This window comes from Dama dama, chromosome 28, assembly GCF_033118175.1.
Source record: "Dama dama isolate Ldn47 chromosome 28, ASM3311817v1, whole genome shotgun sequence".
Classification (NCBI taxonomy): domain Eukaryota; kingdom Metazoa; phylum Chordata; class Mammalia; order Artiodactyla; family Cervidae; genus Dama; species Dama dama.
In genome coordinates, this window is record NC_083708.1 from 33,309,189 (window position 1) to 33,444,446 (window position 135,258).

The 135,258-nt window shown below is 39.9% G+C and overlaps 5 protein-coding genes across 8 annotated transcripts; 1 reads left to right on the top strand and 4 right to left on the bottom strand.

Moving 5' to 3' along the window:
• Nucleotides 1-12,939: 12,939 nt before the first annotated feature.
• On the bottom strand, nt 12,940-29,954 carry RWDD1 (RWD domain containing 1). Of its 2 annotated transcripts, XM_061132052.1 has the most exons (7): nt 29,706-29,954; nt 21,528-21,593; nt 19,228-19,358; nt 16,726-16,869; nt 15,904-16,036; nt 15,334-15,396; nt 12,940-13,237 (listed from the first exon to the last, which is right to left on the bottom strand). In XM_061132052.1, exons 1-7 carry the CDS (start codon nt 29,776-29,778, stop codon nt 13,116-13,118), a joined length of 732 nt encoding a protein of 243 aa, XP_060988035.1. In that variant the 5' UTR covers nt 29,779-29,954; the 3' UTR covers nt 12,940-13,115. The 2 variants fall into 2 exon arrangements, with proteins under 2 accessions (XP_060988035.1, XP_060988036.1); XM_061132053.1 differs by lacking the exons at nt 19,228-19,358; nt 29,706-29,954 and adding an exon at nt 19,393-19,478.
• An 11-nt stretch (nt 29,955-29,965) lies between these two features.
• On the top strand, nt 29,966-97,087 carry TRAPPC3L (trafficking protein particle complex subunit 3L). Of its 3 annotated transcripts, XM_061132055.1 has the most exons (7): nt 29,966-30,570; nt 30,670-31,366; nt 53,884-54,047; nt 57,935-58,032; nt 62,137-62,236; nt 90,870-91,055; nt 93,396-97,087. In XM_061132055.1, the coding sequence occupies exons 3-7, from the start codon at nt 54,006-54,008 to the stop codon at nt 93,513-93,515; spliced, it is 546 nt and encodes a 181-aa protein (XP_060988038.1). In that variant the 5' UTR covers nt 29,966-30,570; nt 30,670-31,366; nt 53,884-54,005; the 3' UTR covers nt 93,516-97,087. The 3 variants fall into 3 exon arrangements, 2 of the variants coding, with proteins under 2 accessions (XP_060988038.1, XP_060988037.1); XM_061132054.1 differs by having other exon boundaries at nt 29,966-31,366; XR_009690997.1 differs by lacking the exons at nt 53,884-54,047; nt 57,935-58,032; nt 62,137-62,236; nt 90,870-91,055; nt 93,396-97,087 and adding an exon at nt 34,824-37,714 and having other exon boundaries at nt 29,966-31,366.
• CALHM4 (calcium homeostasis modulator family member 4) lies at nt 42,161-47,602 on the bottom strand. Its single transcript, XM_061131596.1, has 2 exons — nt 47,045-47,602; nt 42,161-42,547 (listed from the first exon to the last, which is right to left on the bottom strand). Exons 1-2 carry the CDS (start codon nt 47,600-47,602, stop codon nt 42,161-42,163), a joined length of 945 nt encoding a protein of 314 aa, XP_060987579.1.
• On the bottom strand, nt 77,528-88,466 carry CALHM5 (calcium homeostasis modulator family member 5). The gene is made up of 2 exons (XM_061131622.1): nt 87,831-88,466; nt 77,528-84,419 (listed from the first exon to the last, which is right to left on the bottom strand). Exons 1-2 carry the CDS (start codon nt 88,368-88,370, stop codon nt 84,012-84,014), a joined length of 948 nt encoding a protein of 315 aa, XP_060987605.1. The 5' UTR covers nt 88,371-88,466; the 3' UTR covers nt 77,528-84,011.
• Nucleotides 97,088-112,989: 15,902 nt separating the features above from the next.
• Nucleotides 112,990-116,402, bottom strand: CALHM6 (calcium homeostasis modulator family member 6). The gene is made up of 2 exons (XM_061131725.1): nt 115,610-116,402; nt 112,990-114,278 (listed from the first exon to the last, which is right to left on the bottom strand). Exons 1-2 carry the CDS (start codon nt 116,135-116,137, stop codon nt 113,856-113,858), a joined length of 951 nt encoding a protein of 316 aa, XP_060987708.1. The 5' UTR covers nt 116,138-116,402; the 3' UTR covers nt 112,990-113,855.
• Nucleotides 116,403-135,258: the final 18,856 nt, after the last annotated feature.

The following is a 135,258-nucleotide window of genomic DNA, read 5'->3' on the forward strand; positions in this document are numbered from 1 at the left end:
CAATTTGGGGTTATTGTGGCTTCATACAAATTTTAGGAATGTTCTATTTCTAAAAAAGTGATTGAAATTTTCAATTGTATTGAATTGATAGGTTGTATAGGTAGTACGGACTTTTTGAAACTATTAATTCTTTCAATCTATTAGCATGAAATATCTTCCCATTTACTTGTGTCGTTTTTCATTTCTTTCATCAGTGACATAGTTTTTTTTTCCATTTATTTTTATTAGTTGGAGGCTAATTACTTTACAATATCGTAGTGGTTTTTGCCATACATTGACATGAATCAGCCATGGATAGCAGTGCTAAGGGGAAGGCTCATAGCATTACAGGCTTACCTCAAGAAACAAGAAAAAATCAACTAAATAACCTAACTCTACACCTAAAGCAACTAGAGAAGGAAGAAATGAAGAACCCCAAGGTTAGTAGAAGGAAAGAAATCTTAAAAATTAGGGCAGAAATAAATGCAAAAGAAACTGAAGAGACCATAGCAAAAATCAACAAAGCTAAAAGCTGGTTTTTTGAAAAAAATAAACAAAATTGACAAACCGTTAGCAAGACTCATTAAGAAACAAAGGGAGAAGGACCAAATTAACAAAATTAGAAATGAAAATGGAGAGATCACAACAGACAACAGTGAAATACAAAGGATCATAAGAGACTACTACCAGCAGCTCTATGCCAATACAATGGACAACTTGGAAGAAATGGACAAATACTTTGAAAAGTATAGCTTTCCAAAACTGAACCAGAAAGAAATAGAAGATCTTAACAGACCCATCACAAGCAAGGAAATCAACACTGTAATCAGAAATCTTCCAGCAAACAAAAGCCCAGGACCAGATGGCTTCACAGCTGAATTCTACCAAAAATTTAGAGAAGAGCTAAGACCTATCTTACTCAAACTCTTCCAGAAAATTCCAGAAGTGACATAGTTTTCAATGTGCAGGTATTCACCTCCTTGGTTTAATTGATTCATAGGTATTTTATTCTTTTTTAAATTCTTTTTGATGCAATTGCAAATAGGATTATTTGTTAACATCTCTTTCTGTTGTGTTTTTGGTGTGAAGAAATACAACATAATTTTGTATTTTTATTTTTTCAGTGACTCTGCTGCTGAATCACTAAGATGACAGCTATCCATAGACTCTATAAAATGTTTCCAGGATTTCAGTTCAATGTCCCGCCAGATAAACCAAGCTTAAATTAATATCTGTTGAGTCTGAAGGGTATCTGTAAAAATAATCTTTTTTCAATCCTGGATTAATTTGTAATCAATAATCAGTAGTAATACATTCCATCTCAAAATTCTTTGGAGCTTTTTATTCCCTTAACCACTCTAAGATGCCACTGAACTCCCACAAGTTGTTTGTTTATGTTTTACCTTAAAATGGATAAAGATAAAATCAGGGCTCTTAGTTCCTTTTTCACACGGAAGGGCTGTGTTTTTTCTGATTCTATTCTAGTAGTGATTCAAATTAACCCTTCAGCTCCTTCTCTGTTAACTATAATTCAACTAAGATTTCATTTTACGATTTTGTGTGACTCCTCTGCTTCTTCTTCCTTAGCCTGCTTTCATAGACCTTTACCTTTAAAAGTATGGACAAATTAAGAATGCAGCCCCTTTCATTTCTTTTTTTTCCATATTGTATAGCATAGGTCTTCCTATAGAATGTTGAGTAAAAGTAGAGATAGCTGGCATTCTTGTCCTGCTTCTCACTATAGATGTATATTGCATTGATGTTTGTGGTAATTTTGGTAGGCTCTGTTTATCAGGTTAAAGAAATTCCCTTGTTTCCTAGTTTATTAGTAATTTCTATTATGAACTGCTGCTGAATTTCATTGAATTCTTGTTCTGCAGTAATGAGATGACAACTCAGCCTTTCTCATATACTCTAATAGTATGGGTAAACTGCACTAATAAATTTGGAAAACAATCTTGATGTTTGAAATAAACCCACCTTGGTCAGGTTGTATTGTTAACATTGCCTGATTTGTTTTGCTTATATTTGGTTTAGGATTTTTCATTGACATACCATCAACATTCTAAAAGACGTGTGATGTCAACAATCTTACAAATGTCACTATTCAGCTGATATATGACCATGATAGATTTGATACAGTGTATAGTGAATCTTGGGGACACTCCCAAGTCTAGATGGTTTTATGGACACAGTGCTTGACCTAAAACTAAGCAAAGGAGATGCCACCAACTTCTAAGGAGGAGAAAAACAAAACAATTATAGGTATAATGAAAACTTTGCAGAGTAGAAGATTCCAGGAATAAAAAAAATGTGTTACTACCTTGGGAAAGTAAATAAGATCATGAATTTCAACCTAGGTGGTAAAAATAGGGACTGCAGCATATTCATGAAAATCAGGAATAACATATTTTTGTATTGACTCAAACTTCAGTGAATCTTTTAGCAAACATTAACCACTCAGTACAACATTGCTTCAGTGGCACTCACAAATCAACCCATGTTCTAAAAAGCACAATTTAAGAATAAGGGGTTTTTTTTGCAATATAAGATTTGAGGATAATTTATTTTAATTTAAAATTATTGCATTATTACAGAGAAATACAAAGCAATTAGAGTAACTGAAAGACATTAAGAATTAGTTCTGACTGAGATAATTTGGTAACAAAAATCTTGCTGGGTTTTCAAATATACTTCATTCCATCTCCTACTAAATATTTATGAAATATTGGCTATTTGCTCAGTATTTGGGTTCTTCATATGTGCTATCAGAAGTGACAGTATATGCATTTCAAATGATCTTACATCAAAATTTATTTAACATTTTTTCTGATTCTGCGGATAAGCTACTGTCAATGTTTGGAACAGGCATGTCTATACACGTATATTATCAAATCAGAGTGAAGACTGAAACAGGTGTCCCATTCTTCAAACTTGCCAAATTTTAGATATGTTATCATAAAGACATTATCGTCTGTAATTTCAAAATCATTTAGATTTTGTAGGTCAACATTAACTAAAGAACTTTGAAAATAATAGCTTTTAAAGTTCAGTAATTATGTCTGTGTTATCTCTAATCATTATCTAAATGTAAAAGCAGGTAAACTTCTTTTCAAGTTCTCAGTATTTTATAATAATGACTAACATTTCCTGAGTGCTCAGTATGTGCCAAGCACTATATAAATGTCCCATGTATATCAACTCATTCTGATACTAACCATCTAACACATACTATATCATGTACTCTTCACAGCTAGCCAACATTGCTAGAGGTACTGCTTTGTCACTATTTTACAGATGAGGAAACTGAGATATTAAGAGGTTACTAAGTAGCTTTTCCTAAAGCCTCACGAGAGTGGTAATATCGTGATTCAAAATATAAGGAAGAGGAAATTGAAGCATGGGACATTTGCCAACCTGTTCAAAGAGGCCCAGATGGTAGACCTGACACTAGACAGTTTGGCCTTAGAGCCCATGCTATTAATCACTGTATCATAGAGTTTCTTAGAATTTTATATTTTTAATCTCTACACTTTTTAGTCTTCTAACAATAGGAGATTCTTAAACAAGGGTACTTTTTGTGGAATGTGCATACTTTCCTGTCCCTGAATGAAGCTTCTGAGGTTTGAGGATCTAATATGTTTTTCCAAATGAATTGGAGAAAATGCTGTGTGTGAGTAAGAAGTGAAACTGAATTGTAAATGTTGCTCTCACAGAATTGCAACTATTGTATGGGAACTATTATATTTTTCAATAGAAGTTTTTTTTTTTTAATCTGAAAGAAATGGAAACATGTAAAACATCTCTATTCATTCATCAGTCATTGAACACCAAGTTTGTTCCCTTATTTTGGCTATTGTAAATGATGCCATAATGAACATAAACAACTCATATGACTCAACAACAACAAAAACAACCTAATTAAAGGATGGGCAGAGGAGAGGAATAGAAGACATACAGATGGCCAACAAGCAAGCACATGAAAAAATGTTCAACAAAACTAATTATCAGGGTAATACAAATAAAAGCCACAATGAGATACCACCTCACATCTGTTAGAATGAGTTTACCAAATAAGGCAAGAAAAAATGAGCGTTGGCAGGAATGTGGAGAAAAGGGGACCCTCATACACTGTTGAAGGGAACGTAAATGGGTGTAGTTACTATGGAAAACAAGCTTCCCAGGTGACTCAGTGGTAAAGAGTCCACCTGCCAATGCAGGAGAAGCAAGAGACATGGGTTTGAACCTTGGGTCGGGAAGATCCCCTGCAATAGGAAATGGGAACCCACTCCAGTATTCTTGCCTGGAAATTCCATGGACAAAGGAGCCTGACGGGCAACATTCCATGGGGTCTCAAAGAGTCAGAAAGGACAGAACGACTGAGCGTGCATGCCCTATGGAGAATAGTATAGAGACGGCTCAAAATTTAAGAATAGAACGACCATATGATCTAGCCATCCCGCTTCTGGGTATTTATCCAAAGAATACAAGAAATAATTCAAGAAAATATGTGCACTCCATGCTAATCATGGCATTATTAACAGTAGCCAAATTATGAAGACATCATTGTGATTTGCAGGGAAACAAGCAGCAGTGGGAAGCAAAGAGTTTGTTGAGCACCGTGACTTATCTCTGTCACTCTTACTCTACCTGGCCATTTCAGTGCCAAAGCAGCCGTAGACATGTGGACATGAATAAGCATGTGTGCCAACAAAACTTCATCCATTATATTGAAATTTGAACATCATATAACTTGCATGTGGCTCAAAATATTTTTCTTCTTTTAGTTTTTGTAATTTCTTCACCTTTACTGTTTTTTTTAAACTGTTATTGGAGTAGAGCTGATTTATTGACACTATTTTCTGTTAGTTTCAGGTGTGAATCAGTGAATCAGTTATACATATACATATATCCACTCTTTTTTAGATTCTTTTCCCATATAGGCCATGACAGAGTATTGAGTAGGGTTCCCTATGCTACACAGTAAGTCCTTATTATTTATCTATTTTATATATACTAGTGTGTATATATCAATCCCAATCTTCCAATTTATGGCTCCATTACTTCTGGTAACCATAAACTTTGCTTCTACATCTGTAATTCTATTTCTGTTTTGTATATAAGTTCATTTGTACCGTTTTCTTAGATTCCACATGTAAGCAGTATCATAAATTTGTCTTTCTCTGTTTGACTTACTTCACTCAGTAAGAATATTTTTCAAATTTTATTTATTTATTTTTGGTTGTGCTGGGTCTTCGTTGCTGCGGGGGCTTTTCTCTAGTGTGGCGAGCTGGGGCTACTCTCTGGTTGCGTTGTGCATGCTTCTCATTGCAGTGACTTCTCTTGTTGCAGAGCAGGGGCTCTAGGGTTCACAGGCTTCAATAGTTGAGGCAGTATAGGAGGACCCCAGGCTCCAAAGCACAGGCTCAATAGTTCTGACAGACAGGCATGTGTTGCTCTGCGGCATTTGGGATGCTCCTGGACAAGGGATTGAATCCATGTCTCCTGCATTGGCAGGTGGATTCTTTACCACTGAGCCGCCAGGGAAGCTCCAGGATGACAATCTTTATGTCCATCCATGTAGCTGCAAATGGCATTATTTCATTCCTTCTTATAGCTGAGTAATATTCCATTGTATATATGTACCACATCTTCTTTATCCATTCCTCTGGAGAGGATTTTGAAGTCCTCCCAGCCCAGATTCTTGCACCTTCACTATGCACTGGATCTTGATTTAGGATAGACAGATTTAAAACTGAAAACTCAGTTCAGTTCAGTCACTCAGTCATGTCTGACTCTTTGCAACCTCATGATCTACAGCACACCAGGCCTCCGTGTCCATCACCAACCCCCGGAGCTTGCTCAAACTCATGTCCATCGAGTCAGTGATGCCATCCAGCCAACTCATCCTCTGTCATCCCCTTCTCCTCCCGCCTTCAACCTTTCCCAGCATCAGGGTCTTTTCCAATGAGTCAGTTCTTCACATCAGGTGGCCAAAGTATTGGAGCTTCAGCTACAGCATCAGTCCTTCCAATGAATATTCAGGACTGATCTCCTTTAGGATGGGCTGGTTGGATCTCCTTGCAGTCCAAGGGACTCTCAAGAGTCTTCTCCAACACCACAGTTCAAAAGTATCAATTCAGCACTCAGCTTTCTTTATGGTCCAACTCTCACATCCATACATGACTACTGGAAAAACCATAGCCTTGACTAGACAGACCTTTGTTGGCAAAGTAAAGTCTCTGCTTTTTTATATGCTGTCTAGGTTGGTCATAGTTTTTCTTCCAAGGAGCAAGCGTCTTTTAATTTCATGGCTGCAGTCACCATCTGCAGTGACTTTTTTTTTTTCATTTATTTTTATTAGTTGGAGGCGATTTTGAAGCCCAAGAAAATAAAGTTAGTCCCACGGTCTCCATTGTTTCCCCATCTATTTGTCATGAAGTGATGGGACCAGATACCATGATCTTTGTTTTTTTAATGCTGTGTTTAATTTAAATGTTTGATTTGGACTAGAACCTGGAAAAGCCTTGGGCCAAGGGACAGAGTTAAAAATAATCATAATCATGGTGGGAAGCCTTCATGGAAAGTCAGTATTGCAGATGTGATACTGGCTTGTCCAATGAACAGAAAAACCAGAAATGTTAACAGAGACACACAGAGGATGCAAGAGCCATAAGTGGACTTTGATAATCAACTGTATATTTCAGGGGGTCTGGAAGTCTGAACATATGCACAGGGATGCATGCACACACAGGAGAGAATGTATTGTTCTCCACCCATCATCATTCCAGAGCGAAATAGGATGTCCTGTGCTTAAGGAAAAAATCATGAAATATTTGTTAACTGCCTGAACGTCTGAATGTGCACACCAACTCACACCCACATAGCTCAGCAAGAAGGTGGAGTAAAGGTGTTTGCATGACTTAGGACGATTACTAGCTGATTATTAGGACACTGACCCAGTGAGCTTAGTCACTCAGTCGTGTCTGACTCTTTGCGACCCCATGGACTGTAGCCCAACAGGTCCTCTGTCCATGGGGATTCTCCGGGCAAGAATACTGGAGCGGATTGTTACTCTCTCCTCCAGGGGATCTTCCCAGCCAGGGATCAAACCCAGGTCTCCCACACTGCAGGTATATTCTTTGCCATCTGAGCCACCAGGGAAGCCCAAGAATACTGGAGTCGGTAACCTTTCCCTATTCCAGGGGAACTTCCTGACCCAGGAATCAAACCAGGGTCTCCTACATTGCAGCGGATTCCTTACCTGCTGACACAGGATTGACACCTAAGAAGCCAAGATTTTTGTAAAATGGGAATAAAATACACATACATGCACAAAAGTAGAGACATCAGTGATGATTGTGAGGAAGAAGGCTGCAGAACTAGTCAAGGCTAGTGACGAACCTGGAGAAACAGACTCCATAGAATTAATTTTCTTCCTAAGTTCTTTGAATTGTCTTTCTGAGTTGTACCTTGTTGAATTGTACCTTGTTGAATTTCTTCATAACAGCCATTTGAATTCTTTATCAGTTATATTGCAATAGTATGTGTCTGTCAGCTCCTTTGCTTAAGAATTGCCATTTTCTTCCTGCGATACTGTATTACTGTGCTATTTCATAGCTTGTGATAAAAATCTCATTTGAAAGGGCAAATGCCTTTCTTCTTTAGGGAAAGTTTTGTTTACCTTGATTCAACAGTTCAACAGATTGACAGAAACCTTTCTTTTGTTTTCCAGAAGATGGCTCTTAGCACAAATTTTTGGTTTCTCCGAGTGGATCTGACTTGCAACAAAGTTGGGCGTGACCCTACAAACTGTGGCCTAAAAAGAAGCTGGAAGCAGAGTGGGGAGGTATGTGCACAGGGCCTGGGGCTTTGTCTGTGTCGGCAGCCCAGGGGGGAATCCCAGGGGACTGTGAGTTGTCGTCTTGCTGAAATCACGGAGTGGACAGCAGGAAATGTGATCCTTTCATTCTCTTTGTCTGCTTTCTTCCCTCCCCTTTCCCTCCTGCGTCCCGGGTTTGCTTCACAGATCCAGGTGCTCCTGGAGAGCAGCAGGGCTCTCCAGCCGTACCTGAGCAGGCTGACAGATTTTCGCTAAACACTTCCCTTTCCACCTCCTCTGCTAGAGGGACCACGACTGCCCCTTTGCCTCCACAGCAGCTGTGATACTCACGGCCCCCGAGTCCTGTTTGAGGTCCAGTCCATTCCCTTTCAGATGCAGAAAATGGATGTGTCTCCCAGGTGTCCTAATGCGCTGCACACAGACACTTTTGTTTGGTTATATATATCAGATTAGCTTTAAATCAAAGGAGAGGAGAAAGTGAATATCTTATGCCACGAAGATGCTGATGTCATTCTCTGGGTTCTTTATTTCAATGGGTATGATTGAGAGTTGGAAAAACAAATCTTTTTGAAATTTTTTTCTAAGTGGGAGCTGATTTAAGGTTTAAATACAATACAGTCGTTTCCTCAGAAAAACGGGGATGCAGGAAAATTTAGGCAGGGAACCTAAGACAGGCCACATTTCAAGGAACAACTATAGGTGCCTTTTTTACTGTATAAAAATATTGTTCATGCAAGAAGAGAGAGAGAAGCCTATCTGGGAGACAGAACTTTGTGTGATATCAATCCAATCTAGAGGAGTTTAAAGCCCATCAAGTTCGCTCAAAGGAACATAAAATTCTAGAATCAAAACCCTATCACTCAAGTTCTGGTTGCAGGATGGTGGCATAATTCCCTTCGCCCATCTTTCAAATATCTATAAATTCTCCGGACAAGTGAATTTAAAAACCCACAACTAGACGAATACATCAAAGAGTAAACAAAGGCAGACATTTTGTGGAGAGGACACAAAACTTGAACAATTGGTCATGCGTGGGGATGATTGCCTATTTTTCGTTTGTTTAGTTTTGATTTTTGCCTGCTTTGTCCCTGAAGCCAGCCACTGCGGTCCCAAAATACTGGTGGTTAAAAAGCAATAGATTCAATCCTTCACCACTAGATGGCACCAGTTAACCCAGAATTTTCGAGACAATTTACTCAATTTGATTTATAGATAGGATACAGGCCTTTTCACAATCAAAAGAGGTATTTAAATTTAATACCATTTACAGAGTAAACAAGCAATTTCAATAATACACTGTGCTTAACAATTAAGATTCTATTATGAGCAAAAATTTCTTATGAAATGGTAGTAATGTATTTGTATCATATGGTAACCCAGAGTAAAATTCACAAAAATTTCACTCCTCTGTTCACAATCATGCTTTGACATATGCTTAACCTTTTTTATTTTTTATCATAAAAGTATGAATAAAAAAAAGAAACTCCTCTCACTTGCTACAACATAAGCGCTGCTGTCTTGTTGATATTGCTAGAACTTAATGTTCTTGAAGCCTAACTGCAAGACTTGCATGATTTCCATACCCAGGGGGATTTTTAATAGAGTAGAATCCATGCTTATTTATTAGCTAAGCTACTTGCTACCTTGAAACTGCCTCCTAGCAGTGAGTCAAATACAAGACAAGGCTTTAATTATATTACCTCAATTTAATTCTCCTGTAACAAAATTGAATTACACTCCATGCCTAAGTACTTTGTGAAAAAGTATATATTAATATTTTGTTTTCTGTACCAATTAATCTTATTCTCAAATCCTCCTTCCTGCCAACAAAATAAATAAGTAATGAAACTATAGATTAAGATTATATCTCCTCCAGTGTTGAACATGGACTTGACATGTTCAGACAATTAAAAGTCTCTGTCAAGGCTGTTTCTCCCCTCCTAACGTATCTTGCGTCCTATTTCTCCTTCTCAAAAGGGAATATGACACAGAAGAAGCTGAGTGTCTGCGTTTTGGGGGGTGGGGGTAGGCTCAGCTAGTCTGGCCTGTGTTCTGTCTTCTTGAGCTCTGCAGACCCAGGGAGACGTCTCTCCTTCCACCAGGGCCTCCACCAGTTTTGTGTTGCCTGAAACTGGCAGCTGCTGGTGGTGACCGTGGACCTGCTTTACCTGAGCTCTTGAGTTCCTTCTCCTCAGGAGCCTCCTTATCCCCCCACTCCAGGTCTCTTCCTGTCAGTAGGTTCTATTATCCCTTCTTCACCCTTTATATAAGAGCTAGAGGGAATTTGTGTCCTAGAAAAAAATGTTTTCAGCTCTATATCCTCCATATCCTCGGTGGAGGGGGGCAGGGGAGTCTTTTTTCATAATACTTTTTTGTTTAAATTGAGTTGTGATTTATAATACATGCTGTAGAATTCATTCATGTTAAATGGGTAGTTGATGAATTTTTCCTTTTACCTCAGGTGCCATTATGGTTCTGCACAGCACTGTCACATTTTTGATAACCCTTTATAATAGTCTTGAACCTTCCCCAGCATTTTCCCATCTTAATTAATGGAAGAGATTTAGTACATCTGGAATCCAACCCACCCCCTTTCTTTCCCAGTCCTTTGATGAGTTTGCCCAACAAAGGTGACAGGAGAAAGAGACCTTTTGGCAACATTGTGTCATCTCTGTTACCCTGACAAATGTCCTAACGCAGCAAGCAAGCTAGTGTCATTCACACTGAGCTGTTTATAGGAATTCACACTTCATGTGTCCTTAGTGGAAAACTTTCCCTGTCTCTTTAGAAATCAATGGTCTAAAATTATGCCCTAGTTCTTAAACTGTGTGACTCATTTATAATCATACAATCCCTAACGCTGCTGCCTGCCATGTGTGTTCTCTGAAAGGCAGACACTGGGAGCTACTTGCACTAGTTTATCTACTTTTTGCAGCTTCACAACACTTAACTGGCTAGCACATAAATATTGAAAACCCACAATTTCCTTTCTTCTGGAATCCAAGAACACATCACTTTACTTCCTGGCACATGTATCTCGCCAGTCTGTCCCACTACAGTCAATGACCTCATCCTTTTCACTCATAAGAGATGTTATTGACATCTCTCTTAGATTTACCTCAACTAGGAAATGTTCATGTAATCTTTTAGATGTGTTAAAGTAGTATTTACCCACTGTTTTTCCTAAGGCATCAAAGAATGTGAAGTGGAAACCAGAAGCATTATTCAAAGCTGCAGACAGCAAACAGAACATTCCTTTGAAATCTCATATTTTGTCTTTAAAACGTATAATCATCTTGCATTCTATTCCGTAATTCATTCACTCAATAATCAGGTGCCTACTCAGTGCCTTGTCCCAGGGATACAGCAATGAACACAAGCATTTGTGTAGGTGTTTCACCTAGTAATACTGTATACCATTTGACACAAGTTAAAAAACTGAAACAGTTTTCCCCGATTCAAGAGCAAAACTGGTAACTCAAGATGGGCCAATTATTGCTTCAAATACCACCCAGTCATGCTGTTACTGGGTGGGGCTTCCCAGGTACCGCTAGTGGTAAAGAACCCGCCTGCCGAGGCAGGAGGACTAAGAGACCTAAGAGAACTAAGGGTTCAATTCCTGGGTCGGGAAGATCCTCTAGAGGAGAGCAGGGCAACCCACTCCACTGTTCTTGCCTGGAGAATCCTACGGACAGAGGATTCTGGTGGACTGCAGTCCCCAGGGTCTCACAGGGTCGGACACAACTGAAGTAACTTAGCACACACACACACTGTTACACATCTTGCAATTATGTGTGCTTCGGTTTGAGAAGCAGTCTGCTTAATTCCCAGAATACAGTCAACAGTAAATTTCTATTCAGATGAATATATGTGGGAGTATCATTAGAACTAACCAGGTTGTCTTCATTTCCATTTCATTAGGTTCTGCCTACATGTGAAAGGACAAAGGTGGATATTCGATACCTGTAGAAAATGTATAAAACATAGACTTAAATGAGGGGCAAGTGTAATCATTCTTTACACTTCAAGGTCAAATCTTTATGACCTCATGCTACACGGCTCACCACTGCTTTTCTTAACCTTAATCGAACCACTCTTTCAGGTTCTTAGGCAATTGATTAGCTACAGAAAGGATTTCACCTTAGGAAAAGCAAAATCTCACATAACAAACTTTTGGACTTCTCTTTGCATAGAAATACTGAATATTACTGCAATTTCTTTTTATTGTTCAAGATCAAGGTGGGTGATAAGTGTTAAATTCCTCAATGATGGTTTTGTCTTAACTTTAATCGTAAAGCCTGACTTTAAAAATAAACATGGATACTGCCGCTCTGTGGGTATACAGTTCTTGTACTTCTGAACACAGACAGCCATCTGTCATAGCACAACTGCTTTCCTGTTGGGGTTAAGATTCAGCACTCCAAAACCGCAGAGACTGGATAACTTGCATGAAGCCTGGCACTCCTACCTAGAGCCCCCGAGTCAGTCATTCCGTGTTATCATGAAGGTCTCCTATGCATGAATGTGAATGTGTACAGTGAACAATCCCATGAATTCAGATCCCTTCAGACTGGTCAGTTAGAAAAGTTGGAAACGTCACAATCTATAGACCTGATAACTGTAGGACAGCGTTTCTTCATCAGGAGTGTGCGTCACAATCACCGTGTCTGTGCCATGAGATCTCTCATGAGGCTCAGACTGAGGCTCAGTGTTTATTCAGCTTCACTGAGAATGGTCTAGGAGTGCACTTTTCCATAACTCCAAAGATGATTCTGATTCAGGTACTATTATAGGACTAAAGTCCATTTTACTCCTGACTGTTACATGGGCTTCTGGTTTTAAGACTTAAATTTATCATGTCTGAAGGCTAGAATTCAGGTTTAATGCCCTGCTCACTGAGTCTTCTAATATTTTATATGAATGAAAACCCTTAGAGTTTGAAAGTCACCACTGTCTCCACACAAAAATTCCTACTCCAATTCCTTGTACATAAACCCACACTTGTGTTGAGCAATGGCACATCTTCCAGCCTGGGTGTTTTCGGCAGGATCTCTTTCCAACACGAAATGGCTTTATAAACATGTGACCTTCTTCCCACCAATAAGAGGAAGTGAACATTTTAATATTTGAAATTTTTAAGATCAATTTATTAAGTTCAATGATGAAAGCCATCAGAAGAATATTCTCCTGAAAATTATTTTTTTCTTAGAAAAAAGAAAGGAAAATCAACACCCTCTCAGCAAAGCCACAGATGCTGTGGCAGTCAGGCCTCTCTGCAGACGGGAATAGTCCATCAGTCGGTCAAGTCACTCTCCCGGTCAGCAGGATTGTAGTCTGGATCATCTTCATCGTCCTCCAGCTCCAAGTCATCCATTTCCTGGAACAAAGACTCATCTACTTCCACATTGTTTCCAGCTGTAAAAGACAGAAGATGTCCCCTTCAGTCCTGTACTGAGAAATAAAAGATACAACCCACTGGCAGGACCAAACAGACTTCTTACACATGCATCTGCAGTGCATGTGACGAAATCCTGAACTGCTACTGCAAATCACACCAGCGATGATCTGCACTGGTCAACAGAGACTCACACATCTTAAGAGCATCTTCAGGCTTCCAGTTCATAGTCTAAAAAGATCCAACTACCAAAAAGGCCTTCCTAGAATGAACTATTTATGATCCGGCATGTTGTAAGCTGGAGACGACGATGATACAAAGTTGATTATCACTGACCAGGAGACTTGTACCAAGAGTTCATCTCTTTCCATACTGGAGATATGTATGTACATCATTAAAGCTCAACTATACTCATAATCAGCTGACAAATTTATTTCGCTCTTCACTCTCATCCAGCTCGCCTGTAACCAGTGGCATGCCTTTCCAAGATTCCAAATGTCTAAGCCCTACTGGAAGCAATACCCAGGCTTTGCATGAAATAACTTCATTCTTCAGTCTGTCTGTAGTACACAGAAGTAGGATTTACAGTACTCTTAAATCACCAAATGTTGTTCACCTTCCTTCCCTCTCAGACTCTAGTCCACTGACATTCAACTTAGTGAGAAGAAAGCCTGCTTCATGAAGACTAAGAGCAGTTCAATAATAAAGTACAATTTGGTATGCTCAGGCCAAAGGGTAATTGACTAGGCCTGGGAGAGGAAGTAGTGAAGCCTTCACAGAGCAGTGACATCTGAAATATCTTCATGATTAATTTGAAACTACCCAGAAGAAAAGGAGCCAGGATGAAGTGATTCTAGGTAGAACATTATGCAAAAGCAGAGAAAAAAATTAAGACCTTGAATCCTTCTAATTGGAACACAAGATTCATGAAGAAAAACATCCAAAAATAACACAGATGAAGGCCAAATAAAAGGACCAAAGTAGGTCAACCCCTTCCTCTAAGCAGCAGAGAACCACCGGAGGATTTTAAGGGAAGAAACAGCATGATTAAACATGGGTTTTAGAAATTCTGCCTCAGAGGTGGTAGCTACAAGGTAGGGAAGGGCAGTAGGAGGAAGAGACGGAGGCAGGGAAACAATGAAGCTACCACTAAAGTCCAGCTGAAAAATAACAAATTTTCAAATCACGAGGAAAGAGTCGAAAAGACATTTCAGAGGCAGAATCAACAGAGCACTTTTGATAAGTTTTTGGCTATAAAGAGATACTTGATCCACCAAACAGGAAAAAGAGTCAAAAAGGAGTAAAGACAGTAAAACTTTTAAAAAGACCTTTGATACTTAACCTTCTTCCCTTCTCCAAAAGGCAGTCCAGGAATACGGTCAAAAGGCCAGATACTAGAGGATCCCAGCAGGCACGATGGGCATGACAGAAGGATGATGGAGTACAGACCTCAGGGAGCTACTAGAGGGTGACTGAGTAAGGAGCTCTACATCTAAGAGACACTCAGTGGCCTCAAGCTCCGTGAGGGCAAGGGACTTATCTGAAGTGTTCTCTGCTGTATCCTCAGTGCCCAGGACAGTGCCAAGCTCATAGCAGGGATGCAATAAATATTTGTGGATGGATGGAAATGAGTAGATGAAGACAGCAAGAGGATAAGGGTTAGGATAAAAAAGAGAAGGAAAGCACAAGGGACTAGATGTTCCAAAGACAGTAAGACTGGTGTGAAATATAAGACATTTGGTTAGTTCCAGGTTTGCAGTTTTTATAAAGCTCCGTGACAGACCATGGATTACAGTTCCTGTAGATTTGTGATACTATAACTTTGAGGAGAACAGGTGATCTGAGTCACAGTGACCTGCTTTACCAAGTGTTACAGGCAAAAGTGACCATATTGTTTACCTATTGCTATCTTTGATTTTCCTTATCACAAAACTTTTAAAAAATACACTGCCATAGTTCAATGCATAACCTGATCAAACATTAGAATTTATTCTTCAAAGTGTGTTTCTTTAGAGCCTTGGGAGGACAAATTTACATTAAGTTATCACTATGATTTTCATGGTTTAATATTAAAAACAGCACATTATGTACATATGGAATTCCAGTATTATCTTACCATCTTCCAAGAACTGGATATCAGATGTGTCAAGATTATGATCTGTTTCAAACAGTTGTCTCCCTAAGAGAAATACACATATTTAATTAGAAATGGCATAGTTTTTCTCCATCTTCCCTACAACCCTTTAAAAGGTATAATAATTTTAAAAAGTTAAAGATATAAAAAATCTGAAAACCCATTTTTCTGTGAATTTCAATAAATTGTAGGAACTCAGTAAGTAGCTAAGAGGCATATGAAATGTATTGGCATTAAAATGGAACAAATGAAAGCCTAGTCCCAGAAAAACAAATGGGTTTGATTCCACCACTCAAGTCTTGTGATCCTAAGTCTTGGCAGCTATATCTGAAGATCTATCCATTTCAATAGATGAAAGATAAGCCATAAAAATTAATGATAATTATGTGTGAAGAAACATCATTATATGGAGATAACATCCTCTTTTTGCCCTATATGCCTAAGTATAGTATTTTCTTACAGATATCTATCCAAACGATCCTCTTGCTATATAAGAAGTAATATAGGAGGGCTTAAAGGGAACAGGATATTGGGTGGGAGGTAGTGTCATACCACTTAATTTATTTTTTCCTGCTTGCTCTTCTTCCTTCATCCGTTTCTTTTTAATTTCCAAGAGTTCTGCATCAAACTTGGCCTTCCAGTTTAAGAAATTCTCAATTGTAACAGGAGTACCATGGAATAATTGCTTAGGAAAGAAAAAAACATGTCACCAGATAAATGAAACAACAGTTAGAAAATAAAGCCTAATGAACTTCTAGACTAATGAACATAGCCACTGAGAGGAATCAAAGAGAAAAATGGTTTCAGGTCCATAATATTTAGTCTGATTTCTATCTGCACTGGCTACTCTCATTGGTTTTGGCAATTTACTCTAGAAAAGTCCGTTTTTATATTATTACAAAAAAACCAAGGATAATATGTGAGGTGTTCCCATTGTTATTCACAATTAAGAAGAAAGCTGCTATTGTCAACATTAATATGTTTAAATATACATCAATTTATAACACTAACATCCCTGCTTACCTTTTTTACTTCATTTTAGAATCTAAGGTTTTCTTTAAATTCAGTAAATATTTAAATTATTCTGGCAGGAGCTTTATAATTCTAACCTTTATACTGTAAGTGAAATAATTTATATTTCTTGATTTTACCTGCATGCACTTTATTAACCTTTAACCAACCGATTGATCATTATTGTGTGATGCCCACCAAGTAAATGAGGGACCTTCTAAAATTTTACTTAGTAAAGCTTTATTAAATGTCACTTGTGCTTATTTTTGCGATTTCCTCTCAAATTACTGAAATTCCCAAAACAATAACACCTCAAATGGCAGAGTTAAAGAATGATGAGAGAAAAGGCAACTTTAAAGGTACCTTCTCGGCTTCTTCCGCTTCTCTTTCTTTTTGTTTCTTTTCTTCTTCTCTTCTAGTTTTTATTTGATCTACTATTTCATTTAATTTCTCTTGCACAGCTGACACTAAGGTGAAGATCATCACCATTCCAAGGTTTTCTTCTGCCTACGTAACCAAAAAAGAAAAAAAAAGGTTGTAGTTAGAAATATAATTCTCAGAAAAATAAAAACAACTAACCAGTGGTGGGGTGGAGGTGTTTTAGCATAATCACTGCATTCATACATTTATAATATGATCACTAACTCAGTTACACCATCAGTTCAGACTCGGATCATTTATGACAGAGGATGAGATGGTTGGTTGGCATGACCAACTCAATGGACATGAGTCTGAGCAAGCTCTGGGAGTTGCTGATGAACAGGGAAGCCTGGTGTGCTGCAGTCCATGGGGTCGCGAAGAGTCAGACACAACTGAGCAATTGAACTGAACCGATGTGTGTGTGTGCTTGTGTGTATACATATAAAGTGAAGTGAAGTGAAAGTCGCTCAGTTGTGTCTAACTCTTTGTAACCCCATGGACTATACAGTCTGTGGAATTCTCCAGGCAAGAATACTGGAGTGGGTAGCCTTTTCTTTCCCCAGGGAATTTTCCCAACCCAGGTCTCCCACATTGCAGGCAGATTCTTTACCAGCTGAGCCACCAGGGAAGCTCATATACAACATCTTAAATTTTAAAAGTCTTATAATTTGCTATATTCAACTGAAAATAGGTATTTCAATAAATTCTATATAGTAATCATATATGTAGGTAGAATTCAGAAACCCTTTTTCTACAGTAGCTAACATCAGTTCTCCAGCATATAGTCATCATTTTAGCTTTCAATCATTACAAGAAGAAAGAAAAAAGATACATAAAGATAAATCAGAAAAGTGTCTACATTGTTATTATGTTAGAAAATCATTTTGCCTTCAAAATTCAGGTTAGTGTCACTGCTCTCAAAATATCCCCAAAGAACTAAAATGATGATAACATCCTAGATACTGCTAAATGCTGTAGGAAAAAGTTTTCTGAATTGACACCAAGTGTTAATAAGCAGTTATACCTGACTGATGAGACTAAGAATAATCTTTATTTTCTTCTTCATTGTTTTCTGTATTTTCTGAGTTTGTTTGTAATATAAATTATTTTGATAACTAAAAACTAATACAACTGAGAAAAAAGATACAAATATGCCCTCAGTACCTCTGATCTCAGGTACGTATCAGAAATCAAAACTTCATTTTTGAAAGAAAGGACTTTGAATATAAATAAAATATAAAATGCATATTAATAAAAATCACTCAGACCAAGAAACTTATATTAATACATGAGTGACTGAATACAGTGTATTATTCCAGGCTTTCTACAATGTTTCCAAATGAAGTACTTTAAACTAAATGATATAGAAATAATATGACTTCACACTGGGTAATGAAGTGAACAGGACCTAGAATCAGCATAAATTAATGTTTGATATATCTTCTTTCACTCCTCATTCTCTAATAGCTCCAGATATTTTTAAAATGTCAACAGTGAGAGCACCCACAGTTCTTGAAATATACTAGTCATATTTACAGTGGAGACGTTTTCTGTCAGTTCTTCTTAGAAAAACAAACAAAACTAGGACTTCTGCTTTTAAGATGGTGGAATAAGATTTTATTTGCCCTCCCTACTCTCTACTGTGAAGAATCTATGAAAACTCTACCCAAGTAAAACAGAGCTTTAAATATCCACCACACCTAGATGTGACTAGCCCGACCCATCAGAGAACTAGCCAGGTAAGAACTTTCCAATACCCGTTTTTTCTTCCAGGTAAACACCTGCTCTTGGAAGGGTCATAAACCAGCATTGCTGTTCATAAGTTTAGGGAGCAGGAGAGATAGGAAAGAAAAAAAATCAATCACCACTCCTCTCACCAAACTGCAGGTAACTAGACTGCAACAGATCAGAGGGCTTAGGAGTTTTACTTTTTTTTAAGTTAGGATTTTTAAGTGTGCATGGGACTAGACATTCTGAAAACCAAATTATGATTGTGTTATAACTTACTGTACCTAATTGAACTTTTTATCACCTAAAAGTCACTGGGCTGAGTTTCAAACAAGGGTATAGGGAGAACTTCTCTTATTCAAATTTTAAAGGTACTGCTGCTGCTGCTGCTAAGTCGCTTCAGTCGTGTCCGACTCTGTGCGACCCCATAGACGGCAGCCCACCAGGTTCCTCCGTCCCTGGGATTCTCCAGGCAAGAACACTGGAGTAGGCTGCCATTTCCTTCTCCATTTAAAGGTACAGGAGGGAACAATAATAAAGATGCTTTGTGAATGTGTGTGTGTGTGTGTGTGGGTGTGTGTGTGTGTATACACATACATCATGAATTCTGCTTGTTCAGTACACTCATTATATATATTTAATTTTTTGACTCAAGATTAATATATAATATTTAAGGCCAATAAAATAATGCCATTACAAAATGTGTTATTTCCTTACCTGTAATGCTAATAATTTTAAAATGTCTGCTACATCATTATCTTCTAGATTTAACTGGGCGAATATTTCATAAAGGGGAGCTTCATCTGGGTATTTTTCACTGTATGTAAACTTGAGGGTTGTCTGGACAGCTAAAGACATAAGAGAAGAGATTAATACAAATACCTTAAAATGTAGAGAGAGGTCAGAATCTTTGTTGAATTAGTAATTAATTGACATTGTGTCAATGAAAAGTAGCACAAAAGATTCTCCTACAAAAGGAAAACAGGGTTACTATGAGACCAGATAATCATTAACATACACAACATGTACCACAAATATAGGTAAAAACAAATCACAGGAATACCAAAGATCACATCTAACACATGAAATACATTTGCTACTTATGAGTATTTTATCTTACTGCATGTCAGAGAAAGAGGATGAAGAAGACACTCCTTTTAAAACCCTCCTTAAGATGAGCACAACGCACTGAATATGACATGGAGAAAGTGCCAACGCAGGCTCATCTCCAGGCCGCTCCCAGAGCCGGCGCCCAGCGCAGAAGCTCCGACTTTAGCTGCGGAGTCCACACTGCTATCGGCACCGTGCCAGCAGAGCATTGCCGGGGGACTGCTAGAGGACGCGGTTGTAGACTGGACAGTTCGAGAGGCTGTCTGAGAAACTTTTCACCTGACTCACTGACACATTCTCCCCCAGTCTTTGGCCTGTGCCGGTTCACAGATATGACACTGGTATAGGCGTGACATTCTTAAAGGCACCTAAGTGTGAAGTATCTCTCTGCAACCCAGTCTGATGAATTCTCAGTTTTGCCAGGCAATCTAAAACTGAGCGGTAGTGCTAAATATTTTTTGTTAAAACCTATTTGTCAGCATGACCCTTTGTCTCCATTTTGCCTTTCCTGTAACTCATATTTTAATTATTAAAACCTCCTGCTTTTGATGATTTAAACTAAGATCTAGATTTCTCTCCATGGGAATGGAAAAAAAAAAAACCTCAAAATCTGCTCGCTTGATTATTTTTGTGTATGATGTCAACAAAGAATTTTATGAATCACGGATATAAGATAGAATGTTAGGTAAGAAATATAGTGTCTTTTGGTACTTTTCTTTCTTTTTTTAATTAACAGGTTTCTAAATTTCATTGCTAGCACAAGTTTTCTTTTTTTTTTTTTTAATTTATTGATTCCACTATATGGAATGTAACAGAAATTCATTACACAAAATTTAGCAATATATTAAAGGGAAAAAAATCAATAATGATTCCATCCTCAGAAAGAGATTACTGTTACCATTTTGGTATCTTTAAAGTATCTTAAAAGTACTATTAGAAGGATACTTTAAAGTATCTCTGTATGCATATAGTCTTTTAAACAAAATGTCAAAGGCTCCTCATGTGTAATTGAGACTTTATACATATAAATAAAATCCATCTATATAAATATGTTAATAACTGTATTCAGTATCTCTTTATTTCAGATTTCAGTAATATCAGTATTAACCTCATTTTCAATTCTATAAGACAGATTTAGAATTATCAAGTGATACCACTAAAACTGGTGTAACTGACTACCAATGACAGAATTTTAGTTGACTAGCTTAACAGGAAAAAAAAAAAATTCTTGAGGTTAATGCCAACTTATATAACATTTTTATCAAATTACAATATTAATTGAACTTGACCAAAGCAGAAATAAACTTAAGATACGCCTCCCCCAACATGTGCCAAATTAATTTAATCTTATTAGTTTTATAACTCCCTTATTTCAATTTGTATATTTGTCTTAGTTCGACAGTTATATAATATTGGTTTATCTGGCTTTATGTATACACATATTTAAATAACAGTACACTATCCAATCTAAAAAGACAGAGGGAAAATGCAGGTAGGTATTTATCCAGCCCTGTTTATAACAACAAATGTCTAGTAAACAATCTAAATATCCAAAGAGGAAAAAAGTCAATGGCATGCCATGGAAAACCACACAACCACTACATTATGTGTGTGCAGTCTTATTGACAAAAATTTCCTCCCCTTTCTCTATCTGCTATATTGTTACATTTCTGTTTCACTTTAAAAATTAAGCTTTTTCTGCCAGAAAATCTCCTTGACTTCCTCTCTGTTTCTCCAGAAGTCACTATTATATGGTAAATACTGGTTAGAAACATGTTAACAATCATAGTAAATTCTTAACAGCACCTTAGCACCTCCACACAGCCAATGGCCTGCTAAATGGCTGCAGAATGAATAAAATTCCTGAGAAGTGTAGAAAATCCAAAAGTATTTTTGACTAGACTTACTTTCATCATTTTCTCCAGCCTCAGATGTCACAGTAATGGTGAAGCTGGGTGGATTTTCTGATAATACTGCAAGAAAATATACACAGAGGTTAAGTTATTAACATAAGGCACAAGCTTTTCCTTATTAGCAAAATACCAATTCCCAGTTCTGGAAACTGATCCCTAGCCTGTATTTCCATTTCCACAAATACAGACTTAATAGTAACAGTTCAGATGATAAAACATCCATCAATTTCTATTTAAATCTAGGGTTTTCTTTAATCTGGGAAAAAATCCCTGATATTCTCTTGGAGTTTTATCAATTAAGTAATTTATATTTTAATTCAAAATTTCCACCCACACATGGAAAGTCATATTCTAAAAAATTTCCAAATGAAATGGAAAAAAAAAAAAGTTTGATGTTTCTCATCAGAACCTACCCACTCATAAATACTCAGTATTATCACTAAGTTTTATACTTATATATTTTGAAATACAATTCAGAATCTCTATGACAATCAGTAAGTATCAATTTGTAAGAGTTTGTATCTTCTAGGTATCTCTTTCTCACACATTATCTCTAAAAACTTTGTTCTTTCACAAATTATTGAAACCTACCATCTTTCATGGAATTACAAAATTATCCATGAATTCAAATATCAAATTACTTCCAATTTGTTAAGCAAGACATGTCAATCAGCATTTATGCAAATAAGAAAGCTTTATATGCTGTTTTACTGCCTGTCTATCTGATACTATTTATCTGTTTATGATCTATTCCCCGACAAGAATACTCTTAAGAACGCTGAGAACTGTTGGATCAGTGCCAGGCAGTATCTAGAAACTCAATAAATTCTGGCTCAATGAAAGATCTAAACAATAAAAGGAGAAAGACAATAACAATTAAAGCTCATATTCGGAACCATCAGAAAACTAAGGGAGGAAAATTCAAGCCATCCTTGACTACTGCTGAACCCACAAAAGTCTGCACCTCACTTCAGGCCTGGGAAGCACGAACCCTACCCTATCAAGGTTCGTAACAGCTCAGCAGCCTCTTTCTGACAAGGGGCTCCCTGAAGACGTCACCATGAAAAGGACTCAGCTTTGCCTACTCAGTAATTTCTGAAGTCTTCATAAATATTCATTATCAATAAAATTTTCAAGACATATGCCCTCATTCTAATTGAAGTTTGGAAGTACCTGAAGCAATGAGGAACACCTATGCCTAGTAGAGAGGGTTTGTCAGAAAAGAAAAAAGACTCACTGGATGAGTATTTTAATAGGTCTCAGCCTATGTTGAAAAAAATCCCTAAAAGGCCATTATAGTAGTAAAGCTTTTATGATACGACTGGCCCTACCTTTTTTTCCTAACAAACGTGTGTAAAATATATTATTTTTAAATAATATATATTTTTATATATATATACATTCATATATATATGAAAAAAATATATCCTATTTTTTTCATAACCAACTTTAGCACTTACATGTCATGAAATATAAACATTGCAACTACAGAAATAAGGCTTCAATGAGGCTGTAATTTAGGGGAACCTATACCCAGTAACAGCTCACATTTACTGAGCATTACTTTGCACTTGTGCTCTTCTATGCATTTACACAAAATCCTTTATTTCTCACACCAAAACGGTGATTTTATACTATCATCATATTGTACCAAATTTAAGATGCCATCAAGTATATGATGAACCCTACTTTATGCACCACTAAGAAAGAAAAAAGGAACTGCCAACTAAACTATGATATGTAGTCAACTGTAAGGCAAATTAAGACTTCAAAGATGTTTAAGTGTTAAGATGTCTTAGAATCAATTAAATACAGTATCATTCGAATTTTAGAGATGTGGAAACAGCGATAAAAAAGCTTTTAAATAATGTGCCCAAAGCTATACAACTAGTAACTGGCAGGACTAAATAAACTGTATAGAGTTTCATCTAAAAAGAAAAAAAATAAATAAATCCAGCTGAGAAATTCCAGGGAAGTCATTGGAGCTAGGTGGTAGATAAAGGCATACTCTGTAAGTAGAGATGGAGAAAAGGAATGCAGGTTAGAGTAACGTGGCAGCAAGGGTATAATGGTAAGAGAGCTTAAGGAACATACAAGGAATTAGGAATTATTCCATTGGTGGATGTATGTGGCAAATAAAACAGGTTGAAAACAAACAGCTGAAAGTTTAGTGTGGATAGTGATAGCTTTTTTTAGTGGTAGTAATAAGGTCAGAATTCTATTTCTAAACACAGAAGTTAAATCCAGCAACAGTTAAATCCAGCAACAGTGCATAAAACAGAAGGAGAAAAACAAGACGAGGGTCAGGATGAAACCAGAGAGCCACTGAAACTGTCTCAGCAAAGTCAATGAGGTTCTGAACTAGGCTGGTAACAATGGAAGCAGGGAACAGGAAGAAACTGAAGATGGTGATGGGTGACAACCTGAATTTGCAGGCAGGACCACGAACAAAAACAAGGACTAGAAATGAAAGACCAGACATATTTGAAGGACACAGGGTACTTTCAGCTGAAAATATCAAGTATGCAATCAGAAATGGGCAAATGACACTGAACAAAGTTGGGCTGGAATTTAATTCGGGATCATCCACAGAGAGGTAACAGGGAAAGCCATTTGACTAAATGAAATCACCAGAGAGAACGCAGAGAGAGAAATAAGGGCCAGGATCAGCGGTGTAAGGAGTTCTAAACTTGGGGAACAAAAGCAAGAGGAGGAAATAGTTCCAGAGATTGAAAGAAAAGCAGTCATGGCAGGTCAACCCTCAAGAGAAGCCCAAGCACCCAGAGATGCAGGTCTAAGCGCCACGTGTCTGAGGAGCTATGGGTGAGGGTAACGGAGAAGGAGTCTGTCAGGTCACACCTAAATCCCTATCAAGGCCCTTAGTGATCTGGCCCCTGCACACGCGTCAGGCCTCATTTTCTGTGTCTCTCACTTTACACTCTAGCTATACCCAACTACCTGTCCTTTGCACACATGGCTCTCACATGTGCCGCCTCCCCGAGTCTTGTTTATGTAACTACACATCACCCCCCAGCTCTCCAAAACCACTCAGACCCCTCTCCCTCAGTTCCCGCTGCATTCTATATATACCTCCATGAAAGAATCATCCCCTTGTGTTGTAAATTACTTATCTGATGTCTTTGCCCAAGAGACTGAGCTCCTAACAGTACATACAGTAAACATTTGGCAAGTGAGGAAACCATTTGGTAAATGAGAACAGGGGAATGCTAGCAAGAACATCACTGAACTGCCCGACAACGATGAATAAGATAAAAGCTGATAAACTACCAATCCATGAAAATTTGTGATGAGAGCCATGTTCAGTAAAAGCCTGAAAACGAAAGAACTGCAGGGCTACAAAGTTTATGGATGGAAAGAGGAATTTCAGAGGCGAGTATTTTAAAGATGGCATTTCCAAGCTGTGCCTATCATCCCGTGCAGTTGGAGGAAATAGAAATCAAAACTGTTTGTTGATAAAGACAGGAGTTACGAAGAAGTATCAGAAGCAGCAGCAACTAAGATGGCAAGTTTCCAGGAAACAGTATCTTATCTTTGTTTAACAGTTATAAAGTATCCACACTCATATTAGTGCCCATGCTCAGCTGTGTCCAATGCTTTTCGACCCTGTGGACTGTAGCCCACCAGGCTCCTGTCTATGAATTCTCCATGCGAGAATACTGGAGTGGGTTTCCATTTCCTCCTCCAAGGGATCTTTCCGATCCAGGGAATAAACCTGAGTCTCCTTCATCTCCTACACTGGCAGGTGGATTCTTTACCACTGCACCATCTGGGAAGCCCCCTGGTGGAAGGTCCCTTGGAGAAGAGAAGAGCTACCCACTCCAGTAGTTTTGCCTGGAGAACTCCACGGACAGAGGAGCCTGGTGGGATACAGTCCATGGGGCTGCAAAGAGTCGGACATGACTGAGCGACTAACTCTTTCACACTTACATTATTCCTTATTAAATAGATAAGGAAGCTAAGCCTTAGAGAGGTTATATGATTTGTCCAAGGACACAGAGCTTATACCCACTGCACCAAATTGCCATTACAGAGAAAAAATGGTGAATCAGGAACAAACAAAGGTTCTGGAGAACAATGCTAATTTCTGCAATAGCCACTCTCCCCTTCTTCCAGTTATACCATTTTCAACTGAGTGTACTGCGCATCCAGAATAAATACTGTCATTCCCAGCCTCCCTCCAGTTAGGTCTCACCAAATGACTGAGTTACAGCCAATGGGATAGAAGGAAGTAAGTCCTTTGATAGTTTTTGAGGAAATTTCCTTAAGGAACTGCTGTCTTTTACTTCTCCCCCCTACTTCCCCCCACCCCAACTTCATTCCTTTATCTATCCTACTGCCTGGAAAAGGAATGCTGTCATCCTCACCATGAGGGTACATCTTAGGGATGACAGAGAACTAGGAAGAAGACTGGGTCCCTGAAGAAATCTTGAACTAGAGCTACACAAGTCTCATTTATGTGCAAGAGCAATAAACTTTTACCTTTTAAAAACCAGCTATTTGGGGTTTTCTGTCATAGCTAAACTTAATTTAAAAAAAAAAAAACAGAAAATGAAAAGGGATAATATTCCAAAGCTTGGAGGTTACTAAAATAGGGAAACTTACTTAACTGGACTTGCAAAGATGAATTATTCCTGAGTTCTCATGAAGTGATAATCCTATTCCAATGCATTACTACCATACTGTGAGCTGAGGCAAGTTGAGGATTAGCTTTCACTAAAGAGACCAGTCAATCCTAAAGGAAATCAACCCCAAATATTCATTGGAAGAACTGATGTTGAAGCTGAAGTTCCAATACAGGGGCCACCTGAAGTGAAGAGCTGACCAACTGGAAAAGACCCTGATGCTGGGAAAGATTGAGGGCAGAAGGAGAAGAGCGTGACAGAGGATGAGATGGTTGAATGGCATCACTGATGCAATGGACTTGAATTTGGGCAAACTCCGGGAGATAGCAAGGGACAGGAAGGCCTGGTGTGCTGCAGTCCATGGGGTCACAAAGAGTCAGACATGACTTAGCAACTGAAAAACAACAACAAAGAGACCAGATATCCAGCACTGTGAGTGGATCAAAATCCTTTTGAAAGAGAGAATAAAGTTGTTGGGCACTGTGCAAGGAACCAGTGGAGGGGCAGGAGAAGTGTTAGGTGATACAGGGACAGATGATGGTAAACTAGACAAAACTAAGAATTTTGTCAAGAGCAGAGAAAATGGAGGTAGTAGCTGAAAGGTAGACTAAAGGGACGCACAAATGACAGGTTTTCACACAAAAAACCAGATCAGCCCATTTTAAAGGAAGTCCCTATGGGTCTTAGAGAGCAACTGTCCTAGAAAAACTGCTTTCACAAGATGACTTCTGCCTGGTGTCTAAATGCAATTATAACTGTTAAGCTCATGGCTGTTAACTCAGAGGTACTAACGCAAGCAAATACAGGATTACATACTCCTCTTTGTAAGATCAAACAGAATTAAGGGAACCTGACTTTTGTTTAGCCTGAAGCTAACCAATTTGATCCAACAAAACTCCCCATATATAGCCAGAGACTTTGATACAGAAATGGAAATAACCAAATTCAACTATCTTAGCAGGATCTTGTCAAGTGAAGCACAACTGAAAGAGAAAGTGGTATCAGGAGCATCCATGTGTATTTTAGAAGACTAGTTGTTAGGACGACTGGATTAGTGTGCAATCAAGTTACAGAATGGACACAAAGAAGAAACTGTATTATGATCTGTTATAATTCACAACAGAGGCAACATTGGGCCAAAAGTTCTCTGCAAATAGCCAGGAAATCAGTTCTCAAGTCAGATTAGGTCTATGTGCCTAAGACTACAGCTGAATGAACGGTGCCACTTCAGCCTCCACAAGGGGGCCATGATGCACTCTATCATTTATTTTAAAAATTATATACATATATATATATATATATATACACACACACTTACTTCATCAACAGCATTGAGCATCTACCAAATCTAATATTCAATGAAATTCAACATGAGATTTAAAAACTGCCAGTTATTGTTCCTTGGCAAACTATTACAAACAAGCTCTCTTTCTTAAACCAGGTATGAAAATACTAAAGTATGAAATCATCAACACATAAGAAAGCTATAAAAAATAGTATACCTTGCAAATCCTCAAAAGATTCCAAAAGACCAAACACAGAAATAAATGACTCCAAAGTCCGCTTGCCTTTGCCTTGAGACTTCATACAGAAGTTGACCAAAGTTCCTAAATAACTATAAATCAGGACAGCTCATTTTAACTCATTTAATGCAACTGTAGGGGTGCTGATAGGAACTACGAGACAGAAGAGCTCAGCTGATACTGCAGAGTACTTGAGGCATCCAAGATCCACAAATTTTCTTTTATTAACTTGACTCAGAATTCTCAAGCACTTTTGCATCTGACAAGAATTTCACATACCCAACTATATCAGAGCCTAGTACGATGTGAAAGAACCATCCAATTATTTTAGGGTTACAATGTATCACTTTTACAAATGTTTATAAGCACAATATTTAATGAGTATACCTCAATGCCCAAAGAAATGAGAAGAGCACATCTTGTGCCTTCTTAAGTCTGCCTATGCTGTGCCCATGCCTGTCCCATTTCCAATATCAGAAATGGTATTGGTATCAGAAATGACCAAACGTCACGATTAAGAGTCTATCCAACAACTGACCCTATATTCTGTTTTATTTAGACATTGATACATAAGCAAGGATAGAGAAGGGAGCCAGACTCCATACACACTCACCCAGTTAACGACACTCTCAAACCCCTCTTCACTCATCCCCTTAACATCCTCACAGCACAGCTGTACTGCTGAAGAGAGAACATGAACAGGACTGGAAGTATACAGGGAGAGCTGAGAGACAAAAGCCTGTTGGCAAAGCAGAACAAAATTTGCTACCATTGCAAGCAGTGATCAAAGGGTGGAGCTAAGAAAACTAAGCTAAACAGTGACAAGGGAGAGGGGCTGGAGTTTATGAGTTAAAATAACATGGCCTTACACTCTGAATTCTGAGTCAGTGATGGACGACACTCAAAGGACGGGATAAGGAAGGTAAGTCCCACAAACCTAGGCTATACACGCTCATATTGGCTTTAGATCACCTCTCAAAACCTGACTCTCATTACCAGTCCTGCTACTAACTTGCTGGCCAACCCAGAGCCACCCGCCTGCCTTTCCTGAGCCTCCACTACCTTGCTTCTGGCATGAGGAAGCCAGGCTGCTAAGTCACTTCAGTCGTGTCCGACTCCGTGCGACCCGATAGACGGCAGCCCACCAGGCTCCCCCGTCCCTGGGATTCTCCAGGCAAGAACACTAGAGTGGGTTGCCATTTCCTTCTCCAATGCCTGAAAGTGAAAAGTGAAAGTGAAGTCGCTCAGTCGTGTCGGACCCTCAGCGACCCCATGGACCGCAGCCTTCCAGGCTCCTCCGTCCATGACGTCTAATATCCTGCTACAAGTCTAACTACCTGTGATCTTACAGTGGACCTGGAATTTGAGCCAACTCATTCATTGGGCAATCCGCAGAATCTCAGAACATTAAAAAATAAAAAAGAAGAGAAGAGAGAAACGACAAACTTCGGGGACAAGACAACTCTCAAAACTGATCCTGGGTAACTTTGAGAATTCTGAATCCACAAACTTTAAAACACCAAATATGAGAAAAGAGCCTGAATAATGGTGAAAATGTGAAAACTGTCACTTCTGCGGCTCTGGAAAGACTACTCCCACTTGGAGTACCTTCATCCGTGTATTTCACTAAACCTCACGCTGCTGTTAGTTCAGATCCGTTCAGTCGCTCGGTCGTGTCCGACTATTTGCGACCCCATGGACTGCAGCGACACAGAAACCAAAGTGCACCCGACTGAATTCCAGGCCTGACACTCCAGGGACCTTGCTAGCCTCGCCCGGACTTTCAGATTTCAAGGAATTAGCGGAGAGAAGAAAACAGCCGTAGAGTCACTAGTAAACGCCTGATCACTTCAAGAGAAGCGCTCGAGGAGAGAGTGGCGAGCGAGGTGGCCACGCGGCCCGGCTGTTCCCTTCTCCATCCTGGCCGGGGATGTCGAGGGCCGTGGAGGCGGCGGCCCGTCCCACTCCACCCCGGGTAGCTGCGGGCCTGCGGCCGCGGAAGTCACCTGTGAAGGAGTCAGGGTAGATGGACTCCAGAGCCTCCAGCTCGTTGCGCTGCTCCTCGCCGTAATCTGTCATCGCGGCCCTCGCTGCAGCCCATGGATCGCCCAGACACCCAGGCGGCGTGCTGCAGCCTGGACCGCGGCCGCGCTGGGAGAGCAGGCAGCGGCCGGGCGGGCGCAGGCGCAGAGTCCCAGGCGCAGAGGCCTGGGGCCCACAGCCAGGCTGGGCCTGCTGAGCAACAACCCCGCGCCGGCCTCCGCCTGCTCTCTCGTTCCGCGTTCGACTCGTCGGGCCTGGCCGTTGGGCTGCCTGTCCCACGCCCGCTCGGGACTTGCTGGGATGGGGGATGACACCTGGTCTGGCATTTGCCACGGACACCTAAGGATTGGTTACTGGACCAGAACCCGAGAAGGCCCTGAGCGCCGCATCCTCGCTCTACTAATCTGGTCTTATCGGGTACCCGGGAGGGACTGTCTGGCTGGACGCGGGACGCTGGGGCTTCCCTGCACTTGGTCGCTGCAGGTCTCCGGGTTGCAACCCTGTGGCAGCGTCCAGAGGGCGGATGCCCACGTCCTAGTGCTGACTAATGGCGTGTCCCAGGTGATTTCTACGTTTCTGGAACCTTAGTTCTCGGCATCCCGCAAGACTGTAGAACCCAGTGGGCAGAGGAACAGCTCTCGTAATACATCAGGCGGGTCCAGAAAGCTCGACCCAGCTTCCGAGTAACGAGTCAGTGGACCTGAGGGAGAAAGCAAGTGAAAGTCCTGAGATCTTTTGAATTTGTAAAATGAACGCGGCACGATGTAGATCTAAATATTCTGAGATCGCGTATTTCTGAACTGGGTGTAAGTTTCGGTAACAGTTTTGGTAAGTATTGTCTCCGAAAAATACTCAGAACCTTTGATTTGGAAGAATGAAACTGAAGAAGTAATAGTACTTAATACATATACATCTCTTACCTTCCAGTTCATCACAGCAGTTACAAAGAGAGTTTTCAAAAAAACTGTAATGGCACAAACTAAGAAAATGGCCAAACATGGTACTTTTATGAAAAGAAAGCTAAAGATCCATTTATGTGTATAATAAAGGAAGATTTTTAGTTTTTTAATGCAGAAAAATACAAGAACATTAAAAAAAAATTTCATATTCGTCTATTTTTCTTTTTGTTTTTGTATTAAAGCTTAGCGATAAAGGCTCTGAAGTTTTCTCTTGTTAAAATGATGATGTCCCATGGACCAGAAGGTATCTTGATATTTTCTTGGGACTTATTGCCTACTTGGCAACCCACTCCAGTATTCTTGCCTGGAGAATTCCATGGACAGAGGAGCCTGGCGGGCGAGAGTCCATGGGGTAGGAAAGAGTCGGACGTGACTGAGCGACTGACACACACACTACTTAGCATAAGGATATGTGAAAACGGACATGTTCGCTTTGGTACTGATTCCATGTCTTCCGCATTAAGGGTTGATTAGGATATTGTTTTAAATTTTCAAGAAAAAAATGGGAACTCTTCTGAGGATGGTAAGAATCACAGGAAATACGTGAAGTAACTTTGCAAATACAAGGTACTGCTTCTGGATATCCTCGGTTTACGGAAATCAGTGATTTGTTACTGGAGAAAAAGGTTCTGTGCGAAGGGGAGCCCCAGTGCTAAAATCCTAAGGTGAGAGCCTACTTGTTATTTTGGAAGCCAGTGTGGCTGATGCATGGTGAACTGGTGTGGGAGTCTGCGGATCATATAGGATCATTGGAGGATTTAGGTGGAAGAGGGACAAAGTCTGAAAGTGTGGAGACCAGTTAGGCCATAGCAATAATCTAAACAAAGACAATGATGATTTGGACCAAAGCTATAGGAGCAAACAGATTCTGGATATATTTTGAAGGTGTCAGGATTTGATATGGGTTGTAAGAAAAGGATGAGTAAGGTGTGATGTTTGGCAGAAACTGGAAAGATGAAGTTCTTTTGACCAAAATGACAAATGAGGGAGACAGAATGAGTTTGGCAAAGAAGTTGATAGCACCTTTAATCCATGGATCAAAGAAAAATGCCAAGTAAAAAAATTGTTAATTTCCTAAATGATAATCAAAGCACAGGTTGTCAAAATAGGTGCAGTGAAGCAACCAATTTAAGCTTTATATTAGGAAAAGAAGGTTGGTTACAAGTTTTAATCTTGTAAATGGAGTGCCCCTTTATCTGCTTTACTTTTTTATTAACAGAATTTTTAGTAAAACATCATTTTCAAATCCGTTGTATATTTACTGTAAAACCTTCATATTTCAGGATGCTCAAGAGTGGTTCTTTAATTTTTAATACTAAAGATAACTTCCAGTGCTAATGTAAGCAAGAGAACTTACTTCCAAATCTGTGTCACCTATTTGGGCATCATTAAGTATTTTTGGTTGATTTCTAATTTCCTTTTGACACAGAGACACTTCACAGAACACCCACCTGAAAGTGGGTGATTTTTATGAGACAGACTGGCTTTCTTTCATTGTCTCATTTTTAATTTGTAGTTAAAGATGTTACAGGATAAGTGTGTTTCAAGCTCTGCAGACAGGTAAACGATATAGTGGAGCCAAGCATCATGGGATCTGAAGCCAGAAATGGGAAGTCCAGCCTTAGCACTAACCTTTACAGGTTATATAAACTTTTAAGATCATTCGAATAACATGATGTATGTGAAAGCACACTACAAATTATCAAATAGGTTATCAGTGTTAGTAATTAGAAATGTATAGAAATATGTATATAGTCCTCTGAAGCAGTTGTTTTTTCTCTTCTCTGTTAATCTTTCCTGCTAAAGAAAAATGTCCGTGAGAGATTCATTGTATCATTTGTGTTTTTTTCTGCAAATAATGCACAGTCACAGTTGCTACTTCCTAATATTCAGCCAGGCAGTTCAGTCACTCAGTCATGTCTGACTCTTTGCAACCCCATGAATCGCAGCGCGCCAGGCCTCCCTGTCCATCACAAACTCCCGGAGCTTACTCAAACTCATGCCCATCAAGTCGGTGATGCCATCCAGCCATCTCATCCTCTGTCGTCCCCTTCTCAGAATTAGCAGTCTTCAAAATGTGTTTTCAAGTTTATTTTTGCTTTTCTGTGCTTATGAGTTTTTTAGGCCATCTCACTTTTCTCAGAGGTGCAGAATTGAGAATTCCCTATTTAAAGGTTAATCTTAATTCTCAAACAGTTCATGTGGCTAATGTTTCATTTAGTCAGATGTTTCAAAGACTCATTACCCTCATAAGTGCAAATACCCGTATGAAATTCTGATTCTGAGAGTTCCTCTGAATGGTAGTGAATCTGGAATCACTTCCAACCTAACTAATCTTCCTGACTGACTCAACATAAAGGGACCAGAGTGATCCTGTTACAATGTAAATCAGGTCGTGTTACTCTTTTGCTCATGACTGCTCCCTCCCCATCTCAAATTAAAGGCCCATGTGTTGACAGTACAAGCGGCTCCCTGACCATCACCTGCACCTCGCAATTTCTCTGACCTTACCTCCTATTACTCTGCCACCTATTCTGTGCTTCAGCCTCACTAGCCTCCTTGCTGTTCCTCAGATATGCAAGACAGGCTGTCCTCTTGAAAAGGGACTTCTATTTGCTCTATCTGGAATGCTGTTCCTCCCATGCCCACATGGTCAGCTCCCTCATCTCCTTGGCATCTTCTTCACATGTGACTTTTCAATGAGGCTACCTCAACCACTGTACTTAAAAATTACAGCCACTGTTGATTCCCTTTATCCTATTTTATTTTACTCATGACACTTTAAAATTACAGTATGTGTTATGTTTATTCTATTAGAATGTAAACCCTTAGGGTCAGTGATACTGTTGTACTTTATGATATAGGGTAGTCCCTGACACAGAATAGGCACTCAAAAAATATATATATTCTCTGAAGGAGTGAATCCTGTGCAATGATAACATGATATGGTTCTAAAAGCACTGGACTAGGGAGTTATAAAACTATAGCCCTTCTTTATAATTGAATTACCTTATGTGCTTGGATCAGACCCATTCTCTCTGGGTCTCAGCTTCCCCATCTGTGAAATGGGGCTGTTGGGAAAAATTATCTTCCTGATGCTTTCTATGTGTAAGAATCTATAATTCCTCAAGATCATGTATATACTGGAGATAGTTGTGTGAAATCAGACTTCAAAGTTAGTGGTTAACATCTCTGACCCAAGGTGTCATGGCCACAGGAGTGGTGTCTGTGGATGGAGTTGTTATATTCCTAATACCCTGACACTAACGTTTTTGAGCCAAATAACAAGATGGGGGCCTCCGTTCTGGAGAACAACAAAGTAGGGACAACATGAGTTTTAAGTGGGCTGCACTTCCAACGTTGCCCTGCACATAAGAATGACGTACATTTACATCTGTACATGTTCCTTTTCTCCAGCTAGTAAGGACCATTTCCATCACTTGTTCTCTTTTTTCCTCCTTCTCTTACTCTTCCTCCCTCTTCTCTCTGTCCCACACGCACATGTGCACTCACGGGTACATGCACTTTGCTTTGGATTTGAAAGGGACCGAGTGGAGAAGGAAGAGAGAAAATAAAGGAGCAAAAGAGGTGTGGGAGAAGATAGGGTTAGTGAGATGCAACATGATTTTTTAAATGTATTTAGGGAAAACAAACTTGGAGGTTAAAGTAGAAAGCTAAAATTTAAGTCAGATTATGTTTTTGGCTTCCCGAAAGAATATAGTGAAGGTTGAGCCAGGGCTGCCCCTAAGTTTGTGCAAGGTCCTGGGCAAACATTTCTGTGGGGTCCTTGGCTATACAATAAGTAATGATATTAAAAGATGTATTTTTTTTATACATGTAAGGTCCAGTGGTTAACTGATGTAGAATAATAAAGAGAGACACTTACACATTAGTTTACTGTTTAATCAGTGTCCATGCACCATCCCTTCCTGCTCAGGTTGAACACCCATCTCTTCCTGTTCTTTATCGTCAGATAAACTGGTTCCATCTAATTTCATATCTCCTACAATGACTTTTTAAAACATAGCAGTGTTGTAACTATTGTCAATACTGTGGCTCTTTGTAATTTCTATGGAAACAATATAGTTCTTGCCTCTGCAGTATTCTAATACCATTTCGCAGGTGACATCATTACTCATTAACTCCATCATCATGGTGCTGCTCCTGAACACTGGCTTCCAACAATTTTCTTGAAGAATGTACTCTAGATGATGTCCACAGATACAATTCTTACTCAGGATATGCAGGAAAGTGTAAATGATCATTTGTTTTCCAGTCACATTAGATTTACCATCTTCCAAAAAGGGCTTGATTTCTTTGGGCCATAATCACTGCATCCCTAGCCTGGGATCTGTTTTGGAGTTGGATGCACGCCGCCTTCCACAAGTTGCCACCAGCTGGGAGGACCAGACAGGAAACTGCAGCGAAGCCAGAACAACGGTCCCTTTTGCATGCAAGGAAGGAGCTGACCCACCCAGCAGAGCGCAGCGTCACCACCCCGTTAGCAGCCAAAGAGAAGGGCGTCTGAGTACTTGTTGCCGCCGGCCCCGCCCATCCACCCAGGCGCCCACCGTCACCCAACCACGCGCCCACCCTCACCCACTGCGGTCAGAGGCGGGCATCCGGCGCGCGGTCCACCCTGAGCGGCCGCGGTGCTGCGCCCCAGGAGAGGGGCCGCCGTCACGGCCAACTCAGACGCTGTAGCCGGAAGCTGGCTCCTCTGGTCGAAATACCCCCGGCACCCCAAGCTCGGGGAAGAGCGTCTGGGAGCGCACAGAAATAAAGAAACCGGCCCAAGCGGCCGGGCCCCAGAAAATCTCCAAGGATGAGCGCAAAACGCAGAGCTTGCTGACCACAGGCAGCCCAGAACTGCATACTTACTCCATTTTATTATTCTAACTCTGCCCGTGATAACTTGGATGGTTTTTGCTTTTCGCTTTATCTTCCCTGCAAAATAAAGGCCTTTCTCACAGTACTCTTAGGATCCATTAAATCATTAATGGAGTAAAGATGCTTGACATCAATAGAACTGTATGTTATACTCTTTCTCAAAAGCATCTTTCTCAAATTCAAGTTATCTCCAAGGGAAAGAATGGCAAGCGTGAACTTACTAGCCAACTATTCTTAATTTATGAAATTTAAATAATAAATAAACACCACATGGATCAGGATTAGTTTTTTTCCTTTGGCATTTGTTTTCCTTCATTTCAAATGCTGGATTATATCCATAATATGTCATAGAGTATAACATATGATTCTGTTGATGTCATTAACTGGCAAGGACACATTAAACGTAATTTAAAGATTTTTATTTGTTTGGATTGAAACATCTATAGAAACAAAATGTATATTCAGCTGTTCTTTCAGCACTTTAGAACACCTTTAGAAATTTTTATATTATAGCATAAATATATTTGTTTTCCTAGAGCAGCGGTTGCCTAGGGCAGAGTATCAATGCATAAATGCTTATGCTAGAAAGTAACCTTGAAGAGGCCTTAATCCAAAGCATGTCACTCATGACAGGCTTGTGGGGTCATAAACTCCTGAAATGTACTGATATATGTGTGTGCTTCCTATCTCCACTGTAGCCAATTACCACGAACTTAGTGGCTTAAAACAATGCAAATGTATTATCTTACAGTTTGTAACTGTGAGAACGGTATATATTTCTTACTGTCAAACACAGGTCAAACACAGGTCTCAGTGGCTCCGATCAAGGTGTCAGCAGGACTATGTTCCTTCTAGAGGTTCTGGGAAGAATCCATTTCCTGGCCTTTCCAGCTTCTAGAAGCTGCCTGCATCTTGGCTCAGGATCTTTGACATCTTTAAAGCCAGCTATGGCTAATTTCTCTGTCACTTCACGACACTCCTCTTTCATTGCCACTCGGCCTTTTCTCTGACTTTGGTTCCTTCTCTTATAAGAGCCCTTGTGATTAGTGAGTCCACCAGGATATTCCAGAATAATATCCCTGTTTCAAGATCCTTAACTTGATGACATCTGCGATGTCTCTTTTGCCATGCAAAGAATAAAGTATGATTCACAAATTCTAGGGCTTAGAATGTGAACGTGTTCAGAAGACCAACATTTAGTCTACCGCAGTACAGTCTCTGAGGTATGTGAGCCTGGGTGGGTACGTTTGCACAGTCTCTGGATATTTCCTCAAGATGACTTTTCCCAGAATGGCTCTTCAAAGGGTCTGTGACTCAGGATAGTTTAAACACTTAACTCCCACAATTTGATCAACCTCTCTATCTTTTGGAAGGGAAATTCGTTCCAGAGAGATTGACTTTTATAAGACAGTATGAATGATGAGAGAGTGTGTTTTCCTTTGTTCCACTTTGACCCTTCATAACTATACCCTATCAAAAACAAATTGACAGATTATAGCAGTGTTCTGCCATTCCCAGAATGAGAAAGTGAACACCGGGGATTCCGGGGCAAGCTTGCAGCTAGTCTGTAGCTAATAAAATCAGTGTCACTGGTCATTGAGTAGTTCAGGTCCAAAGTGACAGTAGACAAGTCACTTTGCTAAGCAGAACACTGCCTTGAAAGTGAACCGTTATCTATGTAGGTGCAGGGGAAGTAGAAAGAGATAGGCAGGTAAGATAGGCATCTTATTTTTAGAACTCAGGATGTTTTAGTGATTCACAGACAGGGGAAGGAGGAGAACCTCCTGATGTCTACAAGGCCCTGGAAGGTTTGTGATATGCCTCATGTTGCTGTATTCAGTGCTTTGGAGTGCAGGGTCAGAAGTCAGACTAGCAGGGAACTTTAGCAAAGTGCTGGACTTCTCTATCTCCATTTACCTCATCCATAAAATGGGAGAATTTATTTTATTTGGGTCAAATAAGACTGGATTCAAATTATGAGCAATGATTCACCAGTTATCAAATAAAAATAATTATGTCATAAGAAGGCATTTTATTCCTTTAAGAATTTACACCACTCTGAATTCCTTCACATTCTCTATGTCATTAATGTCATTTCAGCAATTCATTTTCTAATATGTGACTCTACCATTTTGCTGTAAAGAAAGAATGGGATCATTTGTTTAAATTAGCTTCATAATACGTAAATACTAAGAATTCTTTTGGGCGTCCCAGGTGTCTCAATGGTAAAGAATCCGCCTGCAATGCAGGAGATGCAGGTTTGATCCCTGGGTCGCAAAGATATCCTGGAGGAGAAAATGGCAACCCACTCCAGTATTCTTGCCCAGGAGATCCCGTGGACGGAGGACCTGGTGGGCTGTAGTCTATGGGCTCTCAGAAGTCAGATGCAACTTAGTGACTAAGCAACAGCAACAGAAAAATTCCTTTTACAGCGACCGCTGTGGCCACCGCTGTACTCGAGTGCAGCCATCTGTCTCTACCACGAGAGGGCAGCGGAGGAAACAAAATTTGAAAAACATTTCTGAAGTTCTAGTGAACTGAGATTAGAGTTTAATTGTGCTTGGTGGTTTGAGTTTGAGCAAGCTCCAGGATTTGGTGATGGGCAGGGAAGCCTGGCATGCTGAGGCTGAGTCCATGCTGAGTCTTTGAGGTCGCAAAGAGGCCGACACGACTGAGCGACTGAACTGAACTGAGCAGAAGAGTAATTCGGGTCAGGGACAATGAAATTTGTCTCTCTGTGTAACATCATTGCTCCTTGGTCCAGAGGTGACATTTATAATTGTGCCCCACAGCTCATGGAGCCAGTTGTGTAGCTGTCTACTCTAAGGACAGCTTGCCAACATCTACTCCTTCAGTAACCAGTGCCAAATTTTGGTAGGTTTGTTTAGAAGGTAAAATGAAAACTCTAAACCATATATTTTGAAGTAGCAAACAGCTGCTGAGTCTTGCATTTGGAAGGCCTCTGATTGGTTGTGCTATTTCAAAGTTTTAAGGTTAATGTGATTTCCCCCTGTGCTATGAACAGAATGCAAAAAAACACTTTGTAAAATCACATTGTTGTTTCTTATTACAATCATCGGAGAAGGCCATGGTAACCCACTCCAGTACTCTTGCCTGGAAAATCCCATGGACGGAGGAGCCTGGTAGGCTGCTGTCTATGCGGTCGCTAAGAGTCGGACACGACTGAGTTACTTCACTTTCACTTTTCACTTTCATGCATTGGAGAAGGAAATGGCAACCCGCTCCAGTGTTCTTGCCTGGAGAATCCCAGGGACGGGGGAGCCTGGTAGGCTGCCGTCTATGGGGTCGCACAGAGTCAGACACGACTGAAGCGACTTAGCAGTGGCAGCAGCAGCAGCATTACAATCATGTGCTAGAATTTTTTTAATGGAACTGGAGACTGAGAACAGAGAAGGAAGACAAAGGTGACTAGTATAAGTATGATTCTGCAGATCAGCTTTGGAGAGCATAAGTGAGCAGAGTAAAACACGTCTAAACATTGGGAGTGTATTTGTCTCCTGGGAAGGAGGCAGCTTGGATTGTGGGAGGCAGATGTGGGAGCTGATAAAGGTAAGAAATGAGCAAGTCTGTATTTATGCCAAGCCACAGCATTTGATGTAGTATCCAAACCCACTTGGTAGCAAAATATAAGGTAATATTAGCGCATAATTGATTTTAATTATATGTTTTAAAATTACATAAATCCATTAAGCATAAAGGAGAGGAAGCACAATGTTCTTAATGGAAAACTTTTTTCTAACTGGCTATGGAACAGAAGAATATTCTAGACCAAAAAAAAAAAAATTGGCAATTTAATTTGTTTAATTTGAAATAGATAAGATACAATAAAACTCAAGAATGTGTACTACCCTTTAAATGTTCATACAGATGCTACAAAACCCTTTGAAGCTATACAGAAAAGCTCCAAAATATTTACAATCCTTTGACAGAAAGTGAAAGATCATGATTAAGTGGTCCAAAAGATAAATTGTATGCAATACTCTGAAATAGCTTGATTTAGAAAGTGCTTCTAGAATTTAGTGGAAAGAAACTTTCGTGGTGTCAGTATACAAACAACTATTCTTTCTGATGATATAAAGTTTTAACTTCATATATTCTGATTTTGATAACTGAAAATCTTACTAAAGAGTATTTATTCTAATTTCTGTATATTATTTCTATCAGAGTATATTTCCTGAAAATTAATAAAGTAACTCGGATCATGGTACAAAATGTTACTTTAACTAGTGTGTCCCAATACAAAGGAACTTCAAAGATTCTCAGAGCCATGGGATTTGGAGCTGGAGAAGACTGTAAAAAAAAGTGAGGTGACCTTCCACAATGTGGTGTTGTTCAGTCGCTCAGTCCTGTCTGACTCTTTGTGACCCCATAGACTGCAGCATACCAGGTTTCCCTGTCCTTTACCATCTCCTGGAGCTTGCTCAAACTCATGCCCATTGAGGGGGTGATGCCATCCAACCATCTCATCCATTGTCGTCCCCTTCTCCTCCTGCCTTCAGTCTTTCCCAGCATCAGGGTCTTTTCTAATGAGTCGGCTCTTCGCATCAGGTGGCCAAAGTATCAGAGCTTCACCATCAGTCCTTCTAATGAATATTCAGGATTGATTTCCTTTAGGATTGACTGGTTTGATCTCCTTGCAGTTCAAGGGACCCTCAAGAGTCTTCTCCAGCACCACAGTTCGAAAGCATCGATTCCATAATCACACAGCTCATTTATATCAGAGCAAACCAAGACCCTACTTCCATACTTACTTCTATTTTTTAAAGATCCCTCTTGTCATGTCATATCAGAATTGTATACAGAATTAGATAAGTGGAATAACTTTTCTCGGCCACTTGAAAAAATCAGTACACTATGGGATCGCAAAGAGTCGGACACAACTGAGCAACTTCACACAACATTTTATTTAAAGTGGAATGCCAGTGAATGTCTAGAGAGGAAAGCTCAGAACCAAACTCAGTGATATTTTCCTTTCAATAGAAACAACCTAAACTACTACTGCTTCAGAAGATTGTACACTTATTCGCCTGTATACATATAAACATCTTATTAGTCTTAGAAAGGACCTCAAGAATTCATTTGGTTCAGTTCCTTCCCTTCTAGCAGATAAGGTATCATTATCCCTATTTATAGATGCAACAGTTGAATTCCAGAGAGACTAACCAATTTGCCCAGGAAGTGATGGAGAGGGAGGAACAGGTCTCCTGTCCTGGCAAACTACTATACTATGTATCTCTTCTTGGTTAAAAAAAAAAAAAAAGTCTTCTTAATATTCATCTTTATTGTTTCTATTAAATTTGAAAGACCCATAATTTCACAAAAAATGGACTCTTCCATGACTGTAAGATTACCAAGTAAGTGACTGCATTTTAGATGGCCAAAACCTCTGGTGTCCTTGAAAATGAATCTTGAAAGTCACCTTGACTCCTGGCAGTTGGTCCATTGCCCAGTATGTAGCCATTATTTTGTTTAAAAGATAAAGAAAAACCCTCATTTTGCTTATTTTGACCAATGAACCAGTTGTTCAAGTGAATGTGGCAAAAATCATGCATGAGACTATATATATATCAGAAATAATGAAGATAAAATAGAAAACTGTCAAATATTAGAAGTAAAAATTTAGGTAGGTCTTCCCTTTTAGAGTTTAGATAATGGATCTAGAAATATAGCTTGCAGCCTTCCTTCCTAAAATGGATTTTGAGTACAAAGGTGTGATAACAAAAAGACACAGATGGTGTCCTGGTAGTGGGACACAGAGGGAAATTTCTAGAATAAACTTTCTATATCAAAGCAGTAAAAATGCTTCCACTATGGAGGTGCCACAAATAACACTTATGACACTGGTGAGGATACAATATGTGTCCATCTTTCCTTGGGTATGGTAAGATGACTCAGGACCTTCTTGTCTGGGCTTCCCCCTACATGGTAACAGTCTAGAAAGGGATTTTTTTTTTTTTATCCTGATTCCCAAAAGGTCAGATATTTAAGCTTAAAGAAAGAGGAAGAAACAGTGAAAAGTCACTGGGTATTATACAGAGGTAGAAAATTTTAAAAACAAAACTTCGAGATAGCGAAAATAATGATAAAAGACAAGCAATGCAAAGAGGAAGGGCAAAAATAACCTTTATGAGCACTTATTTTATGAAAGGCATTGTGCTGAGTACTTAGCTTGTATTATCATATTTAATTGTCATGTATGTCCTCACAAAAGCTCTGAAGTAGCTGCTATCTGAGTGCAGATACAAAATAGCACTCAAAAGATATTCATTTTTGCACAGCTACTAAGTAACAAAACTAGGATCCAAATTTTGATATGACTACAGTTTTCATTTTTGTAAAAAAAAAAATCAGACCAATATATGCACTACAAGACCATCAATGAATTTTCAAAATGAGAAATTGTTACCATGATCAGATAAACTGATTTCGGAAATAGCATTTCAGATGAACGGACATAAATATCAGAACAGAGAGGAAAAGATGAAGAGATTACATGGAAACTCTGTCCTCATAAAAATAAAATATTTGAATTGTGAAAGGTGCTATGATTAAGGTTTTAATTCAATACCTCCTGATCTGCCTTCCTCATTATCCTCATCCACCCTGCCTGCAAGGAAGCTGTAGTTACCTTGCACATCATTACCCATGCAGAGAAAGCTGGGGACTGACATCTCTCTCCAGTCCTGACATGAAGGAATATGGATGTGTCTGACATCTTCATTTCCAGGAATGAAGCCAAAGAGCTTCTTTATACGCTGCAGGATGAGGAGCCGTGAATGCTGTGCTGCGGCTTGTTCAAAGAGCTCCCTCTCGTTGTGGAGGTGGTTGGTCCAGTAGCGATGCTGCAGGGCGGTGAGGGGTGAGCAGCATCTTGCCAAAGAGTAGGAGACTAGGGCAGTGATGGTTGCCAAGGTGATCAGAATCCAGCCCAGCATCTTCACACAATTATTCAAAAGGAAAGCAGAAAGCATCAATCTATTAAATATTCCAGAAACAACCCTGATGGGAGGGATCCCCACAAACCTGAGAACTAAAATATGGGTGAGAAACTTACTTTTCTAGGCTTTAGCATATTGACAGGTGCTATTCATTTGATCCTGGGTGCAGGTGTGACACAGGATATAGGCCCAACCATTTTCAACTTGGCTTTGGGATTACAAAGCATTTTTGGATCTGCGGAATTTCCGAAGATTTTGAAGTGGATTCTAGATACTGTCCTGGAAGTGGCAAACATTATAACCTTCCTATTATCTTTGCATAAGGGACATAAACTACATTTTTTATTTTAGTTCAAGCATCAGGTGTAGGCTCATACATTTCTTTGGACACAATATATATTTAATAATGATAGTAATGAAAATTATGATATTATAGATAATAATGGTAGTTTTGTAAGCTACCAAGCTCCATGATGTGCCAGCAAGTATTCACTGACATTTCTTCCCAAATTGCTATTTCCTTTTATTTTTTTGTGACCGAAGAAAGTCAATGAGCAAATTCTCATGTCCTTAAATGTGCAGCAACTATTGTTTTCCTTTTCATCTTCCTCTCCCTTCAAATAATCATTTGCTGGCCAGTTTTATGGTTGTTTTTGAAATATACTTTGAAAGGAAAGTCAACTAGATTTTATTTGCAACTATTTAGTTTCCACTTTTAAAGACTGACAAATAACAACTGTTTTCTATGCTTAGAATCCTTTTTTTTTTTTCCTTTTCATTATTCTTTCTTTGTTATTTAGTGGTTGTTATGTAGACTGAGACAGATGGGCTACACACACTTGGGGAAGCCTCCAGTATGCAGCCACAATCTAAATGGTGAAGGTCCCTTCCACAGCTTGTGATTCACCAACAGGCCTGGAATTACCAGTGTGTGCACAGCAAGATAGCTTCACTCTAGGGAGGCTGAAGCCTACAAAGTGATACTCATCATGTCATGATTTAACTTATTAGAGGCCAGCATGGCCGAGGAAAGGTCATCTCAGATGCCCATTAATTCATCAGCTATCATTTACTGAACCCGAGGTTGACCTCTCACCATGTGCTGTATATAATGCTTGGTTCCTGGGACACAGATCCAAATAATTTTAGATACATTCTCTCTTTCCAAATCTTTAAGCCTAAGGAGGGAGACAAAGTGTAAAGCCAAGAAATACAGTAAAATAGGATAGTTTTGATAGCTGCTGCTGCTGCTGCTAAGTCTCATCAGTCGTGTCCGACTCTGTGCGACCCCATAGACGGCAGCCCACCAGGCTCTGCCGTCCCTGGGATTCTCCAGGCAAGAACACTGGAGTGGGTTGCCATTGCCTTCTCCAATGCATGAAAGTGAAAAGTGAAAGGCATAAACACAAAGCCTAAGGAAGGACAATGAAGATACATGAACTTGTTTAAAGGAGAAGAGTGTCAGGGAACACTTCCCAGAAGAGATGATGCTCAAACGTAAATTATTAAAGACAAGCTCACCAGATGCAAGAAGTTGAGGAGATTCCAATTAGGGAAGAAGTCAGAAGAAGAAGAAGCATGTGAAGAGTTGGGAAAACTCCAAGAAGTTGAATTCACAAGGTCATAGGAATCATGTGGGGAAATGGTCAGGGGCCACATATTGAAGGATATTGTATGTGAGGCCAAGAATCTGGATTTGTGCTTAGGCTGGTAGAAAATCATTGAAGGACTTTATATGGGTGACAGTGTGGGGAACAAGGGGGTGGAGGGAGGGTTCATCATTCAATTTGCACTTAGAAGATTTTGGCATGGGTATAAAAGGTAGATTGAAATGGGATGAAATAAATGTCCAGAAGGTACAAGCAGAGACAGGATTTAAACTTAATTTGATCTGGTGGCCAACCCAGAATTATCCAACAAAGATAGTACATATTCCTCAAATGAGATTGGAGTTTGCAGTAACTGTAGAAGGTGGGAGGGCAAATAGAAACAGCCCCTGGTCCTTGGCTAGCTTGATCAGCCATTTATTAGCTCTATAAACTTATGAAAGTTAGAAACTCTTTGAGTTTCAGTTTCCTCATCTGTAAAATGGGGTTGATTATACCTACCTCTGAGGATTATGAAGATTAAAGATATAACATATTTGTACACTATAGACTAAGCATCTCAATAAATATTAGTGGTCAATAAATATCACTTAGTTGCGTCCAACTCTGTGACTCCTTGGACTGTAGCCCACCAGGCTCCTCTGTGTATGGAATACTCCAGGCAAGAATACTGGAGTGGGTTGCCATTCCCTTTTCCAGGGGATATTACCAACCCAGGGATCGAACCCTGGTCTCCTGCATCGCAGGCAGATTCTTTACTGTCTGAGCTACCAGGGAAGCCCAAATATTGGTGGTGTTGTCACTAAATAAAAAAATCCAGTTGCTCATGGTACTCAGAACTCTAAAACTCTTTTCACAGAAGTCTGTGTATCATTAGACAAGATGTTTTATTTTGACCTTAAGAACACCTTACCATTGTATATTACACCTTAGTTTTTTAAAGCAAGAACATTTTTTAAAGTCAAAATTGTCCCATTGATTTTTTTCACTTTTCACAGCTCCTCTGCCTGACATTTAAGGCCAGTATAAATAGGTTGAGACAAATCCTTTCTTAATAAAATTTCTAATTTTGTTTCAATTGGTCCATATGTTAACACTTCAATATTATTGTGTTGACAGTAATTTTTTCAACTATATCATCAGCACTTTTAAATTTCAATAACACAAGTGATGGGTCAAGAAAGGCCTTTGCAATAAGTAGTTTAAAAATTAATGTGTTTTTCTCAATATTCTATAATAACCTATATGGGAAAAGAATCTGAAAAATAATAAAAGGATAGATATATGGGTATGTATAACTGAATCACTTTGTTGTATACTTGAAACTAACACAACATCGTAAATCAACTATGCTGCAATATAAAATAAAAAGTAAATTAAAAAACATTAATGTGTTCTTATGGCATTGCAGTGATTTGAACATGTTTTTCTCCCAAATTCCTGGGAGAAACTGATAAACAGCAATGATTCTTTCTGTACTGACAAAAATGTACTTTTACATCTTTAGATTTAACCTATAAACCTAGTAGGTTTAGGCCTTCCCCTCACTTGACTCCACTCCCTCCCACAAACCTATCTAATGACACTAAATTTAGAACTATCATCAGTGTTTATTTTTTAATTATAATTAAGCTTCCTGTAATTTTAGGTGTGATTTAAATATATAAGAATGCATATTTAAGAATACACATGCAGAAAGATGGAATTTAGTAATAATATTTTTAATAACAATATCTAAAATTCCTTGTTGAAGAAAAGTTCTGACCAACCTAGACAGCATATTAAAAAGCAGAGACATTACTTTGCTGACAGAGGTTCATCTAATCAAAGCTATGGTTTTTCCCAGTAGTCATGTATGGATGTGAGAGTTGGACCATAAAGAAAGCTGAATGCCAAAGAATTCATGCTTTTGAACTGTGGTATTGATGAAGACTGTTGAGAGTCCCTTGGACTGCAAGGAGATCAAACAAGCCCATCCTAAAGGAAATCAGTCCTGAATATTCATTGGAAGGACTGATGCTGAAGCTGAAACTCCAATACTTTGGCCACCTGATGCGGACAACTGACTTATTGGAAAAGTCCCTGATACTGGGAAAGATTGAAGGCAGGAAGAGAAGGGGATGGCAGAGGATGAGATGGTTGGATGGCATCACTGATAAAATGGACACGAGTTTGAGCAATCTCTGGGTGTTAGTGATGGACAGGAAAGCCTGGTATGCTGCAGTCCATGGGGTCGTAATGAGTCAGACACAACTGAGTGACTTAACCGAACTGAAAATTCCTTGTTTTTAATATATAATAGGTTCTGAACACAGTACTGAGTGCTTTAGATGCATTAACTTGTTTATTACTCACTCCAACCCTATATGACAGATCGTGTCAATAATAGCTCCATTTTACAGCTGAGAAAAGTGAAGCATGGAGAAATTAGATAACTTGCTTAAGGTTTTGCAGGTTAATACATGGTAAAGCAAGCCTCAAATGCAGGTCTGCTGACTCCAAAGCCCAACATCCTAACCATATTTATGCAGCCGCTAACTGATGAGTGGCATCCAGTTTGTGTTCCATAACCAGACAATATGAGAAGCAGCAGGAATGGAAAATGTTTCCAGTGATTGTAGTTAAAATGAGATTGCTGTTGTTCAGTGGCTAAGTCCTATTCCGTTCTTTTGCGACCCCATGGACTACAGCCCGCCAGGCTCCTCTGTCCTTGGGACTTCCCAGGCAAGAACTGGAGTGGGCTGCCATGTCCTCCTCCAGGGGATCTCCCCTACCCAGGGATCAAACACTCATCTCCAGCTGCAGGCAGATTCTTTACCACCGAGCCTCCAGGGAAGCCCCAGTTAATACGCGATAGCAGAGCTGAAAGTAAGAAGCAAGAACTTACCTGTGACTGGTATCTATGTAGCAGAGCTACTTCGTCTCTGACCAGGATCATATTGGATGGAACTGATCTGCAGCACGGAAACCCGGCTAGGATCTCTTGCCGTTCGCCCGCACTGATATTGTCAAACGCTCGGTAATCGTCCACAGATGCGAATTCACTTGCCGCACATTCGTAGTACGTGCCCGTCAGCAGGGTCACCGCCAGCCACGTTAATGGAGCAATAAGTGCCCTTCCCGTGATGCCGAAGAAGTGAAGGCAAGCCAGCCTGCGCTCCAGGAGGCTGATCTTCCGGAGCTGAGGGACACAGCTGCAGCAGTATTCACTGGCGATTGTCCACGTCTGGCTCCTCAGAGCAAAGCCGGCAACCAGAAGGATTAAGGCAGGAATGATCAGAAAAGCAGAACCATAGTAGAAATTTTTCCCAGCCTGACAGGGACAGCTGAATGTGAAAGAGGAGAAGAGCTGTTGCCCACCGATGGTCAAAGCAGCAATCAGAGTGTTGATAAAGGTTCCACTTCTCTGCAGAGAAGACACAATGTCACAGAGAGCTGGGCTCATCTTGGGAAGCTCCTTCACAAATCAGCTCCTAGCCCTTTCTGATCATTAGACTCACCAGCTATAACCATTTTATGGGATCTTACTGGTTTAACTGGTTGTGTCAGGCAATCCAACATCCTTACATGTTTAAAGGATTCTAGCATCTTTCCTTCTGTACTTTGTGAATCCTGAGCTAATAAATGAACTTCAGAGTACAGCCCGAGGGACCTGAGGGAGAGATTCATCTGGCTTGAGTGAGATGGGAAACTTCTTCAGTATCTCTTTCTACTAAAAAGAGGATTGCAAAGCAAACTGCTGCCATCTTTCTATGTGCTCCTTTGCGTGACACAAAATGCCTAGCACCAGCAAATACAGTATTGAAGAAAATCAGAACATTCTTACCCTTGTACTGGTCCAAGATTTTGTTACCATAAAATTACAGCATAAAGAACCGTGGAAGTTATCTAATACTAGAGCAATCCAAATTTAGGAGTATCTGATGCATCCATAATTTCAGAGTTCTTCCATATAGATTCCAAAAGTTTTCCCAAAAGAGATGAGTAAGACCTGGGTACCCCTAAAGTCAAATCACAACAAAAACATTCTACCTTTGCATAAAAATATATTTGTGTTGACAGAACATAACAATGGGTTGTCTTAAAAGTTAAGTTGCAAATTTGTTAATATGGTATCATTTGTTATGTGAAAATATATTTGGGTAACTAATAAACTTATATACATATAGATAAGAAATTATATGATCACATATAAAATGTCTATATTTAATCATCAAATGCTTTTTGTTTAAAGAGTGGCTTTTTAAAACCATATTGTTTTGGCTTATAAAAATGAATAAGATACAAATTTCTCTTCTTAAATAAATCTCAGCTGGCCTTGGTTAAATATATCATCAGTGAATTGAAACATAATGCTGAGGAATTGACCCAAAGTGCAGTATAAAAAGACAAAGAAATCAAAAAGCATATTTTTAAAAGGAGTTAAAGGGAATATAAAACAGATTAAGCAACTCCATGACCTGTCTAGTAGGAGTTCTGGAGGGAAAAATGAAGGAATAGACAATATTTGAAGAGAAATAACTGAGAATTTTGCAGAATCAAAGAAAGTTCTCACATCAGGAAATGTTATCTATTTTAAATAGTTTCACTAAAGATAAATTCACACCGGACACATCATATTAAAGCTGCACAGTGTGAAAAACAGAAAGTCTTAAAAGCTGTCAAAAATAAAAGACAGATTACTTACCAAAAAGTGGCAATATATTGACAGCACACTTCTCATCAGTAATGATAGAAACCAGAAGACAATATCTTCAGAGTTCTTGGTACCAGCTAAACCATCATTTGAGATAGAGCAAAATAGAGACAGACTAAGGGAATTTACCACCCATAGAACCTCATTAGGAAGATTATTAAAGGATATGTTTCAGCAAAGAGAAAAACAAACTCTAAGGAAAGACACAGGAGCTAAAAATGATGATGAGTACAAGTATATTTTTTAAGTTCCTTTATTTATAGTTATTTCTATAAATAACTACATTTTATTTCAAAAGATACAAATAAGATAATCCATGGTTATAGCAAGATATCACTACCTATCTGATATAACAGCAAAAATTAAAAAGGTACTCCATACCAAATGTTGGTAAGGATTGTAGAGCAACTAACTCATATACACTCATGTTAGGAATGTAAAATGAAACAATCACTTTTGAAAACTGTCAGTTTCCTTAAAAGTTACCTGTGTGTACCTGCCATACAATATAGTTCCCTTCCTAGTTATTTACTCAAGAGAAATGAAAGCGTATGTCCACACGAAAACCTGTACATGAATGACACAAGCTTTATTAGCTTGTATTTTTTATAGCTTTATATAGCTGCAAACTGGGAACAGCACAGAAGCTATCCACAAACTGTTCTATATCCATGTAAGGGAAAGCTACTCAGAAAATATGAGGAATAAGCTATTGATATATACAATAAAGAATGAATTAAAAATAATTTTCTAAAGGGAAGAATTCAAGCAAAAGAATACATAATGTATGACATTTATATAAAATTCTTAAAGATGTTAATTAATCTCTACTGATAGAAAACAAACTAGTGCTCACCTAGAGAGTGGTGGAGAAGAAATAAGAAGAGAGGGATTGCCAGGGGCATGGGAAGACTTGTGGGGGAATGTATAAATTTGGACCATGATTTTAATTTAGGAAGGTGACTGAGTGATGACGGAGAGGCCAAAGCCATCAAAAGGAAAATTTATTACTTACATTTATCAAGAGAAAGGGGCATGCCAGTCCATGCAGGGCCACTTGGGGAAGAACCAGGTTGGGTTGGAGGCAGAAAAGGAGGGGAAGCTGAAGCCAGAGCGTTCCCTGGGGTTTCTGTGAGAAAGTCAAGGCAGGTGAAGGGAGAGAGCTTAGAAATGGCTAATTTAAATGATTCTGGTGGGCTTCAGGGCATGGGGGATGTTGCTATTTGTCTGATACCTGGTCCTGGGTTGATTAAGAGCAGAGGAAATATTGGCTTTGTGTATGAGAGTTAGATAAGAAAGTGGGTCAGTGTACGGACTCTGGGTCACACGAGAGATATAAACTATTTAGCTGTTAAATTGGCTGTGCAGTTAATGATGCAAATTAGACAAAGAATCAAAGAAAACACAGTTATAAAACAGGAGAGCTGGATATATTAATTATGGTGATAAATTTGATGGCTTCAGGGGTGTATACATATGTCAAAACTCATCAAACTGTAAAATCACTTATGTCTTAATAAAGCAGTAAAAGTCTTAAGTATAATTATTAAACAATAGAAACAGTGCATAGACCACTCAGAAAAAGAGGAAAATAAAAAGAGAATAATGATAAGAAAAGAAATAGTAAACAGAGAAAAAGGATGGTAAACAGAAAACACAAAATAATGGTAGAAATGAGACCAAACACATCAATAATCACACACACAACATCTTAAAATAGCTAACAATTATTGAGGGCTCACTACACGCCAGGTAAGCACATTATCTTATTTAATTTCCATAATAATCCTGTGATGAGGTACTAATATTATCCTCAGCTTCTTTACAGATGAGAAAAGTGTAGTGTGGAGAGATAGAGGAAACTGCCCACCGCCACGCAGAGATGAGGGAAAGGGCCGGGACCAGCACTCCGGTAACTACCACACCGGGGCTGGTGTAAATGCACCTACAGAGATCAAAAAATAGTCATGCCACTTACAAGCGACACACCTAAAACACACAAAGCTTGAAAACTAAAGGTACTGAAATGTATACCCTTGGAAATAATAACATTAATATAAGGCAAAAGTGAGCTAAAGGCCAAAAAGTGTCAGAAGGGCTAATTTTGAAGTCTCATTCACTATGAGATATGACAGTCATCAACTTGCCTATGACTGTCTTATTGAAATTTATAAAGCAAAATATTATAAGGAGAAATTCTTATAATCAAACAGATACATATTAGAAATGATCAAGGAAACGTTAGGAGATAAACATTGAAAGGATATAAAAGATATGGAAGAAAAAAATTAGCAAGGTTTGCCTAACGTATAGTATTCCATACCATAAAAATAGAGAATGCACTATTTTTATAAGTTCTCTATAAATCACTTGTTAAAATATACTGATCGTATACAAGATCACAGAGGAAATTTCAGCGTTAATGTCTAATAACAAGGAAACAGATTGAGAAACCCTGGCAATAGAATGCTATAGTGTAGGAGTTGGCAACCTATACATAATTCAGGGAACAAACTGACCCACTGCCTGCTTTGTAAGCCTTCTAAACCAAGAATAATTTTTTAAAATGGTTTGAATTTTGTTTCAATCTTTTGTGAAATGCGAAAATTACATGAAATCCAAATCTGAGTGTTTATAAAATTTTATTAGCACGTATCTGCACTGGTTCCTAATTGTCTAACTGCTTTCCCACCACCTGAGCAGAGTTGACTAGTTTGTGACAAGAGTCTGTGTGGCCTTAAAACTGAAAATATTTACTATCCAGCCCTTTATAGAAAAAGTTTGTGTATCATCATTCGCCTTCCACCAAGTACACAGGCTTTTTCTGTTTTTCTCTGGATCTTTCATCTAGAACCCAGAATTGCCCCCAAATTGGGCCCTGCAACATATTGTCAGCATACCTTCTGAGATTTTGTGAGTCAACCTCTAAAATATTTCGCTCTAACGTAAGTTGCATATGAGCAGTGGAAATTAAAAAAGACATTGCTGATTTGGAGTCAGCGGATTTAGTGCAAATTCTTCTTTTTTGTCCACTTTCCAGCTTGTTGTCATTCAGTCACTCAGTCCTGTCTGACTCTTTGCGACCCCATGGACTGCAGCACACCAGGCTTCCCTGTCCATCACCAACTCCTGGAGCTCGCTCAAACTCATGTCCATTGAGTCAGTGATGCCATCCAACCATCTCATTCTCTGTCGTCCCCTTCATCTCCCGCCTTCAATCTTTCCCAGCATCAGGGTCTTTTCTAATGAGTCAGCTCTTCGCACCAGGTGTTCAAAATATTGGAGCTTCAACTTCAGTATCAGCTAACCTTGAACAAATTTCTTAACTCTCTAGCTAACCTTCAACAAATTTCTTAAGTTCTGACTTTTAGATTTCTATCCTTTAAAATGGTCATGATTACAGTACTGAATACTTCAACGGTGTAATTAAATTAAAATGAGACCAGATGGCTTAGTGGTAAAGAATCCACTTGCCAATGCAGGAGACACAGGAGATGTGAGTTCAATTTCTAGGTCGGAAGATCCCCTGTAGAAGGAAATGGCAGCCCACTCCAGTATTCTTGCCTGGGAAATCCCAAGGACAGAGGAGTCTGGCAGGCTATAATCCATGGGGTCACAAGAGTCGGACATGACTCAGTGACAACCACCACTACCAAAGAAAATGAAAAACATGTTGTGAACTGTACAGTTTATATAAACGTAAGATGTTATTAAAATCTGCTACTGAAAAGTCCCACACTTCACAACCCAGCAAAACTGCTTTCCCTGATAATGGTATCCTGGAACAAAAGCACTAATAAAAACACCTTAAATATTGCAGCATTCCATTTGATATATCACCTACAAAAATCATCTACAGTAATTCATGTTTGTATAGTACATTATAATGGAGAAGGAAATGGCAACCCACTCCAGTATTCTTGCCTGAAGAATCCCATGGATAGAGGAGCCTGGTAGGCTACAGTCCATGGGGTCTCCAAGAGTCGGTTTATAGCACACATCATCTCTTTGATACAACTCTTCTGTGAGGTGGGCACTGTTATTGCCATTTTCCAGATGTGAAAACAAATCCAAACAGCAATAAAATGCCTTGCCCATGGTGACACAACCAGTAAATGGTACAAATGCAGCTAAGCCTGAGTCTTCCAAAGCCTCCGAGGCTCTCTGAACTACATCACACTGTTCTCCAAAGTAGACAGTAGTCTGTCACGATATAGCAAGAATTTTCCAGAAAACATAAGGCTAATCGACTCAGTCTGTAAGAAATAAGAAACTCCTTTCTCAAATTGAATTTTATGCTTCTATTTCTGGAATGGTTTTGATCCTCTGAACCCTGCAGTTGTCAAGATGAGAGGGTTTCTTGTTTTTAACTTGAGGTATCTCTACTTCTGCATAAATAAAACAGGCTTCTGCATAAAATAAAATAGCTAATATATTAGGTACTTTCAAAAGAAAGCTAAGGGCTTGCTTTCTCTGCCAGAATCATTATGCATTATCAAACAGAAGAACATGCATTTTGAGCAACAGTTTTGTAAGAAAATATTATCACTCAAATTCTATCACACCTTAAATGGCTGCTTATGAAAAAGAAAAAGTTACCAAATTTGAATTTGTAATCACGCTAAGTGGGGATCTTTCATACTTATTATTTGGGAGATAAAGTGAAACCCATTAGAGCTGTCAATTAGGTTTGAATCCAGGATTTAGTGTCTATAAATTGCTGATCCTTTCTCAAATTCACACAACAAATCAATACAAAGACTGAATAATGCTGACATTTAGATCTATCTTGAATTGTGAAGGTTTCTGTTTGTGATTTTAAAACAATGCCTTGGCATGAGAACAAAACACCACTCTTATATTCTCTTGGGCCAAAGAATTTTCAGTAGCTGGTGCTTCTGGTCTGACTTTTCACTCTCAGCTTTTATGCCTTTAGTTTACAACTCGTCCCCGCAAGTGAAGAAGTATTTGATCGCTGGCACTGTACTCGGCTATAAGACAGTCCTATTTACGGTTCTTTCCCTCTCCAGTTCAGCAGACAGCAAAAGCAGTAGCGTGCAGAAGTAGCATCCGTGTCTCAGAGCAAGGAGGAACTTACGGAAGCAACACGTAAGGACAAAGATTGGTGAACTTTCTTCACCTGCCGGGCACAATGTCTCGTCCTGCACACCGAAGACCAGAATACCATAAAATAGTAAGATCTCTTTATAAATATGTTCTCAAAGAGATTTTTTTTTCCTGCTTTAGAGAAAATGTTTTCCCAAGTGATTTCTGAGTTATTTTGAAAGGTGACGCTACTAAGTAGACTTTTTCAGTGGAGCAGAGTGTTTTGTGGAGAGAAACATAGATGATACTTCTGGAAATAGTTACAATGATCTTTTACATACTCTGAGAGAATAATCAATTCTTTATACATATTTTAAAGTCTTCTTTTCTGACTAATTATATCTATAGAAGTGTCAAATTTTCTTCTATCTCTAACAGTAAAAGTAAAAAAGATTAAGCAGTTCTTTTTATTTCATATTTGTAATTGGTTGTATTTCATACTTCATGAAATAAGAAATGAAATATATACAAAATAGGTGATTATATGTTACATTAAGTAGGAATAGGTCATCAAAAACTCAACACTAAAAAGATTGCCTTTAAAATATATTTTCTGGTCTTAAATATGATTATTATTGTGACTTGGTGTGGGCTCTTATCTTTCCTGTATATTCCAAGTTCAGAGTTATTTTTAAAACTTAACTATTTGAGGATTAGATTTGGGTAAGTGTTGTTCTTTAACTCTCTTTTACTAGAAGCATTCAGAAGTTACAAATGTGAAAATTCATCAAGTTTAAAACTCTTAATTATTTCAGCAGACTCAAGAGCATTGCATAAAAGTAAGTAACTCTGGGCATGGATACTTAGAATTTTATGACTAACCCATGCACACCCCAGTTGGAAATGGCTGCAGATGCCAGTCTGGAATCTTCATTTTTTTATGGGATTCCTCAAATGCTGAAAAGTATTGTATGTGCTTCATATTGCACCTAAGTCACTTAATTTATATATCAGTTAAAATACATTCTTATCTTGATATATCCAAAACCTCCTGAAATAATTAATGGTGTTCTATTTATTATGTAAAAAAATTATTGCTTTTTATGTTTTTAAAATTGTGACGATAAATTTATGTTGATCTCTCTTGTGATAAATCTGAGACCCTTCTGGACATGTTTTCAAGATACAGTTTTTGACCATGAAACAAAATGAAGAACACTGGCCTTTATGCGCACCGAGCTTAAAACTCAGCTAGAAATAAAACATAGTTAGTATCCACTCACCAGAGAGAGAGAGAGAGGAAAGAAAAGAAAATGCCTTTTTTTTTTTCAGTTTAGCCTTAATTATAAATGGGCACAATGTTGGAGCTATGGCACATAGGTAGGTATAATTTTATCTCCTTTTCTCTGTTTTTCTAATTCTTTTGTTTTACTGCTGGCAGCAACAACCACATTCATTCATTTCTCTCACCCCTTCAACTTTGCTTATTCTTACACTGTCATATTGGTTTTTAACAGTGATTTATCTTCTGCTGTAGCTCCTTATATGTAAGGCAGATATTTTGTGTATAATGTACAGGCAGTTCTTGTGATTTATGATTAGGTTCTTGGAAGGTTTAAATAAGAACGGAATTAAAACTGAATACATGATGACCCTTCAGTGGTTTGCTTAACAAATACTTTTATTTAAATCACATGCTTTACATCATTGGTTTCCTACTAGAAATATTAATGTACTCATTCTTTTTCTATATCTGAATTGTGTACATTAGTGTCTAATGTCAATTAATGTATTTAATGTATATTCTACACATGTTGATGACATTTTGATTTTGCTTTTCAACAGAAGTTATGTCCCTATGTACCATATACTATTTAAATTCTTTTGATTTAAAATTTATTGAGTTATAATAAATATTCTACCAATTAAACATATTTATCATGATATAAACCTGTACATAAGAGAATGGACATTGGTGGTAGTGGGTCAATTTTGGAAGTATTTGGATCAATATCATATAACATTTCAAAGAAGTCACTTGGTTGAATAAACTATTTTATTGGTTTTCTGAGTCATTTCTACTTCCTATTTAAGAAAAAATAATTGAATACATATTATCAGGCCTGATCTTTCCCTCCATGTTGTGCTACGCAAGATACCTGAGCCTGCAGATAAAAACACCTCTTCTAACCTGGAATCCAGGTTTGATCTTTCCTGAAAATATAAGATTATGCACAAAATAAGATTATTTTTGACAATGGTACCCCTTCCTACCTCCCTCTCCCACTCACCTCTACTCCGGGCAGTGCCTTCTTTTGTACATCTCAAAGAAAATTGCTGTGACAGAGGGGAGCCTGCAATCTCGGACTCCACCCGGGCTCTGCCAATCGTGGCTAGCTGGGCGAGTAACTCATTCCTCATGAGGCCTCATTCCCTCCTCTGAAAGACTGAGGGAATTGTTGTAAATTATCTCGGATATCCTCTTCTATTTCTTTGTTTTCAATAGCAGATGCAAAACAAAGAAACTTTTTTTTTTAATTGGAAGATAATTGCTTTACAATGATGTGTTGGTTTCTGCTATACAACAGTGAGTCAGTCATAATTATACATATATCCCCCCTCTCTTGTGCCTACCTCCCATCCCCCCATCCACCCCTCTAGGTCATCACAGAGAACCCAGCTGGGGCCCCTGTGTTATACATCAGCTTCCCACCAGCTATCGTTTTAACACATGACAGTGTATGTATGGGGCTTCCCTGGTAGATCAACTGGTAAAGAATCCGCCTGCAATGCAGGAGACTCTGGTTCAATTCCTGGGTTGGGAGGCTCCCCTGGAGAAGGGATAGGCTCCCACTCCAGTGTTCTCGGGTTTCCCTTGTGGCTCAGTTGGTAAAGAATCTGCCAGCAATGCGGGAGACCTGGTTTCAACCCCTGGCTTTGGAAGATTCCCCTGGAGGAGGCATGGCAACCCACTTCAGTATTCTTGACTTTCTTAATTGGTCCCACCCTCTCCTTCCTCCACTGTGTTCACAAGTCTGTTCTCTGTGTCTGTGTCTCCAATCCTTCCACGCAAATAGGTTCATCAGTACAATTTTTCTAGATTCCATATATATGCATTAATATACAATATTTGTTTTTCTCTTTTTTACTTACTTCACCCTGTATAACAGGCTCTGGGTTCATCCACCTCACTACAAGTGACTCAAATTCATTCCTTTTTATGGCTGAATAATATTCCATTGTATATCCTTAACACATCTTCTTTATCCATTCATCTTTTGATGGATATCTCAGTTGCTTCTATGCTCTACCTGTTGTGAATAGTTCTGCAGTGAACCAAAGAGACTTTTTAAAAGGGATTGATTGAACTTTGTGTTTTCTTTTTTCCATATTTTCAACATATCTTTGGTAAACTAAACCCAATTTATTCTCAGTTTTACTTTTCATTTTTAATGTATTCTGAAAAATATTACATATTTTAGAGATCTGTAACAAAAGTGCAAATTCTCCTTTTTTCTCTAAGTATAAAGAAACACTCCAAATTTGTTGCTATAGTTGGGTTCAGCCTGCTGGTCTCCTTAGCAGATCTGAAACCTATTAGGGATTGTGCAGACTCATGAGACATCTCACCCAATTTTTCCTTCCAAGTGAAAACATGGTCAAAATATACCAAAGTCCATTCTAGAACAACAAGAATTTATATTAGCAATTAGTATTTAAGAAAATTTCCTCCATGAAAATGTATTGTAAGTTATATAAACAAATGCATAGAAAGATGTTCTCATGTTAAGAAATTTATTTCACAGCTCTTTTCCCCCAGCAATGTATCCAAATATGGGTACAATTTGTTCTCAAAAGTGAAAATTATTGCAGTCATCAGACCCAACTGAGCGCACACACTTAATGGGGAAGGGGATGGAAGAAAGGAACAGATGATCTCAAAGGCTGCTTTTGGCTAGAAAATTTTGTAAAAAGGACCAATAGTATATTTCCCATAACTTTGCCAATAACAAAAAACTATCTCTTTTTCCCCAGAATAAAGATCTCTTTGTCCTCACCTATGGAGCTCTGGTTGCCCAACTCTGTAAGGATTATGAAAAAGATGAAGATGTGAATAAATATTTAGATACAATGTGAGTAGAAGTCTTTCATTCTTGTGGAATGTGGTTGGTCTTCCTCTTTTGACTTCTCTTGCTCCATTTTAGCTGCTCTTCTAGTTCAACAAATCCCATCTAGAGAGGAACATAATTTCTAATAGCTGCCATTTGCGTTGCCATAAAGCCTAAAGCAATAAAAAGGGGCTTTTATTCCATGAATATCAATCATGCGACATTTTCTTTTTCATTAGAAATCACTTCTTTGCTAGTGATCTGTAAGCAAAAGACGTGGTAAAACTGAAATTGCTCTTTAAAGAATATGGTGGGTCATCACATTTCTTTTCAAGTCTTCTGTTCTAGCATAATTTCTATCAATGTAAATATGTGTTTATGTAAGCATAGACTATGGAAGGATCTGTGAAAAAACTGCTAATAGTAGTTGCCTGAGAGAACTGGGGGAGTGGGGCAGGAGATTGCGCGTAGAAGGGAGATTTACTGTTTCTTACATAGTGTTTTTATCACCTGAACACTTTTAACATTACTCAGTTTTACTTAAAAACATATTAAATAAAGAACTCATTCCTTCCTTTTAAAATAAAAGTCCATTTGGACTCTATGGGAGAAGGCGAGGGTGGGATGTTCTGAGAGAACAGCATCGAAACATGTATATTATCTATGGTGAAACAGATCACCAGCCCAGGTTGGATGCATGAGACAAGTTCTCCGGCCTGGTGCATTGGGAAGACCCAGAGGGATCAGGTAGAGAGGGAGGTGGGAGGGGGGATCGGGATGGGGAGTACATGTAAATCCATGGCTGATTCATGTCAATGTATGGCAAAAACCACTACAATATTGTAAAGTAATTAGCCTCCAACTAATAAAAATAAGTGAAAAAAAAATAATAAAATAAAATAAAAGTCCATTCTCCTTTATTAATAGACACTTCTCCTACATTAATTCAGCCTTTAATTTTCAGAACAATTCTATGATTATTATATTACTGCTTAACAATAAAACATCTATAAACATACTTGAATCTCTTAATCTTGGATCCTTAAAAGGTTTCTAACAGAGCAATGACTGGAAAATTTGCACTAGTTAGAAGGTTTCATTAGAAAGAAGAGGAAATTTAGTGTAGATGAGTATTTTGGACCTCTTTTAAAATGCTCATTATATTTTTGATTGAAATACAGAAAAAAGACAACATTGAGAAAAGCTTGAAAGATCTTTTTGTGAGCTCTTGCTTTGCTCCCTTTCTATATGCTTATCCTTTTTCATCAGAAAGTTCTTTTTCATTGTTCTAAATTCTATTCATTTTGGTCCACATATTCTTTTAAAAAATTTCTTCTTAATTAGTCAGGAGCACTTCCTCAGCTACATTGTCTGTAGCAGTGGTAGCTTTTTAAGCTATTTTATATTTAGGTCACTCTTAAACACATGATAAAATATTTTCAGAAGTCAGATTATTTAACTTGTTAAATTTCCATTGTTTTGTAGAACAGCATAAAATGAAGACATTTATTTACTTGACCCGTCCCCCAAAAAATACCTATGGGTAGCTACTTGGGTGCATATTTTAATAAACACAAATGAAATATTAGTTAAAGAATGCATTTTGAGAGGCTGCAGAAAGGCCTTGCCATAAGAAAAACAATAATTTGCATTTGGATTTCTTTAATAGCTTCTGCTGAGAGCATCTTACATTTTTAATTTGATATATAAAATATCTGCTTTGAAGAAATATACCCTTTGACCAAAGCAAGATATATACTGCACTGACTACAACATTCTGCCTTTCCATTACCTGTCCTAGTAGCTGAGCCTACAGATATGCATAATATAGAAAACACTGGAAACATTTTTTCTAAAATCCTGGTACAACTATTTCTATAGTTTCTGTTCTTTAAAAGTCTTTTCAATGTGAACTCCCTAGAATCACAAAGCATTTTTCTTGGAAGGCAAGTAAGCTAAATTGAATATTTCTGTCTACTCAGGAATATAAACAGATAACCTCATAGATTTAGTAAATCACTTTGACATCAAATCCACCTCCCTCTCCCAGTTGACTGGTCACTGAACTTTCAGTCCCACCCTTTTCAGACCCTATGGAACAAATATAGCCCCATACAGACTGTGATGTCTTTCAACTTGTTAAGCCTTCTGTTGTCCTGTTCAAATTGTTTCACTAGTCCATGCACACGTGTCTGTGACATTAAAAGACCAATTTTGTGCCAGTTGGTAAGCAAAAACAGTCTTCTTTCATTTCCACTGTTACGGTCATAATTCCTCAAGTAGGTTGAAAGTTTTAGGTCTATCTTGTTGAATCTGTTTGCTCGGATATATTATCATGCCGGGGTCCAGCCCCAGCAGGATCCAGGGGAACCCTCAGGATGAACGGAGTCGGCGAATGAGAGAGAGAGTGAGACAAAGCTCGGGGCTAAGTCTGAAGTATATTTTCGCACGGCTCCTTTATACCCTTAACAGCATCTTTTGGGGGAAGTGCATATTGCTTACACACAGGTCATCTCAAAACATTACAGCAACTTGATCTTCAACAGAAACTGGATGTCACCCACATACTTTTTCGTTCACAAGAGTCTTTCTTATCATTTGGCCTTCAGGCCTGCTAGCATTTTATGGCTTGCACCTGGTGTGACTTAAGCAACTTCAGTAGCCGACCCTGTTTTTCTTATAATTAATCTATTTTCTTTCTAATAAGCGTCATCTCTATGGGAACTAGATAGGATTACATTTTTACAGAACAGAAATGCGAAGGACTGCAGAAACAGCAGATATGGCACAAAACAGGCTCTTAGTCTAAAAGTTAACCACCTGCAAGAAGTCGCCAGCTAATCTCTATCTAAAGTGTTTTTTGTTAGGCACATTTGTGGCTATAACATTTGTGGAGCTTTTCTCACCCCGCGAAGGGGCCTATGCTTAATAGTTTCTTTCGTTAGCATACTGTGCTTAGGATGTTTAGAACAATCAAGAGCATTTTTTGCAATGAGAGCACATATTTATCAAACAAGCCAGAATGCCAGCAAAAGGGTTTGAATTGAAGCATTTTCTTCATTCCTGGCCCCTTCATAGGGTACCAGCGTCCAGGAGATTCAGTAATTAGCTTTTAAGTTGATCTTTATTCAGTGAAAGAGCAGCAGGAGAGCTCTCGGCAGGCAACACAAGAATCTGCAGCAAGGCAAATAAGAACAACAGCAGAAAAGTGGAGAGGATACAGGATGGGGTAGAGGCCGAGGCCAATCTGGAGGGTCCCTTATCCTAGACGGCCTTGCCTGTCAGGTATTTTCCTCGTGACCTCATCATGGATGGGGTCCCAGACGGCCTTGCCTACCCGGTATTTTCTTCATGACCTCGTCACGGGCGGGACCCCCCATAACGGCTCCCGGCATTATCACATCTCAATAAAATGCTTGCAGAATTGTGCTTTGGATGCCAATCAAGCCATCTGCTGTGAGATAGAGTGAATACATAATACAAATACCTTCTCCCAAGTCCCATACATTTACTTTCCCTAAAATTTTTTTTAAAAAATGAACTTTTTGAACTATTCTTTTTTTGTTCTTTTCATTAAACTTCAGTGTTCCAACTTCAGTGTAGTTGAAAACTAAACGGCACAAAAAAAATTATTTCTCCATTCCCTTCTTCCTCTTCTTCCAGAACCGATCCCAGACATACCTGCTCTCCTACCACGGTAACTATGCTAACAAAAGAATGAGCATCTAGGTACCACACCTATAGCAGACAAGTCAGCTAGAGCCTCATTCTGTTTCTGATAATGGCCAATGATGAGAAAGCTAGCTGCCAATGAGACACATTAGGCTGCAAACACCAACCTCTTTTAATTTTAATTTATACTGGTCAAGTTTGGGTCAGCCTTCACTCCTCAGACTTTTTTGCTTAAAGGAGACTAGTTAAAACAACTAGTTAAAATTTCCTGGATGAGTTGTGCTCTATGAGTAATGTCATAAGGAACCCCCTGCCAAATTGCCATTTGACTTGTCAAGCTTGGTTTACTTTATCATTTATTTACAAACATCCTAACAGATGACGCTGAAACATGGAGGGACTTCACTAATGTCTCAAATATTATTTTCAGAGCACATTCTTTCCCTTCCTCCACAGGGGATACGGTATTGGAACACGGCTGGTAGAGGACTTTTTGGCTCGATCATGTGTGAGAAGATGTCACAGTTATTCAGAAATTGCAGACATAATTGCCCAGGTAAGTGCATTTTAGCTTTGGCAGTATGTTTTGAAAAATTTTGATTGGTCCTGTTTGGTGGTTTTCTTCTCCAATTGAATGGGTTTCAACTGTATTTGTTACTAGGTGCTAAGAGAAGGAATTCTGATCAAAAAGCATTTTATTTCTGCGCAGAGATAAAGCTACTGTGAACAGAGATAAATGCTTCTAGGCTTCTAAACAGCTATTGATTTTTCTGACCACATGTGTGGTGTATACGTCCCACACTGGGAGAAATGTTTTGAGAAGGTAAACAGAAAGGCTATGTAAAAAGCAGCCTTCTAACACGTATAAGGGTATGGAGAAGGGCATGGCAACCCACTCCAGTACTCTTGCCTGGAGAATCCCATGGACAGAGAAGCCTGGTAGGCTGTGGCACCTCGGATCACAAAGAGTCGGACATGAGTGAAGTGACTTAACATGCACATAACACGTATGCTCCAAACTAATTTCTTTGTATAATCATTCTCAGCACATGTAGGTAACCTTTGGTTAGCTCAGGGAATATTGGTGTAGTCATTTTGTTCCCAGAACAATGTTTTCCCCAGAGGAAAAAATGAGCTTCCTGTAAATGCATGTGCTCTAAGAACTTTCATAGCCCCTATATATAAGAAATAACTTTGAATCATCCAGCACAAGCTCAGATTTCTTGGATATAAGATTAGGAAATGAATCCTTAGCCAGAATTCATTTAATCTGCAGGCCTTATGGTTATTAACCTGGTGCTGTCTGTGGAAGACCTAGAAAGCAGGCATGGATGTGAAATATGGATGGAGTCAGTAAGCTGCCTCCAGTTCACACAACTGACCAGTTAAGTCAGTATCATTTTCCTTTTCTCTCATTCTTAATATAATTATACATTGTCATACTGACTCTTCATCTAAGTGGTGATAAGGGTTTGACATACTGCTTTGTGATTCTAAGTGCAATTTTACATACTTTTTGTCTTTCATTCTTAAAGTATCTCTGTGAAGTAGACAGGGTAGAAGTTATTATCCTCATTTTCCAGTTAAGAAATCTGAGCTCCAGAAAGAATATGATAAAAACTGAATATGGTATGGTAGTCTTTCAGTCGTGTCCAACTCTTTGTGACCCCATGGACTGTAGCCCACCAGGCTCCTCCATTCATGGGATTTTCCAGACAAGAATACTGGAGTGGGTTGCCATTTCCTTCTCCAAAAACTGAATATATTATATGTGAAAAAAAATTATACAACAAAAACCATAACCAAATGAAAGATGTTTTCACATATTGTTATTATTATTTTCATTATTTTGTGGCTAGTGAATCATGTAGTTGAAATTAAAATCCAGGTCTTCCAGTCCTAGTGTTATACCACTAAGCAGGTTAAAAAAAATTCTCTTTCCATATTTGCAGATGGTAACTAAGATACTGAAGCAGTAATTTGAAAAATGAAATAATTTTTCACTAAATCACTGCTATGGACAATACTACAAGAATACTAGCTGTTTTAATGGAAAGCAAATACTTGAAATATATAAATGTACATGGTTGTATTCTATTTCTGTAAAAAAAAAAATGCCATTTGGATTTTGATAAGGATTGCATTGCATCATTAGATCGCTTGGTAGTATGGACATTTTAACAATAGCAAGTCTTCCAATCCATGAATATAAAATGTAATTCTATTTTTTGTTTTATTTAATTTTTGTCTTATTTCTGTCTTATTTAATTTTTTTTCATTAACGTTTTGCAGTCTTCAGTATACAAGGCTTTCACCTCCTTAGTTACGTTTATTCCTAGGAATTTCATCCTTTTTCGGATGGAAATTATAGATGGGCTTTTTCTTTTTTCTTTTTGAGTGGTGATAGTTCATTGTCAGTGTATAGAAACAGTACTGATTTTGTATGTTGATTTTGTATTCTGCAGCTTACTAAAATTATGTATTAGTTCTAACAGTTTTTTGTATAGTCGTTAAGATTTTCATGTATAAGATCATATTATCTGCAAAAAGAGAGTTGTACTTCTTATCCAATTGGGGTGTGTTTTCTTTCTTTTTCTTGCCTAAATGTTCTTACTGTGATTTCCAGTACTCTGTTGAGATGAAGTAGTAAGAGCAGGCAGCCCTATCTGGTTCCTGATCTTAGGAGAAAAGCCCTTGGTTTTCACCACTGAGTGAGGCAATGGAGAAAGCAGAGCCTTCTCAACAAATGGTGCTGAGAAAGCACAGAGCAATGAACTTGGACCCTTATCTTACACCATACACAAAACCAACTCAAAATGGATTTAAAAAAAACACACAAAACCCCAAACTCTAAAACTCCTGAAACAGACTATAGGGGGAAGTCTCATGACATTGGTCTTGACAGTGATTTCATGGATACGACATCAACAGCACAGGCAATGAAAGCAAAATAAGCAGGTGAGATTACAGCAAACTAAAAAGGTTCCGCCCGGTAAGCCATCAACAGAGTGAAAAGATAACCTATGGAATTAGAGCAAATATTTGAAACCACCTATCTGATAAGGAATTAATCTCCAAAATACATAAGAAATTCTTATAACTCTAATTTTAAAAAAATCCAAACAAATAACCTAAACAAGAAATAGGCTAAGAACCTGAGTAATTTTTGAAAATATACAAATGGCCAAGAGGTATATGAAAACAGTCACTAATTGTCAGGGAAATGCAAACCAAAACCACAATAAGATATAACCTCACAACTGCCAAAATGGCTGTTTTTTTTTTTTTTTTTAATGTTGCTGAAGATGCTCAGAAATTGGAACCCTTGCATACTGTCAGTGGGAATACAGAACGCAGCCACTATGGAAAATAGTAAGGAAGTTTCTCAAAACATTAAAAAATACAATTACCATATGACCTACCATGCCTTGTCTGGATATTTACCAGAAAGAATTGAAATCAGGGTCTTGAAAAGATACTAGCACTCCAGTACTCTAGAAAACAACCTGAAAGTTGATTGACTGATGAATAGATAATGTGATCAATACTGCAATAGCATACTATTCAGTCTTTAAAAAGAAGGACATTTTGCAATATGCAACAACATGGTTGAAGTCAATTCCAAAATGACAAATCTGGTATATGAAGTATCTAAAATAGTCAAATTCACAGAATCAAAGAGTAGAATGATGGTTGCCAGCAGGTGAGGGGAGGCAGAAATAAGGAATTACTAATCAACAGGCATAAAGTTTCAGTCAAGCAAGATGATTGAACTCTCTGAGACTTCTCTGATGGTCCAGTGGTTAAGACTCCATGCTTCCAATGTAGGGTGTGCAGGTTTGATCCCAGGTTGGGCAACTAAGATCTCATGTGCTATGCCATGCAGCTCCCCCCCAAAAAAGTAAGTTCTAGAGGTTGTAAAAAAGACTTAAAAGAAACAGGTCTGTTTGATATAAAACTAAGAACATGTGCAACATGCACTTTCCAAATATCTCTTCTCTAAACATTTTATGTCTTTTTGGTCTTTACAATGTCACGTAAATTCTTGTCAGCCCCTCCTATCTTCAGTGATTGGAAAAAACATCCACTTTCACTCCCATACAAGATTCCTTATTAATGAAAAGAATGTTCTGTCACCCTCACCCTTCTCTTGCGCAGAGGGGCTGTCTCTTGGCCTTTGCACTTTCCTTCAAAGACCTGATTTCCTCCCTCTAGATCACTTCCGCCTCCCAGCAAAGTGTTCTTTTACATGTGGGGATGACGTCACCCAGTTCAAGAGCATTTTAACACAGATGATGGGTCAGACTTTATACTCAGCCACTGATGCTTTGTTTATAATTAGTAGCTTTTGTTAAAAGGTTTGGCTTTCGGTAGCATTATCTCATTAGCCCTTGTAAACTCTCCTGCAGGAGGCAAGTGTAAAATGTTCCGGAGCTGGTGTTATAGAGAAGTGGGGCAAGGTCAGAGGGCGTTCACCTAGCCACATGCTGCCATGGGGCACAGCACAATCGGGAACAGAACCTAATGGTGTGACTTCCCTTTGGCGGCCCTCTCAGACCATGCACTTGTACACAACACTGCCATCATTCTTTCCGAGTACCTACTGTATACTGACCTATCATGGCTTCCACAGAACTCATGATTGTTGTCCTGGCTCCAAACAACAGAAGACAGAAAGAGGATGCATTTGAAGGAAATTGACTAGATGAAGAAATCTATGCCCATACGAGTGAAGCGATTCTCCGAAGAACTGATTAGTGAAAGACTGCATGTAGGAACAGGTCTCCTGACTTTATGCCTCTGCCTCTGAGAGGGGACAACTATTTGACTTTGGGTATTAATAACATTTCCCCCTTTCTCGCTTTCTTCATTTCGTCTTTTCCACACAACAGATTGTCACTCTGTCACTAGGCTTCTGACAAATTCTTTTGACAGTCTTTACCAACCTAGACAGCTTATTAAAAAGCAGAGACATTATCTTGCTAACAAAGGTCCGTCTAGTCAAAGTTATGGTTTTTCCAGTAGTCATGTATGGATGTGAGAGTTGGACTTTAAAGAAAGCTGAGAGCCAAAGAATTGATGCTTTTGAACTGTGGTGTTGGAGAAGACTCTTGAGAGTCCCTTGGACTGCAAGGAGACCCAACCAGTCCATCCTAAAGGAAATCAGTCCTTAATATTCACTGGAAGGATGCTGAAGCTGAAACTCCAATACTTTGGCCACCTGATGCGAAGAACTGACTCATTTGAAAAGACCCTGATGCTGGGAAAGATTGAAGGCTGGAGAAGGGGACGACGGAGGATTAGATGGTTGGATGGCATCACTAACTCAGTGGACATGAGTTTGAGTATACTCCAGGAGTTGGTGATGAACAAGGAGCCCTGGCGTGCTGCAGTCCATGCGGTCGCAGAGTCGGACAAGGGTGAGCGACTGAACTGAACTGAACCCTTAAATTGCGCCATCTAGTGGTGTGAAAAGAAATCTCATGCCAGACACCAAATCACTGACCCAAAGAATCTTTAGTTAGCTTTACATTTTATATAAAAAAGGACATAGGCTAATTATGAACTCAACTTCCTGAAACATTAAACATGTGTGAATTTCTAATTTTGTCATATACAAGTGTACTTTTTATGATTGTTTCGAAATACAACTACAAATTTTAAGTAAGACAATATATAATAATTAGCAGCATTATAACGTGATATGCAGCAGCATATAGTATTTTAAAACGTGAGTAATACAGAGCTTTTCTTCAGAAAAGCTCAAAGTAATTTCCACCTATTATCTATTTTTCTATTACAAGAACCGTGTGAAGTAAAAAGGCATCTGTCATTAGCCTCATTTTACTGACAATGTAATTAAGACTTAGATGATGTCACCACGAACACACAAAGAAGAAAAGCCAGTTTAACTGTTGATGTGAATCTAAATTGATGCATTCACTATTTTCATAGTGTATGGAGATTCCTAAAAAAATTAAAATAGAACTAGCAATTCACTCACATATTTACCTGAAGAAAATAAAAAACACTAATTAGAAAAGATATATGCACTTTTATGTTCATTGCAGCATTGTTTACAGTAGCCAAGATATGGAAACAACCTAAGTGCCCTCAATAGATGAATGGATAAAGAAGACGTGAAACACACATACACACACACACACACATACACACGTGTGTGTATATAATGGACTGCTACTCAGCCATAAAAAAAGAATAAAATCTTGCTGTTTGCGACAACCTGGATGGACCTAGAGGGTATTATGCTAAGTGAATGTCAGACGGAGAAAGACAAATGGTATATGACTTTACTTATATGTGGAATCTAAAAAGCAAAATAAATGAACAAACATAACCAAAAAGAAACAGACTTATAGATACAGAGCACAAACTAGTGGTTGCCAGAGCAGGGGGATATGAGAGGAGGGATAAAATGGTTGAAGGGGATTAAGAGGTACAAACTATCAGTCATAAAATCAATAAGTCACATGGATGTAATGTACAGCACAAGAAATATAGAAAATATTTTTAATGCTATGGTGTATAATTTATAAAAATATAAATCACTATTATACACCTGAAACAAATATAATGCTGCAAATCAACTATACTTCAATTTTTTAAATGTATAACTTTCAGAGAAAAAGAGCCAGCTTAGAATTTAATTCTTCTGACTTTGTTCCAGTGCTTTTTCCAAAAATTAATTGTTTCTTTAAAATAGACCTTTGAATAGAATATACATATATATATATATATATATATATATATATATATATACACACACACACACATATATATATAACTGAATCACTTTGCTGCACATCAGAAACTAATACATGTAGATCAACTATACTTCAATAAAAATATAAAATATACCTTTGAAGACTTTTCTCCTATTATGACCACCATTCTGAGAAAAATGAAAATGCAGAATTTGCAGTAGAGTTACCCTAGCTGATTTTAGTTATAGTCATGAAATACTGGAGAGTTTAAACTTAACAGGCATACATCCCTGTGTTTATTATAACAGCAAGTCAAAAATAAAATTGTACTTCTGTCTGGTCTAAGGTCTAAAAGAGAGCTCCTTATTACACAAAAATGTATTTCATGGTTTCCAAACACATTTATGATAAAAATTTTATTATTAGAAGAATCGAGTCAGAGAAAAACTTCATCATTGAATCAAGATAATCATAAAGGATGGGCCTGACAAGAAATATTAGAATGTTGCCTTTAGAAGTAGCTTAAACGTGAGGCGCTCCGATCCTCATCAGATTCGGAGCAGTGGTCTAACCAAGTTCAATGTAATGGAGGTTAAGTTTGAGTCCACATCCTGCTCAGCCACATCCCCACTCTATGACCCTGAGCAAATCATACAGCTTGTCCAAAGGTCAATGTCCAGATGTATCAGGTGAGACCTCTTCCAGCTGCAGTTTCCGGATTTTCAGGTGTTGCTTTCCCTAGCTAAACTCTGAACACAGAACTGTAATCATAAACAGCTGAGTATGCTGATTGGCGCTTCCAAAGTCTCTCTCAGAGCATCCGTGTCTTCTCATTACTGATAGTGTTTACAAATAGTTGGTCTGGTGTAAACTCTGTTCATCAAAGCCCGGAGAGCTTTTTACTGTTAGGTCAATGTCTTTATGAGTGTTGCTCTGAGGGATATAGAGGGAATTTATGATTTTCTAGAATAAACATCACATCATTGGCATTGTCACAGTAAGATGAAATTTTTAAATAGAGAAAAATATGATATAAAATATATAAAAGATAGAAACAGACTTATGAAACTTGAAATTCTGATCCTTAGGCTGAAAAAAATTGGAACTCCATATACTGTGCTTGCAATAAATTCTGAAAAGCAAAAGTGAAATCTTTTACTTTGAATAGTATCAGTTGAAACCTTGGAAAGGTAAAGGAACTCATGATCAACCTTACTGAGAACATCTTTATTATGAAAATAGGGCAACATAAGGCTGTATTTTAGTTCAATCTTTTGATCAGTCTGTGACACACAGTTTCACTGTGTCTTATGCTGGTTGATCTTCCAAGAATTTGCTGCTGGCCAGCTTCTTTTATATATATATTTCTGTTCTCCATCCAACAAGAACAAAACTGTTTTACAATGATTGAAAATAATATGAAGTTTTCCTGAGTTATGGTAATACACATAAAATTTGACTTGATACTTACATAGATTATCCAGAAAAATTATATTGAATTTCATATCCCCATCATGTCTATAAGCTTTTCAAAGGAAAGGATAATTTCAGGCATTCTTGGGGTTTGGCCCATCATGCCATGGCAAACCAGCACGTTGTAGACATTCATTAAATATTGTTGAAGTGAATTTATTTATTTTTTTCCATTTATTTTTATTAGTTGGAGGCTAATTACTTTACAATATTGTAGTGGTTTTTGCCATACATTGACATGAATCAGCCATGGATTTACATGTGTTTCCCATCCCAATCCCCCCTCCCGCCTCCCTCCCCATCCCATCCCTCTGGGTCTTCCCAGTGCACCAGCCCGGAGCACTTGTCTCATGCATCCAACCTGGGCTGGTGATCTGTTTCATGTTGCTCCTCCTAGTCTGTCCAGAAGAGGGCAGTGGGCCGTATTCATCGCCAAATTAAAGACTCTTTCCTCTCTCTTCCTCTCTTACTGTAACTCTCATTATCTGCAAAAGCCCCCTTATTTCAAGTAATATTTACTACGGTGAAAATACAGTGCTCTAAAAGTCTCTAGTTGCTCACAACAGCAAATCAGCAATAACAAGATTTGAATTACAAAAGGATCCTGAACAGGAAAATAACTGACTCTTCCTGAATAACAGACAATGAACTCATCTTGATAATTTTACTGAAATGTTTATTTTTTCCATAATTTACAGGAGTGTAGAAATTTTCAGAAGATTCATTCTTGTTACATTGGTGTCAATTGTGATTACAAAATGCAAACATTAAAGAGGTAATCCAATCCCATTTTTGTGATTACAAAATGCAAACATTAAAGAGGTAATCCAATCCCATTTCACTTAACTTAATGGGCTCATATGTCTTCCAGTTTATTATAAGGGCAAACAAAAAATACAGTTGTACCTTTCTCTGGTCTAAGGTCTAAGAAACATCTCCTTAGTTACAGAAAAATATTCTCATGCTTTCCAAACACACTTACGGTTAAGTTTTACAATCTTGAGAAGCTAAGAGACAAAATTGATCATTTAAATAAATCATTCCCATTTATCATGGAAAATGTTTGAAATGTATCCTAAAACTCCTCATGGAACAAAACTGTGTTAGGTAGCCTCTTGTATGTCGCCAGCATTAGGATGTCAGGTTGTAGGGGCCTGCTGTGAGGATGCTGGGGACACCAGAGCTGGGCCTCATGAAAGAATAGAAATGGAGTGTATCTTGTCATCTCAGTACAGGCATTTATGGTTCCTTACTGCAGTCTTCTGCCATTTTAGTGACTCAACTACTCTGGTTATTAAGCTCTTGCAGCTACCTACTAATATCATTTTATTCCTCTTTATCTTCTCTCCATCTCAGTGATTCTGCTGCCTCACACGTTTGGCCGCCTCTTGATTTCTATTTACTCATTTACTCCAGGCGTTTTTTGCTTTCTGCCCAATCATTAAACCTGTGATTCTCTCTGTGTCTCACATTCAAAATCCCAAAAAGAGAGCCTCTAGCCTGTGCCGCCAGTCACTAGCCCTCTGTTGGGTGGAGTTTTCATACTAAGTCACTTCCACAGACCCATAGCCAAACTATGGACTGACTGTCTTGGTTTTCAAAGGCCTGTCCTTGTCCATTGTGCTCAGTCGTGTCTGACTCTTTGCAACCCCATGGACTGTAGCCTGCCAGGCTCCTCTGTCCATGGAATTCTCTAGGCAAGAATACTGGAGTGGGTTGCCATGCCCTCCTCCAAGGGATCTTCCTGACCCAGGGATCAAACCCAAGTCTCCTGCATTGCAGGCAGATTCTTTACCGTCTGAGTCCCCAGGAGAAACAACAGGATAATGAAACAGAAAGCATTGGCCATCAAAAGGAGCCCCTCAGAGAGGGGATTCGGGTACAAAAAACATCCTGAGACTTTCCCACATGGGGAAAAAGAAAAAAGAACCTTATTCTTTCCATCTAGGAAATTGGTAGCAGTAATTTGTGGGTCTTACTTTACCTGTGAACACTCTACTTGCTTTATTCATCTTACAGATGCTACTGTTTGTTTTCCTTCGTTCCAGCGGCTAGAATTCCTGTATACAATAGTGTAGCAGGCTCCATTTAGCATGCTAGCTACAAGGCACCAGCGTTCTGAATAAAACGCTAATTTTGGATCTGGGGAAAAAAAAATGAAGAAGAGAATTGTCATTGTTACGTATTTTGCAGACAATAGTCAAGTAAGCAAACCTTTCCAAAAAAGAAAATGTTTCCCCTAGGAAGCAGTCCAAGTGAAACCACATTGTTAGTTGAAAGTAAATATTTTAGACCATTAGCAAGAGTGGGGCAGACATTTCTTAGAACACTAAACTCAGAGATACTTCGGTGGAAGGGCGATAACTAAGTTCTCCTAAGACAAAAATGATGTTGTGCTACAGTAGATAATATTTGGTTTTTCTTTTAAATTTCTTATAAAAGAACCAATCATAAAAGTTCTGGTCCTCTAATCCTATGGGGGTTTTGCTTTTGCTTCTCTTTTTCTAAACCCCTTGCAGTCCTTTCTCTTGGCATTCTGTGTTTTTCCAGAGAATGTTACCAGAGATGATCTGATATTTTTACGTGAATAGAGAGACTGCCTGAGTGAAGTGAACTTAAACCAGGCCATTCAAGTCAGAGACATCAGTATATCTTAGTGTGTTTTTTTTCCTCTTAAAAACAAAGCAAAGCAAACAGTTTTGTTCCTTATGCTTCTCTATTTTGCTTTTGCTCTTTTTTTTTCTGATTATATTTGGCTTCCTTCATTTTCTTAACAATATACTTTATTTTTTAAAAAAGTACCTTCCACAAAAATCACCATATTTCACAATTCTGTAGTAATAATCAATCACTCAATTGTGTCCGACTCTCTGCAACCCCATGGACTATAGCCCGTCAGTCTCCTCTGTCCATGGGGATTCTCCCGGCAAGAATATTTGAGTGAGTTGCCATGCCCTCCCCCAAGGAAATCTTCCCAACCCACGGATCGAACCAAGGTCTTCCACGTTGCAGGTGGATTCTTTACGGACTGAGCCACCAGCGAGGCTCAGGAATACTGGGGTGGGTTGCCATTTCCAATTCTGAGTGTAAGCCTAAATGGAATGCACCCAGTACCATGCACAGCATACATGATTATGTTGACATCTTAATTCTGTGCACAAAACTCGGGGAGGCTTTTTTCTGTGCTTTAACGTTTTATTATTTTTTTTTCTCTTACCAGGATAAAAATTTAAATCTCAATTTTAAAGTTGCCTCCATTCACACCATGCCCCCACCACCCCCGCAACACACAGATACACATAAACAGATACACACCTTTGCCTTTTACATACCACTTACTTAAAGGGATAGACAAAAAAATGCAGCCTGAATGGCATAAAATAAAGGGAGCCTTGGAACATTTTTATGGCTAGGCAACACTTGCCCTTTGTTAAAATCTCTCACTAATGTGGAGGACTGGTTTTCGCTGATCCTTTTGAAAGGTAATGCGTTCATGCTGCTTTTACTGCCTCAGGGCCAGGAGCACGCCTCTGATGCTGCATAGTTAGTGGTCAACATCACCAGTGATAAGACTCCTTCCTTCTTCTGCCACACGTGCTCTCCACACTCAGCTCAAATCTCTCCACATCAGGCAACTCAAAGCCGTAACCCAGATAACCTGCCAGGAATCCTAACGCGGTGGGGTGGAAAGAGGGAGAGGGTGCAGGGGGCCACCGCTAATTTCACCTCCATGAAATTGATAAACAGCCAACAATTGTGACTCTGGGACAAAGATCCCGCAATCCTGAATTTTCAGGTATCTTGTCACTGCTTTATACTAGAATAATCTTTAAATAGATGTTTGAGGATTTAGACATTATGATATGGGCTCCCATCCGCACCCAAAAGATTGAAGTGGGAAACTGAGGTCCTAGAACACTGGAGTCCTCAGAGTCTACCTTGCATTCAGGAGCCAGGCACTCCTTACCTGTGATGCGTACGGGGAGCTGAGCAGGGGTGGGGAAGAAGCCAAGTGACAGCCTGGGTCACTCGTCAGAAGCACCTGGAAAGACCAGGAGGGTCCGGTTCACAACCTACAGGGAGGCAACTGGAGAGCAGGTCAGAGCGCAGTTCCCAGCGCAGCACCGGGGGTGTGGGTTTCAGGGCTAACGCACCACACGTGCCCCATCCCCTACCCCTTCCTAGGGTTCCTGCTTCCTCTCCTCCCGCAATCAAGCAATGGAAGGGAATCAGACTAAGCCTCAACAGAACACCTTTCTTTGCTATTAATTGCAATTTTTCAAAGACTAGCTCATAATCTAGTGGTAGAGGCCTACTGACTTACTTTAATTTTTTCCAACATATGGTATTAACATAAGTGGGAGCCCTTAGTAAACAGGGATTAAATTCCATGCAAGTCACAGCATGGCACCACACAGCATTCCAGAGAAGCCTGGTCTCACAGTTAGCTGAATGTCAGACCATTTTCCTTGTTAGTAACATTGTCGAGCAGAGAAGACGGAAAAATCAAAAGGAAAGAAAAACCCTTTATAGTCAGAAAATTCTCAATATTTAAAAATGATGAATATTAACAGCAAAGGACACACACAAAATATTTTGAAAATTCTTACCATTTGGTCCAGAAATGTGTTTCTTAAAAATAAGAAAACCTTTTTAAACAAACATAACTATTTAGACTGAATTTTCCCCTCTGAGTAGCAAGAACTGCCTTATATAAACACCCACACACTTGCTCTGTTCCCTTTGTACCTCTGGGAGGGGTGAAAGAAAAAAAGCGTAGGAAGTTTTCCTTTGTGAACAAGCTTGTGTGCATAACCACAAGGTCGGTGGATTCTGCAGGCTGAGGGGGTCTAACCCAGAGGACCGCATCAATTGCTTTGGCAGATTCTCAGTATGAAGCCAAGGCACCTGCAGGAAAATTACCCTTTAACTTTTTTTTAGACTACATTTGTATAACATTATTTTTCTTTTAGACACAGAGAAGTATATCTTAAGGCTCAGTAAATTCTGCAAGTTACCTCCCCTCACTTGTGAATGTGTCTTTCACTTCTGCTCATGATCAAGTCTTACAGGCAAACTGGTTCTTTCCAGGCATCTTGTCTCCTTAGCACTATTACCAAAGATGTTCCATAAGGAAGTGTTCAATCTTGCAGGTATCTCAGCACATGAAATCTAGGCTGTCCTTAATTTTCCATTGGAGACTCTTGATTTTATTCCTATGGCTTAACTTATTTGGAAGAAACTCATGAAAGAGACTGACTTATGAAACAAACTTAAGTGTTCAGGTTGAAAACAGCAATAGCATTGGGAGCATTTCATTAATGTAACTATTTACCATGAAATTCCTAACTGGGGGTGAAAACAGTTGAGGAAACACTCTGGGAAACAAAACCCCAAAAGCTCATGCGAGCTCCACCTGAGCCTGGAGATTCAGAGACATACGGGCAGGCCAGTCACGCTCTGGGGCAGTCAGCCCTGCTTGGTGAGTCTCTTAGTTTGTGTCAAAAGTAAGATTCTGTCCAGATTTGCCCTGACCTCTCAATGCTGCACCAGAGAAATGGTTATTGACCCTGACCATTTCATAGACTCACCAGCTTCTCCCTACCCCAAATTCTGATGCCTGGGCGCTAATTTTGACCAGTTAAATGATAGTCTCTGGGAATAAGGCCCAGGCATCAGAATTTTTTTTAAATGCTCCCTGTGTGATCTTTGGGCTTCCCAGGTGGCACTAGTGGTAAGAACCTGTCTCCCAATGCAAGAGACACAAGAGAACGGAGTTCGATCCCTGGGTCAAGAAGAGCCTCTGGAAGAGGGTATGGCAACCCCTCCAGTGGTCTTGCCTGGAGAATCCCATGGACAGAGGAGCCTGGCAGACTATGGGCCACAGGGTCTCAAAGAGTCAGATGCGACTGAAGCGACTTAGCATGCATGTGCTAAGATTCACACACGCATGTGATCTTTAAGGGCACCCACTGCTCTAGAGCACGAGTTTCCTTGAGCAGTGAGCATCAGGGTGATCGCTGCAGAGGTGAGGTGGCATGTGGGGACTGCTACTCCTCCTTCCCTCAGTTCAGATGTTTCCAGAGTTACCACTTCTTTTTATCGCCTTTAAGTGTTTCAAATAAAATAAAATGTCATTGGGAAAAAATGTGGAGAACATTAGAGGGATGTAATCAAGGAGAGTCATGATTGAAACAATGCCCACCAGTGTTGGGATAACTAGTTTATCCCATTTGGGAGGAGGTAGGGAAAGAAACTGCCATGCCAAAGAAGATGAAATTGATCAAACACCAGTTTGTAACTGTATGTTTGCAACTATGTATTTCTTTAACTGCTTTATTTCCTTTTTCGCATCAGGTGACACTCACTCATAGTTAGCCAATAGTTTAAGGAAGCAAGCCTTTTAAAAACCCTGATTACTATCTCTCATGTTTCTTCTCTTGGAGCAAACACCAACAAAACACCTGGGAGAAATCTTCTTGATCTGTTGATACCATCAGCAATTATTATTATTGCAGAAGCACATCCTTTTATGTTAAAAATCTAAGAATAAAATGTTGTTACCATGCAACTAGTGGAGAAGAAAATGGCAACCCACTCCAGTATTCTTGCCTGGAAGAATACAGTCCATGGGGTTGCAAAGAGTCAGAGGTGACTTAGTGACTAAACCACTACCACCATGCAACTAGTAAGCATTTTATAGGTTGTGTCCTCTGCCAAATGATTCGTGTATTTTGAGGTGTTTTTCTAAAGCAAAATTATTCAACCTCACCTGAATTAATAACTTTTCTTACTTTATCCTCTTCCTTGAAACAATCTAGAGAATGTGATTAAGTAAATTAATTCATTTCCCCCAATTTAATCTCAGTCACTACAATTTAAAATGTTTTAAAGATTTTTTTTCTGGCATTGGTGTGGCTGTAGGGTCAGGAAATTTGAAACTGTGAAAAAATAGCTGGTCATACAGACAGACAGAAAGATCTGCTCTCAAAGATATAAATATTAAATCGGGGGTACTCTTCTAAATCTTTTATGAACTTTCCAGCGCTGAAAATTTCTTCTTTGTCAATTGTAATTTTTACCTGAGGAAATAAAATATGACAGTGATGCCATGTTCTAACTGCACTTCTGGTTCACCTCATCAATACGGTGAACAAGAAGCATAGTTACAGCATAACTATCTCAAATGTCTAGAAACCCAAGTGAAGACACTGCGCAGAAAGGGAAAGAGGCCAAGGGCCCAAAAAGAGACCAAGAAGCTTGGAGATAGACATCAGTTCCCAGGAGTACACCAAGAAGACAACGGAACTAGGAATTTATGGGCTACTGCCTTAAGACTCAGGACAACAGAATTGAAAAAAAACTCTGGTGTACTAATCCAACACTCAAATATTACGAGTGAGGAAATTCGCTTTAAAAGATTAAATGAACACTTGAGAATACACCACCATGAGGCGGTATTTATGTGACAGAAGTTGAGTCAGACTAATTCAGGTTCAAACTTAAGCTCCATCTCTTACCTGTGGCTTAAACATAACTTTTTGAAATTTAATATTATTCATAAAGGTGGAAACAATCATCTTTCCCAGTATGCTTGTGAAAATTTAAATACAAATTATATGTAAAACATCCAACACATAATAGTTTGTTAACAAATTTTAATTCTGCCTTTCCTCTTTAGTGTAGTAGCAAAATTTAGAATATTATCTCTCTTACAAATATTCTTTTATTTGACCAGGCAAATATTCTTTCTGCATAACTCAATTTTAACAAACAACTGAACTTTGAAAATGTTATTTGAAGCAACCTAAAAGCAGTTTTCTTCCAGAATCAAATATGACATTTTATATTTGTAATAAGAATCTTCCAACCTCCAAAATGAATTAAACTAACCTAAAGCTCTCCACCAAAACCCTACTCCAGTAGGTATAAGTACAAAGGCACTGGCACTTGCCTTGCCTTCAGGTAACACAGGCCTCCTTCTGGGGTTACCCTCCATGTTCAAGTTCAGCCTCAGTAGTTCAGCTTGCCTCCTTACCTCTCCTAAAACCTCATTATGTCCCAGTACTCATTTAGGGCTTCATTAAGTTTTAGTCAGAAGCCACTGCATTAAACAATAAAAACTGGAGCCAGATCTTTCCTTGTGTCAGCTCCTCAGGGCAATCTAGGCTCCCTTGGGAACTTTGGGGAATGAAGAGATTGGTTAAATACATGATAACAATCAAGGCAGCAACCACACAAATGAGAATAGTCATCCTTGAAGCTGCTACATAAAAGAAGCATGTACATAAAAAAATTTTAAAAATTAAAAAAAAAAAGAAGCATGTACAGATCCAATGCTCCTTGCTCTTTACTTCATAGGTAAGGGGCTGCAAATGTCAAAATGTCAACTATTGACTTTATTCTGGTTGCATGAGTGAACAAAGAGGAGAGTGTAGGAATGGGTTAAACAAGAATCAAGACCCCAAGATAACTTAGCTTTTTAAAATTATTATTCAGTTAATGACATTTCAATAAGAACATAGTTGTAGCTTAGTTCTGAATCTAAAACCATAAGATTTCATGAAAATCAAGTAGAGCGACAAGGAGAATAAAGGGAAACACATAGACTCAATTGTCTTGAAACGAGAGAAAATATTTCTCCATGATGAAAGAACGTAACTAGTAGCAGGGAAAATTGATCCAAAGATCTATCTGAAAGTATATTTAGTATGTCATTGGACTTTAAAGATGAAGAAAGGGTTTTTTGAGAATATAGGTTAAAAAATTGATGTTAGTAATATATTAGTAAGATAGCATCAGATGCTCCCTTAAAAAAATTCAATGACAGAAGAGACTAGAGTAACACATAAAATATACGCAAGTAGAGAAAGTGTGAACCAGCTAAACTGTCCTTTAAGTACAGAGTAGGCCAATAACTTGAATACATAAAAATTCAGGGAATAGGATTCCTGAGAACTTTTTCTGAAAATACTACTAGAAGGTAGATTCTGGGCAAGCAGGAGTTGACTGACAAAATTTCAGCAGAAGAACTGAGGTGAGCACATGACTTATTTCATTGCATAGCTATTATGAAAAATTTCAGATCTATACAAATATACAGACACTATGTAATGAGTCCTATGTAACCTACTATCCCACTTCAATAAGTATCAATATTTTGCCAATCTTGTTTCAACTATCAGCTCCCCCTTTTTGTGATGAAATGTTTTACAGAAAACTCTAGACTTTCTGGTAATTCACATATAAATATTTCAATGTGCATCTCAAACTGGTAAAACATAAACCAACATGCTATTATCATGCACATAAAAATGAACAGTTCCTTGAATAACCTCATTTCCATTTAATACTCATTCATATTTTCCTAAATATCTCAAAGATATCCTGTGTCTGTTTGTTGCTTGCAACAGGATACGAATAAGGCCCACATGTTGTTTCTGGCTGTTATTTCTCTTTTATTCTCCTTTTTAAAATGCCATTTGTTTATGGAAAGCTGGGTCATATGTCCAATAGCATGTCCTATATTCTAGATTTACTTGGCTACTTTCTCATGGTGCTAATTAACTTGTTTTCTTTTGCCTACTTTTCCTTGACACTAATAGTAAGATCTTGATTAAATTCAGAATTTATTTTTTTAGGAAACAGTATTGTACAGGTTGTACTGTACTAACTCTTGTACTGCATAACATTAGGAGGCACATAATATGTGGTTGGCCCATTTTGGGGCTTCCCAGGGGGCTCAATGGTTAAAAAAAAAAAAAATCTGCCTGTCAATGCAAGAGGACTTCCCTAGTAGCTCAGATGGTAAAGCGTCTGCCTACAATGCAGGAGACCCAGGTTCAATCTCTGGGTCGGGAAGATCCTCTGGAGAAGGAAATGGCAACCCACTCCAGTACTGTTGCCTGGAAAATACCATGGATGGAGGAGTATGGTAGGCTATATAGTCTATGAGGTCGAAAAGAGTTGGACACAACTGAGTGACTTCCCTTTCCCTTCACTTTCAATGCAAGAGACACAGGAGATGCGGGTTCAATCCCTGGGTCAGGAAGATCCTCTGAAGGAGGAAGTAGCAACCCACTCCAGTATTTTTGCCTGGAAAAATCCCATGGACAGAGGAGCCTGGAGGCCTGCAGTCCGTGGGGTTGCAAAGAGTCAGACATAACTGAGCGACTGGAAACAAAGGGCTCATTTTAAGGGATGCTGAGACAGATGAGCAGCTTTGAGCTGCACGCTCTTCATCCATCCTGCCTTCACCTAGTAGTTCAGAATTCATTATTTATTATCCAGATCCATTATGTCATCAGTGGCTGCAAAATAGTTATTTTATAATGCAAAAAGTTCTACAAAGAATAAAATAATAGTAAAGTATAGAGGTTTAAAATATATGCATTCGGTTCAGTCACTCAGTCGTGTCCGACTCTTCGCAACCCCATGGACTGCAGCACACCAGGCTTCCCTGTCCATCACCAACTCCTGGAGTTTACTCAAACTCTTGTCCATTGAGTCAGTGATGCCATCCAACCATCTCATCCTCTGTCGTCCCCTTCTCCTCCCGCCTTCAATCATTCCCACCATCGGGGTCTTTTCAAATGAGTCAGTTGTTCGCATCAGGTGGCCAAAGTATTGGAGTTTCAGCTTCAGCATCAGTCCTTCCAATGAATATTCAGGACTGATTTACTCTAGGATGGACTGATTGGATCTCCTTGCTGTCCAAGGGACTCTCAAGAGTCTTCTCCAACACCACAGTTCAAAAGCATCAATTCTTCTGTGCTCAGCTTTCTTTATATATGCATTAAGTAATAGCTTTTTCATGTACTCAAATAACCAGAACTTAGAAAATACCATGGAAAAAAGAAAACATTAGACTAGTGGCAAAGAAGAATGCAGATGTACAATATTTGCAAAACTTAGGTAAGGAAATCTAAAAATATCCTTAAGTGATGAAAGGTAGCCTTGAATAAATAGAAAATACATGGAAAGTCACCCCATGTTCTCAAGACAGGTTGATAATAGCACAGAGTCTAGTTCTGTAGATCTGGAGTGGGGCCCAAGATTCCGAGTTACTTCTATCTTGCCTTCCCCAGTGTAGCCTGCTTTCTGCTTTAGAGTTGTTGTTCTCAAGATGTGGTCCCTACAGCAGCAGCAGCAGCATCACCTGAGAAGTTGTTAGAAACGCAAATTCTCACCCCCAACCTGTCAAATCAGACACTTGGGCTCAGCAATCTACATTTTAACAAGCCATCCAGTTGATTTTTGGCACACATTAAAGTTTGAGAAGCAGCACTTCTAAAGTTTAAGTTGCATAGAATCACCTAAGATCTTGTCTAATGGCAGGCTTGATTCAATAGGTCTGGGATGGAGTCTGATTCTGCATTTCTAACAGGCTCCCTCATGATGCTGATGCTGTGGTTTGAATGCGACATTTTCAGGAGCAAAACCAGAAGACCAACATGTTTCTAACTTACTCAAGGCCAGCCTGTCCTGTGCCTGCCACTGTCATCTTTTTCTGGGTATTAACGCTAAAAATATGTCACTTTCTCAGTAATTTGTTTATTTTAAACCAGATTAACTCATAGCAGTGTGTTCCTCTCAAACCAAATTTAACCTAAAATCATTAAAAATGAATCTCAGGCTTTGGTGGAGCCAGTTTGGAGAAGTAACTATTCAGCATCTATCAAATCATTCCACAGCTCATTCACTGTTTACTGAAATCAAGAGGTAAATGTTATTAAGAAAAATCTATGCATAGGGAGATATTTGCATAATCTATATATAAATTCAATGTACCACTAATCTCTCATTTAACAAATTCTGATTTTCACATATTAGTGTTCAGGATATCTTACTTCATAATGCCCATAATTTGATTGGCTTCAAACAACCAACATTTATTTAAGCTCAGGGGATTTTGACAGGACACAGTGGGGACCCCTTTATATTATCTGCAGTCTGAGATGGTGTGGCTGAGACGTCTGCATAGCTGGTATGACTTCACTCAGACCATAGATCTGGGATCTTTTTCCTGGCTGTTTGTTGGGTTCTCTGGTTCTTCTCCATGTCTTTCTGCTGAAGCTGGAATGTCCAAATGACTTATTCACTCAGATTCCTGGTAACTAAACTAGAATGACTCAAATAGTTGGAGCTGGCCAGCTATGGTCTCCCTCTGTCTGTCTCTCTCCACTTGGCTACTTTAGCCTTCTTCAGGGCTTGGGACTCTTCAATAAGGTAATTGCATTTCTTACATGGTGGCTTATTTTTACCAGATTGAGCATTGCCAGAGACCAAGGCATAAGCTGGAATAGTTCTGCAACCTGGCTTCACCTCTGCTACATATTGTTGGTTCATTAAGGGGCAGATTCAAGGAAAAGAGGAAAAGACTCTATCTCTCAATTGGCGCCATTAAGTCATGTTTAATCTACCATGGTTAGGTCTTATTGCAGTGAAACTCAGACGCACCAAAGTTGTACCAGAGACAGTTTGGCTAGAATGAAAGTAAATGCACCACAAAATCTTCTTAGAAAGTTCTGGCTCATATTGTCCATGATTAGCATCTCTTCCTAACTCTGATTTCAGTGATATCACCTTGGTAACTTGAAATTACAACATAGAAATGGGCAAACACTTCAAATAACCACTTGTTTTTTTTCAGGAACCAATTGTTACACATTTGTCACACACCATGTTTAAAACCCAAACAATATTATAACCTCACAGCCCCCACCTCGCACTCTCCCACCTACACACACACACACACACACACACACACACACACACACACACACAGATACAACCTGACTCTGCACCTCCAAGCTCCCAAGGATATGTGTCAGGTCTTAAACCTATAGGATCCTTTCCCCAATTTGGGATAGTGTACCATGGTAATAAGGAATTCAGCCCCAAGATTCTCCAATGAGGAGGCAAGGACCCTCTATGGTATAAGATGTGAGCCACAGCCTAAAACACGGTACTGCTTCCTTAAATATTGATTCCACTCAGAGATTTAGAGGGAACTAATATATCTATATACTTAAACTAATGTGGATATATTATATAATAGAACACAAAATTTGCATTCTGTAGGAACCCACTAAAGTGTTTTTAGTTTCTTATAAAGTCACAAGGTAATAAATGAACTTTAAGGTTGGGGAAAAGTTCTAACATATAATATTAATATTGTTTTTGCTGTTTAGTCACTAAGTCATGTACAACTCTTTTGTGACCCTGTGGACTGTAGCCTGCCAGGCTCCTCTGTCCATGAGATTTGCCAGGCAAGAATACTGGAGTGGGTTGCCATTTCCTTCTCCAGGGGATCTTCCTGACCTAGGGATTGAACCTGGGTCTCCTGCATTGCAGACAGATTCTTTGCCACTGAGCCACCTGGGAAGCCGTATATAATATTAATTTATGCCTTTATATCAATAGTCATAAGTATAGGTGTGTGTGTGCTTATGTGTATGTGTACATGTGTATTTTTTAATGTAGAAATAAGCCCAAGAAGGCAAAAGTGCCTAGAGCCCACAAGAGTCATAATACAGCTCTGACTCCAGGGGTCTACTTTCAGTGCATAGGGGAAACATGGGAAAAGTTCTGAATTTTTGGCATCACATCCTTTCAATGTGTTATTTTTGAGAACTGATGTCTTCAGTTTCCAAGGAAATGAATTTTAAATGGTAGCATTTCATATATCCTTGGAAGGTAGTAAGATAGATTTACTACGAGGATTTCTACCAACTACATCGCAGATCCCACTGTGTGGAAGTGGGAAGTCTGTTAATAACAGAAGTCTGTTAAGGGGACCACGCTGACTCACAAGTCACCACTTCTCCCCCTGAATTCCGTGACTGTATTTACATAGTGGCAGAACTTCTTGCATGAGTCTCACTGTCAGCCATCGAATCTTAGAACCGGAAGCCCCTGAGCCCCAACCCCAACCCCCAACCAATACAAGAGCACATTGTCACCATCTTTGGCCAGTCACTCAGCATCAGTTTGAGCACATGATACCTTGTCATGGCTCAAAAGCTGCTTCCCTTTGTGTTATTGTCTGATTAAGAAATACTAAAATGGAAGAAAACGCCAAGATACTCAGGTAGCCATTGATGCGGGAGGAAGATGTCTGGACCCCGCGTGTCAGTGATGGTGGGTGAGCTGCACGTTTTGGGCGGTACCCATAAGCATCATTGTGGTCTCCTCATCCTCCGGGCGAAGGTCCAGACCATCCTCTACCACCCTGTGGAGGGTGCTGTAGTGTTGCCGATTTTGGTGGAAGGAATGGAGCTCCGAAGCAGCCTCCCAGGCCGCAAAGGTGGGCATGGGAAAGACATCTGGCCTCTTGTTTTCCAAGAAGCATTTCAGGTTTCTTTCACTCAGCTTTTTGGCATAATCCACGAATGTGTTTTCCAACTGCTCCTTCTCCTTCTGTGCATATGTCTTCCAAAAACTCAGCTGAAGGTAACTAACTTTAGATCTGCAGCGAGCATAACATGTGGTGAGCAGAGAGAAGAAAGATGCGGAACAAATCAGGAACCATCCTAGAATCTTAGAAAGAAAGAAATATTGAGCACACCAAAAGCAAAGCCACTTCTCACAGAGACAGGGTAGTGTTGTTGGGAAGTGTATGGCTAATTTAATAGCAGAAATTAGTTGACATCCTTCATCTTAATTATTAACAAGTTTTGTTCTTTGTTTTTTGTTTTTTTATAGTCAAATAAAGTTAAGGTTTACCTAACCTCTGTTCTCTATCCTACCCACCATCGCTGGTATGCAAAGAAATACCCAGAAGGCAGGCAAATGGAAATAAGCAAAAATATAGATTATCAAGAACTGGAAGAACCAAGCCCTCATATAGTACTAGCTTTACAGGAAAGAATTCTGTGTGTGAGCATATTACTAGTTCCTTAGTGGAGTATCTTCAGGCATTGATACGTGGATATTCATGACCAGTGACTGATTTTCCCATGTTACATTGTTTACAGAGAACCGCAGACCCTCCCTGAGAGAAGTGTCATCACTCATTACCCTATCCTGTCTCACTATAAAGCAAGACAAATGTAACACAATAAGGAAACTGAAGCTATAAGAATTGGAAGCTTGCGTAAAAGCCACGGGGAAAAAAATGAACTTTTGGACATCAGTTCTCAAAAATAACACATTGAAAGGATATGATGTGAAAAAAAAAACGGGATGAATTTTTTGGCCAACCCAATATTTTTCACAATTGGAGTTACTTTCATATGTGAACAACTAACAAAGCTCTTTCCAAGTTTCTCTTAATATTTTAGTTAAATGGCCCTTTAGTATTTCTCAGCAGATGGGCCTATTTGAACATAAAAATAACAATCTGCAAATGAACCCCGGCTGACCGTAATAGAACAACAAATAAACTCCAATGCTTATTTGGAAACCAATGGTTTCCAAACTCTGACTCAGACTATGGAGGTCATTGTGCAGGATCTCAGACCTCACATGAGTGCCAGCTCTGGGTTGGCACCAGTTGGGTTTAAATCTCAACTTTCACTTTTTTACAGGTATTCTCTGTGCCTTTGATTCCTCAATTGTAAAGTAGGGGTTACCCTCCTCAGAATATAATTTAGAGGATTAAAATGAGGTGATGTAGAAATCCACGTGACTCAGTAAGTATCAGCTATTAGCACGAGCTGCTATTTTTCAATCGTATCCATGTCTATGTAAAGGCCTTCCTGAACCTAGGGTATCTTTCTGACGTGATTAAGAAATGAGGTACCGCTCCCATCATGTGACAGTGCTTATATTTACTTTAGTCACTTGTGGTTGGTTTTACATCAGATCTTCCTCTTTTCTCTTACCTCTCTCTTTTTCCACACAGCCCATCCTCCTGTAGGCCTGTAGGCCATCTCACTTCAGTATCTAAACCAATTCTGCTGAGTTGTTCACTGTTTGATCAGCTTCAGGCCCACCTCCCCTCATTGCGTGGCCTTAGCGTCAACTTGCTTTCACTTGAGTGCTGAGCACTGAGCCCTCTTGTTCTTCCCTAATTCATGGTACCCAGGATCTAACTAGACTTGATGGATGGTCCCACCCCATCCCTCAATAATATGCCATTCTGCATGTGTCTTCTCCCTCAAACCTTGGCATTTTTCTCATCAGTTTAAAATACTTACTGTGTGCCAGCAGTTTTATGCCCATTTATGTCCATCATCTCTGTGCTTCCGAGGGTAGGTGTTATTACCCCCAACTATGAGGACACTGGGGCTCTCAGGGGTCAAACAGTAGCTCTGGGTCACATTGTTGGTAAGCAGTAGAATCAGGATTCAAACCCAAGGCTGGCAACTCCAAGACGGAGTTCTTGCCACTGCTCTACCTACCCGAAGGACGGCAAGCCAGCCAGCTGGACTTCTTTCCTCTGCCCCACCCATGGACGTGGCACTTGTTCCACCCCCACCCCCATGCCCAGCTGTGGGTCCGGAATGTTTGCTGCTCTTGCCTGTCGGAAGCACTGCGGTCAGCACCTGCTGTGATACAGCGCCCTTTGTCTGCATCTCTTATGCATCATCCCCTAAGGACTCAGCCCCAGGTCCTTCTCATTCCTCTGAAAAGTAAACAGGTCAGTGTACCCAGGCTCAGCTGTTGCAGGACGGGCATGATTTCCTTATGCCTGTATTTAGAGGAGGAAAAGCTCACCCAGTGGTAAGTGCTTGGAGCCGCTGCTACCTGAATGGGGCTGGTACCTGAGGACACAAATCATAAATCACTCATTGCATCATCACATTTGTAATTAAGACCTTCCTTCAGCAAAAGAAGGAAGACGTTTGGCAGCCTGGCATGCTTTTGTCTAAAATGTGCTTTGTGCATTAAACAAAGGTTTTGTTGGGGAGCATTTTTAGGCTTATTAGTTTATGAAGAGAGTCTGAATATATTGCCAACCAGTTTGGGAAAGAGTTTTGCTTTGATGTATTGTTGAAAAGGCAAGTCTATATTGAAAAAAAAAAAAAGAGCTAAGTCTCAGTATTTTCAGGGCATTTATTCTTTAACAAATAGCCTTCCTGACAGACTGTGGACCTGTTTATCTACTCCTATTGCTTGTTTTGATTTGTGAAATGTCATTCCTGCTCCTCACAAGTAGGAATTCAGTCTTTTCCTGAGGCCAGGGCCAGGCTCACATCTGGATTTGTGCTCACCTCCCTGAAAGAATGACAAGCTACTTCCTGGTATCAGTTAGGTAAAGCTACAATTTCCTTCTGTTAAATAAAACAATGCCCCAAATCTTGAGCTCTGAAGTAATGTAAGAAGAACATTTTAGCTATAGAGCACAAAACATAGGAGGAAAACTCCCTGGAGAATATGGTCCTGTTTCACTGAAGGCTATTTAAAGTCTGCCAACACCCCATTTTATACAGGAAGTTCTTTTCCATCTTAACAATATTTACACATAAAGATAGCAATTGCCAGAAATCATGCAATGGAATCTCTACACTAATTATATGATGTGCAACTTTGAAACGTATTAGCTCATTTGGTTCAGCTGTATTTTAATGGATGTATGCTATGTATGTATGTGTGCATTTCTCTGAAAAACCAGTTTGAAAATAATTAATAGAAGGCAGTAATTTCTAATTACAGCACTGCCATTAACACTCTATAATGAGTTAGTGTGATGCATCATTTACAAAGTCAACCCAGAGAGATTGTCTTAAAGTACTTAAGTGTTTACAGATGTCTAACTCAAGAGGTGATTTTCTTTTCAGAAGTGGAAAAGACAATCCAGTCAGCAATTTTGTTAGCCATCCAACCTCTGAAAAGCTTTTCCTGAGACTGTCTGAATGCTGCATTGCATTCCAATTTCCAGAGTTTCAGAATGTTCTGGTAGGATTCAGGCTCTTACCCTGGCTGAATGGAGTACAGAGAGAATACTTCAAGCTCACGCTGGGGGGCAGGGGGGTGTGGGGGAAAGACACCTGTGTCCCTTCTTACCTGAGATTGGGCTTGCAGCGACAATTTCAGTTCTTCGTTGTCTGTGGGAGTCATGCTGGTTTTTCCGCAAGATACCTTGTAAAGTTCTTTCCAGCACTCTTCAGGCTTGCCTTTGCAAATGAGATCGAGGAGTCTTGGACTTTGGGTCCCGCTCATTGCACATTCATAAAAAGTCCCATTGAGCAAAGCCACTGACAACCACATCACTGGGGCCACCAGTGAACTCAGAATGATCTGCCCAAGGACGGAGAAGAAGCGGCAGTTGTGGCCCCTGGGGAAGATTTTCCTGGGATTCACACAGCAGCCTGTGAAGAGTCTCCACGACCTGTTGTTCAGAAAGAATCCCAGGATCAGTAATACCCAGGCGGGAGCAAACAGGAAAGCCAGTCCGTAGATCACATTCTCAGTGCCGCAGGGACACTTGAAAGCCACGAGTGAAAAGAGACGCTCACCTCCCACGGTCAGCAGAGCCATGAAGCTGTAGCCAATAACAGTTTTCTGGTTGAGGATGAATTTTAAGAACCCCTGAAAAGCATCCATGTTGGAGATACACAGAGGGAAAACGCTTTGCTCGTATTTGTTGGCAGAGCCGCTGTGGCAGTGGCCGAGGGTGGAGCTCTTTCTTCATTAGAAACAACAGTCCTCCTTCTCAGACTGAATTCAGCCAGATAAGGAAACAATGTCATTCCCTAGGAATGAATATTTCCCAACGATGTTCAGATAATGCCTCCTACTGGTGGATGTTAGGCCATGAAACAAGAGCCAAAACACTGAGAATAGGAGTAAATTCACAGTGAATAGCCTCCACTTTTATGTTATTTCCATGTGGCTTGGATTGAGAATCAGAAAGAAATTCCGACTATTACAGATAATAATAGTTTAGGAATTTTCCATCCGAAGGAATAAACATTAGCAGAAATCGGGTTTCAGCCAATTGGTTGGGAGCCAAATCAAGTCTCCTAGCCTAGACTTTCATGTTGGTATTTTTCTCTTGTTACTTAAAACTTTTGCTGCTTTGACTTAAGATCTGGACGCTTCATTTTACATCCTCTTTAACTGATCTGTGATTTTATCAAATTTTAGGATTTGGGCTGTTTGAAATTTATATGGAAAAGTTCATGGAGAGTTTGAGTTTTGAGTGAAAGACAAAGTGAGAAGGGTCCTCCTCATTTCTTTCCTAGACTGTCATAGTATATTTCTGCCTTTGACTTCATGCCTACCCCCATTCTCAACCCTAAATTCGTCCTCTATGCTGACACGAAGGAGATCCCTCTAATGTAGAAATGTAGTTCCTCCCTAGCCTACTCACACATTTGGGGCTCCCTGTTGCCCACAAATTGATAAATGCGAACTTCCCCTGAACCTCATCATGGTATTCTGTGCCCTTGACATGTTCCTTCTATCTGGAATATACCCCCCACCCCATGCCCCGACACACAAACACACCTGACCTTATCTACCTGGCAAACACTCGCTCAGTATTCATAAACAGTGTAGAAGCTTCTTCCTCTGTAAATATTTCAAGGGTTACTTCCTAATATACAGCATTGTACTTGTGGAGCTTATCATAATAGTGCAGTTCTTTATTTAATATCTATAGCTCCTTTTTAACTGCAAGCTCCTATAAAACAGGAACTACATCTTAATAAATTTTGTGTAAAGATGATGTCAAACACAGGATGAATGCCTATTCAATAATTCGTTTTTCAAATAGTTGTTGAATTCCACTGTGTGCTAGGCACTGTGCTAGACAGGCAGTGCTCAACGTGTACTATAGAATGAATGAATGAATCATGAAACTTTTAGTACTTCTAATTATGTACAATTTAAGGAAACTGTCTTCACTTCAGTTCTACACTGCTTTTAATATGAAAATCAATGAAATCACTTGAAAGACAACAACAATCAAGCTGACAAATTTCTGTTAATAAACCTCAGTTTCCAGGTCTGTATGTTTTGTGACAAGAAAGTCACTTGGACTAGAAGCCAAGGAACTAAGTTATAGTGTAATCCTAACCATGTCATTTTACTTCTCCGAATCCCAGTTTACTCATTTGTGAAACTAGAGGTATAAAAGAAACAGTCCGCAAGGTGACCTCTATCTCTCCGTTGTCAAATTCTTTAAGCTCTTTAAAACAGCGGACTTTCTTGAAAAGCTACTTTATGATCCACTTATGTGCCTGCCACCACTGGCCCTTGCTTGCTCCTTCTCAGAGATGTTATTCTTGGTGATATGACTGCCTCCACCTCCCAAAGCATACTCTTGGGTTTAACCTTGCTCGACCCCCTCTGTCCTCGACTCTGTCAGCTTCCTGTTGTGGCACATGTGTCTCGGGCCCCTTCTAATTCAGAAGACGTTGCTGGGCTCACGTGACAAATATTATGCTAGTATGCTGCTGCTGAGTAATATTTTAATTTCTTACCCTTCTAAGGAATTTTTTTTTGAAAAAGATTTTGTTTTTCAAAAATACTGCCTTCACTTTGTGTTTCATAAACCATACCGTTTCCAAAGAAAACTAATACTTTAGGAGATTCCATGAAAAGAGTTTAAGAATTGTACAAGTCGTAAGGTCAGGAAATTTCAAAGCTGAGTGTGAACTTCAGGCTTTCTGACTATGAGCTCCACAAGCTTAACAATTGTGCCTGGAACGGTATTTGGGTGTCTTACTAACAGTTCTTTATTTTTATTTATTTATTCTTTAATCAGAAGACAACTGCTTTACAATATTTTGTAAAGGTTTATTTTAAAACCTTTAAAAATAAAAATATTTAAAATTTTTAAAATTTTAAATTTTAAAAATATTTTACAGGTTTCTCCTGTACAACAACACAGCTCAGCCACTTTGTTGTCATTGTTTCATTGTTTAGTCATTAAGCGGTATCCGACTCTTGTGCGACCCCATGGGCTGTAGCCCACCAGGCTCCTCTGTCCAGGGTATTTCCCAGGCAAGAATACTGGAGTAGATTGCCATTTCCTTCTCCACTAATAGTTATTTATTCCAGGCCAAGTTTAGTAATTTTTTTTTTCCTGTTTGCTAGGTTGCTTTCAAGATGTACTTAGGAATTACACCAAGTGTGACCTGTAACAATGCAAGCAGAAATGAATTTTCCCTGATTCTGGACAAGAATCCTCTGGTGGAGTTTGTGGAAGAGCTCCCCACTGGGCGGTCTTCTCTGTGCTACTGCAACTTACTCTGTGGGATTATCAGAGGGGCCCTGGAAATGGTAAAGCACATACTGTATTTTGCCAGGTGTATAGTCATTTTCTGGGCTTCCCTGGTAGCTCAGCTAGTGAAGAATCCGCCTGCAATGCAGGAGACCCTGGTTCAGTTCCTGGATTGGGAAGGTCCCCTGGAGAAGGGATAGGCTACCCATTCGAGTATTCTTGGGCTTCCCTGGTGGCTCAGATGGTAAAGAATCTGCCTGCAATGTGGGAGACCTGGGTTCAATCCCTGGGTTGGGAAGATCCCCTGGAAGAGGGCATGGCAACCCACTCCAGTATTCTTGCCTGAAGAATCCCATGAACAGAAGAGCCTGGCAGGCTATAGTCCATGGGTTCGCACAGAGTTGGGCACGATTGAGCGACTAAGCATGACTTGGCATTCGTTATCTAGTGCTGGCTAACTAATAACCCCCAAAGGTAGCTGCTTAAAACAACAAATATTTATTATCTCACACAGTTTCTGAGGACCAGAGACCTGGGACGGCCTTGCTAGGCGGGCATGGTTCAAAGCCTTTCACAGCATAGTGCACGGGCAGTCAAGCAGCTGGTTGGAGCTGCAGTCTCTGAAGACTTGACCAAAGCTGGGAATCTACTTCCAGGCTCACTCACTGGCTTCAGTGCCTTGCTCACAGCAGGCTAGAGGCTTCCTGATCTCCTTGTCACAAAGTCTCTGTAGTGCTCTAATCACCACAGGCGCTGTCAATTCTGCTGGACTTTGGGGGGAACTACTTGAATGACAGGAGATGGGGTCACTGGGGGCTGCTGGAGGCTTAGTTAAATCAAATCAAACCTGATCATTCATTGATTTAACTAAGATAGGGATCAGTGTCTGTGAAGTGCTGAGCATACAGAGAAGAATAAGACACAGTTGTTGCCTTCAAGTGTCTTTTGTCCAGTATAGGAGCCAAATGACTCAGGGTCATGGGAGGACCTGGGGTGGAACAGGGGTGGGGAGAGGGAAGCCTTCCTATGGAAACTGTGAGCTGACATTTGAAAGATGACAAAGCAGTTAGGTGAAGATCTTGGGGTAAGGGGAAAATAGTATTCCAGGTAAAAGGAGAACTATGTCCAAAAGCATACACATTTTTGTTTCATTCAAGGGACAAAGAAGTTGCATTAATTCAGTGTGAATTGCATATAGATAGAGAAAAAAATCAAGTCCAAAATAGGATAAAGAAGTCTCTTCAGTTTTCATGGATAACAATTGATTATATGTGCTGAATGACATATACATGGTCCCATATACCCAAATAATTTCAATGTAGTCTTATTTTAATTGATTTTCAGTTAAATTATGACAAATAGAAGAAAGATCTTATGAGAAAAAAATGAGAGTGCATTTAACTTCCATGTTTCAAAGTGCAGTGTACATCCTTTTACTGGGTGATCATAAAGGTATGGTTTTTGCACTCAAATAGCAAATAGTTTGGCACACCAAAGTCTACGGTTTAACAAAGGCAAGCTGGTTGACCAAGGAATTCTTAGCGAGAGAGGGGAATGAGTCAGATAGAACTCAATAAGTATTAATTAGTAGACCCAGGCCTTTTCACTTATTTGCTTTCACTAGGTATTTTTGCTTATTTATCTTATTTATTCTCGTGACTTAAAATAACTGAAAAGGCACTCTGTTGAGGGTAGGTCAGCAATATGCTGCTCTTTTGTGAGTGTATTTTAACAAATAGAGAAGTAAGCCCTAAGGGTTTACTTCAATGTCTGAGAAATGAGAAATGCTTTACTGTGGAAAAGAAAGCCTGGGTATCAAATATTCAAGTCCATAATTTCAATGTTTAATTTTATACTTATAATTTATTTAGTTGGTGTTGTTTCATAGTTCTCAAAGCCATAAGTGATTGCTAAATGTTGTTAGGACAAATGTTTATGTTGTTGAGCTAATGACAGAATGACTTATTGGAAGTCAGCTGGAGAAGATTCGTTTAAGAAGCCATTTATCCTTGGAAGTTCTGTTTGGCAAGGCACGTTGGGTCAAGGCCATCTCAGAGTTGGGAATTTGTGTTCTTCCTGAGATGGATCCATCCTTTAGATCTATACTGTGAGCAAAAACGGGCCCACATTCTGGGTTTGCCGGAGAATCAGCCAGGATGATTTGAACCTGTCCTGGACCACCCTTCTCTTTGCATACTCACACACAGAGATGACCGCAGCCAGAGCATCAGTGGAGGACACACAGTGAAGGGCCCTTCATCCACAGAACAAGCCCTTTTTTATCATTCCACAAGGAAAGCAAGCTCTTTATTGGGGATAGCAAACTGAAAAATAGAAACATTTAAGAGTTTTTTAAAAAGCTGAATGATATAAGCCTGTTTTTTTTCTTCCTTTCCTAGGTTCATTTGGCGGCTGATGTTACATTCTTGCAAGACAGACTAAAAGGCGACAGCGTGACAGAAATAGGAATAACATTTCTGAAAAAGCTAGATGAGAAAAAATACAGACGGAAAAAATGAAGAAAAGCATGCAAAATGCCACAGGCTGGCTGGCTGAGGAGTTAATATTAGCTAAATATATATAGCCATATAAATTTTGAATTTCTTAAGCATGGGATTTAAAAGGCTTATAAATCAGCCAGAAATTTGAAATGCAGGGCACTAAGATTTAAAGCTGTTTTTTCTTTGCCTGTAAATCACACATTTTCAATCTCAAGTCCACAAGATTTCACATACAAATAACTCCTTGTAAGATAGCAAGCATGAATTCTACATATTATATAGTCTATTCTAAGAGAGTCTGTTTATTTCATTTACTTAAGGTAATGAAAAAGAAGTATACCACCTACACAGTTGGTGTATGTATCTCTTCTCCTTGGAAAAATGGATGAAATGATACAAGATTCAGTATATAAAGATAGTTTCTAGACATGGTATATTGCATTCTTTATAGAAAGAATTGCCACAATTTTCCATAGTTTTTTAAAGCTGTAGATATAGACTAAATATCTATAGCTATAGACTTTTCTCATATATTGGCTTGGCTTATAGCTTCAGCCTACTGAAGTTACTGCTGGCTTATAATTATCAAGACAACCTATTTATTTGGATGCTAACTCTGAAATATTTTAAAATAACATTTAATTTTAAATAATTTAATTTTTAGATAGCTGGTACTAGCTAAATTCCTTCCTTTTCTCATGAAATATTGCTGTTGATCAGGCCAGGAAATAAGATGAGAGATAAATAATGTTCTTTGAGAATACTTTCTTATCTTCAGTTAGAAATTTTGGTGTCATTTTTATCACCTAAAAATTGAACAAAGTATATTCTGTGACCAGAACATACTTAAAATTCACAATGTACTAGATTAAATAAATGATAATCTTTACCAGACCATAAGCATATAGCAGTCCAGAATCTACTAGGCTCTGCAGAGAACTCAAATGATAAGTAAAAGTTACAGTTAGTGTGGCACCAACAGTTAAAGCTGGTGTAAATGATACAGTAGTGATGGAGCTCAACTAGGTCTCAGGAAGCTTAACATACAGACTCAGTTCTGTTTCTAATGCTCTCAGTGGCGCTGAGTGTTGAAACTGGTAGTGGCTTCAGGATGAGGTTTGTTCTCCATCCTTTTTTGTTTTCCTCACCCTGGAGAGGGAGACAATTCTCTTGGCATTGAATTTATGTTATGAAAGGTGATCCATATAACCAAGAGAGTGGCGTGTTTGTATTCAATTGTTGCTCCTTCCTAAAAAATGAGAATCTAGAAAGTGCCATTCAATAAAATTATAAGACACATATATAAATTTTCTAATCAAATTCTTTACATTAAAAAATAAAAAGAAATAAGTAACATTAATTTTAATAATTTATTTTATTTAGACTAGTTATCAATGTTATTTTAATATTTAGCTAATGTAAAAATTACTATAGATTTACATTCTTTTTTATACTAAATCTTTGAGCTCTAGTGTGTATTTTACACTTTTAGCACGTGTCAATTCAATGCTAAATTTTCAAAGTTTACAGTGAAATGCAGTCCTACCAAAACAATCAAACAGTGTTTAACATTGTTCGATAGCTTCAGTTTTTAAATCTAAATTAGTTAAAATTAAGCTACATTAAAAATTCCTACCCTCGGTCACACTAGTCACATTGTAAGTGTTCAATAGCTATATGTGGCTTCAGTTGCTGTAATATGTAACACAGGTCCAGAATTTTCTGTCAAAGGGAATCGACCTTGGACACAAAGAATAAGTGGGGAGGATCCAGGTTCATGGAGAGGGAGAGAAGAGATGAATTGAAAAGATAAAAGATAAGGAGGGAGAAGATCCAAGATTCATGAAATGGTGTCTCTCTGCAAACGGAGTGGGGATTCAAGAAAACAAACATTTCTTAGTAAAAGGAAGGTTGCACACCACCTGCTGGGCTCCAAGTGTATTTTCGTTGCCTTTGTGTGAAGTTGAGTCTTTATACAAAGAATGTGGAAACTGCACAGCATAAACTACAGAGTTATATAAATATCTTTATTTCATAAGAGCTTTCACTCTGAACCCAAAACCTTGTTCAATGCAGAGATTTCTATCATCTTGGTAAAGGCAAAAGGGAAGAAAGGTTTGGGACAGAGGGGTAATTTAGTGCTATTCAAATGACATCGTCAGATGGTTCCCCAGCTTGTTTGCGGAGGAAGCCTGCTTCGGTTGCCTGTTAGCTATTTAAAGCTGCCGGGAATCAGACACATTTCTCTCAGCAGCCTGCTCATATACTTGTTGTCTTCTCAAATCTCTCACTTTCACCCACTAGTTATTGGAAGCTTGGATCTCTTTAGTTGCAATGGACTATCACGAATAAGTGGAAAGTTCCCTCTCCTCTTTGTTTATGAAGGACCAAAGTAGGAATTCGGAAAACCAGATGCTTGACATGCAAAGATGATATTAAAATTTTATAACCATAGAGGTCACTTTAACCAATATCTGCTCAATGTTAACACAGTAAGTGCTAAAAGATATATTATTCATTGCTTAGTGTCTCTCCATTTGGGACCATAGACTCTGGGTGGTTGTGATAGTTCACAGCCTCATCCACCAGCTACAAAGTCTAATCCATTTCTTCTCAGTAACACCGAAGCTGTCCCTGATGAAGGTGCCCTCCCAACCCTAGAAACTTGGTATGACAAAGGATTCTCTCTTCAAAAAAGAGAGCCAGCGAGTTTCCTTTATACTTGGTTACATATTCCTTAAAGAATCAGTCCAGTTGCTTTACTTCCTTATTCTGGGAACCTTCCAGAACTTTAACTGGGCATGACTAGTGGTCATCCTACAGTGGCTATGGCAAATAATCGGCAGATAGAAAAGAGATGCAGTGAGTATAAGGTACCTATTTGTGATCTGAGAAGGAAACATGAGGTCCTTATTCAATCAGCAATAGTTGCCCTAAAAATAAAAAAAGAAGAAGCCATAGCCACAAAAGAGCAAAAATTTTATTTTTCAAGTGTTTCCTTAAGAGAGGAGAGGTTAAACAAAGCACATCAACAGTTGGAAATACTTCACTAAAAAGAGTTAAGAAATAAATGTCCTAGGATAATTCCCTCTTCTCCCTTATACCCAGACTCTGTCTTTCCCAGTTAGATCTTTTTTTGCTTTTCTTATTCCAGTTTCTTTTGTCTTTCGCTTTTTTATTTCTTCTAGGAGCTCTAGTGCCACTGCATACACGTTTTCTTCCAAAGAAATGTCCCTACAACTCCTTTACTTCCTTTTTAAGTTCTCTCTGTCTCTATGTTTCGTGTAATGGACATTTGTTCATTTGTTGGCTGACTGTATCTTACCCCTTGTAAAAGAATGACATGCTTCTATTCAGGTGCCTACCATTTTATGAGGCAATGTGTCTACTTCAGGGTAAGTCATCCACAGCCCCAGCTCCACTGCTATTACTTAAGCATAGTGGCTTTTTCCCAGGTTAAAATCTTGCCACCTAGATCCAAGCCGATCGGGACATGGCATTGGCCAGACCAGAATCACCACTGCAGACATAGGGAGGGGTCAAGACTGAATGGATTGAAGAGAAAAAAACCTGTCTGTTACATGAGGCAATAAATGTACTATATTCCTTAAGCAAACAGAGTTGGGTTTCTGTTAAAATAATGCAACAAAGTTCATGGCATGATAAATATGTGATAGGTCAGACAATTTGCAACACACTGGGGAATACCAAAGAGAATAACTCTTTATCAATGCACTTTTTTACATGATTGAATGCTCAGTGGAATAAAATTTGGATTGACAATAGCTCTTTTCCTCACAGAGAGGAAAAGTTTACAGGACAGAGAATAGAACCTGAATTATAGTGTGTGTCTACATGGCACAGGTTCCAGAAAAATGAGATTTCATAGAAAGAAAACATTTTCAATCAGTGGTAGCTCTTAAAAAAAAAAAATCATACATTTCAAGTTGCTGCTTCAACTATTTCTACTGGAAACTTAAATCATGCCTGGAGTCACCTGAGGATTTCCAAGTCAGAACCTTCTCAATTCTGGAGCCTCCCAGTTGCCTAAATCTTTCAAGTCAGCAAACTGTATTTAGTGACTTGCTATTTCCGTGTAGCCCGTGAACCACATAGATTTTAATGACTTTAAAAAGGAAGTGCTGACACTCCCAGTGGTCCGTATATATCAAACAACAGAAACACCTGGAAAGGCTGCTTTCTTGGTTTTAAATTCAGTTAAGATTTCTATCAGGTGCTAGGCATGTTAATTATGTGGTATGTCACTTCATTTTCATAACAAGCTGTGAGGTATTAAGTTGGTAACAGAGAGAAGGGGCTGGAGCTGAAACCACAAAGGGTCTAAATGTGCCTGCCTTACGTGAATTATTCCTGGGAGCAGTAAGTCAAGAGAGTTGGCAATCAGACTTCAGAGGCTGAGTGAGGGACGCAGGAAATGGAGGCAGCTTAGGAAAGAAGCTAACAAGCTTTGACCATTTTGAGTCTTGAGATGCCTTTGAAACATCCAAACAACATGAGGAGCTCAAAGTCTGAACTGAAGATGGACTTTGGAGTCATCAGTATATGAACAATAGTAACAGCAGAGGATAAGAATATATTATCTATGGTGAAACAGATCACCAGCCCAGGTGGGATGCATGAGACAAGTGCTCGGGCCTGGTGCACTGGGAAGACCCAGAGGAATCGGGTGGAGAGGGAGATGGGAGGGGGCATCGGGATGGGGAATACGTGTAAATCTATGGCTGATTCATATCAATGTATGACAAAACCCACTGAAATGTTGTGAAGTAATTAGCCTCCAACTAATAAAAAATAAATAAATAAATAAATTTTAAAAAAATAAATAAAAATTAAAAAAAAAAAAAAAAAAAGAATGGCCACATCCAGGGAGAGCATGGATTTCAGCAAATATAAGGAGCAAGACTTCCCTGGTGCACCAGTAGGTAAGACTCTACACTGCCGATGCAGGGTGCTTGGGTACAATCCCTGGTTGGGGAACTAAGATCTCACGTGCTGTACCACACAGCCAAAAGATGAAAGAAAGAAGGAAAGAAAGAAAACAAAATACAAAGAGCAAAGATAGAATCTTGAGAAATACCACCATTCAAGAGGTAGCACAGAAAGAGGAAGAACACCAGTGAGGCTGGACCTTCAGTCAGAGATGGAGATGGGGGAAACTGGTAATATTGAGGCCAAGAGAGTTTCCAGGAGAGGAGAGTGGTCAAAGGATTAGGTATCATAGAACAGCCAAGAAAATTAGTCCAGAAAAGGGACACTGGATTGATGAGGAGAGGGTCTTTGTCCACAGGGCAGGATGAAGGCAGCAGCCTCATTATGGTAGACTGAAGGGTCAGTGCAAGGTGGGATGCTAGGACAGGTGATTCTTGGAACTTGACTGTAAATAGAAAGAGATGTAGGATAGTTGGTATAAAGTTGGGCTTTTGCTCTTTCCTTTTTATCTTTTAAGAATGCAGGCATAAAAATACAGGAGGGAGAGAATGATTGATAAAACAAGATTGTTAGAAGGTAGACACAGACAAGATTCAGATCATAAGAAAAACATTTGATTCTAAACAACAAAAAGACTACCCCTTGCCCTGAGAAAAGAGTGATGACGGTGAGAGTGGGCACACGTAGGAGTGGGACTGGTAGTGTGAGGGGCAGACATGATGAAGCTGGTGACCCCCTGGCCTCAATATTTCCCATGAAGCCATATGCAAGGTCTTTGTGGAGATGGAGGTGGGCAGAGGCTGGATGAGGATACCTGCTGGGGCTGGTCACTGCCCATCCTCTCAGCACTCACACCCAGAAACAGAAAACGCCCCACCTTCAGCTTGAAGACTGTCCACAAGCCTGAGGAGAAAATACAGATCACCTTTTCTTTCCCTGAGCTCTAATGGGCCGTCCTGCACCCTGCCATCAACACCCAGGGTATAACAGCCTCACTGGGTGCTCTTCCCTCAGACTCCACCTGGATCATGAGCAGGATTCCCTCTGTCTTGGAAGGAGACGGGGAGATTCGGCAGTGGGGTCTTTTAAGGAGCTCTTCCCCGTGATGGGTAGAACTGTGGCTACAAAGTTGCTCCAGAATACCCTGTGTTCTGAAACTGCTGATGGTACCCACCAAAAAGTGACCGCTGAGGATGGCCGTGGAAAGTCACAGAGCTGAATGACCAAGTCTTCTAAAACCGTTTTACCAGTGATTAGAAGAAATGGCATAGTTTCCCTTTGGGAAAGATTTTCTAAAGGTTCACACAGAATCCTGTAAAAAGCTGACAAATGCCACTATTGGAAAAAAAAAACAACAGGAAAAGCTGCATGAAAGCTGGATCCAATAACTAAAAAATGTCCGTGGTCATAAATTTTACTACTACAGAGATACTCTGAAACTAACAGAAAGAGTGTATGTATAACTGAATCCCTTTGCTGTATACTTGAAACTAATATAACATTGTAAATCAACTATACTCCATATATAAAACAAAAGTTAACTTTTTAAAAAATAACAGGAAGAAACAAATCCCCATCCCCCATCAGCAGTCCCTAAAATCTGTAACCTATGACTGTCATATGGCTGCCTAAGACATTTCAGTCACCTGGAAGAGCTCCAGGTCTCAACCATGTGCCTTTCAACCCCCTTGAGAGGTGGAAATTGCCTCTTTAAACTTTTCTAAACAGTTGGGGTGGGGTATCTCCTAAGGATGTCAAATCAAAATGAATGAATGGCGGAAAGGAGACCCAATACTAGTTGCTTCACTTTAGACAGCTCCAGGGGCAATTTTTTTGCCAAGAATTCAACTTCTCTGGGTCCAAGAGTTGAATAAGATGGTGTTTCTATGCACAGACTGGGCCAGCCATCTCTTGGTGAAGACTTGTGATACCTGAAAGTCAAAAGTTAAATGTTCAGTTCAGTTCAGTTCAGTCGCTCAGTCGTGTCTGACTCTTTGCAACCCCATGAATCGCAGCACGCCAGGCCTCCCTGTCCATCACCAACTCACGGAGTTTACTCAAACTCATGCCCATCGAGTTGATGATGCCATCCAGCCATCTCATCCTCTGTCGTCCCCTTCTCCTCCTGCCCCTAATCCCTGCCAGCATCAGGGTCTTTTCCAATGAGTCAACTCTTTGCATGAGGTGGCCAAAGTATTGGAATTTCAGTTAAATGTACCTGAACACAATGATATGCCTGGTAGCTACCTTTTAGAGGCAAAAATGTCTGCAGCAAATCTGGCTTGGCGGTAAGCAGGCAGACCATGTAATAACCTAGAAAGTTCGTTTCAGCTTGGGGATGGTAGATTTTATACAAACAGCTATAAAAATAAAAGTTTAGTACCAAACATGGTTGTGGAGATTATCTAAAGTATCCTTTGTTGTTATTGTTTAGTTTCTAAGTCATGTCCGACTCTTTTGTGACCCTATGGACTATAGCCCGCCAGGTTCCTCTGTCTATGGGATTTCTCAGGCAAGAATATTAGAGTGAGTTGCCATTTCCTTCTCCAGGGGATCTTTCTAACCCAGGAAATGGACCCAAGTCTCCTGCTTCTCCTGCAATGCAGGCGAATTCTTTACCACTGAGCCACCTAGAAAGCCCTACTTTTCAAAAAATTAATAAGGTTACTGAGACCTGAAAACTTGATATTGATGTCAGGAGGAAGACCCCAGGAAGAGAAATTAATGAATAATTTCCAGTCTATAGATTTGCTTGTAGAGACACAGGCCCACTGTAGCTCCCACTACCTCCTCAGGAACCTTTCCTAGTCACTTATCTGCCTTCACGTTCCATATGGTTCCTTCTCATTAGCCTAAAAGTATGCTCAAGTCTCTACAATCCTAAGAGAACAAAAAATATCTTTTTGACACTGCTTCTTTAATAGGCCACCAATGTCTCCTTGATTCATTCACTGGCAAACTTAAAAAAAAAATTAGCAGAAAGACTATTCTATGAACTGAACATTGGTTATGTTGGTTTCCCACAGAATGTCTTAGGTTGAAGCCCTCACCCCAGTGTGATATTTGGAGGTGGGATCTTTGGCAGGTTATTAAGGTTAGATAAGGTCTTGAGGGTGAGGCCCTCATGATGGGATTAATTCTCTTCTAAGAAGAGAGACACAGGATGGCTCTCCTGACCCAGTGAGGGTACAGCAGGTCCACCATCTGAAGGCCAGGAGCAGGTCTCTCACAAACACCAAATCTGCCTGCACTTTGATACTGAAGTTCCCAGCCTCCAGAATTGTGAGAAATAAATGGTTTTTTGTTGTTTAAGCCACTAAACCTATGAAATTTTATGATCGCAGACCAAATAAAGACAGAGTGCCAGGTTTGAAACTGGACAATTCTCTGTTAAAATACTTATCTTAAATTTCTCCATCCTGATTCTTCTTCTCCATTTTAGCTGCCTATTGATTCTAAGACCCTTTCATTTTCCTTTAGGTCCTCTTCCTTCCAAAAATGTTAATATAATTAAAAATACTTACCTAATAACAACTAGTTATCTCACAGTCTCTGTGGGTCCAGAATTCAGTAGCAGCTTACCCTGGCTCGTTCTGGGCTTCCCTGGTGGCTCAGATGGTAAAGAATCCATCTGCAAATGAAGGGGACCCAGGTTTAGTCCCTGGGTAGGGAAGATCCCCTGGAGAAGGGAATGGCAACCCACTGCAGTATTCTTGCCTGGAGAAGCCCACGGACAGAGGAGCCTGGCGGGCTAAGAGTCAGACACAACTGAGTGACTAACACTTAACCCTGGTTCATTCTGGTTCAAGGTTTCTCTCAAAGCTGCGATCAGGATGTCAGCAGAGTCTGTAGCCATCTGAAGGCTGAGGAAAACTGGAGGGCTTCATTCCAAGACAGGCCACTCACATGGTTACTGGCAGGAAATTTCAATTTCTCACCACATGGGCCTCTCCACTGGCTGCTCTATCACCCTCACAACGTGGCAACTAAACTCTACCAAAGAAAGCAATTTAGGAGGGAGAGAAGAGGTGGCAGCACATTTTTATGGCCTAAGTTCTGAAGACACCAATATCATTGCTTCCACTATTTTCCCATCTGTTAGAAATGAGTCACTAAGTTCAACTCATAATCAATAAAGGGAATTCATCTCTCTCTCTCTCTCTTTTTTTTTTTTTTTTTGACTGCTCACATGGCAAGTGGGATCTTAGTTCCCTGACCATGGATCGAATCCATGCCCCTGCAGTGGAAGGGTAAAGTCTTAACCAATGAACCACCAGGGAAGTCCTCATCTCTATCTCCTTAAGGAAGGTGTTTTAAAAACACGACAAGCTATTTGAAAGATGTCTCCTTGGTTTTCCATCAAAATACTAAGGATGTGTAACTTTGTTACCTTTTTAACTTCCTCTCTAGCCCTCAACTAATCTTAGGGCTAGCTAATCTTACTCAGTTCAGTTCAGTTGCTCAGTCGTGTCCAACTCTTTGCGACGCCATGACTCTTTGCGACGCCATGACTCTTTGCGACGCCATGAATCGCAGCACCCCAGGCCTCCCTGTCCATCACCAACTCCCAGAGTTCACTCAAACCCATGTCCATTGAGTCGGCGATGCCATCCAACCATCTCATCCTCTGTCGTCCCCTTCTCCTCCTGAGCTAATCTTATTTTCAGGGGTTAATTTTACCATCCTTTTTGTCTTTTCCTCTCACTGTCATAGAGATTTCCTTGTCCTCTGTCTTCTCTGAGACCCTTTGTTTCCTTGATTCTATGACTTTCCTTTCTTAGAGTCCTCCCTCTTCTGAAACTGCATACCTTGGGAGCTTCATGATAAAGAGTGAATAGGGGATAAAATTTGTGAAAACATGATCATTAAGCTTCCAACTGTTTTTCAGAAATTCAGTGCCATTGATTTTGGATTCTTGGTCTGTTATTTCTCTGGAAAGCTTTAGGATATTCTTATTCTCATTGTTCCAAAATTGTGCCATGATGCATCTCACTGTGGGTCTGTGTCCTTCCAATGTGCTGATCATCTGATGAACTCTTAAATATAGAAATCTATCATCTATTTGGTAAAAAGCATATCAACTTATTTCTTTGATGATTTCTTATCCTATTCTATCCATTTTTCCTGTTTTCCCCTAGACTCTTATTAGTAGGATGTTCGATATCCTAGACTGGTTCTCTATTTTCATTTTATTTTCTCTCCTTTCCATCTCTTTATTTTAATAGTTTACTTCCTGGGAGATTTCCTCAAGTTTATCTTCCAAATTTCCCATTGCAGTTTTTAATTTCTGCTATCATGCTGTTAATTCACAAGAACTCCTTTGTCTTTAAATGTTTTTAATACAATTCTATTCTCATCTCATATATGTCGTGTCTCTTCTTATATCTCTAAAATCTATAATGGGCGATTTTTTAAAAGTTTTCTTAAAAAAAATAAAAAAGTTTTCTTCAAAGTACAGGTTGCTTCCTCCAGTAACTTTTTCCATTTGTTTTGATTTCTTTCATACTTTTCTCAAATCACTGGAGCTCCTTGGTTTTCTGCTCATATTGGATAAAATATGAACTTTGGTGGAAATTGCAGATTATGGGCTTCAACATAGAATAAGAAACTGAAAGATTTTATTTTCTCATTTTTTAATTTTAGTAAACATTTAATTTTAAAGTAGCTTTAGATTTATAGCCCTTCAGGCCACTCACTTGTTTTATCCTCTTCCGGATCATTTTATGAAGTTTCATTGGGAGTGGGGTACAGATTGGAGTAAGGACTTTTTTTGAAAAATTACAACCTGGTGATTTTTCAGCTAGGATTTTGGAAAGCCTCTGAAAGCACATTATTTCTTCTCTGGTCGCACTTTATCTCAGCCCTGATGGACTGAGCTAGACCTGGCTTTGACATTGAGTTTCAGAGTTAAATAGCCTGCTTTCTGACTCTGTCAATAGAGTTGGATAGCAACTGAGTTAAAGAGTTAAGGATGGCAGGCAGCTACAGGAGGGATCCTTAACATTTGGTTTCTGGACATCCTTCTGTCTCATGGGACTGTGATAGGGGAGTGTTAATCATTTCTGCTGGTGTTTCCTGACCCAGATCCCTCCCGTGGAACACACGGAGTGTCTATGAGGCAAGGCCTGTTTGCTCAGATGCTCTCTTGAGTCTCTCCTCATACCGTGCAGAGTGGTTTGAAGTGGTGGCTGTTTTGGGCCCAGGCTTCAGTCTGCAAGCAGACAGGTGACTGTGGGCAGGATAATATCCATGAACAGCTGGTGGGCTTTGCTGTGAACCCCAACCACATTCTCTGTTTAAGGGAGGAGGGTCTGCGTTCTCCTTGGCTCTGGGTGTGAATGGACAAGCCTGAAGTTTGTTCATAGCCTCTGCTGGATATGAGATCATTCCAGAATGATATTCCTGTGAAATTATATTCCACTCAGGATGTGAAACTGGATTTGTGTGAGAGCTCTGGCACTAAAACTCAGGGCTCATAGAGGGGCGGGAATGATAAGTGAGATATACAGCCCTTCTTTAGATGGTGGGGAAGACAGAAAGAGAAAAAAATCAATTCTTAAAGGATTTTGCATTTTCAATTGGTGTGCTAAAAGCACCCCAGGGAATTGGTGGGCTTGCCACTCAGACTGCAGACATGGTGTTAGTTGTCCCAGTTGCCTGCCACCCTGGCAGTATGGCAAGTTGGGGAATTTAAATGTGAATCTCAAGATGTGTCATTTTATTGAGCTCTCTTCTCTTGGGTAGTTCAATTTGCTATTCTTCTGACCTACTGCCTGGAGACTATAGGCCTAAATGCCAGCATTCTGGGAGCCAAGCAAGGGAAAATAAAATTCAGTATGTATGTTTTAACTTTTATTCCACTTTGTTCAGTATAGTACTCCTGCCATCAACTAGCTGGTTGTCTCAGTTCAGAAATGTTTAAAAAAAAAAATTGTAACTAGGAACTTCACTTGGTCCAGTGTTTGGGACCCTGCGCTTCCACTGTAGGGGGCAAGGGTTCAGTCCCTAGTTGAGGAACTAAGATCCTGCATGCTGCACAACCAAGAAGACAAATTTTGAACTGAATAAAGATGAAAATACCACATTTAAAAAAAAAAAAGAAAAGAAACCCTCTATCTAGCGATTAAAACTCCCATGTTTGCTAAGCTAGGGAGAAATAGCTGTCCAGCTGCTTGGAATGGAGGCAGTGATCTGAGGGATCAATTCTTAAACCAGGTTTTAGTCAATCATACTTTTAACTCTGCCGCCATCCCCGTTTCAAGATGATCAGTGCTGTTGATTCCTCATGCTTTTTTTTACAGGCTCTATGGCACAAATCATATTACTTCTTATCTTTCTCCTGTTCTGGCTTAGGATTCAGATTTCACTCAGGTCTGTTAGGACAATCACCACTTACCATCTGCTTTCCAACTTCCAAAAAATGTACTGCTTTTTCCTCTCCTTTTCTCTGGTTGCTTTATGACATGAAAAAAATTTTTTTATTTTGATTGGTTGAATACGTACTTTCAAACCAACAATTTTAACCAGAAGTACCTCTTTGGATTGCCTTTCACTGCTGATGATTGCATTTATTAAGCATTCTTTAAACAAGTATAAATGATTGAATCTCAAATTGGAGTGGGGATATTGAGAATATGGAGTAAAGATGTAAATTTTTAGAAAATATAATGCCTATTTTATACAGAGAGTTTTAGCACACATCTGCAGAGAGAGTTAGGCAGCATCTAGTGGGAATAAATGTGTCAGTAGTTAAGAAGCTGGCAGGATTGTGGAATTCTGTTGGTATGAACAGTGGCAAGCAGATTTAAAGGTAAAGAATGTAGGCTTGTTAAAATTAGTCTTCTTAGATTGCATAGGAATTGAATTGGAACCATTGTCTCATCAAGAAATCTTGAGCAGAGCTGGGAGCTGAGAAAGGGTAAGGATTGTTTTGATTTTTAAGAGGAACAACATCTGTTCTTTATTTTATGCACTGCCCTCTCTCCTAGTGCTTTTAAGTATCTTTAAAGATGCCTACACACATGATGATCTGGTCTCCATGAAATAAACTACAGTTTAATGAATCCCCTATGTATCCATCTACTTGCTTGGCCGTTGAAATGTTGCCCCATAACTTGACCATGTCTCGGACTTGAGTTCATTCAAGTTGCTATTTTTGGGTAGACTATGTGATTTGAGAATACTATGAGGCAGTCCAAACAACAGTTGATTTTCCATCTGCCTCTGATTATTGGAGGTACTGTTTCCCAAACTGCATTCTGTGGAACATCAGTAACTCAAGTTGTTAGTGGATACTCCAAGAAAAAAACTTTTGTCTTTTAAGTTTTGCTTCATTACTGTATGCAAGAAAAATATTAAATATATTTTTGTAATTGTTTTTCTTTGCTATAATCTGCCTTTAAGAAATGGAGTACCATACACAAAAGACCAACCAAAAAAAAAAAAAAAAAAAATCATGTGATTTACAAACACATGCTTTTCAAGTCAAGAAATGGTAGTGTATTGACCAAAATGCAATCTCTGGTTATTGATATATTTTCATGGTCATGGATTATGTGTCTTAAAATTTCAAGAAGTATTTGTGATACTTAAACTATTTTTTCTTCTTAATGAAAGAATATATTTAATTATTCTCACTTTTTAATCAGTTTTGCTGTTTTGTGACATTTACAAGATAATCTCTTTTTTAAGTCTTCAGAAGGCATAAAATCATTCTTGGAAGAGAAAACACATAATTTTAATATGAAACAAAACAGGTGTATGATCAAGTGCCACAGTGAGTTTGAGAGATGTCATTGTGAGTGTTCAGAGAAGGAAGAAGTTGTGTGGACTGATGTAGTTGGGGGGTGCATTGAGGGGGAGGTATGATTTGAAACGGGGCTTGAAAGATAGAAGATATTGTGTGATGGGAGATAGCCCTCCAGGAGTCTCTCGTACTCTTGCATGTCTTACTAGTATGCCAGGAATGCAAGGCTCTGACTGCTTTTTACTAGGGCATCTCTTAGGGTTGTGTTTGCAGCAACCCGCCTTGAGAGAATAATCTCTCTCGGACAAAAAGCAGGCTGGATCACCTCTTGCTATGAAGCAGTGATGATCCAGGCTCCGTGTTCTCTCCTGCGACACGGTGCATGATGTGTACGAGAATCCATCTTAGTTTTCTGTGTTGTTCCCCCTAGGACATAGGATGCAAAGGGAACCAATGCAAACACAACACTCACACTGTCTGCTCTGCTGTGAGTAAGAGTTTTTGTTCATTGGCCCAGAAATTTTGTCTCTTCTGCCAGCCTCCGTGATACAGGTTAACTATTAACTTGTAAGTGGGATAGAATCAAATCCCAGAAAAGACATCAGGACAGTGACTGAAAAGAGAACCAGTGGAGTGAAGAGGAAAGGCTGAGCTTTTCACTTTCACACTGTTTAATGTGTGTGGTACGATGTCAGAAGACTGATTAAATCTGAGATTATATATTGGAGAATATTACAAAGTAGCAGTAGACAGGTGGGATGGAGTGGAGGGCAGGTAGATTTTAAATGTTTTGAATGATGATGCTACAGACGGATATCTGTGACCCTTCAAAATTAATGTGCTAAACTGGTGTGTCTTGATCCACAATGAATGTCAAAACATTTGTGGTACATCAGTAAAGAATCCACCTGCCAATGCAGGAGACACAAGAGATGCAGGTTTGATCCCTGGGTCGGGAAGATCCCCTAGAGAAGGAAATGGCAACCCACTCTAATATTCTTGCCTGGCAAATTCCATGGACAGAGGAGCCTGGTGGGTTACAGTCCATGGGGTTGCAGAGTCGGCCATGACAGCATACACACACACATGAATATCGGGTTCTTTGTGACAATCACTGTTTAATACGTGAGAAAAGGTGACCAGACACTGTGAACATGCTGGGAAGAATTCTGAGTTAGTCAGTATTGGTTTAAATTAGATAGATTCTTAAGCTGCCACCGTTTAAAACATAAATAAAATTCTATACACAGAGAATGAAACATTGCATTGAAAAACACAATCACCACCCCTCAAAAGAGGTTGAGTTCAAGAAAAGAATGCTGCAGAGGAAAAGCTGTGGTGGAGAAACCGTGAAATATCACCTCGAGGGGTAGGGGTAGGGTAGCTTGAGAATGCCTTAGGACTTAATACTGATTACCGTGTTCTTAAGCGGCATTCCTCAATAGGAATGTAACACAGGGAAGCTTCACTGGGAGGCTCTGGATGACCTGGGAGATTATTACGCTTTTAGTAGGCTTGACTTTTCAGTCCCTCTCTGATGAACGGAATCCAACTCACTAGGAAGCCTTAAACTATCCTCTTTCACAACAATATCTTTAAATATTTCTGGGCAGAATTTATTTTCTTTTTTCTCAAACCACTTTGCTTATGTTTCTATTATCATGTATCTTATTCCTACTCCTGTTATGGTTAGGATGGAGGAGGATGTTAGTTGCTCAGTCGTCTCCGACTCTTTGCAAACCCATGAACTGTAACCCACCAGGCTTCTCTGTCCGTGGAATTCTCCAGGCAAGAATGCTGGAGTGGGTTGCCATTTCCTTCTCCAGGGGATCTTCCTGGCCCAGGGATCCAAACCGGGTCTCCTGCATTGCAGGTGGATTCTTTACTAAGTCACTAGGGAAGCCTATTATGGTTAACTGTTTACTTACTTGTTTACCAATTCCTTGAGACTAAGTGTTATCTTATTTCTCTCCTTTTCTCCAAACCAATTAGCCAACTGTCTTATAATAATAGAAATAAGTTATGTTTATTGAACATCTTCTAGACATTATCTCAGTTAACCCTCACAAAAAACATTTGGGTAAATGCTCATGATTATTCTACACTTTTAAGAAATGCTGAAACTGAGATTTGGAGAGATGTTTAAGGTCATTTCCTTAGTAAAGGCTGAGCTAGAACATCAACACAGCATTATAGACTGAATGTTTGTGTCCCTCTAAAATTCATATGTTGAAACCTAACCCCCAACATGATGGTGTTTGGAGGTTGAGCCTTTGGGAGGTGACAGCGGAGCCCTCATGAATGGGATTAGTGCCCTTATGAAAGAGACCCCAGCTTTCTCGCCTCTTCCACCGTGTAGGACACAGCAAGAAAATCAGCCACCCGTGAACCCGGAAGTGAGCTCTCTCCAGACACTGGATTGATGGTGCCTTAATCCTGGACTTCCCAGCCTCCAGAGCTGTGACAAATAAGTTTTTATTATTTATACACCACCCAGTCTGCTGTATTTTGCCTCCAGTGACTGAGCTCTTAATCATGGTATCATAAAGACTCCCACATACAGTAGTTATTCTCAATATATGTTTTAATGTTTCTTGAATGAAAATCAACCTATTAAAATGTTGATGGTGAAGATGAAGGCACTGGTTAAGTGGAGCCCAAAACTTGACAAGGGGAGTCACTGAAATGTGAGCTTCAGAGTTTTAAAAGCTATCTGTGACTTCTGACTATACAGCTTCATTTCTCACCAGTATCAGTTATTTTACCAAACCAAGTTTTCTCAAGTGAATATCCTCCTAGCAAAACACACTATCAAAAAGGTACTTGATAAGAGAACTCATGTACACACATACTCACACACACACACACACACACACACACACACACACAAACACACACACTCACTCACACACACTCACATACTTCCTATCTGACTTTAATTCCACACTATCATTAGGTCTTAGTCATCATTTCCTTATTCCCAGGGTTATGGTCAACTATAGTCAAAAAGAAAGCATCGCTTCCTTTTTAGAGTCAGCATGCTCTTGCCTTCTGTTGATTATCCCCAAGGATTCAGTGGTCTGAAATAGTCATCAGATGATTTAGTTGTTGTAGGGAATGTGTAAGGTAGTTACTCAGCTCATTCAGAGTAAACACCTAAGTCCTTACACCGGCCCCAAAGTCTTCCATGATCTGCCCCTACTTCCTTACCACTCTGACCTCATGGTCTAAGTTTACAGGGCTTTGTGCAAGATCTGAGTTCCCTGACCAGGGATCAAACCTGCAGTGGAAGCACAGAGTCCTAACCACTGGACCACCAGGGAAGTCCCCATATCCCTTTTGCAATATATGTATCTTTCCTTAGGTAAGCATCTATAATCAGTTCCACAGTGCTTACATTGAAATACATAAGAGTTCATAACTAGGTAATGAAAAGGAAGAAACAAGACAACTAGAGCCTAGATTTCAAGGCAGGCCCAGCACTGGATACACGTAGGCGCTCAGTGGGAGTTTGCTGCTGACAAAATAGGCAGCGGTGACTGTTGCTGGGCTGACTCAGATGGGAGCATTTCTCCATCTTCTATCCTGGTGGAGTTATTCATAACAGGTCACCTGGTAGATAAGAGGCTTCAAAATTAGATGTTCCCAGATGTTTTTCAACCAGAGACCTTTGTGTCCAAGGCTAATCTACTCTCAGAAGTTTTCCTGGAGACTTGCCTCTTTAAACAGTTCACTGAGCATTGACCTTACTGTCCGTGGCTTTGGCTGGAGCAAAAAGAACATGCCTAATCTTATGCTCTGTAAGTTGTATCATCTTACCAAGTACTCAATATATTTTGGAATCATCTCTTAGAACAACATGGTTGTTTTTCAGCAAATATTAATAGCAGCTGTGTCTGCATCTCTTCTGAGTTTAAGGCTTTAGAGCAGCATAAAGCCATCATGATTATGAAGAATCATTTGATGAGCCAGCAAAAAAGTATACACTGAGTATAGAAATGCTTCTTGAGTCCATGACACAGCCTGTTTGGGGCCAGGGTCAGAGGCGTGATATATGTATCCAGTGAAAAAGGGGTGGCTGTATTCCCACCAAGAAATAACTACTGTGTCCTGATATCACGATGCTTGTTCAAAGTGGCCTTAGCTATCAAGAGTCACCAAGTTTCTGGATGAGATGAAAATTCCTGGGGGTCACTAAGGACATCTGTATCGTTTCTCCCCACCAGGACTCATGGGTTTAAAATGGGGGTGGAGAGTGGGGATCTAACCCAGTAATAAAAACAGCCAAGCAGCCACTTTGAACCACATGATCCAGAGAGGATTAGGCCCCTAGCTTCAGTTCTACCATGTGACCTTGGACTAGTAACGTGACCTCTCTAGCCTTCAATTTCTTACTTGTAAGTGTGAATGAGGGGCTTCCCTGGTGGCTCACTGGTAAAGAATCCACCAGCTAATGCAGGAGAGGCAGGTTTGATCCCTGGTCAGGAAGATCCTCTAGAGAAGGAAAATGCAACCCACTCCAGTATTCTTGCCTGGAGAATCCCATGGACAGACAAGCCTGGTGGGCTATAGTCCATGGGGTCACGAAAGATTCAGATACAACCCAGCAACTAAACAACCAAGTGTGAGTGATGTGTTTCATGGGTGTTCCACAAACTCTTGAAAATAAAATGAAGTGAAAGATGCAAAACTTCTTTGTTGACTATAAGGTCCTGCACCAGTAATAACGGTTCTTTTTAATCTTTTCTAATCATACAGTTAATATTTATTATTTAAAAGTCCAAAGATCAAAAGTGCATGAGGTTTAAAAGAATCCTCTGACCCATTATTACTCCTCAGAATTGACTAATTTTGACACTTTGGTGCTTATCTTTCTTAAAAAATATTTATTGTTGGCTGTGCTGTCTTCGTTGCTGCATTGACTCTTCTCTAGTTGTGGTGAGTGGGGACTATTCTCTAATTGTGTTGTGTGGGCTTCTCATTGTGGTGGCTTTTCCTGGGGTGGAGCTTGGGCTCTAGAGTGTGCGGGCTTCAGTAGTTATGGCTCCCAGGTTCTAGGGCACAGGCTCAATAGCCGTAGTGCACAGGATTAGTTGCTCTGCAGCACATGGAATCTTCTTGGATCAGGGATCAAGCCCGTGTGTCCTGCATTGGCAGTCAGAGTCTCTACCACCAGGCCACCAAGGAAGCCTTGTGCTTATCTCTGTATACTGTATGAATGTGCACATGAGTGTGTATATTCGTTTCTAACAAAAAAGAAATCATTTCCTACTCCTCAGTAGAATACTATGCAGTAATTTTTCAGGAGATAAATTGCTATGTATTTATACACATGGAACAATGATATTTTATGTGAAAAAGCTGCAGAATCCCATTTATAGTAAGAGATAATGCTCGTGTACACACAAAATGCGCAGCTTTTTCTGAGAAGAACATATGGCAAAAGAATGAGGTAATTTCACTTTTTCTTTCACATAGTTCTCTCTTATAATCATTTTTATCTTAAATGTATATACTTCCACAATAATATTAAGACCATGCAAGAGAAAGTGGAACATAAGTCAATCAAATGGAGAGCATATGACACAATTGAATACAATATTATACATGAGTATAAATGATAGGCCAGGAAAAATATTGAAGAGAAGAATATACTGAAGAAATTTTAAAATGAAGCAAAAATGAAAGTAGACATATGATTTTCAAAATCATTCAGTAGGGAATAGAAAAAAAATGGATTGTGCAGTTTCTGCTGCCAACTTTCTTGCAGTATACAATGCGCAACAACGGAATATCCCATTCTGCTGACCAGCGCTAAATAATGGCCCCTATGCTACAAGAGGCAAATTGATGAAAGTGAAAGAGGGGAGTGAAAAAGTTGGTTTAAAGCTCAACATTCAGAAAACTTAGATCATGGCATCCAGTCCCATCACTTCATGGCAAATAGATGGGGAAACGGTGGAAACAGCGGCTGACTTTATTTTTCTGGGCTCCAAAATCATTGCAGATGGTGATTGCAGCCATGAAATTAAAAGACACTTGCTCCTTGGAAGAAAAGCTGTGACCAACATAGACAACATACTAAAAAGCAGAGACATTACTTTGCCAACAAAGGTCCGTCTAGTCAAGGCTATGGTTTTTCCAGTGGTCATGTACGGATGTGAGAGTTGGACTATAAAGAAAGCTGAGCACCAAAGAATTGATGTTTTTGAACTGTGGTGCTGGAGAAGACTCTGGAGAGTCCGTTGGACTGCAAGGAGATCCAACCAGTCCATCCTAAAGATCAGTCCTGGGTGTTCATTGGAAGGACTGATATTGAAGCTGAAACTTCACCGACTCAATGGACATAAGTTTGGGTAAATTCCAGGAGTTGGTGATGGACAGGGAGGCCTGGCATGCTGCGGTTCATGGGGTCACAAAGAGTTGGACACTACTGAGCAACTGATATGAATTGAACTGTCACATTAAGTGAACCATTTAACCTTGCTTACTTTTTAAATAAAATAATAGAGAGATAAAGTTCTAAATTTCTATTTTATTTAATATTCTATGTTCCCATAACTTGGAAGATCAAACAGAGGAGTCATAAACAATACCCACATTTTTTTTTTTAAAGGAATCAATAATTCAGAAGAGCTTTCTTTTCCCATTCATTAACAAGGTCATAAGTCTGCAACGCTGTTCATATCAGATGAATCTACAAAACCAAGAACAGGAACCATTGCATCTTCTTCAGAAGACGTGCTAGTTTGATTCTTCTGTTTTTTGTTCACATATTTGTGCAAAGTGCTGTAGTACTGCTCCTTTGGATTGAAAGTATATAGTGATGAAATCTGCTGCCAGGCTTTAATGCTTGGAGTGTTGTATTCCTGTGGCTGTGAGCACTCAAAGAAACATTTGATATTTTCTTTTGCCAGTTGCGTTGCATGTTCTGTGGCTTGACTTTTAAGAATCTGCTGCTCCTGTTGCAAGTAGATTTTCCAAAATTTCAGCTGCAGGTAACTAACTGGAGACAGGCACCGACTGATTGATGTAAAAATCAGGAGGAGGATGATGACAACGGCTATCAGGACCCAGCCTAACACCTTAGGTAAACACAACAAAATGGCAGTTTAGTCACTTTTTTAAAAGGAAATTTTTAAATCAACAGGTAAATTTTGAACTACTCAGAGTTAAGATGATGAACTAGCAACAGTTAGGTCTTATTCCCTTAAGAGAAAGACGTAGCAGTAACCCCTCCCCCCACCCCTCAGTAGAACTGCTTGCTTGACAAGTCAGTCTTTTTCCGAGTCATGTCAAGGATCCATGGAGGAGCTTATATGTGGAATCCCTGGAACTCAAAATGTGGAATTTCGGAAAATCCAGTGAAGCAAGTATTCATTTCTAAGAACTTCTGAGCTTTACAAGCCCAGAAGCAGTGTGGGGTGATGGCTTTAAAGTCAGCCAGACCTGGACTCAATGTACCTGCTGTAAAGACAAAAGAGAATAATAAGAGAGATAAAGGACCCAGCAAGGTGTCGGGTGTGGGGCACGTGCCTGACACAACAGAGTGCCCGAGTGCCTTCCTCTTTTCATTAGTTATACTCATTTTTTATAAAAACCTATCATGGACTTCCTAGGTGGCTCAGATGGTAAAGCGTCTGCCTGCAATGAGGGAGACACGGGTTCGATCCCTGGGTCGGGAAGATCCCTTGGAGAAGGAAATGGCTACCCACTCCAGTACTCTTGCCTGGAAAATTCCATGGACGGAGGGGCCTGGTAGGCTACAGTCCACTGGGTCGCAAAGAGTTGGAAATGACTGAGCTATTTCTTCACTTTAACTTTCATAAGGGAAGAGACTCTGAAGACACACACATATGTAAGACTGAAACTAACATAATATTGTAAGTCAACTACACCCCAATTAAAGGGGGAAAAAGAAAGAAATAGCACCGAGATGAAAGAAAGAAAGAAAGAAAGGGGAAGAGACGGAAGGAGGAAGGGAGGGACGGAGGGAGGGAGGGGGTAGGGAGAGAGAGAGAGAGAAAGAAAGAAAGATAGATGATGTGCTGTGGTAAGTCATTTCAGTGGAGTCTGACTCTTTGCGACCCTATGGACTGTAACCCGCCAGGTTCCTCTGTCCATGGGATTCTCCAGGTAAGAATACCAAAGAGGGTTGCCATTTCCTTCTCCAGGGATGGAACCCTCATCTCTTAGGTCTCCTGCATTGGCACTTTACCACTAGCGCCACCTGGGAAGCCCTGGGAAGATAGATGATAGATAGATTTGCCCATTGGCTCATTTGAAGCCAACAGCCATTCGAGTTAGCTTGCCTTCGGCGTCAGGAGCAAGGGCGCGCATTTCCACCTCCCCGGCCGCCCCGCAGAAGCCAGTCCCTCTCCGACCCCCCGGCCCGCATCCTGCGCGGGCGCCCGACCTGCGAGTGGGCGGTGAGCTCCTTCTGCAGCTCGCTCTGCAGCTCCTTCACGTCGGGCGCCCGGGCCTGCTGGCAGGGCACCAGCGGCAGCTGGGCGGCGCAGCGCGGGTCGCGGCCCAAGCACAGGTGCCGCGCCAGGACCTCGCTCCCGCTGGCGGCGCACTCGTAGAAGGCGCCCCCGAGCAGCGCCACGGCCACCCAGGTGAGCGGCGCCACCGCGGCCGTGGCGCTGATCTGCGCGAAGACCAGCGCCCCGCGCAGCCCCGCGCCGCAGCCCCGCGCGCAGCAGCCGGTCAGCAGGCGCCAGGTGCGCGCGCTCAGCACGTAGCCCAGGAGGAAGAGCGCCAGCGCCGGCACCAGCAGGAAGACCAGGCCGTAGGGCAGGTTCCAGGCGGCGCTGCACGGGCACCGGAACACCGTGGTGGAGAAGATGCGCTCCCCGCCCGCCGTCAGCAGGCTCACCAGGCAGTAGCCCAGAGCGTTGCGGTGTTTGAGGTGCAGGTTCAACACCTCCCGAAACTTCTCCATGGCTCTCCTACCCCAGGGCGCCGTGGACCAGGCCCGGCCGCTTCTCCCTCTTCGCCGCCCAGCTCCTCAATTGATTTGGGGGGATCTGGGGTTTTCCCGTGCCCCGCTAAGTAGCACCTTCCAAAAAAGGGAAGAGGGTTTCTCAGGATTTCCTGAGCTTTCACTTTCTTATTTCAACCCAACTAATTGTGGCAGATCCAAGCACTGACGCCGTCGACCTCCCCAGTGCCCACCCCTTTCCAGAAGCAGGCACATTGGTGACCTTTATCCCTCAGTTGAGGAACTCTGACTGAGGCAAGATAGGGCCTGTTCCACTGTAGCTTTTGTTTACTCCAAACCGACAAGGAACCAGGACTTTCCTTTCCTTTAACGATCCCTTAATGATCGGGGGGACCCTGCAGTCCCCCGATGGAAAGCAAAATTTTTACTTGAGTAAACTGGGGAAAACACCAGCTTTTCCTCTATTGCAGCCACCCTGGCTCCTGAACCAACTCCCTATCAGACCAAGCAATTACCAGCAACAACACTCCCCACCCCCCCCCACCCCCCGCAAACCTCCATCATTTACAGAAAACGTTATTCAAGGGCAAATTTCCAGTTTCTCTTACATAAACTGAATCGCAACAAAACCCCGCTCAAATTCCAGTATATCCATGATATTCTGTCCCCTTCTTGTCCCCCTTCTGAACAGAACTGCCACTTTTCTCTCCTCTACCTGACCTCCTGCAGGACATTAGCCTGAATATACTGGATTGACTTCTGCCTCTTTTTCTCCCCACTCAGGGTATGTCCTATGTACATAGAAGTGTATCAAATCCTTACTCAGGGGCCACCAAATTGATCAGCAGAGGAGAGGGGTACTGGCTGTTCAAAAAACAGTGCTGCTACTGCTAAGTCACTTCAGTCGTGTCTGACTCTGTGCGACCCCATCCCTGGGATTCTCCAGGCAAGAACACCGGAGTGGGTTGCCATTTCCTTCTCCAATGCATAAAACTGAAAAGTGAAAGTGAAGTTGCTCAGTCATGGCCGACTCCTCAGGATCCCATGGACTGCAGCCTACCAGGGTCCTCCGTCCATGGGATTTTCCAGGCAAGAGTACTGGAGTGGGGTGCAAAACACGAGTTGAACCAAAAACACTTCAAGCAGCAACTACCTCTATCTAACATGTTGTTTCCTCCACTTTCAGTTTTCTCAGAGCAGCATTCCTCTGGCAAGCTAAAACCACGTCTGTGAAACTGAGCCTTACTCTATGTGGCTCTAGAGTGAGGTGTACTTGAAAGAACATGGGTTTTGAAGTTAGGTGCATTTTGTGTGTGTGTTTAATATGTTATCTTCTCTAAGATTCACCATACTCATTTGTAAAAGCAGAATATAGTGCTGACAGTGTGAGATTGTTGAGACAAGTGAGTAGCATCCATAGAGTGCTCTGATACACAGGGTATGCCTATTAATGGCTGTTCAGTGTAAGAGATTACCTTTTGCGTTGCAACTTTAGGAAGAGACAACAAATAGCTGTGTAGTATTTAAAAATCCAAACGAATGCTCCATTTTAGACCAAGGATTGTATTCAGTGACTACCTTCAGAAAATCGGTGTGCCCTTAGCTGTCCATTTCACCTCAAGGAGTGTGCATGGATGTAGAGTCTGGATGGGCAGGTCAGAATGAACTGGTTGCTGCTCAAGCCCATCCACTAGGTTTGCCTTATTTTTTTCTGGGAAGAATAAGTAGCCTACAGAGCCAAGTGAATTGTTGCAGAGGAGGCAGGAAACACCCTATTCTTAGTCCAACTTGCCTTTTTAGCTATCTCCCACCACCAGTGCCTGGCACAAAACCACCATTCCCCAGCATTGTGATGAAAAGCTATTCCCTCTGTGTGAGTGTTAAGAAGCTGTCCCCAGATCAAGGTCCTTTGTGTCATGCGGGGCAGATGGGGCCTCTTCTCTGAGGTTAGACCAGGTACTACCAGGTTCCATGTAAACTTGCACCTAAGTTGCATGTTTGTGGCAAATCACTTCTGCTATGACTAGCATCTCTGTAATCCCACATCTGCAGAAAAGCTTCCTTCCCTTATCCTTTGGGTTACTCAATACTCCTCTTACTGGCGGAGTCTTCACCACCACCACACTCCTCTGAGATGTTGTCTCCTCTTCCACAATTTTCACATACTGTCATAAACAAATACCACTCTGTCAACACTTTCGTGTAGATGGCTTTATCCATATCCCTCTTAATAGTAACTGAACTAAAACATACCCTCCCATTCTCTTGAATGAGATATATTTACTCCCCCACATTTCTCAAAACAAGAGGGAGGGCTGGCATTCTCCCATTACTACATCCAAACCTGGGTTTTTCCACCATGTCTAATATTCTTAATAGAAGTCTTATTCTCCATCAAGACTCAATCTACTTAGCATGACCTCTTCCATCACCTCAGTCCTGCTGTCTGTTTTTATTCCCTTCATTTACTAAGACTTTTGTGTCTGGAGACAGCCTTCCTCTTCTTACCAGTTCCTGTCAAAGATTTGGTTTCAAATATTTTAAGTTACAGAAACTTTTATCTTGTCAGTTCCCTATTTCAAGTCGAGTAATTCATTAACTAATGTATTAATTAGTTCATTTGCGGATGCAATCACTCATTTAAATATTTAAAAAGCACCCAGTATATGCTAGTACCTATAAAAGTAGCTGGTATTATTGTACACAACAAGAAACAAGACGAACAGATACCCTGCTTTCACTGAGCCTGTGTTCTAGTGGAGAGGATGTAGCTAATTAGGGGGAAAGTCCTCAAGTGATGCAGGTAATTAAAATGGAATCATGTGCTGCAGAGTGTCCTGAGAAAGCCTCTATGGGGAGAGGACATTTAAGCAGAAATGGGAATGCCAAAGGCTCTGTGTGTAAAGGAGCTTAGTATTCTGTGCTTAGAAAGACAGTCAAGAGTGATGAGGGCACGGAGGCTGAGAAGGAAGGCGGCACATCACGAGGGCAGAGCTGCAGGTGGAAGGTCATTTGGGGGCTCTGTAGACCAGAGTATGCAGTTTACAATCCTGCCCTGAAACTTACAGACTGACCTGCATCCTCACCTATTATCCGGTCAGCTTGTGTCTCCAGACACCACCTCCTGGGGTTGCCACCCTTGTACTCCCTCATTCACAGATCTCCCAGGTAAGATGATCATTCTGTACTTACTACAAGTTTCCATAACTATTAGCTCAGTTGGTAAAGAATCCGCCTGCCATGTAGGAGACCCAGGTTCAATTCCTAGGTCAGGAAGATCTGCTGGAGAAAGGATAGGCTACCCACTTCAGTATTCTTGGGCTTCACTTATGGCTCAGCTGGTAAAGAATCTGCCTACAATGTGAGAGACCTGGGTTCGATCCCTGGGTTGGGAAGATCCCCTGGAGAAGGGAAAGGCTACCCACTCCAGTATTCTGGCCTAGAGAATTCCATGGACTGTATAGTCCATAGGGTTGCAAACAGTCAGACATGACTGAGCAACTTGCACTTTCATAACTATTAGAGTCCAACTACTGCCTGCCAGCCTGAATTTCCTCCCAGCCCCTGCATTTGAGTCTAGTACCCAGACATGCACCCCACCACCTCTGCAACAGTGGGTAGTTCTAGTTCTGGGTCTATTGAAGATTGTCCAGCCCTTTATACCCAGCTCTATTCTGAGAGGACATTGCTTAGAAGTTCAGCCCTTAGTGCAAGTAGAGTAAATGGTAATTCAAGAAGATGCAAGAATTTTCTCTAAGACTGCACTGAATAATATCTGAAAGACCTTTTTTGTTGTTGTGTATGTACTCAGTTGTGTCCAACTCTTTGTGACCCTGTAGACTGTAGCCTGACAGGCTCCTCTGTCCATGGGATTTCTCAGGCAAGAATATTGGAGTGGGTTGCCATTTCCTCCTCCAGGGGATCTTCTCAGTCCAGGGATCAAACTCACATCTCCTGAGTCTCCTTCATTGGCAGGTGGATTCTTTACCACTGAGCCACTTGGGAAACCATGAAAGACCTTTATAGTTTTAAAAATCTATAATGTAGCACCAGTTTATTTAACTGTCAAGAAAATGAGTGAGAGATTCTCATGTTAAACACAGTGAAAAAACCAGTGGTTATGAGTTTTGTTCTGTTTTGTTAACTGTAGTACTTTGTGTCTCAGCACTATCATTACCAGTGTCAGAAATGGATTTCAGAGACCACAAAACATTTCTCAGAAGGGAAAGCAAAAGAAACTCTTGAATGGAAATGCACATTCACACTGTGCATCTGAAAGTTCTTTGCAGTCATCCTCAAGTGAGCTGGATCTCAAACATTATTCTCTGCAGCGCTCATGAGAACTTACACTAATTGTATGCTCCTGCTTGGAATACAACTGCTAGATTCCAGCAAAGTGTCAGTCCTGGCCACAACACCCGCAAGAGTAAGATCAAATTAAGGTCTGCAATGTGCAAGATACAACTTTAGATGCCAAAATGACAAGTAGGGGCTTCCCTGGTGGCTCAGTGGTAAAGAATCCGCCTGCCAATGCAGAAGACGTGGGTTCGATCCCTGTTCCAGGAAGATTCCCACTTGCCATGGAGCGGCTAAGCCAGTGTACCACAACTGCTGAGCCTGCACCCCAGAGCCTGGGAACCACAGCCACTGAAGCCTGCACACCCTAGAGCCCGTGCTCAGCAACAAGAGAAACCACTGCAGTGAGAACCACAGCTAGAGAGAAGCCCACACAGCAGGAAAGGACCCACACAGCCAAAAATACATAAATAAATGAACTTATTTTTAAAAACCAAAATAACAAGTAAATTTAGAAAGTCTGACATTCTTAGAGTATACATTTCTGCATGTGGATATATTTTTATGTTAAGAAATATATTTGAAAATTTGGGATGTGTTATTATATGATTTTTGAATGTCTATTATAGTTCTTCCTCTGGAAGTTATGAAGCAGAAAGAAGGAAAGATCAGACCTCTTCCTTAGTACAGGACTGTCATTTGTTAAGTAGCAATCCCATGTCATTTCAAATACCTTTTAATGGATAGTTTCCCCTTTTCTTACCATGAATTTCCTAAACTTATCACAAAATTTTAAGTACTCTGTGATTTCCCCAATTTTTTTTCTTATGGCAGATGATTATTTTATTTCTGAGGACCTAGATGTAGCCAGTCTTTGTTGTCACGATCATCATCATCATCTGATACCATAAAAAGCTATTAAAGTCCTGGTTTTCCTTCCAAGGTTCTTAAGATCTTCAACTATTAGGAATTCTGGTAAATACACATTCAACTATGTTTCCCCATAGACTCAGATAGCTATTTTAGAGGTGATTTTAACCTGGGATACAATTCACTGCCAATGGTCATTTATACTTTGCTTTACCACAAGCTCAGTTCCCCTGAACTCAAATTTGGCTTGCTAGTTTATGAAATATGACCAAAGATTTGGATTTTCAAAGACAATAATAATAAGTAACAAATAAGATTAAAGGATTAGGATAAAGAAAATGAAAGTAACTTCATAGGGGGAAATTTGTGCTTCTTGAAAGTATAAATGTCACTATTGCAAAATCTCAAAAATTTAACAACTCGGTTGGAGAACTTAAACTGTTGTGAAAGATCTTCCCTAAAAGGATAAACCATGTGAAATATGCTGCATATTTAAAACATTCACAATCAAGGTGAGGTTCAGTTGTAGAGGACTATTTATATAAATTATGGGCGTCTATATAATAGAATACAGAGCAGATTCATATGATTGAGATAGATCTGTCTGTGCTGTAAAGGCAGAGTAGACGTGGTAATTGAAAAAGGCAAGCAAAAACCCTGCTTGTCACACAATCAATCCGTCTGTGTAAAAATAAAGAAAAAAAATCAAAGATATATATGGTATCTCGTTTCTTAACGTGCATATGTTATTTTGACAATTAAAAAATGCTAATGTAAAATGTCTTAATGTAATGAGAAGGTCTAAGGAACAACTCTGGGAAGAGGCTTTTTCACTCTTTCTCTCTTTGCACACAAGGCTCATATTAAGGGCTGATCCCTGAACCTGGAATCCTAATAACTCACCTCTTATTGCCAAAAGTAATAAATCCTAGTGAGAAACTGACTGTGATGAAAGAATATGGAAGATGAAGAACTGAGTATTTGAGAATTGAAAAATGTCAGAGATCAGTAGGAGGATAAGAGGAAAAGACCTGACGAAGATGGGATTGGGTGGCGTCTGTCCGGCCCTGGGGGATACAGAAAGGGAAGAGCCATCTGCCTCCTTCAGACAAGGCTCCAACTGTGCTCTGTAGAGTCTGCTTTGCGCCCACTGTTGGGACAGAGAAAGGCAGGCGGGAAACGTGGGTGGAGAGGAAAGGAGGCGGGTGGGTGACTGAAACTCACTAACCTTCTTCCCCACTCCCACCCCCTAAAACATTGAAAGTCCAAACCAGTCATGACATGGAGCTCACAATCCCGAATCTCTGGGTAGTGTGTGACAATCTCTACATCAGGTCTTCATGTGACCCCTTTGGTCCTCAGACTGTGAACTGAATAGATTAATCTGTTTCCCATAGATAATGCCTAGTGGAGGAACAAGGTAAGGACAACAGCAGGAAACACTCCATTCTGAAAGGGCAAAATGGAAGTGAGCAGCAGCCACCAGCTGACCTGTTTATTTAATTCTTAATTACCCCTGGGCAAAAACCAGGGCTTCCCTGGTGGCTCAGTCGGTGAAGAATCCACTTGCGATGCAGGAGACTCGGCTTCGATCCCTGGGTCAGGAAGATCCCCTGGAGAAGGAAATGGCAACCTACTCCAGTATTCTTGCCTGGAGAATCCCATGCACAGAGGAGCCTGGCAGGCTACAGTCCATGAGGAAGTGAGACTCGGACATGACTTGGCGACTAAACCATCACCAAACACCATAAAGATCCCTACCCTGGGAACTGCAAAATGCTATTTGATTCTCAAGACTTGACTCTCTGAAAGGTTGTCCGTTATCGTCTTCAGCTAAATACTTAATGGGCATTTGCCCTTGATGGTTGAGTAGTTTTCTTAGTTCATGTGCTACTTGTACAATGTTGGAAGACCACAGGTCCAGTTGGGATTGTGTTCCTTTGGCTCAAACGTCTCTCAAATTTTCATAAGCTTCTTTTTTTTTTAATTCAGTAAACTGTACATATTTGTCAATACCTATACTCATAGTCATTTTCAAAACATGTTTTTCACATCTACTATGTTCTTTTGCTTTCTTGTTCCATTCTCTCTCTAGATATAGACAAAGGTATAGACTATAGATATAGGTACAAGCTGTCTCTTTCTTACCATTACAGGTACCCTGAATAAACATGAGACTATGTTTTTTACAGAAAAATTGTACTTTGATGTTTGTCCCGGCTCTTTATCCTGTTGAATATCTTAATTTTATCTTTGCCTTGGAGCTCCTTAACTTACTGAGAGGTGTTATCAATAGATGTGGAGACCATTCAATTCGGCCTTTCCCCAGGTCTATTTTAATGGACTTTGTCTTTTGAGGTTTCCTCAATTTTTCTCTTAGTACATGGAGACTGTTACCAATCAGGTTTTCCAATTTTTCAAACTTCAGTTTTGTGAAATATCTCTACTCCTGTTAATTTCTGCTTACAAATCAGCCAGTTTCTTTTTTGAGGTTATAAAACCTTGCCAAAACATATCCAGTAGCAACCAACACACTAGAAACATTGTTTTCCAGTCTTTTCCCCCAGAGTTACATATTTTAAGCTACATAATCTTCTTTTCCAAGTTAATACAGGAGTCAATTTTATCAACAACCATATAAGAAGCATTGCCATCTCTCTAGCCTTCATTATCAGTTTCCATTCTGTCTGTCCACCACTGGACTGCTAAGTTATTGCCACATATTTTAGGAAAGGAACTGAGACTTCTTTCAGTTCAGTTCAGTCGCTCAGGCGTGTCCAACTCTTTGCGACCCAGTGAATCGCAGCACGCCAGGCCTCTCTGTCTATCACCAACTCCCAGAATTTATGCAAACTCATGTCCATTGAGTCGGTGATACCATCCAGCCATCTCATCCTCCGTCGTCCCCTTCTCCTCCTGCCCTCAATCTTTCCCAGCATCAGGGTCTTTTCAAATGAGTCAGCCCTTCGCATCAAGTGGCCAAAGTATTGGAGTTTCAGCTTCAACATCAGTCCTTCCAATGAACACCCAGGACTAATCTCCTTTAGGATGGATCTCCTTGCAGTCCAAGGGACTCTCAAGAGTCTTCTCCAACACCACAGTTCAAAAGCATCAATTCTTCAGTGCTCAGCTTTCTTTATAGTCCAACTCTCACATCCATACCTGACTACTGAAACTTCTTTGAAGAATCTAATTATAAAATAAAGAAAACTAGTTCTTTCCCTTTGATTGCTGCCCCCAGCCAAACTACGAAGAGAATCCCTCCCTTAAGTAATTCACTTATGTATGAATATGAGAGGAAGGTGGAGAAATGGGACAAATAGTGAGGATGAGAAAAGATGATTTTTATTATGGAAATGCCCTATTCTGGTAGCAACATCTGATCAGAACCAGATACAAAACTTCACCTAACTGCAAGGGAAAGAATAAGTATGGTCTTCTCCCAGGGCTTAGCGGCGAAGAGAACTGAACATGGGACACGTCCACCAGATCTTCTATGACTAGACTCTCAATTCCCTCAATTTCGACCCATCCCTTGACTATTTTTAGCCTCATATTCATTTCCTTGTTGCATATGACAGTTTTGTAACCTCCTATTTGCTGCTTGCTATGTCTTTCAAATCCCCAACTAGATCATCCATTTCCTGAGGGCAAGGACCATGCTTGATTTAATCCCTCTTTGGTTACACAGGTCTTAGCATAGTACCCAGAACATTATCAGTGTTCAATAAATACTTGTGGGACTCATGGGTGAATCAGTGAATGAATGAGAAGCAGACTTGGATGGTCTCTGCTCTCACTGCAAAGTCAGCACCATGCCTGCTTTATTCAGCTCAGAACTTGATTCCTTCTGTGCATGTCATTCAGCTATGAATAACATAAAGATTCTTGAATTGCCAACCTTCTGACCGACTGTACGTAAGTCTATCCAGATAGGGGCAGGGCAACACCAGGAAGAAGACAAGGCCATACCCGGGCAGGTCCGGATACAGCCGTAGGGCTGCCTGAACACCCACTCCCACCCTCTTTCCTCAGAGTCTCCAAGCCACAGTGCGGGCTGGTGGGGCTGCAGGTCTTGGCGGAACAGGGACTTTCCCATGACTTCCTGCTGCCCTCCTTCCTGCCCAGCTCAGTTCGTTTACTCAGCAGAGTTCTCTGGGATGTAGTGGTCAACTTTACCACTATCTGCCCGATTTCTGCACCATTTTCTCATACCTATGGTCATGTTCACGTTCGGTAACTGTCGTGTTCGACTCTTTGCAACACTGTAGACTGTAGCCCGCCAATCTCCCCTGTCCATGGAATTCTCCAGGCAAGAATACTGGAGTGGGTTGCCATTTCCTCCTCCAGGGGATCTTCCTGACCCAGGGATAGAACCCGGGTCCTCTGCATCTCCTGCATTGGTAAGCGGGTTCTTTACCACTATGCCACCTGGGAAGCCCCTCCCATATGCATGCATAAGTGAATTACTTAGAGGAGGAATTTTTCTTTGTAATTTAGCTGTAGACAGCAACCAAAGGGAAATAACTATTTTTTCTCTATTCTATTGTTAGATTCCTTAAAGGGGTTTCACTTCCTTTCTTGGAAGCAATGAACCAAACCTGAGTAGGTTTCCTTGACACCTAGACTCAGAGCTTGACTGTTTCTGACTCCACTTTGGCACACTACCTTGACCTCTCCCGGCAGTGACAGGCACCTGCAGTACTTCCCTAATTAAGTTAAGTCTGATTATTAATTATACTCTTCTGGCTCTCCTCCTAACTCGATGACTTCATCTGAGTCTCCTTCCCAGGCTCCTCCACCTCCCAACTCACTGAAGTTCACTCCTTTCCACACAAACTGCCTGAGTAATCCCCTCTTGGTGCCACCACTAACTACATACCTCTCATCTGTAAAATGAAAACAGTAACGTTACCTGCCTGACTGGGTTCTTGTGTAGATGAAGTGAGTTGTTACGGCTAACATTCTTAGAACAGTGCCTAAAGTGAAAGTGAAGTCGCACCGTTGTGTCCGACTCTTTGCAACCCCATGGACTGTAGCCTACCAGGCTTCTCTGTCCATGGGATTCTCCAGGCAAGAGTACTGGAGTGGGTTGCCATTTCCTTCTCCAGGGCATCTTCCCAACCCAGGGATCAAACCCGGGCCTCCTGCATTGCAGGCAGACACTTTACCCTCTGAGCCACCAGGGAAGCCCAGAACAGTGCCTGGCACCTAGCAAATGCTCAAAAAGTGTTGCCCATTATCCTTACTCTCCTTCCACTTGACTGTGACAATCCCAACTGTATGTTACCATTTCCAAAATCTTCATCTCCTGCCCCTTCTTTTCCTAAGTTCTGGATAGGCATTTCTGACTGCCTAGTGGATATTTTTACTTAGATGTCCAGCAGTCGACTCCAGAGTGACTCCAGAGTCCAGAACTCACTTTTCCCTAAGACTTATTTCTCCTCCAGAGTTTTAAGGCTATTAGTCTTTCAAGCTATAAAACACAGGGTCAGCTGTGGGTGCCACTCCATTTTCCATGCAGCTCCATCCTTCCTGAGGACCATTTCTCAAACTGGACCTCTTCATCATCCTTGAAAGTGGACAGGCCCTTATTCCTCATCCCACTCTAGTTTCTGCCACATAGTCCTGGCAGAGCTAACTTCCTGAAAAAGGAATCTGAATATACCCTGGAAACTGTTACGCACTTGTGAACAGGGTAAAAAAAAATCATAGTACTACTGTTCATATTATGCAAAAATTGGTTAAAAAATCAAAGAACAAATATCAAACAACAGCAGATGAGATAGACTGTGAAATATTCAAAGGAGAATACTATATGGCAATGTAGAAAAATTCTCCTATAGTAACAATCCACAAGGATGAATCTTAAAAACATAATGTTCAACAATAGAAATCAAACACAAAGAATATATTCAGTATGATTCCATTCATAAAAAGTTCAGAAACAGAAGCTTCACTTGCTGAAGATGTATATGTAAGTGACAAAACTAAAGAGAAAAAGCAGTGATTAAGGATCACAAGGAGGGGCTTCCTGGTGGCACAGTGGTAAAGAATCTGCCTGCCAATGCAGAAGATGCCTGGTCCTGAAAGATCCCACAAGCCTTGAAGCAACTAAGCCCTTGCGCCCTAGTGTTTAAGCCTGTGCTCTAGAGCCTGGTGAGAAGTCTGAACACTCTAGAGCAAGCTCCACAGTAAGAGAAGCTACTGCAATGAGGAGACTGCACACCGCAACTGGAGAGTAGCCCCCGCTCACAGCAGCTAGAGAAAACCCCCTGCAGCAAGGAAGACCCAACACAGCCAAAAATAAATTAATACACAAAATATAAAATACTGTATTTAAAAGAAAACAAAACAAACAAAAACCCTTCCCTGAAAGCCATCAGGCATCAGGGAAGTAAGGTCTTAAAAAAAAAAAAAAAGAATCACGAGAAAAGTGGTTGTTGTCTTGGGGGCTTGAGTGGGATTATGACTAGGGTTGGGAGATGGGGTAGGGTGTTTCCAAGGTTATATTTCTGTACCAGGATAAGGGTTACAAAGATGTTTGCTTTATGCTTATGTTTACAAGGTATGTTTCTTTTAGTAGTCTTCTGACCATAGATTGTATTTCTCAACTCGTAAGTCAGGGAAAGAAGGAAATCTAATTACGTTATTTTCCAGTTGAAAACCCACAGTGCTCCTAGTTGTCAGGAGGACAAGTTCTATACTTCCCACATTAGCACAGAGGCTCTTTCAAGTCTTTCTCCAGCCATCTCTGCCCCACTTCATCCCATGTACCTCAGTTTCTGATAGCACTGGCCCCCCAACATTCCTGTACTTACATGTCATGGTCTTCTCTAATTCTCTGCCTTCTCACTTACTGCCTTAAATGGCATTTGCCAGTTCTTCACATGACAAACTCCTCTTCTTTAATACTCAGCCCAATGTCATCTCTTCATTGAAACTACCTTCAGAACCCCAAGAGTTTAGTGGTAGTGTTTCTTTGCTCCCACTCTATATAATATAGTTCTGCAATCATTCTTAATTAATGTGATTATTACAGCAGTCCCTTCCAGAGTTTTGTCTCCCCTACTAACCTGAGAGCTCCCAGAATTCCTCCCCTTAATCATCACTGCATCCTTCGATAAAGTCAGTCATTCCCTGCCTACAACTCTCCCCTCACACCTGAGGTAGCCCTCACCACATTGAATATTTGCCTTATCTCCTTACAGAGATGTCTCAGCCTTTGTCATACAATGTTTGTGTTAAAAATAAAATGAGATAGTGTAAAGAACCCAACACAGCATTTAGAACATTTTAGTTTCACAAATTACACTTTGTAAAAGACTTTTCAACAGTGGTGACTCAGACACGTGCTAGAGGGCGCTAATTCACCACATAATAGGTTTATTGTGCTCTACGGGCATTTACACTTAGCTTATCTAAAGGCTTCCCTTGTGGCTCAGCTGGTAAAGAATGCCGGAGACCTGCATTCTATCCCTGGGTTGAGAAGATCCCCTGGAGAAGGGAAAGGCTACCCACCCCAGTATTCTGGCATAGAGAATTCCATGGATGTCTACGGGGTCACAGAGTCGGACATGACTGAGTAACTTTCACTAACTCTTCTAAACAAGAACCAAAGGAAGAATCAGATATTCAGTAAGCAAATTATCAGCCATCTTGATTCAAAGAGATAAATCAATATAATTCAAAAATTTAAGTCTATAACTCACTTGACATTATTTAGGGGAAGAACAATCCAACAGTTATATTCAGTTCAGTTCAGTCGCTCAGTCGTGTCCAACTCTTTGCGACCCCATGAATTGCAGCATGCCAGGCTTCCCTGTCCATCACCAACTCCCGGAGTCCACCCAAACCCATGTCCATCGAGTCGGTGATGCCATCCAACCATCTCATCCTCTGTCGTCCCCTTCTCCTCCTGCCCTCAATCTTTCCCAGCATCAGGGTCTTTTCAAATGAGTCAGCTCTTCGCATCAGGTGGCCAAAGTATTGGGAGTTTCAGCTTCAGCATCAGTCCTTCCAATGAACACCCAGGACTGATCGCCTTTAGGATGGTCTGGTTGTATCTCCTTGCAGTCCAAGGGACGCTCAAGAGTCTTTTCCAACACCAAAGTTCAAAAGCGTCAATTCTTCAGTGCTCAGCTTTCTTTATAGTCCAACTCTCACATCCATACATGACCACTGGAAAAACCATAGCCTTGATTAGACGGAACTTTGTTGGCAAAGTAATGTCTCTGCTTTTTAATATGCTATCTAGGTTGGTCATAACTTTCCTTCCAAGGAGTAAGCATCTTTTAATTTCATGGCTGCAATCACCATCTGCAGTGATTTTGGAGCCCAGAAAAATAAAATCAGCCACTGTTTCCACTGTTTCCCCATCTATTTCCCATGAAATGATGGGACTGGATGCCATGATCTTAGTTTTCTGAATGTTGAGCTTTAAGCCCACTTTTTCACTCTCCTCTTTCACTTTCATCAAGAGGCTCTTTAGTTCTTCTTCACTTTCTGCCATTAGGGTGGTGTCATCTGCATATCTGAGGTTATTGATATTTCTCCCAGCAATCTTGATTACAGCTTGTGCTTCCTCCAGCCCAGTGTTTCTCATGATGTACTCTGCATATAAGTTAAATAAGCAGGGTGACAATATGCAGCCTTGACATACTCCTTGTCCTATTTGGAACCAGTCTGTTGTTCCATGTCCAGTTCTAACTGTTGCTTCCTGACCTGCATACAGGTTTCTCAAGAGGCAGGTTAGGGGGTCTGGTATTCCCATCTCTTTCAGAATTTTCCACAGTTTATTGTGATCTACACAGTCAAAGGCTTTGGGATAGTCAATAAAGCAAAAATAGATGTTTTTCTGGAACTCTCTTACTTTTTCGATGATCCAGCAGATGTTGGCAATTTGATCTCTGGTTCCTCTGCCTTTTCTAAAACCAGCTTGAATATCTGGAAGTTCACGATTCACGTATTGCTGAAGCCTGGCTTGGAGAATTTTAAGCATTATTTTATTAGCGTGTGAGATGAGTGCAATTGTGTGGTAGTTTGAGCATTCTTTGGCATTGCCTTTCTTTGGGATTGGAATGAAAATGGACCTTTTCCAGTCCTGTGGCCACTGCTGAGTTTTCTAAATTTGCTGGCATATTGAGTGCAGCACTTTCACAGCATCATCTTTCAGGATTTGAAATAGCTCACTGGTATTCCATTACCTCCACTAGCTTTGTTCGTAGTGATGCTTCCTAAGGCCCACTTGACTTCACATTCCAGGATATCTGGCTCTAGGTGAGTGATCACACCATCGTGATTATCTGGGTCATGAAGATCTTTCTATGAACAGTCACATTGATGGCATCATAAACCTTATTCCCCAACCTGGGGATGGTCCAACTAGCAGTAGAAAAGTCAAAATAAGCAATGATGATTTAGTACCCTCACCTGAGCTAAAGTGAAGCCATGCCAAGCAAGATGTTTCCTCAACAGTAAAATGAGAGGGCTGGACTAGACCATCTTTGGGGTCCCTTTGAACGCTAACATTCTATAAATACAATTCTAGCCTTTTAAAGAAACAGTCATGGTCTCCGAAAATACAAACACTATCAAGAAGTGACAAAATTCAATCAAAAGTGAAAAACAGAGAATTCTGAGAATCTGTCAAAACAGAAGACAAAAGTTCCATTTTTCTTCTTCTATATAAGTCTGGGGTTTAAAAAGATCAGTGTGACAAAGGATTGGAAGTCTAAGAGATATATTGTTTGTGAAAGAAATATTTTTTAGCTTCTTCTACGTCTCCGCACTTGTCAATAGTTATTTCAAATCTCTGTCATCTTTAGGAAAAGGTGGCTTATTTTGTAGAGGCCAGCCAACCAAAAGCACTAGTTTTAAAATGACTTTATTGATTTCAACCATCTGAAAAACCGCAAGCATCTGTGACTAAAGTAAAAATCCAGGAAAAAATACTAAATTAAAGATGGAAGTAAACAAATTGGTAAATAATTTATGTTTATGCAACTCTTCTACTTTGGAAGAATCAAAATAACTCACAGTTTGAGCAGGATGAGACTAGAAATAAAAAATAAAAGTCTGATTTTGAGCTGATTGTATAGCTTATACTCTCTGTAAACCATGCTGCAGGGTCCTGAACTATGACAGAGTTGTAGTGATTTCTAAATTATGGGGATGTTCTTCATTATTATTTGATGATTTGAGTCCCAGTTTTCTCTTTTCTAAAATGAGGGCAGAGTGATGAAGTAATAATGACATTGGATGTGGAAATATTACCAACTTATTTTTTTAATAAATTATAGGGATATCCTCTAGTCTGTCTTATTTTTAAAAACCTACTTTGACCAAAAAAATTTTCTTACTCGTTTCAGTTTCACAAGATTAAAGGTAAAAAATTCATATATCAAAATATGTTTGATATAACTATGCTGATAACTCAATTAATAGTTTAAAAAATTATAATGGGGCACTTTGAACATTCCAAATAATTAAAGGCAAATAGTAAAACATTGTTTTATATTGAACTTCATGCACTAGCCCATGACAATTGCAAGGTGTATGGCTCTGGTCACATTCCTTAACCTCTCTGGGCCTAGCTTCCTACTTATAAGATGTGGCTGTAGCTAGCATCTTCCTTCTGTCCTTACAGAATCAGCGTGCAGATGTGTGCAGAGTTCTTGTCTATTATCATCATTGCCATCCATATGCTTTAATATAATAGTGGTATAAACATGAACTAGGCAATGTTTTCAAGAATCTTAGCACATTTTATAAAATAAGCCTAGCGTGTGGGCTCTTTATATCCTGTTTTAAAAAAAACCACAAAATTTGCTTTACAGAACTATCAAATACTCTTTCATTCCCTATTTATTCCTCTGGCATCTAAATTATTTTTTTAAATAAGAAATGACCTCTCCTCAGCAGTGAATTCACAAAGGTCCTCTCATCATCTATAAGGTTCTTAAAACATCCACTAGGCAACACAGAAACTCTATTTAAAAATAGAGGAAAACATGCAATAACTTATACGAGAGCCTCCCCTTGCCGGAGTCTTTTTCAGGAAGTCGGGTATACCCCGAGGTGCCAAGGTGTGACTCTCCACGGTGTAGGTGTGGCTGTAAAGCCAGATGAATAACCCACCCTCGCAGCCACACTGCCTGCCCACATTCCTGGGGCCCACGCCACATTGTCCTATGTTCTCTAGGAAGTCAGCTGTGCTGGCATAGCCTCGCTCCCTAGATTGCACAATGACATGAACTCAAAAGGCATTCTCACAGATAATAGCTGAAGCTTAGCAAGAGTCTGCTGATTACTGGTGGTTTACAACATCCCACTCTAATGGTGTGTTATTTTAAGTTGTGCTTTGACATCTGGGCTTTCATCCCATGTGGGCCCACCCTATGTGTAATGGCCATAGAGCAGCTGCAAGTGTATCTCGTTCACATCTGTCTTTCTCATGTACCCTACCCTGAAGATTGATTTTTAGGGCCACCACATAACCCAGAGATGAAAAAACTCCAGGATCTAATGTGTGGGAGGTTAATGATATCAGCTGGAGCTTTGTATCTTAAGGTCTTGGGAGGCTGCAGTCTTCTGTGCTCCATTCATGTATTCAGTCAATCAATTCATCAAGTATCTTTAGGTACCATGTATGTGCCAGGTTATATGTTAGAACCATGTATATATAATAAGCAAGAGAGTGTAGTCCAAGGAGTGTAGTCCAGTGGGGAAGACAGATGAACTAGCAATTTTAATGATCTCTTTATGTCTCTTAAGTGTAACTCAAGGGCAGTATTCAATAACAGCAATGTTTAAATTATTATTGCAATTTATTTTCAACTTTGACAAAAAGTTCCGTGAATTCGTCTTTCAAAATAATCATATTTTCCTCTCTGCAAATTTTTTTTTGTATTAAGAACAGAGCTTTAAATATACACAGGGCTCTAAGAATTCTCCTCAGACCCTAACAAATGTCATGAATCCATTCTTCTGTCAGTAAAACAAATTCCTCAGAGAGTGGGGTGAGGGAGCTAAGAAATCAAGAATATCTCACAGGAAGGCAATACATGAGAATTTCTTTTCTTTCACCTGTTGTCTCTTATCCTGGACAAAATTTTAAAAGCGGTAAATAATAAATGCTGAAAAATGGGGAAAAAAAAGGAAAGTAGGGGAAATTTACAAGATGTTCCCCTCAGACAAAAAAGTATTTCCAGTATCCTGCTCTTACCACTTTGTTGAAAGGAAAAGTAGGTACCTAAACTACTGCAAACTCTTTTGCTCAGAAAATAATTCATAAATATATACTAAAATCACTTTTCATTGTTTGATGTGGAAAGTGATGGGCTTATTGAAGTGTTTTTAGAAGCTTGTGCCTTAAAAGTCTGCCTTAAACCAAAGCTTCAAAAGCCCATCCCAGATCATAGATGTTTCCTCTGAGATTCACCATTGAAATATGATTCTTCTGTAACAAAGACTTCTCAATTAGACATGTAGAAGAAGCAGTATATCAACTTTTCTCATTTAGAAGGTACTGCAAATGCTTATTCAAAATGCTCGTACAGTTGGTGTTAATTTTTTTAATTAAAAAAATATTTTTAGGCCGTGCAGTGGGCACGTGGGATCCAGCTGAAGATCAAATCCTCACCCCCTGCATTGGAAGTGTGGAGACAACCACTGGACCGCCACAGAAGTCCCAATTGGTGTTTTTTTTTTAATTAAATGGAAAGAGAAGAAAGGAGCATCTCCTTCCTAACCCTGTTTTTACCTTCACAGTCTTGTTTCCCATCACCTTCTATTATTACTCACCCTCCACTCCAGTCACATCAGTCTAGGTGAAGTTCCTTAGACAAGCAGGCTGAAAATAGAAATGGCAAGAAAATTTGGACAATTTTGTGTTTATTAAGGGACAGTCAGGTGATTGGGGCAGAGCCAAGGCAGGCAGCCTGCTCTTCTATAGTAAATAAGACTCAGAGACAAATATCCTCAGGGCCCTTTGATTCATCATGTTTTATCAACATGCTCCCACAGAGCAGACACTCTTTTGGTCAGATATTTGCCTATGAGCTGGGCCTTAAATATTCCCTCTCAAGACTAAGTCAAGGGAGTTCATTATCTCCTATCTAGACTGTTCACAATACTCAGCCTGACTTGACAGAATGTATTTTTGTCGTGATTGTTGCTCTTTGCTCCTCCCACCCACCCACTCACACGTATCATCAACTAGATGAGGACCAGGTTTTATTTTGTTGTTGTTCTCCACCAAATCTCCAGTTCCTCAAACAGTACCTGGCATGTCGTAGGTACTCAATAAACACACGTCACCTGAAGGGTGATGTGGGGCTTCTAGCTACACATACTGGATATGAACGAATTTATAATCCTTACTGAAACTCTATGCAATCCACTTAAGGGATTTTAAAAATGAAAAAGAGAATGGGAATGAGGACGTCAATAAAGACAATTCTGACTACCCATTACACCCTTCCCTTCTCGGATTTCCTTATCCTGTCTTTCCCTTCCCCTCACAGCACCTGTTAGCTTTTAATAAGATTATAAAATTTACTTATGAATTATGCAAATTCGTCAGACCCATTCCTAGAAGGTAAGCGCCAAGAAGGCAGGATGTTTCTTTATTTTACTCACAGATGGAGTATTTTAAGCACCAGAACAGTGCCTCATACTTAGTGGGTACTCAAAAATATTTTCAGAGTGAATGAGTGAAGAATAGAACAGGACAGTGGGAGCTGAGGGTAGGTGGGTAAATGGTAACTAAACAGGAGGCTGAAGTCCACACAAGCTAGAAAATGGGATCTGAGTTGACAGAAACAAGCCAGTTCACTCAGCAAGACAGCAAGTATGCTCAGGAATTGGTACCTGTGGGCGTGGGAATGCAAGGGAGTGGAAAATGGAACCACAGCAGGCAGAGTTCACCTGGATGCCCCGCAGAAGATGAGGCT

What these genes read in the sequence shown, in the direction of transcription:
- TRAPPC3L (XM_061132054.1), top strand. Translation starts at nt 54,006, where the DNA reads ATGTCTCGTCCTGCACACCGAAGACCAGAATACCATAAAATA. An exon ending in AATAAATATTTAGATACAAT is followed by an intron (nt 58,033 to 62,136) that starts GTGAGTAGAAGT and finishes CTTCCTCCACAG; the next exon opens with GGGATACGGTATTGGAACAC. An exon ending in TCAGAGGGGCCCTGGAAATG is followed by an intron (nt 91,056 to 93,395) that starts GTAAAGCACATA and finishes TTCCTTTCCTAG; the next exon opens with GTTCATTTGGCGGCTGATGT.
- CALHM4 (XM_061131596.1), bottom strand. Translation starts at nt 47,602, where the DNA reads ATGAGCCCAGCTCTCTGTGACATTGTGTCTTCTCTGCAGAGAAGTGGA. An exon ending in TACATAGATACCAGTCACAG is followed by an intron (nt 42,548 to 47,044) that starts GTAAGTTCTTGC and finishes AATTGTGTGAAG; the next exon opens with ATGCTGGGCTGGATTCTGAT.
- CALHM5 (XM_061131622.1), bottom strand. Translation starts at nt 88,370, where the DNA reads ATGGATGCTTTTCAGGGGTTCTTAAAATTCATCCTCAACCAGAAAACT. An exon ending in CGCTGCAAGCCCAATCTCAG is followed by an intron (nt 84,420 to 87,830) that starts GTAAGAAGGGAC and finishes TTTCTTTCTAAG; the next exon opens with ATTCTAGGATGGTTCCTGAT.
- CALHM6 (XM_061131725.1), bottom strand. Translation starts at nt 116,137, where the DNA reads ATGGAGAAGTTTCGGGAGGTGTTGAACCTGCACCTCAAACACCGCAAC. An exon ending in AGCTCACCGCCCACTCGCAG is followed by an intron (nt 114,279 to 115,609) that starts GTCGGGCGCCCG and finishes TGTTTACCTAAG; the next exon opens with GTGTTAGGCTGGGTCCTGAT.
- RWDD1 (XM_061132052.1), bottom strand. Translation starts at nt 29,778, where the DNA reads ATGACAGATTACGGCGAGGAGCAGCGCAACGAGCTGGAGGCTCTGGAG. An exon ending in AGGAAAAAATAAATTAAGTG is followed by an intron (nt 15,397 to 15,903) that starts GTATGACACTAC and finishes TATTTCTCTTAG; the next exon opens with GGAGACAACTGTTTGAAACA. An exon ending in TATCCAGTTCTTGGAAGATG is followed by an intron (nt 13,238 to 15,333) that starts GTAAGATAATAC and finishes TGTCTTTTACAG; the next exon opens with CTGGAAACAATGTGGAAGTA.